This window comes from Ananas comosus, linkage group 15 (assembly GCF_001540865.1).
Source record: "Ananas comosus cultivar F153 linkage group 15, ASM154086v1, whole genome shotgun sequence".
In the NCBI taxonomy this organism is placed as follows: Eukaryota; Viridiplantae; Streptophyta; class Magnoliopsida; order Poales; family Bromeliaceae; genus Ananas; species Ananas comosus.
The window spans coordinates 1,952,658-2,088,246 of record NC_033635.1 but is presented as its reverse complement, the minus strand read 5'-3'; the positions used below and the strand labels follow the sequence as shown (position 1 = coordinate 2,088,246).

At 38.2% G+C, this 135,589-nt stretch overlaps 24 protein-coding genes across 30 annotated transcripts in view; 15 read left to right on the top strand and 9 right to left on the bottom strand.

Annotated features, from left to right (window-relative positions):
* Nucleotides 1–3,996, top strand: part of LOC109721207 — a 4,434-nt gene extending 438 nt beyond the window's left edge. Inside the window, exons 2-5 of the mRNA XM_020248667.1 lie at nt 997–1,167; nt 1,248–1,524; nt 3,172–3,284; nt 3,425–3,996. Of these exons, the coding sequence (XP_020104256.1) occupies nt 997–1,167; nt 1,248–1,524; nt 3,172–3,284; nt 3,425–3,559 (696 nt within the window). The 3' untranslated portion in view covers nt 3,560–3,996. The remainder of the gene's footprint in view (nt 1–996; nt 1,168–1,247; nt 1,525–3,171; nt 3,285–3,424) is intronic.
* LOC109721206 (red chlorophyll catabolite reductase) lies at nt 4,195–5,787 on the top strand. Its single transcript, XM_020248666.1, has 2 exons — nt 4,195–4,735; nt 4,825–5,787. Exons 1-2 carry the CDS (start codon nt 4,382–4,384, stop codon nt 5,437–5,439), a joined length of 969 nt encoding a protein of 322 aa, XP_020104255.1. The 5' UTR covers nt 4,195–4,381; the 3' UTR covers nt 5,440–5,787.
* On the top strand, nt 5,943–9,660 carry LOC109721208 (caltractin-like). The gene is made up of 7 exons (XM_020248668.1): nt 5,943–6,680; nt 7,387–7,510; nt 7,594–7,630; nt 7,735–7,762; nt 8,353–8,505; nt 8,660–8,762; nt 9,377–9,660. The coding sequence occupies exons 1-7, from the start codon at nt 6,678–6,680 to the stop codon at nt 9,439–9,441; spliced, it is 513 nt and encodes a 170-aa protein (XP_020104257.1). The 5' UTR covers nt 5,943–6,677; the 3' UTR covers nt 9,442–9,660.
* On the top strand, nt 10,243–13,786 carry LOC109721330 (pentatricopeptide repeat-containing protein At5g39350-like). The gene has a single exon (XM_020248886.1). The coding sequence runs from the start codon at nt 10,425–10,427 to the stop codon at nt 13,404–13,406; it is 2,982 nt and encodes a 993-aa protein (XP_020104475.1). The 5' UTR covers nt 10,243–10,424; the 3' UTR covers nt 13,407–13,786.
* LOC109721329 lies at nt 13,966–23,353 on the bottom strand. The gene is made up of 7 exons (XM_020248884.1): nt 18,356–23,353; nt 17,998–18,248; nt 17,777–17,921; nt 16,937–17,123; nt 16,536–16,856; nt 15,605–16,296; nt 13,966–15,047 (listed from the first exon to the last, which is right to left on the bottom strand). Exons 1-7 carry the CDS (start codon nt 23,036–23,038, stop codon nt 14,421–14,423), a joined length of 6,906 nt encoding a protein of 2,301 aa, XP_020104473.1. The 5' UTR covers nt 23,039–23,353; the 3' UTR covers nt 13,966–14,420.
* Nucleotides 30,593–35,837, top strand: LOC109721302 (protein WEAK CHLOROPLAST MOVEMENT UNDER BLUE LIGHT 1-like). Of its 2 annotated transcripts, none has more exons than XM_020248836.1 (3): nt 30,593–30,796; nt 32,638–33,388; nt 33,714–35,837. In XM_020248836.1, the coding sequence occupies exons 2-3, from the start codon at nt 32,669–32,671 to the stop codon at nt 35,565–35,567; spliced, it is 2,574 nt and encodes an 857-aa protein (XP_020104425.1). In that variant the 5' UTR covers nt 30,593–30,796; nt 32,638–32,668; the 3' UTR covers nt 35,568–35,837. The 2 variants fall into 2 exon arrangements, with proteins under 2 accessions (XP_020104425.1, XP_020104427.1); XM_020248838.1 differs by lacking the exon at nt 30,593–30,796 and adding an exon at nt 30,911–31,084.
* On the top strand, nt 36,847–39,556 carry LOC109720963 (eukaryotic initiation factor 4A-I). Its single transcript, XM_020248340.1, has 8 exons — nt 36,847–36,990; nt 37,068–37,116; nt 37,260–37,397; nt 38,108–38,335; nt 38,817–38,856; nt 38,935–39,032; nt 39,109–39,153; nt 39,361–39,556. The coding sequence occupies exons 1-7, from the start codon at nt 36,917–36,919 to the stop codon at nt 39,124–39,126; spliced, it is 645 nt and encodes a 214-aa protein (XP_020103929.1). The 5' UTR covers nt 36,847–36,916; the 3' UTR covers nt 39,127–39,153; nt 39,361–39,556.
* On the top strand, nt 41,857–45,934 carry LOC109721493 (UDP-glucuronate:xylan alpha-glucuronosyltransferase 2-like). Its single transcript, XM_020249143.1, has 3 exons — nt 41,857–42,057; nt 42,267–42,870; nt 44,846–45,934. Exons 1-3 carry the CDS (start codon nt 41,857–41,859, stop codon nt 45,787–45,789), a joined length of 1,749 nt encoding a protein of 582 aa, XP_020104732.1. The 3' UTR covers nt 45,790–45,934.
* LOC109721197 (UDP-glucuronate:xylan alpha-glucuronosyltransferase 2-like) lies at nt 50,373–53,341 on the top strand. The gene is made up of 3 exons (XM_020248647.1): nt 50,373–50,569; nt 50,807–51,449; nt 52,198–53,341. Exons 1-3 carry the CDS (start codon nt 50,375–50,377, stop codon nt 53,148–53,150), a joined length of 1,791 nt encoding a protein of 596 aa, XP_020104236.1. The 5' UTR covers nt 50,373–50,374; the 3' UTR covers nt 53,151–53,341.
* LOC109720956 (UDP-glucuronate:xylan alpha-glucuronosyltransferase 2-like) lies at nt 56,263–60,422 on the top strand. The gene is made up of 3 exons (XM_020248334.1): nt 56,263–56,632; nt 56,934–57,534; nt 59,202–60,422. Exons 1-3 carry the CDS (start codon nt 56,456–56,458, stop codon nt 60,155–60,157), a joined length of 1,734 nt encoding a protein of 577 aa, XP_020103923.1. The 5' UTR covers nt 56,263–56,455; the 3' UTR covers nt 60,158–60,422.
* Nucleotides 60,381–62,308, bottom strand: LOC109721492 (UDP-glucuronate:xylan alpha-glucuronosyltransferase 2-like). Its single transcript, XM_020249142.1, has 3 exons — nt 62,212–62,308; nt 61,404–62,014; nt 60,381–61,285 (listed from the first exon to the last, which is right to left on the bottom strand). The coding sequence occupies exons 1-3, from the start codon at nt 62,277–62,279 to the stop codon at nt 60,381–60,383; spliced, it is 1,584 nt and encodes a 527-aa protein (XP_020104731.1). The 5' UTR covers nt 62,280–62,308.
* LOC109721245 (probable LRR receptor-like serine/threonine-protein kinase MEE39) lies at nt 63,256–66,190 on the top strand. Its single transcript, XM_020248736.1, has 9 exons — nt 63,256–63,492; nt 63,672–64,218; nt 64,315–64,778; nt 64,882–65,014; nt 65,141–65,212; nt 65,286–65,354; nt 65,457–65,528; nt 65,662–65,733; nt 65,825–66,190. Exons 1-9 carry the CDS (start codon nt 63,411–63,413, stop codon nt 65,847–65,849), a joined length of 1,536 nt encoding a protein of 511 aa, XP_020104325.1. The 5' UTR covers nt 63,256–63,410; the 3' UTR covers nt 65,850–66,190.
* On the top strand, nt 67,065–67,959 carry LOC109721247 (calmodulin-1-like). The gene has a single exon (XM_020248737.1). The coding sequence runs from the start codon at nt 67,163–67,165 to the stop codon at nt 67,439–67,441; it is 279 nt and encodes a 92-aa protein (XP_020104326.1). The 5' UTR covers nt 67,065–67,162; the 3' UTR covers nt 67,442–67,959.
* LOC109721244 (phosphatidate phosphatase PAH2) lies at nt 68,080–75,862 on the bottom strand. 2 transcript variants are annotated; one of them, XM_020248735.1, is made up of 12 exons: nt 72,847–75,862; nt 72,513–72,589; nt 72,048–72,374; nt 71,881–71,954; nt 71,593–71,677; nt 70,902–70,988; nt 70,711–70,783; nt 70,326–70,369; nt 69,385–69,513; nt 69,139–69,237; nt 68,753–68,915; nt 68,080–68,283 (listed from the first exon to the last, which is right to left on the bottom strand). In XM_020248735.1, exons 1-11 carry the CDS (start codon nt 75,341–75,343, stop codon nt 68,859–68,861), a joined length of 3,549 nt encoding a protein of 1,182 aa, XP_020104324.1. In that variant the 5' UTR covers nt 75,344–75,862; the 3' UTR covers nt 68,080–68,283; nt 68,753–68,858. The 2 variants fall into 2 exon arrangements, with proteins under 2 accessions (XP_020104324.1, XP_020104323.1); XM_020248734.1 differs by having other exon boundaries at nt 72,048–72,589.
* LOC109721660 (B3 domain-containing protein Os03g0184500-like) lies at nt 79,066–81,258 on the bottom strand. Its single transcript, XM_020249377.1, has 7 exons — nt 81,002–81,258; nt 80,809–80,907; nt 80,066–80,097; nt 79,797–79,971; nt 79,474–79,680; nt 79,323–79,379; nt 79,066–79,220 (listed from the first exon to the last, which is right to left on the bottom strand). The coding sequence occupies exons 1-7, from the start codon at nt 81,140–81,142 to the stop codon at nt 79,209–79,211; spliced, it is 723 nt and encodes a 240-aa protein (XP_020104966.1). The 5' UTR covers nt 81,143–81,258; the 3' UTR covers nt 79,066–79,208.
* On the bottom strand, nt 81,640–90,181 carry LOC109721322. 3 transcript variants are annotated; one of them, XM_020248876.1, is made up of 8 exons: nt 85,392–85,673; nt 83,859–83,916; nt 83,695–83,775; nt 83,541–83,576; nt 83,316–83,394; nt 83,155–83,228; nt 82,909–83,047; nt 81,640–82,411 (listed from the first exon to the last, which is right to left on the bottom strand). In XM_020248876.1, the coding sequence occupies exons 1-8, from the start codon at nt 85,550–85,552 to the stop codon at nt 81,942–81,944; spliced, it is 1,098 nt and encodes a 365-aa protein (XP_020104465.1). In that variant the 5' UTR covers nt 85,553–85,673; the 3' UTR covers nt 81,640–81,941. The 3 variants fall into 3 exon arrangements, with proteins under 3 accessions (XP_020104465.1, XP_020104466.1, XP_020104464.1); XM_020248877.1 differs by lacking the exon at nt 85,392–85,673 and adding an exon at nt 90,156–90,181 and having other exon boundaries at nt 83,155–83,394; XM_020248875.1 differs by having other exon boundaries at nt 83,155–83,394; nt 85,392–85,672.
* LOC109721323 (origin of replication complex subunit 2) lies at nt 91,512–94,877 on the bottom strand. Its single transcript, XM_020248878.1, has 6 exons — nt 94,292–94,877; nt 93,862–93,968; nt 93,327–93,459; nt 92,724–93,015; nt 92,325–92,552; nt 91,512–92,251 (listed from the first exon to the last, which is right to left on the bottom strand). Exons 1-6 carry the CDS (start codon nt 94,493–94,495, stop codon nt 92,055–92,057), a joined length of 1,161 nt encoding a protein of 386 aa, XP_020104467.1. The 5' UTR covers nt 94,496–94,877; the 3' UTR covers nt 91,512–92,054.
* Nucleotides 93,325–122,676, top strand: LOC109721320. 3 transcript variants are annotated; one of them, XM_020248872.1, is made up of 11 exons: nt 93,325–93,335; nt 103,034–103,037; nt 117,242–118,448; nt 118,980–120,107; nt 120,329–120,370; nt 120,602–120,678; nt 121,258–121,342; nt 121,426–121,509; nt 121,618–121,719; nt 121,796–121,894; nt 122,249–122,676. In XM_020248872.1, the coding sequence occupies exons 3-11, from the start codon at nt 117,342–117,344 to the stop codon at nt 122,366–122,368; spliced, it is 2,844 nt and encodes a 947-aa protein (XP_020104461.1). In that variant the 5' UTR covers nt 93,325–93,335; nt 103,034–103,037; nt 117,242–117,341; the 3' UTR covers nt 122,369–122,676. The 3 variants fall into 3 exon arrangements, with proteins under 3 accessions (XP_020104461.1, XP_020104460.1, XP_020104463.1); XM_020248871.1 differs by lacking the exons at nt 93,325–93,335; nt 103,034–103,037 and adding an exon at nt 115,792–116,613 and having other exon boundaries at nt 117,291–118,448; XM_020248874.1 differs by lacking the exons at nt 93,325–93,335; nt 103,034–103,037 and adding an exon at nt 116,477–116,613 and having other exon boundaries at nt 117,322–118,448.
* LOC109721324 (cyclin-dependent kinase inhibitor 5-like) lies at nt 96,853–97,957 on the bottom strand. The gene is made up of 3 exons (XM_020248879.1): nt 97,508–97,957; nt 97,290–97,427; nt 96,853–97,196 (listed from the first exon to the last, which is right to left on the bottom strand). Exons 1-3 carry the CDS (start codon nt 97,858–97,860, stop codon nt 97,133–97,135), a joined length of 555 nt encoding a protein of 184 aa, XP_020104468.1. The 5' UTR covers nt 97,861–97,957; the 3' UTR covers nt 96,853–97,132.
* Nucleotides 103,934–104,788, bottom strand: LOC109721491 (pentatricopeptide repeat-containing protein At5g59600-like). The gene has a single exon (XM_020249141.1). It carries the CDS (start codon nt 104,786–104,788, stop codon nt 103,934–103,936), a length of 855 nt encoding a protein of 284 aa, XP_020104730.1.
* On the bottom strand, nt 104,823–105,818 carry LOC109721489 (pentatricopeptide repeat-containing protein At1g19720-like). The gene has a single exon (XM_020249140.1). It carries the CDS (start codon nt 105,816–105,818, stop codon nt 104,823–104,825), a length of 996 nt encoding a protein of 331 aa, XP_020104729.1.
* On the top strand, nt 105,976–111,713 carry LOC109721488. Its single transcript, XM_020249139.1, has 13 exons — nt 105,976–105,992; nt 106,329–106,563; nt 106,658–106,759; nt 107,416–107,496; nt 108,513–108,622; nt 108,725–108,860; nt 108,939–109,037; nt 109,430–109,535; nt 109,663–109,985; nt 110,062–110,244; nt 110,344–110,541; nt 110,847–111,167; nt 111,491–111,713. The coding sequence occupies exons 1-13, from the start codon at nt 105,976–105,978 to the stop codon at nt 111,581–111,583; spliced, it is 2,004 nt and encodes a 667-aa protein (XP_020104728.1). The 3' UTR covers nt 111,584–111,713.
* On the top strand, nt 113,502–114,520 carry LOC109721487 (protein DOG1-like 4). The gene is made up of 2 exons (XM_020249138.1): nt 113,502–113,518; nt 113,859–114,520. Exons 1-2 carry the CDS (start codon nt 113,502–113,504, stop codon nt 114,376–114,378), a joined length of 537 nt encoding a protein of 178 aa, XP_020104727.1. The 3' UTR covers nt 114,379–114,520.
* LOC109720998 (uncharacterized protein At5g64816) lies at nt 123,432–124,852 on the top strand. Its single transcript, XM_020248380.1, has 2 exons — nt 123,432–123,540; nt 124,224–124,852. The coding sequence occupies exon 2, from the start codon at nt 124,268–124,270 to the stop codon at nt 124,646–124,648; it is 381 nt and encodes a 126-aa protein (XP_020103969.1). The 5' UTR covers nt 123,432–123,540; nt 124,224–124,267; the 3' UTR covers nt 124,649–124,852.

Genomic DNA, 135,589 nt, shown 5'->3' with positions numbered 1-135,589 from the left:
AGACGTTTTAAAGTGATTTGTCGTGATAGGACTTGTGCAAATATTTGACTATTAAAGTTGTTGTTATAGAAGGGACGAAGAAGAAGGTCACTTGAATTAGGGATGGGGGTTTTGGGTGGTATCATGCTTATTACGATGCCATTTAGGATTCTCATTAGCATTCAAATCAACATCTAGTTAATTTGAGTCTATGGAGGAAACTAAGTTCCCATCAGAATGGAAGATTTCTGATTATTTTGCCAAAGATTCAAACCGATTTTAACGAAAGGCTTCAGTTTGGTCATGCTTTGTAGGCTTTTCAATGACATGCATCAATTTGATTAGCAGTTGTCCCTTTTTACCTCTTTTGACCATCAAAGCTTGACACTTCGATATGAGGACGATTGGCTAACTAGGGTTGTATAGGAAAAGTTGATCAAGGCTGCGTAAATTGGTCACTGTTTAATTTTTGTGCCCAATTGTGCAAGAAAATCTTTGGAAGTTCACGTGTAAAAGATAGTCCAACATGGAAAAGCGAATGAAAGAGTGAGGGTTTGATTACAGCCTATTCGGCTAATGTGTCATTGCTCAAGCATTTCAGTAAGCACATTCGGTGCTTCCTAAGACTCCTTCAACATGTATAAGAACAAACATATGGGGGTATGAAGGCTAGTGCAACAAGGGTTGTATATTTCTATAGAAGGTTTTATTTGTCTCTTTTAGAAGCTAAAAACTATTTTCTCTCGAGGTCCATGGAAAAATAGAATTATAGAATACATAATTGTTCAATATGAATTGTCTATATATTCTTAGGTCTTTCTTGATGAACAAGTGCTTTGCTTACTGTCCTTAATGCAAAAGTGTATTTTGATCTAGACTGGTATGATGTTGTTTATGTTACTTCGAGTTGCTTTTCTTAAGTGCAACAGGTTATAATAATTTTCCTCCAATTGTTCAGTGTTGAGTAGTTTTATCATGTGAGCCTTCATGGGATTTTTTTTAAAAAAATTTTATCAGGGCTCTCCGGTGTTGGATTTTATGTCTGCTGGATGGACAGATGAGAAGCACACGCTATATCTCAATTCAATGGAAGCATCATTTGTCGACCAATTATACAACAATGAATACCATTCCATGGATTTACTTGGTCGGTCACCCAGGCCGCAAAAGTACTCCTCTCCCAGTCAGGTAATTTTGCAGTTCATATGCGTCACCTATTATATAGAAGTCTTTTCCCCTCTTTACTTCATATATTTTGTATGTTGCAGTTTAAGGTATTGCGTGGGGGCTGTTGGGAGAATCTTATATTTGAGAGGAGCAAATCCCGAGTAGGCAATCGAAATGAAACCCGTCATTTATCTGGAAACCCATGGATTCGACACTTCAGATCATATTCCAGTGGCAAAGATGTGAATGCTGGGACATCTCAGCGAAGTGAAGATCGTAAACCAACTGTTCAATCCACCCAGCAAGAAAGTTGGCTGCCTGAAAAGGAAACAGCTTGTTCTCAATTGAGTCATCAGGATCTTATTGATAGAAGTACAGGTGAGTTTTATCTTGTTTCACTGCTCTTTGTTCCCTCAGTTCTTCAGTATCGATAGTCTTGTTCATGTTACTCTTACTTCCTCAATGAATTACTTATTTCCTTCAAACAGTCTTTTAGTCTCATTTGGCGTGTGTGAAGCTTTTAACCATGCATCTTCTTTCATATCATAGTTTGATACAAGTCACCATTTATGTTAACATGAAAGCTATTATGCTGGTTGAAAAAGCATTATAACCATGCTGCATTTCTCTAAAGATGCATATATTTACCACAATGTTGAATACAAGGATTTACGGTGCTAGTTGGACTGCCCTGTGCCGGAACATGCCATAACATGGGAGTAACAGACCACCGGCACTTGGCATGGCAGTGTTTTGACCAGCATACTTTGAGGGAACTTTGGCAAGTTTAGAGGGCTTCTGCAGCTTTATGAGGTCTTCTACGGCATTGATGGGCAGCCAGGGGTGCTCCAATGCTAGTTTGGTGGGGTTTTGTGGCGGAAGGAGGCAAGGTGAGGGCTGCAGCTGTTGACGGAAGAGGGGAAGAAATTTTTGTCAAGGAAAGTTTGGTAAAGGACCGTCAGATAACTAACGCTTCCAGGTCATTGCCTGCATGATGCATTGCATAACTACTTCCCTAAACCGGCCTCAGGCAAAGCATAGGATATTGTGCACTTAACTACTAGATTCTACAATGTATAATCAAGTTTTCTTGCATCATTCTCCATGTGTGTGGGTAAAGAAACTAGGTCAAGGAAATTTTGGTTAGGAACATAGCATATAGCGACGCTTTGAACGAAAGCATGGAATAGGTAGACATAGCAGTTAGAATGGAAATTAATGTTATTTGCTTACAAGAAACCATATGGATTGAAGAAAAATTCACAGAAATTGAAAATATATAATATAAACTGTCGTACACCATGTAAGACGTAGGAACTGAAAATGCTAGAGAGTAGAGATCAATTTTTTTTTTTTTAAATCTTTGTTAAGTTCGTTCAAAGACTTGGTGAAGTTGATCAAACTACATGTTTGACTGACTGTTGTCTCCTCCACATGTTATCTTTCTTTCTCGCGTGAATAACGATGTGTTTTAACTTTGGAGGGTGAAAAATTGAGATTGATTAGAAGAAAATTTTAAGGGACTTATGTTATAGTGTACATGTCGTTGATATCTACGACTATTTCCTTGAACTTCTGTATTGGTTTTTCGGTGGAAGAACAGGTATATCTTGAGCCTTTTCTGAGCAGCATTTATGTGAGCGTAGTTTCAAAAAGTTGGGATTTGTATTTGAGAAATTTTCGGCACGAACTGGTCAACTACATCAGCCATGAATCACACCAATTAAATGCACCGCATATCCCTGAATAAGAAGCTCTTGTGCTTTTGTGTTTTTTAACCTATTAAACAGCTTTGTGAACTCGGGTCCAGGTCTACTATGCCAGATGCAGTAAGCAATTATCCTTGCAGTGGTTGCTCGAAAGGCTAATAAGAATTACGAATTTTACAAAATGATCTACCGTTTGTTCTCTTCGTTAGAGAGAAGGATTGTTAATGTATAGCTTGGTGCACTATTATTGTCCTTACATTCTACTCAAGGTACATGGACAGCAAATTAAAACAATATAATTTGTGTCATTTTTCAGAGGTGTCAGATCAAAATTTTGTTGATGAAGAGGTCGAAGGAGCAGCAGAATCAAGTAGAGCATGCAAGAGAAAGAGATCGAGAAGTCCTGTTTATAATCTTCTCAATGATCAAGTAATCAACTGGATTTAATTTCTTTTTTTTCCCTCTAATTTCTTCGCTCTTTCATATAAACTCTGAAGTGTGGTTATATATAAATTTTCACTCTTGTTGGAGAAACCTCACCGGCATTAACTCCATGGTTTCTTTTTCAGGTCGTTCCATCTGGAAAATCACTTCCACCGCCAGGTCCCGGTGACAACAAAAATGACACGAGAAGCAGCAGCAAGGCAATGAAAATAACTACTGGCTTTAAGATAAAATGTGGGGTTTTGCTGCCCAGGAAATGATTTATCTTACACGAGTAACTTTAAGATCAAGTAAAAATGAAGCATCTGTATTGTAAATGAGGTAAGCATGAGGATGTGAAGATGCCGGAACTGTTGTGAAGAGAGGAGTTAGAATGAAGCTGCTGTTCCAGAGTAATAGTCTTTCCTGTTCCTTCATATTGCTTAGAGAAATAGTATATACAATTGTAGAGAGAAGTGCAAGGTGTAAGTCCTTAATATCTTAAGACACCGTCCCTAATGATTGTTTTGCTAATTACCACTGAGGATGCCCTAGGTAAGGTTTGAGTATATTATATATGTTGAAACTTGGGCAGTTCTATCAAATCTATTATGCATGCGATCTTATGCTGTAAAGATGATGTACAACTTTGTATTGTTGTATTTCACCAGCCACTTTATATGAAGAGTGTGAAGAGCATTTATGCGTTTTGCCTAAATGTAAACATGTTAGACTGTTAGTTATTGAATACGCTTTGAGTTGAGCTGCCATGAGTTCGGATGATCTCAGCGAGTGTAAATATGAGCAAATCTGCTGCTTTGTGGGTAGATTTTGTTCTTCTTTTTAATATAAAAAAATATCTGCCCAAAAATACATCAACGACAGCGTACAAAAAAAGAAAACAATAAAATTTAGTCTAAATCCATCCATTTCATCGAAACAAAAGAATTGAGGCACAAAATTAGCTCCGTTGGATTTATGAAATGCCGAATCCGATTACGAAGTCGTCGCCGACACCGGCGAAACGCCGGCTCCAATAATTGAAGAAACCGCTTTATCTCGCCGAGTTTATCTTACAATTTCCACAACCAACGGAGCGCCTCATGCCGCCACATTTCTTCGTCTCTCTCCCTGCTCCCTCCCTCTCCCTTCTCCCTCCTCCCTCCACCACCATTTCTCTCTCCCTCTCCTCTCTCTCTCCTCCTCCTCCTCCTACGAATCGTGGAAGAACCACCACCGTCCGATCCTCCATGGAGGACCGGCGCCGATCCAGGGTCTCCCTGTTCCCTCCCCTCCCGCACCGCGATCTGATGCTGGACGTGATCTCCGCCGTCGACTCTCGCCTCTCCCCCCACCTCCTCCCCTCCTCCGTCCCCTCCGACGTCCTCTCCTTCCGCAACCCCACCGGCTCCTCCCTCGGCTCCCTCGACATCCGCCGCGGCTCCCCCGCCTCCTCCGTTCGATCCCTCCCAATCCCCCCCTTCTTCTTCTTTTCAACTCCGATATCCATCATAACGACCGATCGATCGATCGATTCCCCCCGCAGGTCGACTTCATGCTCGAGTCCTGGCTCCACTGCAGGCTCCCGACCGGCGCTCTCGACATCACCACCCTCCTCGCCTTCCTCAACGGCTCCACGGACGCCCCCCACCTCATGATGGAGCTCATCCAGGCCAGCCCGACCGCCCTCGTCCTCCTCCTCGACCTCCTCCCGCGGAAAGACCTCCCCCTCCACCAGCACTACCTCGACGACTTCTACCACCGCACGCAGCTCGACAGACAGCGGCAGCAGCTCGAATCGCTCCCGCAGGTCCGTCCTTACCGCTCGCCGTCCCTCTACGTCCGGAGCATCTTCTCGCCGACCGCCGTTGCGGTCGCCGTCGATTGTGGAGAAGGCGCGGAGAGCGTCATGGAGGACATTGTGCGCGCTCGGCTCGGCAGCGTCGCCCGGGAGTACGTGCGAGTGTGGTCGGACGAGTGCGCCTGCAGCACCAAGCAGATGGAGGCGTCGGAGACGGCGCACATGCGGAGGAGAGACGGCTTGATTAAAGCCAAAGCTATCGAGATCGATTTGTCTGCCAACCTTCCGAGGCTGTTCGGCCCCGACGTTTCGAACCGAGTCGTCGCCGAAATTCAGAAGGCCTTCGGGGAGCAGAGGTAACCGCCGGAAACTGTACTTGTAATAACGTTTATGGCAAGAACGAGAAGAACAAAGTAAGGAAGAGAAATCAACAGATTATTTAGCAGTACGTATATCGATGTTATGCATTGGCATATAATCCGAGATTTGGCCATCTCATCTCATGATGAGATAATATATATATATATATATAGAGAGAGAGAGAGAGAGAGCTTAAAAAAAAAAGGAAAAAAAAAGAAAAGAGAAAAATAATAGAAAATGCTACTAAGGGCGATAAGTATCTCAAAGCCTCCTGCGAAATCAGTCATAGAAAATTTTTTAATTTCGCTCTCACCGAATGGTCTATCTAAAAATGACGATCGTTGTTAACTCTCTTTTTCCTAAGGTGCCACTTTTGAGTCGGCATGATGAGATAATATGTATTTTGAAGTATGATTTTAATGAGTTATTAGAAATAAGAGATGTAACGAATGACATCAAACAATGTTAAGCACGAACACATGCGACAATTTCTCGATCATTGTTCAGACATGTATTCTAATTTGCGAGCATCTTCCTCCGTTTGGTTTAAGATTCAAGCATAGCACGATTCAACTCTTTAATTTGACAAAAAGAGAATAAGTTTAAATTTATTCTCTCCAGAGTAGACGACTCATTAAGCACCTGATGCCACGTGCTATCAGTAAAAAGCAACGCTTTCAGTAAATAAATCTTATATATTCTAATAATAAAAAAAATTAATATTTATTCGCTCTTCTTATCAATCATCAAAATATATATTTTTGAGAAAAAAAACTTGGGATTTTTCATTGGCCTATGCTTCAAATCTAAGCCATCTTAGCAAGACAGTTTTCTCTCAACATTTTTTTTAGAAATTTTTTTTACTATATATGCTTCTCTTTAGTAGAAATTTCAAATAGTGTCTTTCTAATACAAAACCATAAAATCTTTTGCTGTAAAAAAAAGAAAAAAAGAAAAAATGCGGCGTCTCAAAAAACGAAAACACACTTCAAATTTTTTTAAAAAAATTAGTTTATATATTGTACACCAAAATGGGGGAAAAAAAAACCCATTTGATTGAGGCACGATTGGTGGCCTATGGCTGACGTGGTGGACCCGGTCCACGCAATACTTGTCGGTGTCCGTGATTTTCCTGTGATTTATAAACCGGAGGAGGCCGCATCTCCGTCCCCTCGCCCGGGTGTCGCGATCGAGCGTAGTCGCCTTTCGAGAGACTAAGCTGATCCAAGCAAATCCCAATGGTATGAATTTTTTTTTTTTCATTGATTTTCATTCATCTTTTAATTTTCTCCTGCATTTTATTTCCGATTCCTCTTTCGATTGATAGTGGCGATTTGATTTATCTATGTCATTGAATCATTTATTTAGGGGTAATCACCTAGGGCACATTTGAGATTGCTCGTAAAATGGGTTAGATTATACCCATTTTTTGTGTAGATTTCTATGCGTTTCGAGAGTATCACCACCAAATTTGCATTTTTACGGTGGAATGGACGAAATTTGTTGTATTTTTCTAAATTTTTTGTGCAAAATCCTAAAAAAAGTTGGAATTTTTAACCTATTCCTAGCACTATAAGAGTTCTAAGGTAAATATTGGTTTCATGCACAAATTGTTAGTGAGTTTTGCGAATTTGATGTGTGGAATTATGTGTATTGCATATTTTGCCTGTTAAATTATTGTCACTGTGAGCTATTTAGACCCCATCTTATTATTCTCAACCATCACACTTATGCAAATTTGAAATAAAATTTAAGGACCCTTTTGATCCTGCTTGAGCTTTTGTAAAAGAGATTTCCGAGTAGAGATACTCAGAGAAGCTCTTTAAAAGCTCCTTTCACCTCTCTTTGTAAAATTATTGGTGATTAACTTAACTTTGGGACTAGTTCGAAAACTCTCATTGTTTATGACGTCTATATTGTTGAAAATTATGGTGCTTGGTCCTGTAGGCAAGCGCTGGTGGTAAGGCCGTCTCCAGGAGAGAGAAGCCGAGAACTCGTCATCATGGTTTAACTCAACAAAAGAGGCAGGAGATTAAGGAGGCATTTGAACTTTTTGATACGGATGGTTCTGGTATGGTTGTGTGCGAAATTTGGTTTCATTCGTTTTTCTTGCTTTTGTTTTCCGCATATTATGACGCTGTGAATCTCTCGCAGGCACTATCGATGCCAAAGAGTTGAATGTTGCCATGAGGTGATGAATTCTAACGCTTTTTGTAGATTTAAGTTGACTTGATGTTTTTTTATTCCATATAATTTTAGCAATAACTCCTTCATACTTATGAATATTATCTGCAGGGCCTTGGGTTTTGAAATGACAGAAGAGGTAATACATGTTCTACATATATTTCCCAAGCATCACTACTTTTCTTTCTCCACTTCTCTCAATTGCACTAATTGATGCCTATGTATAGAGTTTGCTTGTAATATTTCTTTTTTCCTATCTGCATCTTGGTACATGATTTAATGCTCTATTAAGCAGAAGAGGAGTGATTACATAGTTGTTCGGCGCAAACCAATTCACAGATGTCGTAGAAGAATTACTTTTTTTTTTCTTGCAAAACACAACTTAGATATTTGAATGTCGGGTGGAAGTCCATGAAAACAATGCAAGCATTGAAGATTTTAGGTAGAGTTGGGATCATATCTACTTTGAATTTTGTGTGAACTGAGATTAGATTAAACACAATAACCAACATCGCTTCGTTTAACTACATATCTGCAAACACACGTGCATATATGAGGAATGTAAACAATGAGAATTTGGGAATGCAGTTGCACACTTGCACACACATACACATCTGTGGATACATTGGATGTACTTTTCAATAGACGCTACTTTGTTAAACTAGGTAAATTTTTCTTTACAGAAATATTTTGACGCTGGTCGCTGAATACAACCATTATGTTTTGCAGCAAATCAATCAGATGATTGCTGATGTAGACAAAGATGGCAGCGGTGCAATTGACTTCGACGAGTTTGTGCACATGATGACGGCCAAGATTGGAGAAAGGGACAGTAAAGAAGAACTAATGAAAGCTTTTCGCATTATTGACCAGGATAACAATGTGAAGCTCTAACTTATTCATATCTTTGTTTTATTTCTTGTTGTCTATGTGTAATGCATACACATTATTTGATATATATGTATCTATTCATTATGTGTACACGGATAAAAGTATAGGTGCGTATATTGTGGTTTATAAGCAAGTTGTATTTCAGGGGAAAATATCTGATGTTGATATCCAGCGTATTGCTAAGGAGTTGGGTGAAAATTTTACTATGCAAGAGATAAGAGAGATGATAGAGGAAGCTGATCGCAATGGTGAGCAATTTCTCCGTTTCTTTTATCAGTACAACTTTTTACATGCATTAAAGTTGATGCATTTTTTATATTATTACTTCTTCGAACTGTGCTGAACTTGTCTGACTGGATTCAATCATCTCTTTTCATCTTACCAAAATTGTTTAACAAAGTTATTTCTAGAAGAAAGAATATTGAGTCTTATGAATTGCCGATCTGACGTGGTACTTTCTTATTAAGATGTTAAGTGACTTTTCAGTTTATACAACTCAAATGAGGTGTTGCTTGCTCAAAGTTTGTTTACACGTGGTCCTTCGTCATTCTTATTCTTTAAATATCTGTACCATCTGAATTCTAAATAGCTACTTTCAAACCAGTTAGTGCCCCCTACAAAGCATTACTATTCAACATCTCGAACACGATTATTTCCATTAAATGTGAAAAGTGGGTCTGCTTCTTTTGAAATGTATGATTAGCCGTCGATATCGAATGTTTTGCGCGGCTGTGTTGACTGTAGAGTATCTATATTCTTCACCTTATGACACTGAAATTGTAATGCATTTCTCAGTTCTATTATTTCTGCATAAATATACCACTAGTGATCAATTGAGATTTTAATTACTTGTGAAATGCAGGTGATGGAGAAGTCGATATGGACGAATTCTTCCGGATGATGAAACGGACGAACTACGGCTACTAGATCGTCAAAACTAGAACTTGAATTCGCGACTGCTCTGTAATTTTAACTTGGCTGATGTATGTTGAGCTCTTCAGACTCGGACATGTCTTTGTGATCACTCATGTTTTATTAGCCTAACCCTTTACTATTATATGTATCTGTTTGTATTAAATCGCTCGAGTTCTTAAAAGGGGATTGTGATATTTAATTGCTGTTTATGAAATGAGTTTTTTTTTTAAACTATACTAATTTACATGTTTCTAATTTTTACTGACATATTTTAATTTCCAAATTTTTCACATTTATTACATTTTAACTCTAGCTATGTATAAAAAAAGGTTTAATTTATCTAATAAATGGTTTTTTTTTTGCTTCAGCTGTAAATGGCTTGCTTATTCCAAGTTGGTTCAAAACAAGGTAAAGATCATCTTGCTAAAATAAATACATAAATAAATTCTCCTTCTCCACGTTTCGGGATTAAGGTATAGAAAATGTAAGATCATAATACTTAAATAAAGGTAAAATTTAATTTGTTCCTCCTGTATGGTTTAGCATTTTTTTTTTTCCCCTTGTTATTCTATAGTTCAAAAAATTATACTTAATTATTTCGCCGTTTTATTTTTATTTTATTGAGAAAAAAAACTGACGTCAAAAAGAATAGTAAAATAAAATTTTTAAAAAATCACAAGAATAGCACTCTATTTAACAATAAATTTTTAGAATATTAAATCATACGGTAATTTTTGCAAATAACAGAGTAGTAAAGTAAAAATATGCTCACTCATAGGATACTTAAATATAATTTTTTGAATTATAAGGTGGCAAAGTGAAAATGCGTGACAAATTGAAGCTTAGCCCTTAGTGCAGGGACTAATGCACAATATTGGGATTGTACAGGGACTGCCGATAAATTTTACCCCTTTTGTTAGCGCCCCATCTTCGAACCGTTCGACGAAATGCCCAGCCCAAGCAAATGGGCTTCTCCTTGATCTCCTCCACTTCCTATGCAAACCTCTGCTCACACTCTCCTCAAATTCCTCACCCTTTCCCCTCTCCACTCCAAACCCTACCAAACCCATCTCCACAACCTCTTCCTCCCCAACTCCACCCTCTCCTCTCTCGCTAAAAACCCTACCTTTAATACCTCGCACCAATTCTTCCACCTGTTGCGCCGAACCTGCTCGTGGAAAAGCCTCAGAGAGCTCCACGGCGCCCTCCTAGTGTCGGGGCTCATCAAAGATCACTCCTTTGTCGTAGAAACCGTCCATAAATATCTCACCTTTGGTTGCCCCGCGCTTGCATTGTCTACGTATAACACCGCCCATAATCCGACTCTGTACTTGCAAAACCTGGTGATTAGATGCTTTTCGGAACATGGGTTCTATCATGAGTTGCTTGGTCTTTATGGTCGATCACGGATTCGGTCGGATAATTTTACCTTTCCTTTGGTTATCAAGGCTTGCGCCGCGATTTGTAGCCTTCGAGCGGGAAAAGAGGTTCATTGCATGGTTCTGCGAAGTGGGTATGGCGGCAATGTGGGAATTCAAACTGCTCTTGTTGATATGTACGCGAAGACCGGTCAAATTGAAGCATCAAGGAAGGTGTTTGATCAAATGCCTAACAGAGACTTGGTTTCGTGGAATGCGATGATTTTGGGGTATTCTTCAAATGGGTTTGGTCGAGAAGCTTTTGAAGCTATGCGGGGGATGCAGCTTGACGGTTTTAAGCCGAATTCAGGCACTTTTATCAGCATTGTTCCTATTTGTTCTAGTTCCGGATCGCTGGATGTTGGCGAGTCGTTGCATGGGTTTGCTCTTAAATGTGGGGCACTAAATGATGAGGCTTTATTGCCTACTTTAATCTCAATGTATGCTGGATTTCATAATCTATCCTCTGCTAGATTGTTATTTGACATGCAGCACACGAAAGATTTTGTGGCGTGGAATGCAATGCTCTCGGCCTATGCCCAGAACAGGAAATCGGAAAAAGCCCTTGAGGTTCTCAAGATGATGCATCATGAGGGTATTAGGCCTAATCTGATTACATTTGTGTCCGTTCTTCCTTCTTGCCACAATCTCTTCAGCATTCATTTGAGTGAGTCCATCCACGCTATTGTGATTAGATTAGGGTTTGCGGACCAAGTTTCTCTTATAGCTGCGCTTGTTTCAATGTATGCAAAGCTTGGGGAACTCAATTCAGCTGAATATCTCTTCCATGGGAGTCCTGAGAAAAACATTCTCTTGTTAAACTCTATGATCTCTGGCTATCTTATAAACAAGGAATGGAGCGCGGCGTTATATACATTCCACTACATTCATCTCGAAGGCATTGCCCCAGATGCGGTTTCTCTTGTTAGTATAGTCTCCGCATGCAAAAGCACCAAAAACGCGCTTTTGGGTAAGTCTGTTCATGCTTATAGTACCAGAAATGGATTCGATTCAAACCTTAACGTGGCGAATGCTCTCTTGGCTTTATACTCCGATTGTGATCAGATCTCTGCTTCCCTTAAATTATTTCAGACGATAAAATTTAGGAATGTTATTTCTTGGAATACCATAGTATCCGGGTTCGCCAACATAAGGGATGCAAAGACTTCTCTAGCATTATTTTGTAGTATGCAACAAGAAGGCGTGCGATTTGATTTAGTTACTCTGGTCGGTCTTCTCAGTGGCTTGACCCACTTTGAAGATCTTGTGAATGGAAAATCGGTCCATTCTCTGTCAATCAAGAGTGGGTGCGACTCCGACACCTCTCTTACGAATGCTCTCATAAGTATGTATGCCAACTGCGGTGATATTGGGTCTAGTCAGGTACTATTTGAGGATGCGCCCATCAAAAGTATTGTCTCTTATAATGCTCTGATGACTGGATACCGCAGGAATAACTCATTCGAGGAGGTCATGGTCCTTTATCAACAAATGGTGATGGACGGCCAAACACCAAACGCGGTGACCTTGCTGAATATATTGCCAATATGTGAGAGCCAAGTACAAGGCAAGTCCATACATGGCTATGCAGTTAGGAATTTCTTCACATCTGAGTCAACCCTTCTCACATCATGCATAAACATGTATGCTAGGTTTGACAATATCAGTTACTGCCGCCTACTCTTTAAGATGGTTGATGAAACAAATATCGTAGGTTGGAACACTATTATCTCTGCCTTTGCCCAAAGCAACCATTCAGAAGAAGCATTAACTTACTTCCGAAAGATGCTGGAGATTGAACTGAAACCCGATACATATACAATGTTAGCGCTCTTCTCGGCGTGTTCACAGCTAAAAAGTATGGATATGGCTCAATGCCTGATGGGTTTTACCGTACGGAAAGGATTGATGGATAGCAACACTTCTGTGGCCAATTCTCTCATCGACATGGTTGCGAGGTGTGGGAGCATATCACTCGCAAAGGAGATCTTTGAGGGGGTAAAAGAAAAGGATTCAATTACTTGGAGTGTGATGATAAATGCTTTTGGGATGCATGGAAACGGCGAAGCCGCCCTCGATCTCTTTCACGCCATGAAAGAAACTGGATTGGACCCGGATGAGATTACTTTCATTAGCATTTTATCTGCTTGTAGTCATGCAGGTCTTGTTGATCATGGCAAAATGTTATTCAACTCGATGTTAGAAGATCACCATATAGTACCTAGGATGGAGCATTACGCTTGCATGGTGGATCTCTTCGGGCGAACAGGGCACTTGGATGAAGCTTATGAGCTTGTTACGACGCTTCCTTTTAAGCCATCTTCTAGCTTGTTGGAATCTTTACTTGGAGCCTGTCATTGCCATGGCCATGCTGAAATCGGAGAAGCCGTTGGTAAGTTACTCATCAAGTCAAAGCCCTTCTCTTCGAGTTCATACGTGATGCTCTCGAACATCTATGCGGCAGCTGGAAAATGGGGTGATAATGAGAGGTTAAGGTGTGATATGGATGTAAAGGGAGTGTATAAAGATGCGGGAGTTAGTTTAATAAAATCGATATAATGAGTTAGATGGGTTCACTTGCTTCGGTGATCGAGTTCATCGTTAGCCAATCCTGCATCTTTGGAGAAAGCAAATATCTTGTACAAAGATAGCATCCTGCATCTTTGGAGAAAGCAAATATCTTGTACAAAGATAGCATTCAGTTATCCTATATATCATCGCATCGGCGAGGGATGGTTGGTTCAGAGAGATTGTATGAACCTTTTTGTGACAAATAGTGGTAGCTCGGAATTTCGGAGAATTTACCCTCTCCGAATTGAAATGAGACACTTGGATTTCATTTCAGAAGAAATGGAAAGACCCTTCAGCCAAATGGAGAATGACAATGTGTAACAGAATGAAGCTAATTTATTGATATTTTCCTCAGTTTACTTTCTGTATAATTTGTCAGATTTTGCGAATATCTGCAATTTCTTGAAACCATTCATGTGTATGAGACATGAGAAACAGCTTAAAAGAAAGAGTAGAAAAAAGGCAAATAACATGAGGAGCAAAAGATGCATGAAAAGGGAAACTTAAAAAGACTCAAACTGCATGCATGAATACTAATTTGATAATGTAGACGAAAATTATTAAGCACTCATCTAGATTTGTTACAGCAATCCACGGCTCCTAAGGAGCCTGGAAAATAAAATTATTATTATTCCTCATATCAAACCAACACGTACTACTACAACAATTATGAGTGTCAATACATATTGAAGCATGAATATACTGCCATGTGAATTCCATGCCACCCACCCCCAAACACTAGCAAAAGAAACTTCGATCCTGATTAACAAAAAACTATTCCACATTTCTCTCTCTTTCTCTCTCTTGCTATTAATGGCAATCCAGAAGTAAGAGAATGCTGCAGCCAACAAAGCACGGCAAAAACATAAGAACAAATAAAAATCAACGATTACGGCTAACAAATAAGGCTGTTCACCCCATGTCTCTCGATAACCCGACATCCCAGATCAGAAGCAGGAGTCGCGATGAGCATTGATGTTCGGCGAAGATGCTGACCTTCATCTACGATGCTGGATTTGCAGGTCCGCTAGTCGATGTCTTGGCGACATATATTTGCTTCATCCTTCCCGCGCTGAAACCCTTCTCGGCTCCTGTGCTCTGATTCCTTCCGTGAAATCCCGACCGCCTGTGCCATTCACCTCCGGTACCCATTTTCTGGGACGTACCCCCGACTGGGTGAAGGTATTGTTGGCCCGATGACATCGGTTGTTGGTGAGGCTTGTTGGATGGGCCTCCAGTTTGGTTAGCAGTTATAGTAGCCCTTGCAGAGGTTTTAGAAATGTTTGGCAGTTTATTGTTGTTTCCACTCGGCGGACTTAGGGTTTGAATGGTAGCACTGTTGGAAGTTGGTTGTTGTACAAGATTTAGCACATTTGCGAAGTGCGAGTGGGTCGAGTTTGGAAGCGGGAAGCCCTTATTGTTATCAGAGGAAGTTAAAGATGATGAGAGGGGCTCATGGAATTTGCTGTTGTTTCCCGTAGGATTTTCCGACGGAAGATTTTGGCGAAAATTTGAAGGAATCCCGCTATCAACCTGATGCTGTTGTAGTGGGACGGAGAGGGGGACAGAGTGAAGCGGTGGCGGAGGCAGATGAGGCCAGCGAGCTTGCATCGAAATATCAGAAGATGACTGGAATAAGTAGGCCAAAGTCAGACAGTGGATGTGAAAATAGGAGTTATTACAAAAAAGAGGTAAATATGTAAGAAAACCCCCTCAAGTGAAGGCCATTTCAAAAATAAATCCTTCAGTTTTTGACGGACCAACTTGTGTCTACCAAATTAGAGAGAAAGTTGAGGAGTTACATCAAAATGGCTTGCTTTTTATTTTTTATTTTATTTTTTTTTAAGGTTAGCTTATTTTTGAGTGGGTAGTCATACAGTTTTACCAAAATATATGCAATTTTTTCTAGTTATTAAAATAAAATATTAACAAAAAAATTAAAATTATTAAGCCATTTTTGTTGAAGAAATGCTGGTATTGTACAGCTATACATAGAATCACAATCAACCATCTAATTTATGATGTTTTTAAGGATGATGAAAACGATGTTTTGGTAGATGCACTCCTTTCGGAAACATCATAAGGGAGAGAAAAACAGAATATCAGAGAACAGTAATTAAATATATGCATTCCCGTGAAAATTTATAGTTAGTAGAGATTGCCTTTTGGTGTTGGAAAATATCTACCTGAAAAGGCGCGATATCAAACATGGTCAAAGGAGAAGCCATGGGCATGAGAGGCGGAGGGCCGAGACGCTGGATCGGGGCAGGCATGCTGGAAGAGGTGCACAGGCTCGAAACACCACTTTGATTGCTTAGCTCGCCCTCACTACCACCCACTGCAGAAGACACTGAGTTGTGCTTCCAATCAGATTGCTTTCCTGTAGGAATATAAGTTGTCCCCATGAAACTCAATCCTACTTGACCAAACTGCCCCACCGGAGTAAAGTGGTTATACACCACCATATGTGGCGGGCCTTGTACACCAGGGATCCCTCCAGGACCAATGAATGGGCCTGCAAACCCAGCTGGAGGTCCATAAAATGAATCAACACCAGAATGGCACTGTGGCCAGGCCCCAATTGGGCCTGAAGGCAAAGCGCCACTAATTTGCGATTGGGCTTGAGGGCCAGAGGACTCATCGTGGGGCCCAATGGTGAAAACACGGCCACCTATCATTGGGTTCATCTCAAAGCAGGGGAAATGAGATGGTGGCGCTCCAGGGAATTGGGAAATTATTGGCCCAGAACTATGTGGGCTTGACAAAGGAGGCCAGAAGGAGAGGGATGGAGTATCAACTGAGAGATCTGCTGGGAGAGCAACTGTTAAAGACTCTTCACCTGATGATTGAACAGATAAATTTTGACCAGTTGTCACACCTGTTGCAACATCTAACATTTTAGCAATCAGGTAGAAGTTTATAAGTAATAAAACTAAGGGAAAATAATCAATACAGAACCACTCAATTATGTGCCATTTTGAAATAAGACCCTGAATCTATTTCAAAATGGCCTAATTCTGTGGCGTTCCCATACATTTTTACCAAATATAACATTTGGTTAGGATACTCAAAAAGTAAAACTACATTCGGTTAGGATACTCAAAAGGTATAGTTTACCTCCCGACGATAAACTGAAGCCTTTGGTGTCTGAAACAGGAGCTGAACTTGCACCCATCTCAGATCCACCTATCTCATCAGCAGTGATAGCAGCAACAGCAACAGCAGAAGCAGCAGCCTCAGCTTCAGCCTCTGCATCCTCTAGAGCTTCACAAGATTCCTCTGGATGCTTTTCTTTGTCGAAAAACAAAGCAGAGTCATTGTTAGTTGTAGGTACATTGCGATCGATGTTTAGATCTGACCTAAATGAACCTGGAGGACCAAGTCCACTGGATATGGTTCGGCTTACAGTAGGTAAAATGGTGGGTGAAGTAACTGCCCCTGAATTCCAAGGAATAAATGGAGGTTGATCAGTGTGAAAAGATGACGTAAATGTGAAAAGTTCAGATAAGACTACTTACCAAATTGAATTTTTTCTCCAGCAAGAAGGGAGCTGATAGGACTGGCCGATGAAGAAAAAGGTTTGTCCTGAGTCATTGTTGATGTTATGGACTTGTTGGGTTCAAGAGACATTACAGGAGCTGCATGAGACTCAAAATGTGCAGGCTTCATAGCTTCTTCAAGTTCAGTTTGTGTTAAAGACATAACCTGTCAAAATTATTTCAAGGTAAGCAACAACTAAATGGAGTAGAAAAAGAGATGAACACCTTAAATTTGGAACAAAAACAAAATCAGCATTTCAAACATGCGAACGGATATTTATAGATTAAAAAAATCCTTATATTTGGAACTTCTTGAAATTGTTTAATTATTCTAAAACTGCATCTTCCAGCATAATTATTTCTACAGGGAAGAGGAAGCAAAACTCTGTGAACAGCATGAAAGAATAAAGATATAATTTGTGAGGTTTTGATTGGCAAATTGATAGCTAAAGCAACTACTTCTCCTAAGAACATAGACACTGATTTTAGCTGTATCTATTCAATGAAAATTTCAAATGAGTCAAATCATGCAAATAATATTTTATTTATGTTTTGCATGTTTATCTTGACGCAACACTGTACATCAGTGAAAGTTCATATTCACCAGATCTTATTCTGTTTATCATAGTATATCATTAAGCTTACGAAAACCTAGAATTACCTCAGTAGTACTATAATTCTATAAGAGCAAATTATGTTAAACACAGTGACAACAACTGGTTAGAAATTATACAGTTCCGTCAATAGATATCAAGAGAGCATCCTAGAGAGAAGAATGTTGGCAGAGAGAAAAAAGAAACCACCATAATCTTCTCTTACATGTTGATTTGTATGCAAATTATCCTGGGAACCCAAAGACAATAAAGCATTGTCAGAAGCTACTTTGTTGTTCTCGAACAGTATGCCGGATACAAGTTTCTCCCCAGTGCACGAGATGGCCGGAACAGAGGCTGCCTGATTGGACCTGTAAAAGAGTAGGTGAGAAAAGTCTCTCAAAAGAAGCAAGGACTCGCAAAGAACATCTGCTTAATACTGCATACTTCAAATCATTGGATCTGGAATCGGTATCATTGCTCATTGAAGGTGTACCAATCGGCGGTAGAGTTCGAGATGTCAAATTGCCAGTGAATACGAGCGAAGGTTCAAGATTGCTGGAGCCCCTTCCCTGTGCGGCCACAGAATCCGAACGAACGCTACCTGAAGCATCTTTAACAAAAGAAACTGCCGCTTTGCTCTGATTGGTGGTAGGATTATTATTACCTAGTGAAATGGTACTTTGTTTGCGAGGTGCCTGTGATAATCCATGAGCCAAAAATGATTACTTTTTTAAAACAATGTGAGGAAGAATAGCATGGCCAAATTATTTCATAGAAAATTAAGAATAACAAATAGATATACCTTGGGCACTTTCAATTTGGACTTAATTTCTTTTTCTCTTTGTTCCCTACGATCATTTATCATCTGCTTCTTGGACCTTACCTGGATGAAGTCATCCTCATCGCTAGGAACTTCAATTCCTGGCTGCTCAAAAACACGGACAACTCCACTATGCAGAGGAGGATCAATATCCTCAAAATCTCCACTTATTTTGTAGTTCAGCTTCCCGCCAGGGGGCTTGTCAATGGCTTTATCCATTCTGCCATTAAAACCCACAACTCGCGAAGTAGACTGGTCTGAATTTAAGTTGCCCGGTTCACTTCCAATCCTAGCAAGTTTATTCGAAATACCATCTTTCTTACCCACATTCCTGACAAAAGCGCCCCTGGCTCTGCCGCTAATATTTTGGCTTCTATCCTGCCCGACATGGTTTAATGACTCCACAACATGATATTGTTTCTTCTCAACATTTTCTCTAATTCTAAATTCAGTTCTTCGCATGTTTCTTCGAGTTCTTCGCTGAAATCCATTTGAATTTGTCTGTGAGTTTTCTGCACCTGAAAATGGGAACCTTAAACCAGAGCTTTTTGGAGCATAACCATATCTCTTCCCTCTGCCACTGGAGACAGCTCCTGGACCCATCAAGCCAGTCATACCTTTTTCTTCTGAGACCAACTGAGGCAATTGAGATTCACGAGGGACGGGCCTAAAACTCCTCTTCGAAGAAATACCATGATTCCCACGATGCTCATTTCGGACAACAGTACCAGTTATATTCATTTTCTCACCCACAGAAAAACTTTCGGTCTGTCTGCGAGACAACACAGGTTCTCTCATTTGGTCACTAGGTGATGGTTTCAGCGACTCAAACTCTACATTCTTCTGAGAGAGATCAGAGTGCTCGGTCTGTCCTAAATTGTTCCGCAAAGAAGTGGTTGGAGTCACTTGGTTAGGGAGACTACCTGAAGGGTTTTGGTTCAACATGTAAGAAGCTGACACGGGGGGCTTAATAAAGGGCAGAGGCTGAGGAGGTAGAGGCAAGACGCTTTGAGAGATTGGTGGTGGGCCATATCTCAGTTGGCCAAACTGAAACAGCGGGGCTTGTGGAGGGTGCATCTGAGTTAAAGACGGGTTGACCTGGGTATGCAAATGGATTGGCATCTGAATGGAGCCAATCTGAATCGCTGGAACAGGGGATGGGATTAGAGAAGGACCAGAAAAGAGACCAAATTGAAGCTGAAGAGGCACTTCACTTTGACTCGCAACTGTAGAGGATGGCAATGATAAAACAGGGGGTGGTAGTAAAGATGTAGATGGCAACGGCAAGCTTGACAATGGTGTCATCATATCTTGTGCTTGCACTTCCAAGCTACTTGATGCAGCTGGCTCAAGAGCCAAATCCCGTATCGCATTTTCGGCTTCACTTAGAATTTTTGAGGAGATATCCATTGTCTCCTCTGAGAAGGCATTCTCGGGTGTCTTACATGCACTGTCACTATTCCGAGCAGCAATTTCAAGCTCACTGTTGCCAGGAATTTTAACTTCAACACCTTCATCGAAACCAAGTATAACCTGTTCCATCTCTCCAACCTTTTCCTCTATATCTTCCAATTGCTGACCTAAGCCAAGATTTTCATCATCACCTTCATGGGCTTCATCAATTTCCGGATAACCGTCATCGTCATCGTCATCCTCATCGTACTCATCTTGCCCCTCCATTTCTTCATTATTTCCAGCACCCCAGTTATCGTCCTCCGCAGAGGAGACCGTACTACCAGTTGTTAGTCTAGCGGCATTACTAGCCGCCAGCTCAATAGCAGTATTTTCATTATCAGATAAGATAGTTCGCTCACCATCAGCAGAAGTTGGCAGTGCCGGTGCATCTCCAGAAACATCCATTTCTTCGTGTGAAAGCTGTGTGGGTGAACTAGGCGGACTGGAAACTGAGAGAGAAGATTGGTATTCGCATCTTGGGCTGTTCTTCTCAATTTGCTCTTGAGAAATAGCATTTTCTTCCATTAATACAGATGCCGCAGGCTGTTGAAGAATTTGTTGCTCATTTCTATTTGCATATTGAGCTTCACCCTCCAGGAAAGAAGAATCTGCACGTTCAGCTGAGTTTCTGAAATTACTTCTGTGCACCGAAGATACAGATGGAGGAGGGAGTACGCGCGGCTGCCTCAGTGAATGGCGAAATTTCGCAGGGGAGGAAAAGCCATCAGTCTCAGTATTCTGAAACAATCTATCCGCAGGCTGTGAGCGGGGACTTTCATGAAAATTACCCATTCCAAATGCAGCATCACCAAATATGTCACTCTCAAGAAAATCTGGACTAAAATCAGAGTTCTTGCTAAAATTATCATTATCCCTGGACATGTTCCACCTCTGCTGTGTTCTTCCATAACGGGAATCATCTGAATTATATGGCGATTCCACTCTACCCCCTTTAGAAGATGGCCTTGCAGACATTGTCGCCAGACCGCTATGGAACTCTTTCTTCGCGAATCCTCTCCTACTGTCAAATGCATCTCTTCTTGGACTGTGGTAAACATTCTCCTGTTCTCGAAGCAGGGCGCTTGAACTGTAATACGAATTTTTCCCTCTATCCACTAACGAAGAATTTCCATCCCTTGAAGAGACATATCTGTTTACACCAGGGGAATCATATGGTGCAGAACTTATGATCGGCTCAACAGTTCTCTCACCATCCTCCCAATCTTGGACATCGTTAACTCGTGGCATGTCTCTTTCCTTAGAAGCAGCAGAAGGGAGTCTATCATCTCTCGCATTAGCTTCGGCCTGCCTCCTGGCAATCCTCGCCTCGAGCTCCAACAGCTTCTGACGAGCGGCCTCTTTCCTCCGCTCCTCTTCCATGAAAACCCGCCTCTTCTCCTCCTCTCTAGCAATCCTTTGTTCCTCGGCTCTTCTGGCAGCCTCCACCCTCTCCTGCTCAGCCTGCCAAGCCGCCGCCCTGGCTTCTTCTTCAAGCAACCTCCTCCTCTCCTCCTCCTCCCTCAGCAGCCTCTCTCTCTCTTCCTCCTCCCTCCGCGCAAGCTCCAAAGCTCTTGCCTGCTCTTCCATCACCCTTTGCCTCTCCTGCTCCTGCATCCTTAGGATATTGTCAAGCTCAGCTTCAAATGATTCCCTCACGGGATCGTAGAAATCAGCCGATTTCTGTGTCTCTTTCTTTTTCTTGAACATTTTAACATTCAAATCTCCAATGTCATTGGAAAAGGGATCACTGCTGTCCAAGCCCACATCCTCGACGTATGGCTTAGCGTAGTTTGAGGCCAGCCGCTTCTCTCTCCCGTAATTCGTTGTTAGATCACCCGGTGAAAATCCTTTACTCGCAGGAGAGAATTGTCCCTTAGAATGAGCATTACCATGAAATGAGTTTCCTTTGTACCAGTTATTGGAATTATCACCATACCGACCGTGAGTGGTAGCACTTTGCTCGGCACCTCTCCCGCTGAAAGCTTCGACTACATTCCTTCCATTCTGAGTGTTCATCCCTCGAGAATACCTTGAATCCTGCTTCCCAACAACAAAGCCATCTCGACTATTGTCTCTATAAGGCGAGAGGCCATTCAAATCCTCCCTACGCATGTCTTTTCCAGCGCTAAAAGGCCTAGTATCCGATCGCTCTCTATCAACCCCAGGATCACGGGCACCAAACCTGTCCCGCGGCTGCCCCAACTGCGACCTCCAAGAACCACCTTCCCTACTTTCCTTATTCGAAGCAGGGGAGCCGAGTTCACCACGTCGGCCACGGCCATCATAAAGATCAGTAACAAGAGGAGGCTCGAACCTTGCAAGCCCACGATCCCTCTCTCGTTCTGGGATACCGAGGCCGGTGTCGCGCTCATCGTCATCCCAGTCAGAAGAGTGCCGCAGCTTGACGAGCGGGAGCGGCTGCTCGGACAAGCCGGCCTTCTTCCGCTGCTGCTCAAAGAAGCTGCCTTTCAGGCTGTTTTGACCATCCGAAGCATTACTGGAGCTGGAAAGAGAGGGCCTCATCTGGGGGCGCATGTCTAATGGAATTTGCGACTCGGGCTTCTCCGCACGACCGTAAGATGCCTCTTCACTCGCCTGCTTCTGCTTCTGCTTCTGACCCGCGCTTTCCTTCTGCTTAGAGGCGGAAGCAACCGTTGCCAGGAGAGACGGGAACTCCTCGCCCCTCAAGATCATGGCTTTCTCGGCGAAACCTAAGGCCGGAGACTTGGGAGGCGCGGGGCCTGCGGACCGGGCGCCGGGGGGAGTGTATGGGCTCCCGGTGAGGCGATCCCCATCGAGGGCCGATCTCCCAGTAAGAGGCGCGCCTCCGCCGATAGCATCCTTGTCCTCGGGAGCCGGGCGGAGGGCGGGCTTGTTCCACCCCATCACGGAGGGCCCGGATCCGGATCCGAACCCGGAGCTCCCATGCGCGGCGGCGGACCCCGACGCCGCGGGGTCGAAGCGCTCGTGCTCCTTCTTCAGCGACGGCAGGTTCAAGGGGGGCGGCACCGCCAGCCTCGGCGCCGCCTTCTGCCCCGAGCTCCGGGGGCGGGAGAGCACCACCATCCCTCCCCCTCCGCCCCCGCCGCCGCCTCCGCCGTACCGACCGGCGCGGCCATGGCCGGCGGCGGTGGAGGAGGACGACGACGAGGAGTGTTGCCCGTAGGATTTGTTGAGGTTAACGGACACGAACTTCCCCGGATGGGCCATGGCGCGGGGCGATTCCGGGGGGCGCGGGCAGCGCGGCGGCGCAAAACCGCATGAAGGAGAGCCAACCCTAGGTGGGATCGGGGTCGGGGACGAGGAGGTGGCTAGGGTTAGGGTTTCGGAGGAGAAAGGGAGGTGAGAATAAGATGCGTCACCGCCCTCCGGGTGATGTATACGGGGGGGCGCGACGATGGGTAGGTGATCGGGCGCCGCGGAGAAGCGGAGACGAGAAGCCTTAGACGAAATAGAGAGAGAGAGAGAGAGAGAGAGAGAGAGCGAGAGAGAGAGAGACAGAGGGGGGACGGAGCGTGGAGTCGTAACTCGCGATACGAAGGTGGTGTTGTCGAAGGAATCGACGGGCGAAGCGAAAGCGGCGGGTGGGCCGGAGCTCCACGCGCGGCTTCGGTTGAGTTGGGTCGGGTCAACCCTAACCAAGTGGTTCAAATCCCACGCGTGAAAAACTCGCGCTCGAACCCCAGCCTAATAAATCGATCTGGTTCGCCATCGAGTTGGGATTTGTTCGAGCCTAACCAGCGCTAGCCCGATCTATTTTGGGTTGGGCCAAGATCAACTTGGGCCGGATTCACCTGGGTTTGTTTTGTTCTATAATCCAATCCAAAATATAGTACATATATTTACCCGAAACAAAAATATTTGAATGCTTTTTTTGGAATATTGAAAAACAACAAAAATACTCCAAATAAATATATTATGAAGCTGTTGTAAAAGTAAACAAAACTCAAAATTTTGGAATTGTTGTAATACTGAAATTTATGAAGTATATACAGTATAATAGACAATTATTTTGAAATTAAATTACTAAATATCCAAACAAGACCTTATTATCATCATATCATATAAATCAGTATCGCATAATCCCTATATATATATGTATATGTAATACATAAATATTTTATTGACTAATAGATTAAATTTTGTGTTAGTTTGAGCATGATTTGAATATCTCTTTATAGCATTTATGGTGTGTTGCTTGGAGGGTCAAGAGATTGAGATTTTTGAACCCATTAAGGTTGAACTTACTACTTAGTATAAGTTTCAGCCCCCTCGCATATGGATTAATGACATTAATTTTATACTTTTTAAAAATAAAAATATATGGAAACCTTCAACTTTATTTTTAATTACTTAAATCTTTGTTACAAAGATAGTATCAAACGAAAGAAATACAGATTTTGAAAGTTTTACAAAATAAAAGAAAAAGAAGAAAAAATCTTATATAATCATTAGTAAATTTGCATCATCTATCTTAGCTTTATGGGTGCATACCAAGCTTAATATTACCCTTTTTCTAACAATATATTACCTATTGTATATAACGCAATTAGCTAAGTGTTTGATGGTCGGTAATCGAAAATATTATTTTGATGTGTGGTATATTATTAGTGTTTTCAATACAAGAAAATCCTGTTGGTTTACACACACAAATTAAATATGTGGCAAATAATTACAAATAAATAGTATTTTAAAAAATCCAAAATATCGCCCTTGTATGAATTAAAATGCAGGTTTATTTACCGTTTTTATCTAAACTAAATTGCGGTCTTCAAACTTTAGACATGTTTTATCCTTAAATTTTAATGTATTGTAATGTCTTATTCGAAACTTTCAAGATGTTGAATGTGTTGTAATGTCTTATTCAAAACATTCAAGATGATAGTAATTAAGTCTCGCACTTCAATTAAGTTAATTGGATTGTGATATGTCGTGGATATGGAGTGATGTAGCAATATTATAATTCATTACATGACAACAGTTGACATACTATACTCTTTTACTACATAATTTAAAATTTAAGAATTATAATTTCATAATAGTATAATTTGATGACCAAACAAAAAAAAAAAAATAGAGAGAGAGATAGAGGGTATAACTACTATCCTTTGAGGATGACGAAGGTTTTCGTCCTTCTAAATCCTTTTAGATGATAGAAATTCTGAATCGATGATGGAAACTACTAAAATTGATTTAGAGTATTTAAAGCATCTAAAAACCAAATTTCGAAAGCATAAAAGAGTAGCTGCTGTCAATTTTTTAACTTTTGGATTAATTTCTTTAACCATCTCTAGTCTTTGAATTAATATTATTCTCCTAAGGAGACTACTATCATTTCAATCTTACAGTTCTTGATCCGAGAGCCAGAGTTAAAAAGTATCAATTCTTTTATTTTTTCAAAGGGGTAATTACCTATATACTCCTCATACGTTTGGAAATATCCGATTTATTCCTATTTTTTTTTCTTTCTAAAATATCCCTCATATGTTCCACCGTTATTGCAAAATACCCCGCAGTTATCTCCTGTTAAGTTAACCTGGATTAAACGTGAGTTAAATATCTACCACAGTTAAAAAAATTAAAATGTTCTTAACTTAAGGGCAAATAAGAAAGGTTGGTGACGGTAGAGAAATATATTGGAAAAGACCAAAAGTCAAAGTACTTTTTATACTTCTGACTTTAAGGGCAAATAAGAAAGAAAGTGATGGTGGAAGGATATATTTGAAAGGGCAAAATAGTAATTTTATAGAGATAACAGAGTTACTTAACAGATTTTAACTCTAAGGGTATATTAGAAATATGTTGGAACGTAGGAGGGGTATTTTTAATATTAGCCTTCTAAGAGGGGTAAATCGGAAAGTCGGAAATTTTTCAGGGGTATATAAGCAATTGCCCCTTTTTTAAAAGTATAGTAATCCTACGCTAAATACAGTACTGTTATAACTGTATATAATTAAATAATTGTTCTATGTACTATGCAAACTAATGAATATTTGCAGTGGGGAGATTACTTTTCAAATTTACCAAACAAGCCCTTGATCCGGACGTTGCGCGGTTGTACGATGAAACTGAACAACCACTCGTGGAGCGAATCGTACGAGCACGTGGAGAATTAGTCACGCAAAAGCCGCGCATAGTTTCACATCAGAGTTATTGCATCATTTGATGGAATAGTCTTGTCTCTCGCATAACTAATAAGATCTTTTTTTAATAAATGGGCAATGTCATTTATAGGATAAAATTTTAATACAATAGTTACATTATTGATGTGATATTTTTAATTATTTAGATTATTTTTTTGAATTTATTAATCTCATTTTACTTTTTAGAAAAATTATTTTAGTATATATATATATATATTTTCAAATAGAGAAATGTGGTGTTATCTAGTAACTTTCTTCGTCCATACGTCTTATATATAGATATCAAATTTATATTTATAAATTGTTTTATGAACCATATTAATTATATAAAATTTATTTGAACTATAGATTATTTTGAATCAATTGTTTAATTTTTTAATTAAAATTTTAATTTACTATCTAATCTTTCAGTTTGTTTGATTTGAGCCGGTCAACTATATTTTGACTTTAAAATTTAAATTAATTATTTATTTTAATAAATTTGTAATAAGAATTGTACGAATTGACGCATTCAAAATTTAAAGCGAGAGTGTCATTGTTTGACTCAAATTAAATAAATTGGAATGATTAAGTTAACAAATTAAAAAAGCTGGATAGCCAAATCAAAATAGCCGACGAGCAATATTTTGATTTACTAAATCGATGGTACTTAATTTCTCTTAATTTTACACCCGTTTTTCCATGTTACCAGCAACACAAACTGTATATTTATTGTGACCCTTAATTATTAATTTTAGGATCTTGTTGACTTTTTAACCATAAAAAAATTAAGCGTCGTAAAATATTATTTTATGAGTACTGATGTATTATTGTGTTTCAGTAATTCATATGATATTTCAGAATTATGGTAAATATGAATCAAAATTTCTCATATATAAAAATTATATATTTTAACGCATTAATAATTTTTTTGAATATGTAACTTTTTTTTAATCTTTGGTATTTTATGTGTCAGGAGTCCATTTAATAAATCAGAAAAGGCATGCTAAAAATTAAATATTTCCAAATGAAAATTCTAGTTAAAAATTTAGCTAAAATTAGTGAATTTCTAAGCATAATTAGATTAGATTTGCATCCATTTTATGATTGGCAAAGTCTCATGCGTATTAGCTAGCCAATTTTGGTTCGACTGGTTCGGTTTCAAACTATTATAAGCCAGTGTGTAATTTGAGTAGTTCGAAATTTAAAATTACGCAAATATCGATTGAACGAATTTTAGTTTCACTTGCTATTTTTGTCGTGTTTGGATGAAAACAACTATACAAGTGAAAAGAAGGGCGCAAGTAGCGGGGTATGTTTTACCTTAATTTACCAAAATTTGAGGGGGCTTCTATACAATTTTACCTTAATTTAATAAAATTTTCAATTCAATTGATATGATTCGAATAAAAAAATTGATGAAAATATCAATCCACAAAAATATTGTAGGCGTGCTTATTTCAAAACACCGTGAATTGAGGGGGTGTTTATACACTTTCACCCAAAATTATGAGACCAAAAAATCATTTGTGCGGGACCCACGGTTTGAACTCCTTTTATTTAAACGTCCACTCGCTGTTCGCATGCGGACACCGGAAACTTCTAGGCTCGAGCCGCTCCCCATTTTTGCACATCACCACCCTTATCACCACTAAATTACTAATCACTCCAATGAATAATTTTACACTACCCCCTCCACTTTCTGAAAATTGGCTAATAAGTAATTCCCTTTGTCTTCATTTCCTCCCGTCCGCATACACGGCTCAGAAATGTCCAACGACGGTGGGCCCATGCGGTCGTCCCGCTATATCCGCTCGTCCGCATACTTGTGTTTTATATGGATGAAGTATCTACCGTACATGTTAGACCAGCTGAAAAAATCAGCGGTGATGATGGAGTAGCGCATAAGATTGTTATGCGGAGTATTGGGGATTAGGTAACGGAAGTGGCGCGCGTCGTCAGCTTGGACCAAGTGGCCTTGGCGCTGTGGTCAACATTTCTTTTTGGGTGAAATGTACGCGTAGTCCCTATATCATCTCGAAATTACAATTACTATCTATATTTTTGAAACTAAAATTTAAATTTCTAAATTTTTCGTATTATAGTTCTGTCCTTAGGCCACAACATTATCTAAATTATATTATAAAATATTATTTTAAAATTATACTCAAAAGTATGCTAAGAGAGTGATGCTTTATCCAAGGAGAAAAATTATCATTATTATATAATTTATGGCAATTTCAAATGCATTATTCTAAAAATTTTAAAATCTTACAAATGCCCTTAAAAATCTAAAATGTCCCGTGAACTCTTTTAAATGTATGAATTTATTACAAAAACTAGTATCAGGATTAAAAGAGGTTAAACATTAGCCCTTCAACTACTCATTGTAAGGGGCAAAATATTAATATACATATATAGTTGAGTGTACGTGTAAATATTAGTGATAATTATTTTAATTTATTTTAAATTAATATAAATTTATACATTATATTTATTTAAAAATTTATAGTAAAAATTATAATTTATAAATTTATATATTATATTTTATTAAAAAATATTTATAATATTCTATATTATTTTTTATATACATTAAATATTTTTATATATTTTTTGATTACGATGAATCTAAAAATTAAGTATGTGTTTTAAACTAAAATCATTAAAATTTAATTGATATTTATTTCAAAATTTAAAATTTAATTTTGATCCATTATATAATTAAAATAGTTTAATTGTTAATTTAAATTTGATATAAAAAATTAAATTTAATTCACCATTTAAACTCAAATTTAATTTTTAATGTAGAATAGATAAATAAAAATGCTGATTTTTAACCGACTGATCATAACCATTTATTTTTATTTGAAATATTTTTAACAAATTGATTAAAATTGTTAGTATAATTGAATTTATAAATAGATATGAATGCTTTTTTTTTAATATCATAACCGTTCATTCTTAATAGAAATACTTTGTAACAAATTGATCATAACCGTTCGTAGAGAATATTTTTCTATTTTTTTTATTCCGTTTATCATTTCTATACATTTTTATGTATATATTTTTAATGAATTGATTATAACCATTCGTAGAGAATATTCTATTTTTCCTTCTTCATTTTGTCTGTCATTTCTATATGTTTTATATATAGTATAGATATAAACACACACACACACACACACACACACACACACACACACACACATATATATATATATATATATATATATATATATAGTTGAGCTAGAATACTATTGGTAGCAATCGGGCTCCGTTGCCACCCATTTGTTTCGATGATGGAGCCTCCAAATCGATGATCGGCACCGTTGAATATGATCTATATCACTTGAAGTATCTAGAAATCAAATTTCATGCTTTTCCGATATTGTTCTCTTGTCCATTAAGTTGGCGTAAAAATGAACGGCTGAAAATGAATATTCCCTAAAAAGTGATAATACGAATTTTGTAATCAAGATCGGGAGTATAGATCTTATTCTAAATAGTTTAAAGAATTTTCTAACCAAAATTCAATTGATTTGGATAGCTTTACACCGTTAAACGAGAAAACACTTCATATCTACCATTAAAATTGCAAATTTTGAAACTCTTTGATCATTAGGTCAATGATATCGAAAAAATTTGAAATTTGATTTCTAAATACTTCAAGTGGTATAGATTATGTTCAACGGTGCCAATCGTCGATTTAAAGGCTCCATCATCGAAAACAAATGGGTGGCAACGGAGCCGGTTTGCTACCTATAGCATTCCAGCTCAACTCTATATATATATATATATATATATATATATATATATATATATATATATATATAGAATTAGGCTGGAATACTACTAATAGTAAAATACTCTTTTTGCTATCAAGTTTTTAACCCTTGGATGAAAAATTGTAGGGTCAGGATGATATTAGTCGGTTAGAGTTAAGTGGTTCCCCTAGGGTTGAGTGGTCCCCACTGGGTTATAGTATTTAATCCAATGGTTAGAAATAATGAAAAGAGTTGATCCAAAGGCTAAAAAACTGGTAGCAACAATAGGATTTTGCTACTAATAGTAGCCCAGTCCAACTCTATATATATATATATATATAGAGTCCGGCTACTATACTATTGATAGTACCAAGCCCTTGGTGCTATTGAGTTTTCTACCGTTAGAGCTAACCTTTGATCATTTCCACTCGTTAAATTATATTATTAAACCAACCACCCACTCAACCCTAGGGGACCACTATCAATTTAACCGGGGACCACTATTATCCTAGCCGCACATTCTTTCATCCAACGGCCAAAAACTCAATAGTATCAAGGGCTTGGTACGATTGGTAGTATAGTAGCATAATTCTATATATATATATATATTAATATTATTTAGAATATAAAATTGTATTTTATAGGTTATAACAAGATTTTTAATAATTTTTATCTATTTAATTTTTAAAAATATATAAAATTTATAAAAAAAATATTTTGTTGACGATTAGTTTAGTAGAGTGTAGAGTGTTGGGATAACACAACTAATGGTAGCATAAAGGCTGTAATAAATAATAAGCACTCATTTCAATTTTATTAATTAATTATAAAAAAAACAAAAACAAAAAATCAAAAAGCTGATGAGTGATAAGGAGAATATAGAGAGAGAATACAAATCGATGGATCTAACGTTCCACGAAGAGCTCCGCGTCTCGAGCACGTGAGCCACCCCCGCCTCATTCAATCCTCTCTCTCCCCCACCCTCTTGCGATTGATTCTCTCCTCAAAAATCCTTCCAAATTCTAATCCCTTTCCCTTTTTGCTGTTCTCGCATGAAAGCAAAAAGCTGCGGAGATATTCGAGTGAGTCCTCTTTATCTCCCTTTTTCTTCCTTATTATTATTTTTTTTTTCAATTTTTGGTATCTTAAATTGGTGGTGGGTTGCTGCTTGGAGCTTGTCGATTGGGTGGATTTGTTAAAAATTTCATTTTGATTGGTTGTGGTTTGGGAGCTTTTTCGATTTGGTACTGATTTGATTGGTAATTTTCACGAATTATGCTGTACGAGCTCTCGAGACAGATCGAAGCAACGAATATCCACAAACAAAGCTCTTAATTTTGTGAGATTAAGATGATTCGACGAGGATATGGGTAATTCTGGGCTTTTGTTATAACAACGAAATTAGGCGTTATTGAGCTCAAGTTTTTGTGTTTTATGAAGGATTTTGCTTGAAGGACAATGATTGTTTCTATTCTTACACTGTAAAAGTAGCTTGCCTTGATTACTTGGCATAATTTTCTTATTAAAAAAATGTTTTTTTCTGCACAAAATCGAGTAGATGATGAAGTATATTTCATTTTTTATTTGAAAATTTCTGAAGAAATTTGTGGATACCAGGTAGATGATGAAGTATCGATGTTGTAAGCGGGTTATGCCACTTTTGAAGCTTTTGGGAAGACACAATTATGATGTTTCTGGAGTTAAATTCTAGTAATGATCTCTTATGTTTGCTGTGGATTTAGCAGAGTCTCTATCTTTGTATGTCACTTGATAAATTGCTCTGGTCCTTAATTGTTGTGTGTGTATGTTGATTTTAGTTGTTTCTACATCACACTTACTGGACAACTATTGAAAGGGATTTTGACTAGTATTAAGCATCTAATGCAAGTAATCAGTTATTCATTGTATGATGCATCGTTTTCTTTGGTATTGAGAAATACTTGTATAGCGATTCCTCTTTTAGGTCCTATGTTCTGACTGAATAACCTAGAAGCAAACGAAATTATTTCGACTCTGCTCATGTTTGGAGTATGTCACAAGTCCTTGTTTTCGGTATTATTGATCTCTGTCCACAATAAACGTAATGATAAAGAGCATATGTTAGTCGACACACATGGAAAATAGAGACCTATTGTAGGGTTGCTGACAATAAACATGCTCGCAAGTTGCTATCGATTCTTGCCGAAACATTAGGAGATTTTTTTTGCGTAATGGTCATCTGCTTTCTCTCTCTGGAAAACACTCAAGTTTGCAAAGAAGAATTAAAAGCTATATTATGTTTGGCTATTTTCTGATCTACACGACGATTCCTTTCTACTTGAAGATGTTATAATGTGCAAAAGTATAAAATTGCATTAAACATTTCGACTGACTTTTCTTCCTATGTTGTTAAATATAATATTGTGTTTGGCCAATCATTCCAGGTTGTTCAGTAATAGTTTAACAGGGAGTTATGTCAAATGTATTCAATTACTGACTATAAAGAATCGTGGATGATGTGAAATAAATCATGAACAATGTTTCTTCTCAAGTACACGGAAAAACATAAGCAGGCTCTATCTTGCTGCCTAATCACAATTCATCACATTTTAAGCATGCAGTTTGAAAACTCTTTACCTCCAATTTCAATGATATCCCTATCATTTCCTTGTAGATTTAGGATACACTACAAAAAAGCTTGTGAAAAACCTGAAAGGTTGGTTATGGAATTCTCGTAGATTTTGCAATTTATCTTCTGTATCTAGCTTATGTCTGGGTTCCAATCAATTATACTAGGATGACTGTAGATTGATGAAGAATATGTTATCCAAATTTATAAATATGGCGACCACGAGATATATATGGAGTAAAAGAAAGTCTAACAACAGAGGGGAAGCCTTGCTAATTTGTAATTTTTCTTCGTGTCTCCTGTTATATATTGTAGGAATCCATATAAAGGACCTACTTATTGAGAAATGGAAAGTGACAAAGGTGCCGAAGAAAATCGTTTGGCAGAAACTTCACTCAATTCGTCTTTATCATCGCCAGAATGTCTGCCAACTTCGGACAAACCTCCAATGCCAATAGTTACTAATGAAGATACTGAGATCAACTACCCTCAAGGAACGAATTTAGACGTCGAAGCACAGATTCAAGAAGATGTTGCTGATAGCTTCACAAAGGACCACAACAAACTCAATATACCAGAGAATTCAAATGAATCGAAGAATTATACAGATGATACCTTATCGTCTTCTTCAGAAATTCTTAACGCTCCAGCACCTCGTTCATCTGATAATTTGATGGAAAATATGGAAAGTGAACCGCTAGTCAAACTTCAGGGTGGTTCTTCTGATATAATTTCTGATGCTCTGATAAGTAATGGGCATACAGCTTCTAGCGAGATCGAAAAACCAATAGAGGGGTCCAATGGTGTTGTGATCAGCAATGAACCCACTTCTCTTCTTGAATTGAAAACAAAAGATGTCATCCATGATGTGCTTGATCAACAAAAGAAGGTTGGAGATGTACAAAACACGGCACCGGAGTCAGCTAACGATTCCAACAATGTAAAACATGTACCTTCTTATAGAGGTCTTATCGATACTACTGCACCTTTTGAATCTGTTAAGGCCGCTGTGACAAAGTTTGGAGGAATCACTGACTGGAAAGCCCACAAAGCACTGACTCTAGAGGTAATGCCTGTCATTATAAGTTCCCCATTATTTGCAATGATAGTCAATAATGTATTGCAAGTAGCATTCTGTTTACCCGCAGGTATATATAGCTTCTTTTGTTTTTTTTACCCCTATATTTCTCAACTTTCCCAAAATGTGCTCCTGTTATAAACCTAATGATCTCTTACATAGTTTTTCCTTTTTTGGATAAACTTGTGTGGAGACTTTCTCAGCTCTAAACAGTCATCATTAGCCCAAATGGTTCGTGAAATCTATCGTAGAATCATGAGATCTCTCATTTTACTTAGATGTCTTATTACTCACTTATTCTGCATGTATTCAGAGAAGTAAGCATATTCGGCTTGAACTTGAGAAAGTATGCGAAGAAATGCCTGATTATAAAAAGCAATCAGAAGCTGCTGAAGAGGCTAAAGCGCAAGTACTCAATGAGCTAGAGACCACCAAGAGACAAATAGAAGAACTCAAGCTTAACCTGGAAAGAGCACAAACTGAAGAAGCCCAGGCAAAACAAGACTCCGAACTTGCTCAACTTAGGGCCAAAGAAATTGAACAGGGGATTGCTGATGAAGCTAGTGTTGCAGCCAAAACCCAACTAGAGGTCGCCAAAGCAAGGCATGAAGCTGCAGTTTCCGAATTGAAGTCCTTGAAAGGGGAGTTAAAAGAACTCGAAGAAAAGTTTGTTTCCTTAATCAATGAAAGAGACAATGCAATTAAGAAAGCTGAAGAGGCTGTTTCTGCATCGAAAGAGATGGAGAGAACAGTGGAGGACCTGATGCTGGAACTCATTGCTTCTAAGGAGTCATTGGAATTGGCCCATGCTGCACATCTAGAAGCAGAAGAACATAGAATTGGTGCAGCTTTGGCTAGAGAACAAGATTGCCTTAATTGGGAGAAAGAGCTAAAACAAGCAGAAGATGAGCTGCAACAGCTAAACGAACAGCTTCTGTCAGTAAAAGATGTAAAGTTGAAACTAAATGCAGCGACCAGTTTGTTAGTCAAACTTAAAGCTGAGCTAGCTGCTTACATGGAGGCAAAGTTGAACCAAGAAGCACAGAGCACCGAGGAGAATGGAGCTGATGAGGCAAACAGTAACCGAAGGTCTGTTCAAGAAGCGCTAGCTTCAACAAGAAAGGAGCTTGAAGAAGTTAAAGGGAATATAGAGAAAGCAAAAGACGAGGTCAATATTTTAAGAGTTGCAGCTGCTTCCCTGAAATCAGAGTTGGAAAGAGAGAAAGCAGCTTTGACCACATTGCAGCAGAGGGAGGGGATGGCGTCTATCGCTGTTTCTTCTCTTGAAGCCGAGCTTAATAGGACGAAAGAGGAGCTAGAAATAGTTCAAATGAAGGAAAAAGAAGCTAGAGAACAAATGGTGGAGCTGCCGAAGCTGTTACAACAAGCAGCTCAGGAAGCCGATGAGGCTAAGTCTGTTGCCCAGAAAGCACAAGAAGAGCTCAGAAAGGCTAAGGAAGAAGCTGAACAAGCCAAGGCTGGTGCAAATACTGCAGAAATCAGATTACGTGCGGCTTTAAAGGAAATAGAAGCAGCTAAAGCCTCAGAGAAGCTGGCGATAGAAGCTGTTAAAGCATTGCAAGAGAGTGAGCAGGCTTTGAGTAATGAAGAAGATTCTCCTAACGGAATAACCCTTCCTTTGGAAGAGTACTTTGCTCTTAGCAGAAGAGCTCACGAGGCTGAAGAGCTTGCCCACAAGAGGGTGACTGCCGCGATAGCTCAGGTCGAGATGGCGAAGAATAATGAGTTGAACAGCTTAGAGAGACTAAAAGAAACATCCGAGGAGATGGATGAGAAAAGGGAGGGTTTGAAGGCTGCAATGGAAAGGGCCGAGAGAGCACAAGAAGGGAAATTAGGGGTCGAGCAGGAATTGAGGAAATGGAGGGCAGAAAACGAACAAAGACGTAGAGCTGGTAATGCTGCCAAAGCTGCTGTTAATCCTTCAAGAAGCCCGCCAAGGAGTTCGGAGCATAACAATGAATTAAAAGGATTAAACAAGGAGGAAGTTGTTAGTCTTGTTCATCCTGTCCCGCATTCGAAGTTATATTCGTCAGGGAATAACCCAGAGAAAAATTTCATGCCGGATTCGAGGCCGAGAAGGAAGAAGTCATTGCTTCCACGGATCGTCACATTCTTGTCCAGAAAGAAGGCAGAAAACCAGAAGTAGCGGAGTTCCTCTTTCAGTATGTATGTGTGTATGTAGCTGTACAAGTATTCAACAAAATCTTTGTTGTACATGTATAAAGGATAATTCAAGCAACTAAATAAGTTGATTGTGTGTTAATAGGTATAGGCTTTGGTGGAACTCATTGAAGAGTGCCTGTATGTTCACACTGCATAAAAGTTCTCAAGTTTCAGACTTATTTTGAGGCATGCATGGATGATGAACATAATTGTTTGCATGATATCGATTTGGCTATCGAGGTTTTTGATCCAATTTATGCATGCAAATTTTTTCTGGTGATATATTTGGTTATTCTTTTCCTCCTTTCTTTCGGAAAACTGGTCTGTTTGTGTGATGTTTAGTGTTAATTAATTGACATTATTACTAGCAGTAGAGATTCAACTATCCAAGTGATAAGTTAAAGAGAAGTTTCCTTGTATGTATGTAGTGGCATTTTTAGCAATTATCATTTTCTTGATTTTTAGTGCCACCGTTCATTTCTGCTTCTCGTCAAAGCTTCAAACTTTTCTGATTATTGAACACTCTGCTAAAGATGATCTCACTTGAAAGCATAAGCAAAAGTAGCGCCAAATAGGGAAAATTAAAAGGGTTAATTTCATACAGTTCCTATAAATATAATAAATGATAAATATATTCTTATAAAGTTCAACTTTCATATGTTATCCGTACAAAAGTTCTAATATTTTCAAATATGTCCCTTAGATTTGTTACTCTTAGAGAATCGTTAGAAAACTGTTTATATTTTCAATTTTGCTATCACAAATAAGTCCATCCAAAAGGCATAACAGTATAATATAAGATGGGTAAAAATATCAAAAACTAACTATGGTTAAGAATTTAACCTATGGTTAACTAAATTTTTCTAATAGATTCTAATGGCAGGGACATATTTGAATATATCAGAACTTTTATAGGGATATCATATAAAAGTTGAACTTTATAGGAGTATATTTGTTATTCACTATATTTGTATGAAATTAACCAAAATTAAAATCGGTTAGAGTCCTCGAAAACTATACATGCTGTATTGCTTCTCCAAGTGGGTACTTTTCGGATGGATTTTTTAATTAAAAACAGCAGCTTGTTCTCGAATCACTTTCGCGTGAAGCCGCGATGGGGATTTCCAAAATCTTGATTGGGCCTCCAGCCTAGCTCGCAAAATAATTTTAAACACGGGCCACATGGGCCTTAGTTGGACTAGACCAAGCCCGGCCCAGTCCTTTAAAACGAACCGCAGGTATAAAACTATGGGAATATACGCGGCGAAAAACGGGGAATAAGTCCTCTTATTCCAAATCTCCTTATTCGCGGTTGTGGGAGCAACGGAGACGATGAGAGGGGCGTCGCTCGATCTCGGAGACACGCTCACTTCTCCTTCTCCTCCCGCTTCTCACTCCCACCTCAGGTCTCTCTCTCTCTCTCTCTCTCTCTCTCTCTCGAGCATTGTCTCTAACCCTAACTCTCCTCTGTGGATCGAAGCAGCTCCGGGCGCCACTTCTATGTCGCCGTCGATCGCCTCCAATTCAAAATGGTACCTTTCACTCGTCCTTTCCCTCTTTTTGGGTCGCTATGTGTTCGACGTTTTGCCTCAGTGGGGAAGATGGGTTAAAATGAGCCAAAATTGTAATAAAAATCGAATTTTTTGGTATAAACATTCTATTTTGCTGTGGGTAGGAGACGTTGGTGGATCTTCTCGGGGTCGCGGGCCGGCGCCCGTCGCTTCCGATGGTGATCTGTTGCAGTTCCCGCGACGAGCTCGACGCCGTGTGCTCCGCCGTCTCCAATCTCTCCTTCATCTCCCTCTCACCTCTGGTGCAGGGCCATCACATTCCTTTGATTTTGTTGTTTGATTCTCATTTACTACATTGTTGACTACAAAGATTGGATTTGACTAGCTAGGGCTTATGATCATAGTCTCAGTATTCTCCCATTTTTTTGAAAAATTGGAGAATTGTTCATGAATCTCCAGTTGCCCACATATAGAAAACTACGGATAGGGAATTATTAATGAACTCATTCAAGTGTTTATATCTTAATCATTGTCAGAGGGATTATTTGATCTGTTGCCAATATTTGTACCCGAAAATGATGAGACAAAGATTGGTTTAATAAGAATCTTATACTTTTATATATTTTTTTTAGTGCTATATAGTTATAGTTTACCGACCTAATAATACCGAAATTTATTGACCGTTTATGGGTGGAAGTATTGATAGACTGAAGTATTGTCGACAATTTTGCTATTGAGGTAGTGAGAATTATCACTATACTTATGAATATACAAACTGAAAGATCTTACACCTTTATGAAATGAAAAAAATTAATTCGAGCAGACACCAAAAAGTTAAAATGTTGGTGTACTTTTCCCTTTTTACCTGAAAAAAGCAATGCTGAATCTGAAGCATCGCTGTTGACACATTTTAGCAGCACTGTGGGGCCACATATTGCCAACTCAGTCAACTGCGCTTGGTCGACTTATTTGAACTACAAGTATCTTGGCATGACTCAGTTCTTGAATGCAGTACAGCGACCAGGCAGAAGCTGAACGTGCATCTATATTGGAAAGATTTCGCCAAGCAAGTACTCGGTGGATCCAAACTCACAATGCAGATCCCGAGGTTGAGTCCGGGAGTGTGGATAGTAAGTCATGCATGATAGTCGTAACGGATGCCTGCCTGCCTCTAGCTGCATCAGGAGAATCACCTCTCATGGCTCGTGTTTTGATAAACTATGAATTACCAACAAAGAAGGTATTGTGCGCGTGCTTATCATTATTCCCCTGATGGGACTGTAATTTAAGATATGTGATCACATTTTGTTGAATCAGATCAGATTGCTTTTTTTTTTTTTTCCCTTTATGAAACTGGACAGTGTAGACTTTGTCTTAACTCAACTAAATTCAAGTTAAGACCTCGTGGTCATGATCGAATGGCATCACCTTTGTATATTGTTACTTTTTCTTTTTGGTTCAGAAGTGGCCAAATATAATCTAGGATGTGAATGTGAATAAAGATTTTTGATGTTAACTGATACCTGTTGATTTTTTTCAGGATCCATGTTCAGCAATTCTTATTTGGTAATCTGGTTTTATGCTTAAATGTAAAGCTGTTCCTCTTTTTTTCAAAATCTTTGTCATAAAATGCTTTGGCTTAGTAAGAACCATGCCTGTTGGGGCAGGAGAGATTATTATTGTGGGATGGATTTCATACTGATATACTTAATTTCCTTCAGGAGACATACTTTCGGCGCATGTCAACTTGTTTAGCAGCAGGTTTTCTCGTCTTTCACTATTCAATTTATATTCCTTGTACCAAATTACGAAGCTAAACATCATATTGATGCTATGCAGATGGAATCGTGATTAACATGGTTGTCGGAGGTGAAGTTGTGACCCTCAAGGGGCTCGAAGAGAGCAGTGGTCTTGTCATTGCGGAGATGCCAATAAATGTGAGCTTTAAAGGATAGTCTTTTCTTTTTATAATCATCCACTGTTTTAAGTAATCTGCAGTGTTTTGTGTTGCAGATCTCCGAGATCTTATGACGATACATTGTCATGAAATTTTAGAAGGTTCGTTCTTTACATTAGCTCTTTGTTCCAGTCCATGTGCTTGTGATATGTATTGTATTCATTTATTGCAGTTCCATGAATTATTTACCACTTGTAGTTGTCCTGTATTTTCTTCATTAGCTATTTCTCAATGCGCTTGTCTTATTTCCCAGAACATTATTATTGTTATACTATTAACTTAGAATTCTAGTTATTCCACTTTTGCAGTTTCATAAGTCATAACTCAACAAGGAGTAATCTTGGGAGGGACTAATCCTTGCCCTGTACACTGGTTGCTCAAGGAGAAAGGAGTATGTAAACATTATTCTTGCTCACTATCCATGGATTTGATATTATGATTGCTTATAATAGGAAAATAATTTGATATTATTTGGATTACCAATATATGGTTGTTTTCTTTTTAGTACTTGGCTCTCTTAACCATGTTTACTGGTTGAATCAATACAGTAAAAAATTTGATTAAGTTTGTTGGACTTGCTAATATTGGTCATTTAGTGGCTACTTACACATGCATGCACCTGGCTAGATCATTTTGACTCCACAGTTTGCATCATTTATACCTTCTTTTTTTTTTCTTTTTTTTTTTCCTCTCTTTCTTTTACTTTCTTTGTTTTCCCAATATTCCATGTGCTTTATTCTGGTTATAATCCATTATCTGGTATATAAATTCTATGAGACGCGTCGCCTAATCACCGTCAAAAATTCGGCGAGATAATGTGTGTGTTTGTAAATCACCCCTACCTGCAAATATGCTTTATTTTTATTTTTTATTTTTTCCAAATTTATGTAAGGCCTAGGAGTGATTAATATCTCCGAAGTTGTTTAAAATTCTTATTGATCATCTGATGCATTAACGACCTTTTTAATTTCTGAAATTGTCTATAAATCACAGTACATTTTTGCAGGGTCCACATGCTATTTTCTTTTATCAATTTGAGAAATAAAAGTGATCAAAACAGTTTCTTAAGCCCTAGTTTGGTAATAGCGCCGTCGATTTTTTCTTCTGAAATTGTATAAAATTGCTGTGGAAACTATCACCGGAGAAGCACGTAAGTATTAAAAAATAAATATCACAACCATAGTAGATGCCACCGTAATTTTATAATATAAAAAGAGAGAATATTACAGCGCTTGTAAAGCATAAAAAAGTGCTGTATCGCACCATATTATCAAACATGATCAAACTGTTTATTCCGTTTAGTTTCCACCTTCATTTCTTCACTCAAAAAAAAAAAAGAAAAAGGAGAAAGCTTAGAATCTATCAAACGATGTTTGGTGGGACTAGTTATTAATTAGAATTAACAATTAAGAAGGTGAGTTGGAATGTTATGCATGAGTTGCTCCCACGTCCAAGTTAATAATAATTTCTTTCTCCACGTTCTCTAGAAATATTAGAACTAGTTAGGCACAACTTAAAACTAAATTTTTTTTTTTAAATAAGCTACAAAATCAGATACAACAACATTGTAAATCGAGCACAAAAATCCGTATGCAAAAAAAGGGAAAAAAAAGTACAATGATAGATAATAGGAGGGGAAAAAAAAGTAGCATTGAGGCTCCCCTCAGTTATAGGCCAATTTTGGTAAATTAATCAGTGGTTCCACCAAATTTTATAGCACTAATTATTTTTTATCTAGATAAAGTACGATTTTTTTAAATAACTTACAGTTAGTATCTAATTGGAACTATTAATTTTAACAAAGCTTTAATTTACTTGACTGAAAAATTTGTAAAGAAGTTCAGAACCTATTTTACAATGGCCTACATACGTTTTTACTAAGATAATATTAGTTAAAATAATTATAATATGGCTTAATTTCTTTTTTCTTTAACTGGTTCCACGTAGAACTATGGAACCATTAAACCTTTTTTTTTTGATGTATAATTTTATTTTTTCTTAATTAAGATGAGTTAAAATTTTGAAATATCTATTAGTAGTCAAACAACTTTTTTTTTTTTAAGTATATATTTATTTTGATGAGTGTTCGGGGAGCAGTAGAATTTAATTGAAATTTCGAAGTAAGATGAGTTGTGAGCAAAGCATATGTCTAAAAGCAAACTGCTTCGCTTGTCACATTTTTATGTCAATTCGTACTTCTTACACGAAAGCACGGTCCCCAGTTATGTCTACGTAAATATATAAATCAGTACTAATATTATAAAGGTGTTCTTGCGTCTCTTATATATGTTCACTCACAATTATTGTTTTAATCAATGTATTCAGGATATAAATTAACTCATTAGTTATCATTTTTCTTAAAGTCGTCGCCTCACATCTTTTAGATGTTAGCCACCTTAATATAGACTGTTTAGTCGCATTACAGTTTTAATTACATGCAGAGTCGAATACGGTTACAGTTAGATCTGCATATGAAAGATCATTTACAGCGCTTGAAACTATGCCCAAATAAACTATAATTTTAACTTGGTAAAAATCTGAATGTAAGTAGGGATATTATTACCCTCTAAACCTAAATTCAATAAGCTATAACTGTAGCCTATGAGAGGGGCCTTTTAACCACATAAATTAAGGTTTCCTACGTGCATGCCCACCACTACAAACCCGAAACCCTCACGTCGACAAATAAACAAACACTGAGGTGAGTTGTAATGGATTTCAAAGCCAAATGTTTATTTCCCCGAGTCGTCCGTACACATATCTCTATAATAATAGGTTCGAGGTGGGCTAAGGTTTATTCAAAGATGGGTTCATCATCAAAGGAGATATCGATGTTTAAGGCCGCGGCGTCGAAAGCCGTCGTCGTCAAGATCAACATCGCCTTCGTCGTCTTTGTGTTCGTCGTGTCCGTCGCCTTTCTCGTCCTCCGCCCGACGGCCCTCTTCGACAGCAACGCCGCGTCCCTCGCCCGGTGCACCTTGAGTCACTGCGACGCGAAGAGTAAGGTCAGCTTACATGAGCCGTTTGTAAATCCTTCCCTACGTACAACGTGTTCAAATTTTGTGATTGACAAGTTATCAAGTTGTTCAAATTGAATAGTCTAAAGATTAGACAGTAAAATGAGAAAAAAATTCGTAACTTCAGATAATTTTCCTACAATGTACACTTTGTCTAGGAAGACGCAAAATTGAAGCTCGAATATTAAAATTTGCAGGTGGAAGACGAGGTGCGGAAATACAAAATAAGCGAGAATAGAACAGAAAATGAGAGAAAATTGAGGTTCGTTCGAACTTTGCGCGCGGGGCACAAGAGAATCGGCTTGGTGAACATTGGCAAGAACAAATCAGCGGAGCTAGGGATCGCTGGGAAAACCACGATGGTCGAATTCGAGCGCGTATCGGGCAATTTGAAATGGACGGACCTGTTCCCGACCAAGATCAACGACGAGAACGACCACAGCACGTGCCCCGAGATCCCGATGCCGGTTTTCGCGGCCTACGAGGAGATGGACGTGGTGGTGGCTAAGGTGCCGTGCCAGAGCACCAAGCCCGGGTGGTATCGGGACGTGTTTAGGCTGCAGGTTCACTTGGCGGCCGCGAACTTGGTTGTGAGAAAGGGGAGGAGGGACGGGCGGGGGGCGGCGAAAGTGGCGGTGGTGAGCGAGTGTGAGCCGATGAGGGAGCTGTTCCGGTGCGACGATTTGGTGGCGAGGGAGGGGCAGTGGTGGATGTACGAAGTGCAGGTTGATAAGTTGGCAGAAAAGGTTAGCCTGCCCTGGGGATCTTGTAAGGTAGCATTGCAGCTTCCGGAGCAACAAGGTATATATCTTCTCGTATTAGTTTTTATTTATAAAATGCGTTTTTTTTGTATCTAGCATAGCTGATTAAGAATTTGATAGTCAGTGATCTTAAATTTTTATTTTGAAAAGATAAATAAAACAAATAGTATACTCTTTTTTTCTCTTTTTTTTTTTTTTGCCAATTTAATTTTAGGGTCTTATTGGTCTAAATGTCTTATTTTAAGTTTTTAACACCTAGCTCCATTTGGGCCTGCAGCTTTGTTCCCTTGCCTAATATTGGGGCTTTTTTTGCAAATAGCTCCCTAACTAATTTTTTTTTTTAAATTGGTCCTATCAAAAATTTATTTACAAAAATGGCCCTGGTCCCACCACGTCAGCGCCACGTCAGTGCCACGCGGGCGGGGCTGAGCCATGTGTTTAAGTTGAACACGGTGAACCATTCACCGTGTTCAATACAAAATTTTTGTATTAGACACGGTGAATGGTTCACCGTGTCCAATACAAAATGATTAACTGCGAGGTATTTGTATTGGACACGGTGAATGATTCACCGTGTCCAATACAAATAATTGAACACGGCGAATGATTCACCGTGTCCAATACAAACATCCACAACTTAGTCATTTTTGGCTAAGTTGGAGGTATTTGTATTGGACAAGGTGAATCATTCACCGTGTCCAATACAAAAACCTTGTATTGAACACTGTGAATGGTTCACCGTGTTCAACTTAAACACATGGCCCAGCCCCGCCCGCGTGGCGCTGACGTGGCGGGGCCAGGACCATTTTTGCAAATAAAATTTTGACAGGACCAATTTTAAAAATAAAATTTATCGGGAGGCTATTTGTAAAAAAAGCCCTAATATTGTGATCCATCAAAAGGAACAAAAAGAAAAAGAAAAAATTGCTCAACATTTATTTATTTGTCTTTTTAGGTCTCACTTATATCCAACTCAGACGCAAACTCCAAACCTCACCCCAACTCCCCCGAAACAGGCCAATAGTAAACTTTATTTTATTAGTGATGAAAAAACAAACTAATCGCACACCCAACCTAACAGGCCCACTCATTCTAACCGCATATTTTTTAATCCAAAAGCTAAGAATCTAATAGTACAAATAGTTTCGTGCTATTAATAGTATTCAATTCTAGTTTATATATATATATATATATATATATAGAGAGAGAGAGAGAGAGAGAGAGAGAGAGAGAGAGAGAGAGAGAGAGAGAGAGCTAGGCTGGTATACTATCGGTAGCACGGAGGCCTCCGTGCTACCAAGTTGTTTTCAATGATGCGGCTTTCAAAACGACGATCGGCTCCGTTAGACTTAATCTACACTATTAAAAGTATTTGGAAACTAAATTTCATAATTTTTCGACATTATTTGGCTAGTGATTAAAATGTTTTAAAATTAACAATTTTAATGGTAGATATGATGTGTTTTTAAGTTCAACGGCATAGAAGTATCCAAATTAGATGAAAATTTAATAGAAAATTTTACTTAACATCAATAGCAAGGCCAATATTTTCGATTGGAAATTTGAATTCTTTATCATTATTTTTTATGAGATTTTCATTTTCAACCGTTCATTTTTAGACTACTTGTTTGATAGGTAAATGATGCCGAAAAATTATAAAATTTAGTTTAAAAATATTTTTAATAGTGTAGATCAAGTCTAACGGAACCGATCGTCGATTTAGAAGCCGCATCATTGAAAACAACTTGGTAGCATGGAGGCTTCCGTGCTATCGATAGTATACCAGCCTAGCTCTATATATATTACAACTTTTTTCAGAATTCATAATTTTATTTGGATTTTCAGTATGAAAAAAACAGTTGATACAAAATGGGAAAAAATAGTAATCTTTAATTAAATAAAATGTAAAATTTACACTTATTAGTTTACACTTGTATGAGTAGCATTATTTTTACTAACTATATTTAATTATAAATAAAAATTATTCTGTTAATAACAGTACTACACTCTCTTAGGAATAAATGTGGAATTCAATGACTCGAGTCTTGCCTCGCCGGCGAGCCCTGGGCGCCGGCGGGAGGCCTACGCGACGATCCTCCACTCGTCCGAAGACTACGTGTGCGGCGCCGTCATGCTGGCCCACTGCCTCGGCAAGACGGGCTCCGCCCGCGACCGCGACCTCGTCCTGCTCCACGACAAGTCCATCGGCCGGCGGAAGCTGCAGGCGCTGGCCGCCGCCGGGTGGAGCCTCCGCCGGATCAAGCGCATCCGCAACCCGCGCGCCAAGCGCGGCGCCTACAACGAGTACAACTTCAGCAAGTTCCGCCTCTGGCAGCTCACCGACTACGACAAGGTGGTGTTCGTCGACGCCGACATCCTCGTCCTCCGCAGCCTCCACCACCTCTTCCGCCTCCCGCAGATGTCAGCAGCGCGCGACAGCGCCGTCCTCTTCAACTCCGGCGTGATGGTCATCGAGCCGTCGAACTGCACGTTCAACGCGCTCGTGGCGCACCGCGATGACATTATCTCGTACAACGGCGGCGACCAGGGGTTCCTGAACGAGATGTTCGCGTGGTGGCACCGCCTGCCGAAGCGGCTGAACCACTTCAAGATGGCGTGGAAGAACAGCACGGAGGAGAGGGAGAGGATGGGCCGGATCTTCGCCCGGGAGCCGCCGGAGCTGCACGCGATACATTACTTCGGGGTGAAGCCGTGGAGGTGTTACAGGGACTACGACTGCAACTGGGACGTCGGCCACCTGCGGATGTACGCCAGCGACGAGGCGCACTGGGCGTGGTGGCGGCGCTACGACGAGATCGACGAGGGGCTGCGGTGGTTGTGCGGGCTCACGGCGAAGAGGATCGGCATGTTGGAGACGGAGCGGCGGAAAGCCGAGAAGTTGGGGTATAGCGACGAGCATTGGAAGATCAACATTACCGACGAGAGAAAAAATTTATAACCACAGGATAGCAAAATAAAACTTTTCCAACATAATGTGGTTAAATAAAATACAGGAGTAATTCAATCATTTTTATTTTATTACTAGTTGTTGCACAAATATTTAGAATCAAACCAATGTTTGACCAGATGTTTATTTAAATAGAAGGGAATTAGTGGGAGATAAAGAAGAATAAAATATTTATTTTTTTAATGTTTAAAATTATTCATACAATGGTTGGTAGTTTTTGTCCATGTCTTGGCTTTCTCGTTAGAATAAGAAATTAAGCCTTTCCTGTACTGAGTATAGAATTTAAATCTGATTATTATATACAACAGAAATATAAAAAAAAAATAATACAATTTTAATAAGAAATTATTCAGACACGAATCTTTGTGCGGCTTTAATTATTTATCATCATCATAGCCCACTATTTCTAAATAATTTTTTTAAAAAATCATAGCCACCACCTAAATGTATGGTAATGTTATTGCTACTTATTCTGATCATCCATTCAAGTACTATTTAGTTATCCCAAAAAACAACCTAATTTTTATTTTATTTTTGTTCTTACTTATCTACAAAATTGCATCCGTTTCAGAAATAAGTAATTCTTATTTATTTCTGAACCCAACGATACCGAACTGCATTGACTTGCTCTTATTATTATTAAACTTCTTCGAAAGTCTTAGATGCTGATTGGTTTCTTCCGTTCTGTTTGGTTCTCGGAAGAGCACGAGAAAACATGACATTTGGCCAAAGCAGTTTGTCTTCAGTTGTTCAAAACATAAATACATAAATAAATTTTTATTTATTTATTTTTGAAAAAAAAATATTAGCTTTTAATAAACTGTCCCTGCAATACAAAATGAATTGTAATTCTATAACTCTCAGACATCTAAAGTCCCAAAAACTAAGTTTCATATACTAGTTTTATCAATATCTTTTCATATATATATATATATATACACACACACAGTTGAGCTGGAATGTTATCGGTAGCAAACGAGCTCCGTTGTCATCTATTTGTTTTCGATAATGAAGTCTTCAAATTAATGATCGGCATCGTTGAACATAATCTATATCACTTAAAGTATCTAGAAATTAAATTTCAAATCTTTTCAATATTATTGTCCTAATGATTAAAGGGTTTCAACATTTGTAACTTTAATGGTTGATTTGACGTGTTTTCTTGTTTAACGGTGTAAAGCTATCCAAATCAATTAAATTTTTATTAGAAAATTCTTTAAACTATTTAGAACAAAATCTATACTCTCGATCTTTATTACAAAATTCCTATCATCACTTTTTAGAGGATATTCATTTTCAACCGTTCATTTTTACTCTCACTTGATGAATAAGAGAACAATATCGAAAAAGTATGAAATTTGATTTTTAGATACTTCAAGTGGTATAGATCATTTTCAACGGTACTGATCGTCGATTTGAAGGCTCCATCATAAAAAACAAATGGGTGACAATGGAGCCCGTTTGCTACCGATAGTATTCCGCGCCCCCACTCGATATATATATATAATATATATTATATATATATATAATTAATATGAGTAGCTGACATACTCACGTACATGGAGGCCTCCGGCTACCAAGTTGTTTTCAATAATGCGATCTAAATCGACAATCGACTCCGTTAGACTGATCTACACTATTGAAATATTTGAAACTAAATTCATAATTTTTCGCATCATTTACCTATCAAACGAGTAGTCTAAAAATGAATGGAAAATAAAAATCTCATAAAAAAGATGAAAAAGACTTAAATTAAAGATCAGTGATATGATCTTACTCTAAATAGTGAAAAAAATTTCTATAAAAATTCATCAGATTGGATTGTTTTACACCGTAAATTCACAAACGCATCATATTTTCATTAAAATTGTCAATTTTGAGACCTTTTGATCACTAACCGATTGATGCGAAAAATGTAGAAATTTAGTTTTCCAACATACTTTAAATAGTGTAGATCAAGCTAACGAGCCGATCGCAATTTGGAAGCCGCATCCATTGAAACAACTTGTAGCACGGAGGCCTTCCCGTGCTACCAATAAGTATTACCAAACCTAGCACTCTCTCTCCTCTCCTCGTCTCTCTCTCTCTTCTCCGCTTCTCTTGCCTCCTATATATATATTATATTAGAGTCCGGCTACTAGCTATTAATAGCACTAACACTTGGTGCTACCAATTCCCGCCGTTAGATCTACCTTTTGATCATTTGCATCCGTTAGATCGATACATCAACCAACCAAACCACTCAACCCTTGGGCCTACAATCATCCTAACCGCACATCTCTCAATCCAATGGCCAAAAACTTTGGACGCACCAATGACTTCTGTGCATTAATAGTAAGTATGCCTAGTTCTATATATATATATAAGATAATATATTATATATATATATAAGAGTCCGCTACATACTATTATGTACCAAGCCTTTGGTACAATTGAGTTTTCTACCGTTAGATCTACCTTGATCCATTCCCCGTTGATATAACTATAACCAACACACACCACTCAACCCTAGGGGACCACTATCATCCTAACCGCACATCCTTTCATTCAACGGCCAAAAACTCAATAGTACCAAGGGCTTGGTACTATTGATAGTATAGTAGCATAATTCTATATATATATATATATTATTGATAGCACGAATATTCAAATTCAAAATAAATAAAAATCCGAAACTGAGCCCGAAAGTGTATAATCACTTCTCTTAATCAAATTTCGAAATGTCAAATATAAATTTTTGAAGAAGAATTTCAAAGTTTTGTTTTGTTCGAATTTAGGTTCGGTTGGAATTCAGATCAGATACAGGTAAAAATTATATGCAAACACGAATTCATTCAATTTTTATTTTTTATATCCACAATCAAAATCATACTTGGTGAGCAAAAGTCAAACCCAATCTATTTAAATACGAATGGGCGATAAAAATTTTCACCGTCCCTACACGTTGGCGTCCTTAACACTTATCTATATTTAGCATCTAATTAAGGTGCGCATGTTGCGTGTGTAGCATAACAATTCAATTTCTTTTACTCCTTTCCTTTATAGTCAACATAACATGTCAAAGTGTACAACTAACTTAGCGCCAAACCGATAACGTACTATATGAAACATGACCTCCGAAAAAAAAAAAAAGAGAAAAAAAAGTCAATCCCGCAACATTCTGATGCATCAAATTAAACCTAATCCTAAGCCATATTATAACCACATTAGTACTTCCACCTTACCACCGCCTATATATCTGGGAAAAAATTTGTCATCTTTGGTCTCGTTCGCTATATATCCTTGTCTTCTTCTTCTTCTTCTTTTTTTTAATTTTTTTCATACACTGGTTTTATAAAATTTAATGCATTAGAGAAATGAATTTTGTTTTACTATTATAGTTGATTTGCCTATAATATACAACATATAAATACGTCCGGTTAAGTGGTAGATGACCTCTTATTTAAGATAATCTTAAAATAAAAAAATTATTTTAAATTTTTATTTTTTTGTTGCAAAATAAATAATTTAGATGAAAAAATTATAAACAATTTTATTTAAAAAATTTGTACCGTTTGATTCGAGAACAAGATATTTTTGTTTATTCTTGGGATAGGAATAACTTATGGAATAAGTAGGAATTAATTCAATTTTGTGTTTGGACGAGAATCGAGATATTTAGAGGAATAAGAAAAATTAGGTTTGGTTGATTGACTTGGAATAGTAGAGATAAGAGTAATTATGATGAAAAATAAAACTAATAATTTATCTAAATATTAAGCATCTAAGTACGTATTAGTAAATAATATTTTAATAAGTTAACAAATAAATTAATCAAACTTACTTTATAAATTAATTAAAATTACTATATGAGAGGACAAAGATGACATTAATTAGTATATAGCTATAAAAAAAATAAGTCAACATGTTAATAGTAATTAATTATTTAATCATTTATTTTTTTTAGTTAATATATTAATTATATAAATTAAAATACTAATTATTTAAATAATATAAATATTAGTTAATGATTGTATCATATGGCTAACTATTTAATCAGATAAATAATAATAAATTATAAATAAATTATTATTTAAATATTTATTAATTTAATAACTTAAATAATTAATTAGTCAATTATTAAAAAATTTAGTTTTATTAATTAATTATAATTTATAATTATTTATAACTTAATTAGTAGACGAATAAGATAGAGAATAACTTGTTCCACCAAATAGGTGGCTATTATTCTCCTCTCTTAACGGGTTATTTCGTAATAAGTTCTGGGCAATTTTTTATACCGTTTGAAAGAATAAGAGAAATAAATCTCTTATTCTTCTTTTATTCTTTGTACCAAACATAGCCTCAGGCTATGTTCCATTTGCTGCCACAATTTTCTTCCTACCTGCATCGCCATCACAGTACGAAACCAAAAGCCAGTGAGCTGGAATGGAATTCGAAGCCAAAAATTTATTTCCCCAAGTTTTCCACATTCACCAAGATTCCAATGGTGCAAAGAAAGTTTTCTCCATATATATATAGTTGTAAGTTCAAGGTGGGGAATTAATTAATTAACAGGTTAATTTTCAGGTCAAAGATGGGTTCATCATTAATGGAGATGCATAAGGCCGCACCGTCGAAAGGCGCCGCCGTCAAGATCAACATAACCTTCTTCGTCTTAGTGTTGGTCATCTCCGTCGACCTTCTCATCTTCTACTCGATGGGTCTCTTCAACAGCAATGGCGTCTCCGTCACCTGGTGCACCTTGAGTGAACATTGCAGTGCGAGGAAGGTTAGCTGCTAATTAACCTAGTCATTTGTAGATACTTTCGCTATAAAAATTTGAACGGATTGATTATTTTAAGAAACGTGATCAAGAAGAAGTATTTTCATCTAAGTTTGTCCAACAACAAATGGTATGTTCAAATTTTTTGTAACTAAAAAGTCATCAAATTGCTCAACTTGAATTCGTAACATTAATTAGATATTTATGTTTGTTTTTGTTTTTTTTTTTTGCTGCTTTGTCTAGGATGGTATGAAATTGAAACTTGAGTATGAAAATTCGCAAGTGGAAGAGCGAGTGCCGAATAACATGATAAGAGAAGGTACAACAGAAAAGGAGAAGAAACTGAGCTTTTTTGAAAGCTTACGCGCCGGGCATGAGAGAATCGGGCTGGTGAACATAGGCAAGAACGAATCAGTTGAGATAGGGATTGACAAAAATGTAACAGTGGTCGAATTCGAGCGCGTGCCAGATAATTTGAAATGGACAGACCTGTTCCCGAGCTCTATCGACGAGGAGAATGGGCGGAGCGTGTGCCCCGAGATCCCGATGCCGGTTTTTTCGGCCTACGAGGAGATGGACGTGGTGGTGGCCAAGGTGCCGTGCCAGAGCCCGAAGCCCGGGTGGTATCGGGACGTGTTTAGGCTGCAGGTTCATTTGGTGGCCGCGAACTTGGTTGTGAGAAAGGCGAGGAGGGACGGGCGGGGGACGGCGAAAGTAGCGCTGGTGAGCGAGTGTGAGCCGATGAGGGAGCTGTTCCGGTGCGACGATTTGGTGGAGAGGGAGGGGGAGTGGTGGATGTACCAAGTGCAGGTTGATAAGTTGGCAGAAAAGGTTAGCCTGCCCTGGGGAGCTTGCAAGGTAGCATTGCAGCTTCCGGAACAACAAGGTACATATCTTCTCGTATCAGATTTTAGTTGTTATAATATTATCTTATTAGTATTGCATTCTAGACAATTTGATTTCATGATCTTTTCGACCTAAATGTTTAGTCTAAGTTATACCTAGTTGAGACTTAAATCCAAACCTTAGCCTAAGTACTCCTCCTTCAACAGGCCCACGATAAGAAAACTTAATTTATTAGCACTCAACAAAAAAAAACTACAAATCATAATTTGCGAAGAACTTAATGATTGATATTTAAGGTTCTAAAATTCAAAATTTAGTTATTTTATATTTCAGTCAAATTTATTTCTAATATATATANATTGTGAGATATTTCTAATATATATATATATATATATATATATATATATATATATATATAACTCTAAGAGCAATTTGAGTTAAGATTCCTTGATAAAAATATTCAAAGTATTATGTGCTTGAGCCACATGGCAGTATCCCATCATTGTCTCATCCTGAAGTTATATACACATTGAGAGAGAATTTGCTCTCGGACTAAGAAGTGGAGGTTGGTAGAAGTTGAGTTGGAAGGTTGATATATACCATTGGAGCTCGCTTAAAGTAAATTGTATTGCTAAAAAAAAAAAAAGAAAAACAGTCTATATTTGCCAAAAATAAAATACATTGCATTTAAACACTACTTACTAGTTATTTCTTTACAGAATAAATTAATATTTTTATTTTAAAAATAAAAATTGCTCTGTTAATAATATTATTAACTCTCGTCTCAGCTATAAACGGCGAATCCAATGTTTCGAGTATAGCCTCCCTGGCGAGCCCTCGGCAACGGCGGGAGGCCTACGCGACGATCATTCACTCCTCCGATGACTACGTGTGCGGCGCAGTCATGCTGGCTCACTGCCTCCGCAATACGGGCTCCACCGGCGACCGCGACCTCGTCCTCCTCCACGACGACTCCATCAGCCGCCCGAAGCTGCAGGCGCTGGCCGCCGCCGGGTGGACGCTCCGCAGGATCGAGCGCATCCACAACCCGCGCGCCAAGCGCGGCGCCTACAACGAGTACAACTTCAGCAAGTTCCGCCTCTGGCAGCTCACCGAGTACGACAAGATCGTCTTCGTCGACACCGACATCCTCATCCTCCGCAGCCTCGACCACCTCTTCCGCCTCCCGCAGATATCGGCGGTGCACGACAGCGGAGTCCTCTTCAACTCCGGCGTGATGGTCATCGAGCCGTCGAACTGCACGTTCAACGCGCTCGTGGCGCACCGCGATGACATTATCTCGTACAACGGCGGCGACCAGGGGTTCCTGAACGAGATGTTCGCGTGGTGGCACCGCCTGCCGAAGCGGCTGAACCACTTCAAGATGGCGTGGAAGAACGCCACGGAGGAGAGGGAGTGGATGGGCCGGCTCTTCGCTGCGGAGACGCCGGAGCTGCACGGGATACATTACTTCGGGGTGAAGCCGTGGAGGTGTTACAGGGACTACGACTGCAACTGGGACGTCGAGCGCCTGCGGATGTACGCCAGCGACGAGTTTCACCGGGCGTGGTGGCAGCGCTATGACGAGATCGACGAGGGGCTGCAGTGGTTGTGCGGGCTCACGGCGGAGAGGATCGACACGTTGGAGGCGGAGCGGCGGACGGCGGCGACGATGCGGTTTAGCGACGAGCATTGGAAGATCAACATTACCGACAAGAGAAGATTTGTGACAGTAGAATAGCAAAGTGAAACTTTCTGAATTTAGAGCAACATCGGTCGGAAGATCATGTCATCGGAAGGGCTCTTCCAAATCAGAGCAAATATCACAACTCAATTTCAATTTTTTTTTTTTTTTTTTTTTAAACAGGAGCATTAATTCAATTATTTCAGTTTTTGACTTATATTTAAGTGTTTGTTAACTTGTTGTATAAATATTCGGAATCAAACCAATGTTCAACCCGGATATTTATTTATTTAATAAACAGAATGAAATTTAGTGGGAGATAAATAAAAGTAAAATATATTTAAAATTGTTCATATAATGGTTTCTCGTTTTTGTCCGTATTTGCTTAATTTCTCGTTAGAATTATTAGAAGGCCTTTTCTCTAATGAGTATTTAGGATTTAAATATCTGATCGATGTCAAAAATAATATTATGATACCATTCGTTGGATCTTGATCATACAATAGTTGCCGTTTAACTTTTTCTTTTTTTGATTCTTTTTAATAATATTATTATAAACATATTTTGAATTGTTAGATCTCATTCAATAAATAACAAATAAAAATTTTATTACATTTTATTATGATATTGTTACTTTCCTAATATTTCAATTTTCTAAATCCTTCGTCAAAATTCATTTTGCCACGTCAAAGGCCGCTCCCTTCACTATTTTTCCACCTCTCTTTTTTAACTTTCATTTGTATTTCTACTTTTTATATAATTTTTGGATTATTTATTTATTTTTTACTTTTCAAAAAGCAGCAATATTCCCTGAAAAGGGAGCACATGGGCTCCCTCCCAAGTTTTTCTTTTTCTTTTTCTTTTTTTTTTTTGTCGGTGTACGTTATATCTTAAATTAATACTATCTATACATCAAAAAATAAATATTTGTTTTATATTAGTTTTATTTAATGGATGGAATGGACTTAATAGTTATATCAAGTAACTAAGGAAAGTACTCTATTATCCAATGTGCAAGGTATATATATATATATATATATATATAATATATATTATATATATATAGAGAGAGAGAGGATGAGAGAGAGAGAGAGAAGATGAGAGAGGGAGAGAAGAGAGAGAGAGATGAGTCGGCTTACTTATTGGCTATTACATAGCACAAGCACTTGCGGTGCTACAGTTTTCGCCGTTAGATTACCCTTTGGATCATTTTTCATCCTATTAGATATATATTAACAAACCATCCACTCTAATCTATGACGACCACATCATCCTAAACCACACATTCTATAATCCAATGGCAAACTTGTAGCAATGAACGGACTGTGTATTAATAGCATGTAGTAGCCATATTCTGATATATATATAATACATAAATATATTAGATTAATATATATATATATATATATATACTTATATAATATATATATATCAGAGGTGGCAAATGAGCCTCATTGTTTCGAGTACGTTTATTGACTCGAAGATGAGTTTGAGTATCGTATCACTCGTTAGTAAACGAGTCCGCAACACGAGAACATATTTTTCAGTCGTTGATACATTGAGCTGAACCGAGCGTGGGTCAGCTTATTAGTTTCGGTTCGACTAATAGTTGTAATAATACTATATATTATATATAATTATATATATAATATATATATATATATATATTGATTTTAACAAAAAAAATAAAGTAGAGCTTAATTATAAAAAAACTCATTTATATGTAAAATTTCAACCATTAGATTAAAGTTTAATAAGTAAGATTTTATAAATTTAGTTTTTTACATATATCCAATTTAATTCATTTAACTTATTGTTCGTTGGTCAGTTCGCGAGCCAGCTCGTGTTTGGACCGAACACGAGCCAGCCCCAGCTCGCTCGTGTTCGGCTCGTTGACACCCCTAATATATATATTATTTAGATTGTACAAATAGTATTTATCTTTTCTATAATTACTAGATAGGGTGACACAGGAAAGGAGCATGTTTATAGATTTTAAAAAATTCGAACCCAAACTTGACAAGCAAAATTGAAATTCGAATATGAAACATTAAGTTTTAAATATTTACCACCAAAACTGAATTTGACCAAAAAAACAAAATCCGAAACTGAGCCCAAAAGCAATCACTTCTCTTTACCAAATTTCAGAATATATCATACTCAAATATAAATCTTTGAAGTACAATTTCAAAGTTTTATATTTTATAATATAAAAACTAGCGCGCGTCTTGTTCGGATTTGGGTTGCGATTCGCGTATCCGTCTGATTTTCATTCTCGGTAGCCATAATCAAAATTATACTTATTTAATATTATTTAAATCCACTTCGTTTGGATTCGAATACTGATAAAATTTCAAGTATCAGTATCCATTTTTTTTTTTAGGGATAGGTGGCACGCTACCCGCTTCGTTTATTTCATTTAGAAATAAACTTAGCTAGAAATGTGAATCGATTCGAATTTAGGTCTCGGGTACCAACTATCAAATTCTTTGTCACTTGCTCTAGGGACGGTTGGTAAATATCAGTATCCATCGATGCCCTTCCTCAACAGTCAACACTTATCTGCATATATTGCCTAAAGCACACATGTTGAGTATGCAACTTAAATAGAGAGTAGCAAAGTTCAATTTCTCTTCCTCATCTCCTTTTGTAGACAACATAACATGTCAAAGGCTTAAACCTAACTTATGGCCAAACCTGTAACTATGTGAAACATGACAAATAAAAATGTCAAATCCCACAGCTTTTTGATGCATCCAAGCCTAATCCTAAACTCAACAAGTTAAAAACGGCAGCCTATCAGAGGGGCCTTTTAATTCCATCCAATCGCCGCCTATCTGGGAAAAAAAATTAGTTATCCTTGTCGTTTTTATTTTTTTTCCCATCACTAATTTTATACAATTTAATATATTAAAGGAAAAAAAATGAAATCATTATATTATTATAGTTGATTAATCTATAATACATTCAGCTGGGTAATAAATAACTACTTATTTAGAAAAACAAATTAAAAGAAAAAAAAATTTATTTTTGTTCTTTTTGTTTTGTGTTGCAATTAAAGTAGATATTTTAGATGAAATTGTAACACTTTTTAAAAATACTATATCAAGTGCGCGATATTTTTCTTTGTTAATGCATCGCCGGCCGCCGCTAGAAACCAAACTCTCCCCACATTCGCAAATAAACAAATGAGCTGGAATCAATTTCAAAACCAAATTTTTATTTCCTAGTCATCCGTATTCACAAGTTTCCAAAGGTACGAAGAAAATTTACTGTATATATATAATTGTAAGCTCAAGAAGATCAAGGTGGGGCATTAATAAGTGCTAAGGTTTTCTCAAAGACGCAGGGGTTTATCATTAATGGAGATGCATAAGGCGGCATCGTCGAAAGGCGTCGCCGTCAGGATAAACCTCGCCTTCCTCGTCTTCGTGTCGGTCACCTCCCTCGCCCTTCTCGTCCTCTGCTCGACGGCTCTCATCAACAAAAATGCCGCCTCCCTCGCCTGGTGCACCTGGAATGATTGCCGCGCGATGAAGGTTAGCTAACCTGAGTCATTTGTAGATCCCTCGCTGTGAAAATTTGAACGTACTGATTTTTTTAAGAAAAAGTGATCAAGATAAAATATTTTGAGGTAGTTAAAGCATGCTCAAATTCTGTAATTGGAACCTCATCACAAATTGTTTAAATTGAATGAATGTAAAAGATTTTAGACATGCAGTATGGTTGGAAAACTCGTATCTAAGTTTAATGAGATAGTTATATTTGATTTTCTTATTTTTCTCGCTGCTTTGTCTAGGGATGGTATGAAATTGAAACTTTGAGTATGAAAATTCGCAGGTGGAAGAGGGAGTGCTGAATAACATAATGAGAGAAAGTAGAACAGAAAAGGAGAGAAAACGGAGTTTCTTTGAAAGCTTACGCATCGCGGACAAGAGAATCGGCCTGGTGAACATAGGCAAGAACGAATCAGTTGAGCTAGGGATTGACGAAGCATCAACAGTGGTCGAATTCGAGCGCGTGCCAGATAATTTGAAATGGACAGACCTGTTCCCGAGCTATATCGACGAGGAGAGTGGGCGGAGCGCGTGCCCCGAGATCCCGATGCCGGTCTTTTCGGCCTACGAGGAGATGGACGTGGTGGTGGCCAAGGTGCCGTGCCAGAGCCCGAATCCCGGGTGGTATCGGGACGTGTTCAGGCTGCAGGTTCATTTGGTGGCCGCGAACTTGGTTGTGAGAAAGGCGAGGAGGGACGGGTGGGGGACGGCGAAAGTGGCGCTGGTGAGCGAGTGTGAGCCGATGAGGGAGCTGTTCCGGTGCGACGACTTGGTGGCGAGGGAGGGGGAGTGGTGGATGTACCAAGTGCAGGTTGATAAGTTGGCAGAGAAGGTTAGCCTGCCCTGGGGATCTTGCAAGACTGCATTGCAGCTTCCGGAAGGAGGTAATCTTTTTGTATTAGATTTGACTCGTTGTATCGTTTTATTAGCATTCCATTCTAGACCATTTTTAATTTTATGATCTATTCCATCTAAATGTTCATTTTTTGAAACAAAAGAAAATCCAAACCTTAGCCTAACTTCTCCTTCAATGCGTTTATAGTAAAAGAGTTAATTTATTAGCGCTGAAAAAATAACTATATAACACAAGTAGCAGATAACTTGTATTGATTGAAATTCGAGATTTCAAATTCCAATTTTTATTATCTAATAATTTTTAATTGAATTTATTTTTGAAAAAATGTAAAGCTTATTTTTATCTATGTATTTCAGCTCAGATTTTTTGATGAAAATATTTCTAAGTCTTGCTAGATCAACTTGTGAGACGTTAAAAGAGAGTCAACTCTCTGCAACCCCTAGGTGTGAACAACTTCAGAGATAAGCCAATCAGATATCGCCATGTGGCCTCTGCCCACCGTGGCATCCCACTGGCTCACCCCTGCGTTTGTAAGTTCAGGGTTGTAGAGAAAAGGTCCATAGGTTTGAAGCTCGGTCAAAGTAAAATCTCATGGCTAAAAAAATATATATATTGCGAAAGATAAAATACTGGTTAATTTTGCATTGCATTTTTGACGTAAATATTGCACTAAGAATAATATATTTTTTGAAGTTTTGATTGCAACTGCTAGTTACGTATGTTGCACAACTTGTCAACCGTATTATATATGTTTTATTATTAAAATCTCTTACAACCTCCCGAGATTAGACCCAAATCTTTTTTTACTTTCGCTCTCGTTGAGAAAAATATTTTAATATTCTTTCCTCCGGCTACGGCAAGAAAGAAGAGGAAGAAGAATGACAAGAAAGAAAAAAGAAAAAAAATAATAGCATGGGAAAGGAAGGGCGAAGCGTAACCCGAGGGGGGTACATGAGACAACGGAGGAGACGAAGAAGCCCCTCGAGATCCGATCCAAATCTCTTTATGCTTTCACTCTCGTGGCGATATATACTTAAATATCCTCTCTTGTAACAGCGGTCAGGCAACAGAAGGAGAGGAATGTGATGCCCAACTTTTCATAGGGTATCATTCATTCTATGACTACTCTAATTTTAATATACTTAATTTATTTAATCAGATCTAACTATTGCTCAAAATGTTACAACTGAGTTAAAAGGTTTAGTCATATTATATCTCATATATAGAACTATCTGTAATCTCATAAGAAATAATAAGAAAAAAGAGAAAGAAGAAGCAGTACGGAACAAAAAAAAAGTAAATAGAATGAGCGAAAGAAAAACGACGAGGGAATGTTGTATCGCACTGACCAATCCCATATTACATTCTTTAAAGCAAACATTGCACTAGTATGTCTGTATAGTTCACAACTTTGTGAGAAAATGCACTATTTGAATTTTTCTTGCATCATTTTTTGTCATGTTGCACCACTTGCCCCTCTTATTGTACGCGTTACTTCTAAATATATTTTGTAAATATTTTTTGTAAAAGTTAGAACCGCAAATATCGAGACCGACGAATGGTGTAGCACGCTTTTATGTAAATTGGCGTAATGTTTGGGCGGCAGACTATACTAACATGTTTTTTTTTTTTTTTTTGAAGAAAAAATAAAAATTATTTTGTTAATAATAATATTATTAACTAGGCTCCTCTCAGGTGTAAACGGTGAATCCAATATCTCGAGTCTCGCCTCCGTGACGAGCCCTGGGCAACGGCGTGAGGCATTTGCAACGATCATTCACTCCTCTGAAAAGTACGTGTGCGGCGCGGTCATGCTGGCTCACTGCCTCCGCAGTACGGGGTCCGCCGGCGACCGCGACCTCGTCCTCCTCCACGACGACTCCATCAGCCGCCCGAAGCTGCAGGCGCTGGCCGCCGCCGGGTGGACGCTCCGCAGGATCGAGCGCATCCACAACCCGCGCGCCAGGCCCGGCGCCTACAACGAGTACAACTTCAGCAAGTTCCGCCTCTGGCAGCTCACCGAGTACGACAAGATCGTCTTCATCGACACCGACATCCTCATCCTCCGCAGCCTCGACCACCTCTTCCGCCTCCCGCAGATATCGGCGGTGCACGACAGCGGAGTCCTCTTCAACTCCGGCGTGATGGTCATCGAGCCGTCCAACTGCACGTTCGGAGCGCTCGTGGCGCACGTCGAGGACACTGTCTCGTACAACGGCGGCGACCAGGGGTTCCTGAACGAGATGTTCGCGTGGTGGCACCGCCTGCCGAAGCGGCTGAACTTCTTCAAGATGGCGTGGCATAGCACGGCGGAGAAGAGGGAGAGGCTGGACCGGCTCTTCGCTGCGGACCCGCCGGAGCTGCACGGGATACATTACTTCGGGTTTAAGCCGTGGACTTGTTACAGGGACTACGACTGCAACTGGGACGCCGAGTTCATGCACAAGTACGCAAACGACGAGGGGCACCGGTTGTGGTGGCGGCGGTACGACGAGATCGAGGAGGGGCTGAGGTGGGTGTGCGGGCTCACGGCGGAGCATGTATATATATTGGAGGCACGGCGGAAGAGGGCGGAGAAGATGGGGTTCAGTGACGGGCATTGGAAGATGAATATCACCGACAACAGGAAACAAAATTTGATCGCAGAATAGTTAAGTAAAACTTTTCAAATTTAGAGCAACATTAATTGGAACTGAAGATCGTATCAGATTGTCCGACGGATGCCTGCACATACCACAACTCAGTTAGCTGATGGCCAAGTACAATAACCATAGGTCACCAGCTCAAGTGATTTTTCATTTTTTTAAAGAAAAGATATATAGGAGGAGCAAGTCAATTATTTTCAATTTCAATTCAGATCTTTCATTCTTTTCATCACTTTGTTGTACCAATATTCAGAATCAAACCAACGTTCTCCAGCTGCTGCTTCCTCTCCGCCGTCAGCCCGCACATTCTCCTCATCCCCTCCCCCATCTCGTCGTGCCGCCGCCACCACACCGCGTGCGCGGCGTCGCTCGCAAACCTCCGCTGGTCATCCACGTTCCAGTTGCAGTCATAGTCCCTGTAACACCTCCACGGCTTTATCCCCAGGTAGTGCAGCCCGTACAACGTCGCCGGCTCCGTCACGTAGAGCCGGTCCTTCATCCGCCTCTCCTCCGTCGTGTTGCCCCGCAATATCTTCAGGAAGTTCACCCTCCTCGGCAGCCAGTGCCACCACGCGAACATCTCGTTTAAGAATCCCTGGTCGCCGCCGTTGTACGAGACGACGTCCTCGCGGCGCAGCATCAGCGCCTCGAACGTGCAGTTCGACGGCTCGATGACCATCACGCCGGAGTTGAAGATCGCGCGGCTGTTCCCCGTGGCCGACATCTGCGGGAGGCGGAAGAGGTGGTCAAGGTTACGCAGGACGAGAACGTCGGAGTCGACGAAGACGACCTTGTCGTAGTGGTCGCTTAGCTGCCAGATGCGGAGCTTGCTGTAGTTGTACTCATTGTAGGCGCCGCGTTTTGCATGGGGGCTACGGATGCGCTCGATCTCGCGGAGCGCCCAACCGGCGTCGGCAAGCGCCTGGAGCTTCTGGGGGCCGATGGATTTGTCGTGGAGGAGGACGAGGTCGCGGTCAGAGCCCGTCTTGCGGAGCCTGTGGGCTAGCATGATCGCGCCGCACACGTAATTTTCTTTGGAGTGGAGGACCGTCACGTAGGCCTCCCGACGGGGATCACCGGAGGGGCTCGGCGGAGCACTGAACTTCGACGAGACATTGAATTCCTCGTTGATTCCTGGAAAACCACACCAACTTACAAAAGTTCCTATAATATAGCGTACCATTTTATTCATTTGTGTTATTTGGCGTTATTTGATTGGCCTGTTATTCATTCTAAATTAGTGGTTCCTTACCTTCGCCCCAAAGAGGCATTGCTAACATGCACGACCCCAACGGCAACCTCAGCTTCTCCTCCAACCTCTCCACCTGAGCTTCATACATCGACCACTCTCCCTCCCTCCCCGCTATGTCGTCGCACCGGAACAGCTCCCTCATCGGCTCGCACTTACTCAGAAACGCCAACTTTGCCGTCCCCCGCCAGTCCCTCTTCCCCCTTTTCACCGCCAAGTTCGCGGCCACCAAATGAACTTGCAGCCTAAACACGTCCCGGTTCCAGCCAACATCAGGAATCCGGCATGGCAGCTTAACCACCACCACGTCCATCTCTTCGTATGCCGCAAAGCCCGGCATCGGTATCTCGGGGCACGACATGCCCTCGAACACCTCCTCCTCGTCGATCCACTCGGGGAACAGATCGCTCCATTTGATATTCTCCGACACCCTCTCAAACTCTACTACTGCAGTCTTCGCCACAATGCCCCATTCGATCGCGTCGTCGTCTGCCATGTTCACCAAACCGATCACTGCGTCCCCGCGCAAAGCTCGAAGGAAGCTCGGAGTTTTCTCATTTGCTGTTGCCATTTTTTCTCTGGTCATGTTTCTTGGAGACCGACCCTCCGTCCACCTACATACAAATTTTTGAATTCAAATTCTAAATCTTAACCTCTTGCTACAAGATTTGGTTGATATAGTTGTACAATATATAGCAAATTTGACATTATAATTGTGGCATTTACCTAATTTGTCTTTAGGAGGCAAACATACTTATGATTAATATTGATGGTAGAAATTAGAACACACTCCTAGAGGACTTGGACTAACCTCACCTTCTTCGAATGGCAATCGCGCAGCGCGCACTCGACGAGCGAGGCGACATTCGTGTTGAACATGGACACCGGGCGGAGGCCAACGACAGCGACGCAGGTGACCAACAAGAAGATCACAATTGCTATGTTGATCTTGGTTACTAGAGCTTTTGAAATGGTGGCCTTAAACGTCTCCCCTGTTGGGTCCATTGTTGATTAACAAACATTGGCCTTCCTCTTCTTTGAATATTGCATACAAATTAATATGAGTTAACAAATCACCATGTGGTTTGTTTGTTTGCCAATTATTTTTTTTAGATAGAGGAATATTTCTCTTCGAGTATTGGCTTCGTAGTGGTGGGGATGTACAAGAGATAATGCGAGAGGAGAAGCTTTTTTTTTTTTTTTTTTAAATACAGTTTCATATGTTACCTGTTTGGTTCTTTATTGCCTAGTTATGCACTCTATATATCATTTTGTGGTAACTTTTACAAATTTTCATTTATTTTTCATAAGTAATACTAATGTCACAATATGGATATCCCAAAATACCATTTTTACAGTATTATCACAACAAAAGGAAAAAAAAATATTATTATTATATGTTTTGCTCTTAACTCGTTTTTTGTCCAATACTATTAATTAGAAGGTCTTCATTGTCAAATAGGTCTTAAAAGTATTTTACATGGTTAATAAATACTTTAGGAAACTATAACAATTTGCTACATGATCAAAATCACTATTGGAAAATGGAACGTAATCATATTATCTTAGATTAGTAAATTTTATACACACCGAGTCTGCAGAGAATTTATTTTTTAAATAATGTCTTGGTCAGTAAGGTATGAACCTTTAATTCGATTCTCGCTACAAGCAGGATTTGGGTGTGTTCGGTGAACCCTACAAACATTTTTATTATTATTTTTTCTAAAGAAAGAAAAAATTATAACCCCATTTAGACTTTGACCAGGTCAACCCGCTTCTATTTTTAAGACCCGGGAAATCTCCTCATCTACGTGTTGACACCATGCGTTGACTTCCCCAACGGTCAGATGCAATGCCCTTCCTCCTATCATTCTCACCACACAAACACAGACACCATTTCGGGACCCACCAACAACTCCATGCGCGAGATTACCCGAGGCTGTGAAGCAGGATAACCCCTGCGGCACCAAATCTATTCTTTTTGGGTGCGTACGTAGCTCCTCAATTACTATGCGTTTCTCCTTTTGCTCCCTCCTCCTCCTCCTGGTTGCAACAGGACCCTCCCAAAATGATGCTCTTCCACTTCCTAGAGGTAATTAGGGAATATATTAAACAAACAAGGATAATCCCTCCCTGAAATATGATACTTTGGAAGGTTTTCTAAATTTATCGAAGTTTTTTTAACAATGGTGTTATAATCTTAATATATTGAAATAATGGAGTTTTTGTGCATTAACATTGGCATATATGCATGCATGCACGCACACGCAGGTTACTATATAAACTGCGGCGCGGCGGAGGAGGAGACGATCGGGAGCATCCGATGGCTGAAGGACGAGGGCTTCACCAGCTCCGGCAACGCCACGAAGATTGCGGCCCCGACCGTCGTCCCGGTGCTGTCCACGCTCCGCTTCTTCCCCGACGCCTCGGCGCGCAAGCACTGCTACGAGATCCCCGTGATCAAGGGCGCCAAGTACCTCGTCCGCACCACCTACTTCTACGGCGCCTTCGACGGCGGCGACGCCCCCCCGGTCTTCGACCAGATCGTCGAGGGCACCTGGTGGAGCACCGTCGACACCGCCGATGCCTACGCGCAGGGCCTCGCCGCCTACTACGAGATCGTCGTGGCTGCGCAGGGGAGGATGATCAGCGTCTGCCTGGCGAGGAACAACGCCACGGCTTCGTCCGGCAGCCCCTTCATCTCCGCGCTCGAGCTCGTCAGCTTGGAGGACTCCATGTACAACTCCACGGATTTTGAATCCTTCGCGCTCAACACCATCGCGCGCCACGGGTTCGGATACAACGGTCCGATCATCAGGTACATTTACGAATTTGGCCCCGGTCTGTAGAGCCTTTAAATTCAAGCAAGAGCCTAACCGAGTGAGTGTTCGCGGGTTCGACTGCACGGAACTAGCTATCCAGATGATCAGTTCAGCCGCTACTGGGCGCCGTTCAAGGACGCGAACCCGGTGGTGCAGAGCCATTCGAACATATCGTCGGCGGATTTCTGGAACCTGCCGCCGGAGAAAGCACTGCAGACGGCCCTGACAACCAGCCGGGGGAAGCAGCTCGTTGTGCACTGGCCGGATCTTGAGCTGCCGAACGCCAGCTACCATCTGGTGCTTTACTTCCAGGACAACCGGACGCCGAGCCCGTTCAGCTGGAGGGTGTTCGACGTGACGGTGAACGGCGAGGACTTCTACAGAGGGCTCAACGTGTCGACGGCGGGCGTCGTGGTCTACGGGACGCAGGTGCAGCTCGGAGGGAAGACCCAGATCACGCTCACTCCTGACGAGAGCTCGCCCGTCGGGCCGGTGATCAATGCAGGGGAGATCTTTCTAGTGGTGCCTCTCGGAGGGAGAACGGTCACAAGGGATGGTATTGGAATTGGAATTGGAATTCCGCTTGTGGTCCTTTCAATCTGTCACGCCTCGGGTCCCCCCTTTGATAAATAAGTTAGTTTGACTTTTCTACTTTTCAGTGATTGCCATGGAGGAGCTGAAAAGGAGCCTGAAGAACCCACCGCCGGACTGGAGCGGAGATCCGTGCTTACCCCCGGAGCATTCGTGGACCGGCGTGGTTTGCTCGCCGAAGGATTTCCGAGTAGAAGCATTGTAAAACTCTGCGGTGGACTTGTCATGATTCTCCATTTATTCGCTCGCTTCAGTAAACAAACCGCAGAATTTAGTTATCTGATCATGGATCATCACAACAATAACATCGCATTAGTTCCGTCGCAGGAACCTGACAAACTACGGCCTTTCGGGATCGTTACCTGACGGCATACTGAACATGACGGCTCTCACACATATGTAAGTTTCACAGCTGCTTACTGAGCATGAATGCTTCAGAATTCCTACACTGATGTCGCTGCGCTTGTCGCAGTTATCTCGGAGGGAACAAACTCTCCGGTCCCATTCCGGATTTGGGCGAATTGAGGAATTTGGTCAATGTGTAAGCTCGAAAATACTTCATTCTTCGCCTTTATATCGATGATTCATTCGTCGGGGGCTTCTGAATCGCTCTCTTCTCCTTTTTCCGATCTTCCTATTGCAGGCATCTGAATGATAATCAGTTCTCCGGGCCGATCCCTTCAGCACTGGGAACGCTGGAGAGCCTAACACAGTTGTAAGTTCCCGATTAATTTGTGCATGAGAGATTAGATTCAAATTAGACCATATGCACAGACAAAAAAAGAGAAAAGTTAAAAAAAAAAAAAAGGGGTCTAATTCTATCCCCTTTTGTGTCCCTTGAATCCCAGGTATCTGCAGAACAACAAATTGACAGGCAAGATTCCGGACACACTGAGAAAAAAACCTGGACTCGACATGCAGTAAGCCACTACCCTCACATGTTAGCTGTTAATTCAGCCCATTAATTTCTGTGTTGCTTATTTTACTGACTAATTATGGTGATTATTACAGGACTCATGGCAATCAATTAAGCTAAATAGAGAGCAGGAGAATACCAGGACACCAATGTGCAGGGAGTGCCAAGAAAAATTGTACTGGTTCTCTATTAGAAAACCAGAGTTGAGCTCATTAGGCCCCACTGGCTTGTTTTATGGGTTGAATTCAAAATGAAGGTCCCCTAATCATGTTGCTCTACTTTGTCACATCTGTGGATAAAGATGATGTTCATGAAAACCATGATGTGCCATTTAGATTTCAATTTGAGATATTTTTTGTGGCTAGTTGCTGTTCCCTGACTCACCTACTGAGCACTGAACTGGAATTTTCTGTTATGTATTCAGCAACCCCAATTCAAGAGGAATATGGAGATTTTTGCTATGTTTTGTTCTTATAAATGAGAAAAAGAATCAGACTAATTCTTCTCATATATGAATGTACAGTAGATGTGTACATGAATAGAGAGGTAGAGATATATCTATATTTGTCTGAGCACAGCAGCACACAGGACCATCCTATTTGAAAAAAAATATATCTTAGATTTCTCATAGCCTTTTTGATCATAAACCATGACCAAAGTATACTTTTCAACAGGACCTGCTATGATTAGGGTGGGTTCAATTTTTTTTTTTTTTATAAAAAACACAGAGAATCCAACTATGCAACTTGGCTCAATAACAAAGACCATCCTACAAAGTTGGAGATAGAACCTACCTCTTCCACTATGATATTCTCCCAAATCATACTCCTTTGGATTCAAAATGGATTTGCATAATCTAATCTCATGATTACCGATCCATCCAAGTGCATCTTAACTAAAACTTTGTGCTAGAAGTTATCTCAAACTTTTCAAGATTCTATTCCTCAAGACCCACAAAGTTGTTTTGTTCAAAGATTCCTCCTAGCACATTGTATGCACCCCATCCATGACAACACTAGTTTAGGCAACTTAAACAACAAGGGCTACTGCCCATTCTTTTTACTAGTATACCTTCCAGCATAAAGGTACAGATCAGCAGGTGGCTTATAGAGGAACTTAGAAGCAAAATAATTGTATCAAAGAGGTTTAAACATCCCTGGTGACCATCCTTTTGGTCCTATGCTTCTTCTAACCGAATAACCGAAAGCTTGCAAATACTATAAAAAAAAAATGCTAGTTTAGCTTTTGCTTTTCCCAGGAAAAGGTTGTTAGACACCTAAGAAAGATAACACTGAATAAAGTGAGCCACAATGAGAAATTGAGAATAGCTCTCACCTTGCAAAAATCCTGAGATATTTAAGGGTATCAGGAGGCAGAATTGCCAGTCTCAGACTGCACAACTAAACTCCAAGCCTCAACACTCCGAACAAATAATGGCAATCAAGAACAACCTCTCCAACAACCGTGAGCTAACCATCGAAGAGTTCAAGGAGTGGTTAAAGAAGTTCGACACTGACAAGGACGGGCGAATCAGCAGAGATGAGCTGCGAAAGGCCATCCGTAGCAGAGGGGGGCGGTTCACCACATGGAAGAGCATCCGCGGCATTCGTCAGGCCGATACTAACCGTAACGGGTACATCGATGATGCAGAGATCGAGAACCTTGTTGCCTTCGCTCAGAAAAACATGGGTCTCAAGATAGCTGCATATTAGCTTCATGACTAGTATAGTTTGGTCAGGTTTGGCTGGTTGTTAGTACACATCTATGCAAAGTTTGGCTTGTGATATTAGGGAGTCTGCTTCTCTTCTTAGGTTGTAACATCTGAGCAACTGCAATGTTTTTGTCAGTGTTTGCAAGTGGTACTCAGATATAAAGAATGGTTTATTCTGGCTGCTGTGCTGTAATATAAATCAGTAATACATAGTTAAGAGAGAAAGCTAATTGAAAGGAAAAAAAAGTTTCAGAACAGTTCAGCATTAATAGAATAGAAGGTAATTTTCTCCAATACTTCCCATCTATTTTGATTAAAGAAGGCACCAGCTCAACCCCAAAAATTGAAACTCAGATTTCATCGCTTAGGAAACTACAAAATCAGACAAATCTCTGGAAGAACCTTTGGACTGTGTCTTTACAACATAGAAAAACAGGGATCGGATGGCATATTTACATTGGAATGATATCCAGACTTGGCAAAATAGGGAGGGGGAAAAAAAAAAAACACTTGCTGACCATCCGGAAAAAACAATGCAGTCGTGAAGATGAATTAAGTCTGAGAAATTTTTTAGGCGATGTACAACACTATTTTCTTTTTCTAAGCACTGCTATAAATTTCATCAGCATGCCACCTCAATTGAACAGAGAATACATTGGATATATTATTGTGAATAATGTTTCATATATTTGCGAGTACATTTCCTGGATATACAATAGCTAAATGTGCTAGATATAATTACATTACTCGTATGGCCGCAGTACAAAAACAAATTTGACCAGTGCTATATACAGGTTCAAGCTGAAGATCAATCAGTCTCCACCATAACCAACAGTGATCGGTCTGCAAAAGTTGAGAATTCATTTTAACAAGATGAGCACAAGCAAAACGTGGCAGTGCGAAGAAATGAATTTTCGCAACACGAAAACAACTCCAAGCACCATAGCGAAACAAATTAAAGCTTGAGCATTTTAATTTAGTCATAGAATCCCTACAAATGTTCGAAGTAAAATCTATCTAGAGGAAAAGAAAAAAAAAAAAAAGTTTTCGTGTAGCTGCACAATAAATTATCTCTCTAGTCTGAGATGGCAAACGATAGCTATTCTAGCACAAGCTCAAAAAGTGTTTTGTCGTTAATATACTTATACTTATTCCGTACATCGTAAATTCTTCTTTGAGTCCGTGTTATATTAAAAAAGCCATTAGTTAAATTTCTGTTTTAGCTTTGTATTGTAAAAGTGATTTTCCAGCTGTATCTTAGTGTTAATGTGTATGAATTTCTTACAAGAATGGAGCTAAGCATAATATTTACCTGAATGTCAACAAACGGTTGTCAACCACCACATGCCTGCATTCTCCGGCTTACCTCTCAAGGCCGTTAGTTTGATTCCTCTTGCAACTGACGAGCTAATTTAGGTTCATATGTTGAGTTCAGGTAGAGGCAATCTCCAGTAATTCCAAGAATTATAGTCCTCCTAAATTCAAAAAAAAAGAGAGAGAGAGAGATAAGAGGTGCTTACAGAACACTTAGTAAGCCATAGAAAACAAAAATAAACTCTCAGGCAATCCAGCTGGGTCCAATGATTGATATTTCAACTAAAAGGAATGAACTGTTATAGAGAAGTTCGCATGCTGTAGACAAGGCTGAGCTAACTAGTTAACGCGAGAAAACAAGATATGGACATTACGTGACCCTACCTGTTCCGAGGAGGACATTGGTGGAAACATCCCATTGACTAGTGCATGCAGCGAAGAATAAGATTTTGTATCGACTCGACGGTTCACTGCAACTTCACCCTATACATTTATGAAAGTAAGATATAAAAAGAATACTTACGAACATTGATACATAATGTATGCGCGAGTACAAATATTCAGCGGCATCATTGATGATTCAGAAAGTTTCCTTCATACTATTGAACACTTGAATCTTCATAATCTTACCTTCGGATTAATTATAAAGATCTTGCCTATAGGAATCCCCACCTTAAGGTAACTAATCTCATCTGTATCTCTGTTTCCAAATCCAGCATAGAAGGGGTTGCAATCTGATGGGAACAATGCTTTGATAGCCTGGCAATTATGAAAAACAAGAAAAGAATGCAAAAAATTGCAAGTTAATTCTTTTTCCTCAGACATACACCTTCTAAATAAATACAAAATTCGAACCACATCTATATGAAATGCAGTCATTACTATGGACAGCCTCAAACAGCTCTGATTCTGCCCTGAACTGTTTTAGTTTATTTAGTAATATGATTAAAGAATTAACTTAAACAATAAAGACCTAGATATCTAATAACCGGGATCAATATGTCAAAAAGTTTTTACATTTCAGCTTATCTTAAAGCAATAGCCTGCAACAAGCCCAAGATTCCAGCAAATAAGACAGTTGTGGTCTAAGAGATCCTTTCTGTTTGTTAATCTACCTTGGATTTCTTAAGTTGTGTTTTAATTTTTGGGCTTTACATAATTTGGTAGATGCAGCTGCTGCTTTAGAGCTTCCCATCATATATTCTCAACCTTCAAGTCCACTTAAATGACAGAGATTTCACATCTTCAATCACCAAATTACATGATTTTTGGGCTTTACATAATTTCCATGCTACAGATCAGTTCTAACAACAATAATGGATTTGGCAAATTGATGCTTCAATGTGGAATTTCTATTCATGATCTCAAAATATCAGTTGACAACCTTCCTAGTTGCTACAATCTTCTAAGGCACCAGAGAAGCTTTGATATTATGAACCTCGGTTCTATAGCTTCATCCTGTTGATGTCCTTAGAGAAGAATACAAAAGATGATTTCCAGCACTCATACACATTATGTATAAAACAAAAACAAACACATATTCAGAGAATTACGAAGAGTGCAGGACTCACCTCTAGGCATGAAATCTTGAATTCATGCGGAGCTCTTCTGATAACTACAAATCATAAGAAAAAGTCAAGTAACAAAATTACAGAACATTCTTGATATAACAAATTAGCGCAGAACAACCGGAACCTTTTCTCTATACAAGAGACTCAACAAACGTAGATGCTCGAGAATGTCAGTTTAATCGTTTATGTAATTAATCGCTACACAAAATTCTCATTGACTTTTCAGTGAGCAGTACTCTCATCGAGCACACTGAAGAGCCAATGAGATCTCTGGTAGCAATTAACAATTTAGGTGGTCAATACATGAGAAGAAAACAATATATCTTTATTGCAACCTTTCACTGGAGATAAAGCCACCAAAAACATTTAATAGGACAGTGTTCACCTTCTCTGTACAGTGAAGGAAAAAGTCCATCAGGCGATATGACAACAGGACCATCTGGGAGTGCTTTCCCATCCTGTACATCAGAGTGCAGAGCCAAAGAGTAGATTAACGGGAATGAGAAAGAAATGAACTTAAAAAAAATGTTAAAAGAGGTCATAGATAATCCTTTTGATGCATAGACCAGCTATTACCTGTTTAAGGTTGAAGAGGAACTGTCTCGTCAGATGGGCCTGTGAAATAGCACGTGCACTGAGAAAGAGGAGTTGGTATCCATTTTCCTGTAAAACAACAACAGAAACAGCTAATTGTAGACAAACTATTAAGGCATTTCCGCTTTATAGTGTCAAAGGAGCCATTTTCTGGAAACTCGAACTTTTAGCGAGGCGTAAGCAGCCATTTCCTATCAAAAGGTCACAAAAATACACCACTGCCAACACCCAACCCAAAAAAAGTCAACACATGAATATTTAAGGAAAATCTAGGACAGTCTAGGAAAGCTAGCACTAAAGAATTTTTAAGGAACTTTTGCGCAATTATTTTCCAGCAGAGAATCTATGAATGCTAGCAGCTCACTAGATGCAAGCTTTAATAGAAAATAAAATTGGACTCTTATTGCCAATTCCAAATATTTACAAACGACTCAACAGCTAGGGTAAGGGTCTTTCAGTTAGTAATGATACATAGAAGTTCTTGCATCTAGAGAAGGCAGTGAGTAATGTAAGATCACCAATGCCATCAGGGTGATAAACAAGTTCCTCCGAAGTCTTTATTTTTTTCACGACAACAAAAAATTGAATATTTCAATAAAAGCTTGATTAAATACAAAGGATCAAGCTGCAATATCAGGCTAAAAAAAAAGAGGTGAAGGACCATGGCACAAACCTTGATTGCAGAAAACAAATGCGCAACCCCAGTCTGAGACCAATCTATACCAACAAGCGGCATGAACTGGCCAAGGACATCTGATCTGTAGAGAGGATATAAAATAATTGAAATTACTGAAGTGCAGAATACACTAGTCCCATGAGAATTTCTACAGAAACAAAAGGACTCCATAAATCAAAAATAGTAACATAAACTTGATGAATACCCACTTGTTGTCTCAATAGGCCTACTGATACTACCAAAGTCAACCGGTCAGATCACATAATTTTCAAGTATAGGACTTACTTAGTGATTGTACCATCTACATCTGAAATAACAATGCGAGTATTCCATTTCCATAGATAAACCCTAGCATCCACCTGTTGAAATATAAATTAATCAATCATGTGAGAAACTAATTGTCCACCGGGAAGTAAGATTATGTTAGGAGGAATGAATTTGATAGCATTAACCTGCTGCCGCCCGAGCATCGCAGTTGAGAAGCTGAAAGTAATCACATTCCTACCCTCCTTGAGGTTCAAGGAGGCGAGCTCCTCAGATGTTGGGGTAAGTGACTGCACCTTTCTTGTCATACTCCTGGCACTTTTGGAAGAAAAATCTGCTTTTTCTTCAGCACTCTCACGAGCTGTGCGGACAGTGCTTATGGTCCTTGATCTTTTGAAGCTGAATGGCCAGATCCTCCAGCTGGCACCAGAAACCACAATGGCCTTTGAAGAGTCCCTCTTTGAGTTTTTCTCAACTCGTTCCACGGCTATCATACCTTTAGGCTCAATTATTTCCTGCTGACCAAAAGAGACCATGCCCAAGACAATAGTTGCAGCCGCATCCCAAGGAAAATAACGACCAGAAATTCTGACAACTAGCTTATCATTTTTCACGAGTGATGAACCCAAAGCACGAAATTTCTCTAAATCTACCTTCTCAGAATCAAATGCTCGCCTAGCTGCATCCTCTCCCATTCCTTCATATAGCAAGTGTTTGCTGAGGGATAACTCTACACCAAACAAAATAAAAATAGAAATAAACACAAATTACACAACTAAATAAGGGGCGTAGATGATGTGTAAGTACCTTCATGAATGATCAGAAATACTATTCTGCAAAACTTGCTAACATACAATGTAATAACATAAGCGCACAAATTCAGAAGAAAACTTAAGTTCTTGAAGAAAATCCAGTCAACAAACTAAAAGTTGAAACATCTTTTTTTGGCTTTCTTGTATAGCAGTTTGAATTAGAGAATATACTCACCAACCATAGGATTAAGCATTATGTCTTTATGCTTGCCCTCATGCTCGGCAGGAACTGTACCAGCAAGTTCCAGGTCAAGATGACCTTGGTCTTTATTATTATGAGCATCAGCATTCAAATCTGAAGAGCCTGAATCTACCCTTTTGAGAACATCCAGCTCATAAATTTCATGCTGTGAACTCAATGAGCAACTTACAGGGGGAAGACTATCTGACCTCTCAAGATCATGTATCTGTGACCGAATATTGGGCAAAGATTTCGCTGACACTTGATTTCCTCCAAAATTCATCCTAATTGTGGGAATACTAATTGGACTAGTTGGAGGCTGCGATGAACTGGAAGAAACTTCAAAATTTTCTTCATGGCTTGCAATTTCCAGTTCATGCCCCTCGACATCACCTTCTACTAAATCATCTCCAGTTCCTTTAGAAACAAAACTTTCCGGGTCACTGAAAGCAAATTGACCGTCCTCTAAGTTATCAGAAAATGACACACTGGGCTTTGATACTTCCATCGATCTAGAAATCTCATTGGGCACATTGTCCCACTTATCTCCATCAACGAAACCAAATTTGTTCGTTTCACCCCCTATAATTGGTTTTTCTACTTCGTCTTGTGCATTTGAATTGGATTGATCCGAAAAGTCTGACAATTTTACTAATCCTATGTTTTTGTTAGAGTTAAGAGGCTCGAGCAATGTGGATGTCAGCAGAGAAATGGTAGGTGCAGTTTGTCCACTGTCAATCTGACTTTGCATACCAGTAACATTAATTTCCTCCAAATCTTCTTTGTCCCCATTCAATTTTTCAGCTAGTTTATTAGGACCGCAAACTTCCAAATTAGAAGCCAACGAATCTACATCTGGTGAAGAATTACCATTACGGCCACCAAAAATTTCTTTGGAAGCATCATCATGAGAGGAACCAACACTAAAGCCATTTGAAATGATATTTACAGAAGAACCCTTATTTTGAGAAGCTCGAGAGTTTTGCAAATCGGAATCCTCAAGTGCTGGTTCTTCCACATGATGAACATGGGAAGCATTCACATTTTCTTTCTCTCCTTGAGCATCTGGTTCTGCTTGTGATTTTACATCGAAAAATATTTCACTTCTCTCAAACATAACTTCAGAAGAGTCTTCAAGAGATATATCCTTACACAAGGAGAGATCTGCAGCTTCATCCACTATATCAGTGGGACTTCTATATTTAAAACTTGATCTTTGTACAGGTTCTTGGTAGCTGACAGAAGATATTGCGTTTCCTCCACCTTCAAGTGCAGAAACACTATTGCGTAAATCCTCATATCTTTCACTAAATGAGTCTTCTGTATCACTATCATGCGAAGCCGAACCAGGGAAATGTTGGCCAATGCCATTTGATTCTGCCACTCCCATTAAAGAAGCTATATGAGACCTAACATCTGTATTGCCTCTCTCCACTCTATAAATCTCTACGACTTCATGGGTAGTGATTTCTTCAATATGTGTCTCCTTTCCCATAAAGCTTCCAGAACTAGTAACAGAAGAATCATTTTTAGCTTTATCTATGACCAAATCATGGCTTGGACCATCAACAATGCGGTCCTCAACGGCAGATTCTGATGCCATTTGACCACCGGCGGAAGTAGATTCTCGGTAAATCTCTATAACTTCCTCGTCAACTCTTACACATAGAGGCTTATGATCACTCATCTCTTCCAAACCATTTCTTCCATCAGAACTTCCCTCAGTATTATCATTGATGCCCCCATCACCACGAGAATCAACAGTCTCATCACAATCGACGCTATATTTTGGCGAAGATGTTCCAGAACCTTCTTCCTTCCCAACACCGCAAGCATTCACATTATCACTTTCCAATATGTTTATACAAGATTTATCCGCCCTTAGATCTTTAGCCGAGAGATTAGTCGACCACTTCATCTCCAATAAGTCGGCAGCAATCTCCGCGCGCTGCAAGGAACTCACTCTATCCACATTGTCGCCTTTATCGCTCCCCTTCATCGACCTTTTACCGAAAACAAAGCCAAGAATAGTAGACCGCTTCGCGCTCGTCTCCGCCGGTATCTTCCCATCCCCCACTTCGGTTTGTGCAATCGGCTCCATCGAGCGGGCTTCGAAATCACAGCTCTGCATCTTCGTCAACCGCCCTTTCTGCACACTCTCATCCTTTTCATCGCCGGACGAAACAGGAGACACAACAAACTCGTCTCCTTCCGAATTCGCATCCCTAAGGAAAAAGGCTTCTCCTTTATGATCCAAGTACATGTCGAATCCGGCGTCGACTCCATTAACAGATATATTAACAACTTTCTCTTTAGTCTTAAGAACACCTTGGAATTTACCGAACCGGACGTACCACGGCGAGCTCTTGAAGGTCCCGTCCTGCTGCTGGACGACAACAATGTCGACGGCGCCTCCGAACGGGTGGAATGGGCCGGAGACGGTGTAGACGCCGCGGGTTATGTAGCTGCTGAGCTTCTCCACGGCGTACATCCTCCAACAATCCCAAATTCACAGCAACCCAGATCATAAGATCTCGAGAAGATTCAATCTCTACAACAAACCTATACAAATTTCTCCAAATTTAAAATAAAAGAGCCTCGAAGCAAAAGAATCCTGAACGAGACTCCCTGTTTTAGGATAACCACGAGATCAACGAGCACCAAATCCCGCAACGAGCCTACAGATTTCGTCTTCTTGGATAAATTCCAAAATTTCTTAAGAAAAACCAAGAATTACAGGCTAAATAATGAGAAAACGAGCGATCTCAATTGGGGAAAACCGAGCTCACACGCAAGAACCGATCAAAATCTCGTCCAAAATGCGATCTTTATCGCTACCCATTTGGGGAAAAAAAAAAAAAAAAAACTTCCCAACACGCAATCGCGAATGGGATATCGTGAATTGATTGGGAAGCGTCCAAGAACACGCTCTCGTGAGATCGAGAAAAGGCGAAAATCTACGAGGCCGAGCACGCGAGAGAGAGAGAGAGAGAGAGAGAGAGAGAGAGAGGCCGCGGGGATACGAAAAGAGGAGTTGGGAAACCGAACCGAAGAATATTCGTATTAAAATCCGGCGAATAAGGTCGAATTTTTTGTGTTTATTTATTTGCTTAATTAACTAATTAATTAATTAATTAATTAATTAGTTAACTAATTTAGTAATTTATGCGAGCGCTCGGATCGAGAGCGGTCTCTTTCCGCCCCGGTGGAAACGATTTTTTATTATTATATATATCCTAATAATAATACATTACTCCTCATATTTTCAAATTTTTTGTAGCAAAATAAAAAGTGTTAATGAGTAATAGACAATTAAGCATATGTTTGGGTGGTAAAATATAATACGTAAATTATTAACATAATGTATAGACCCAAAGTTATTTCAATAATTAAATTTCAACTTATTTATTTTTTGTAAAAGTTATTAAACTTTTTTAGTTAAAAAAAACCGAACAATTTTTTCGAAAAGTTTACACTACAAAAGCCAAAGTAACTTTAAATGGATAAGTAAACCATTAATCGAGTTAAATTATGAGGCCTTTAATAATTATGATTATTATGTAGTTTGAACAGTTGAACTGGTTGAACCAATTAATGCGAAAACTAAGACCTAACGTGATCAAGCGATCCTCAATTTATTATGAAGCAAAGGGGATTGGTGGGAAGGACATGCGTATTTTCTTAACGCTCACACCTTGGTTAGGAATGGTAGTTAAGAGTTACTCAACACCATTATTTTTTGTCCTTTTTTATTTAATGCTGCATGTAGGCTTCAAATTAAACTTATTTTTCTATCTTTTGAGAGACCGGTAGCGTGTTATCGCTTCATTTTTTATTAAAAAAATAAATTTTGCTAAAAATATAAAGCAATTAGACTTCAAATTTGAAATATCCGCTGTACTATAACAAATCTGACACTTGGCCAAAGAGCTTGATAGTTGGTATCCGAGATTCAAATTCGAATCCTAATTGATACACATTTTTAGCTAAGTTTATTTTTAAATAAAATAAACGAACTTAAGAACGCTTTAAACAATAACTAACGACACTTCAAAGTCTCAACAAGAATAATTCCGACGTTTGTAAAAGCGTCGAGTAAAGAGTTATTAAATAAATATATCGACGCTTGAATATAGTGTCGAAAAATTTTTATTAGTATTTGATAAAAATATATTTATTGACGATACTTTATCATCGTGTCGACACATGTCAAATATTAAAGACGTCAGAATAAAGTAATTAGACTCTAAACTTGAAATTTGCGCTAAAACAGCCCGTGGCTTCCAATTAAAAATTGATCTCATAAGAACGAAACTATATATACATGCAGCAAGAAGGATGGTTTTGGCTGTGAGATATATGATTCAACGGTTGGTACTATTAAATATAATCTAGACTATATGCACATTCTGAAAACTAAATTTTATAATATTTCAATAATACTTGTCTGATGATCAAATGGTCTTAAATTTACTGTATATTAGCCTTTAAAAGTTGTCAAATTTTAAAACATCTAAATGTTAGATAAATAATATCGTAAAATTATAAAATTCTAAACATAAAAAATTTGAATAGCGTAGATCAAATTTAGCGGTGTAAACAGAACGGTTACTTTAGAAGCGGTATTTGGTTTGGTTGAACATATGATTTTTCCATATTGGTTATTACTTTTTAGCGCAGAGAAGCTGTATCTGACTCACATCAAGGTTTCGTGCTAAATTTACTTGGATGAGATAGTTGAGTTGTGCAAGGAACTGTAGCGTATCCATGGCCTAGAATGGTTAAATGAGAGAGCATCTGGTGAAGCATATTCTTTCTTTCATCATTATTTCAGAAAAGTACCTTGTTTGAGCATATATATATAACTAGAAGACATTTTATTTTATTTTTTCAATGTTATAAAAAGGTTTAAAAAAAAGATTTTTATTTCCTAAAGTTTAGTTATATTATGTCGTTTGATTGTCTGGTGATTACTATGGTTGATTTTAGTTAAATTAGTCGTTAACCTGTGTGTCACGCACAGGTATTTTCATAATTTTTTTTATATAAAAACAATAAATTAATTTTAAGAAACAAAAGCCTAATTTAGAAAATCTCACGGAAAAATGTGTATTTTATTATTGCATGCTCAAATCTCTCTCTTATTTTTATCTTTTTTTAATAGTTTAAACCGTTTTTAATTATAATAATAGTAATTGCCCTTAATAAGATTGTCACGTGTCAATAATTCAGCTAGCCATTGAGTCAGCGAATTCATCTATCTAAGTTTGTTGAGCGAAATTACTCTAAATTACCTCTGAAAACTAAGTACTTATCACACACACGCGCGCGCGCGCGCGCGCGCACACACACAAAAAGAAGAGCAAATGACTTTATAAACTAAAGATTGTTATTATTTTCAAAAACCGAAAAAATAAAACCAAAAATCCAGAATCAGAAGAACAAGACCTCTTGAAGAAAATATATATTGGAAAGAAGTAAAAGTTCACATATTTAACAAACAAATATAAATATATCAACCACAATCTAACAAATACGCAAATTAAAGTAGGCTTAAATACATTTATTTGCAGATATATACCTTACTCTGCTGACTATCTATGCCCATTATGTTTGATCCATTTTTGCACTTATTTAGCATAATTGCTTTATAAATGGAAAATTGGAAATTCATGATAATGTTAGCATATTTATGTTGAACATGAAAATTTTGATACCCATTCCCTAAAGCAAGTGGCAAAGGACTTGGTGGTTGGTACTCGAGACCCGAGTTTGAATCCTAGTTGATTTATATTTCCAGCTAAGTTTATTTTTAAATGAAATAAACGAAGCGGGTAGCGTGCTATCTATCTCTCAAAAAAAAAGAAAAAAGAAAAAAGAAAATTTTGGTACCCATGCAATAATAGAACAACAACATTGATGTGCCATTAAGACTACATAAATGCAACTGCTATCCAACAGATAAATGGGCCAGAAATTAATGAGGAGACATAAGTAAGAAATTTCCTTTCAATCTAAAGTTTCAACTGCAATAATTGATCATGAAAATAGTCCCAAAATTCATGATAGCACACTCGTTCAAGTATATAAAGATTAATTGTCTATAAATGTAGATAGTAATCATTAATTAGGAGCTCACTAAGATTGAAAGGAAATTTCTTACTTATGTCTCCTCATTAATTTCTGGCCCATTTATCTGTTGGATAGCACACTCGTTCAAGTATATAAAGATTAATTGTCTATAAATGTAGATAGTAATCATTAATTAGGAGCTCACTAAGATTGATATGTGGGCAAACTATATATGGCTCACAAAAAGCAAGGGTTAAAATGGCATTTACTTCCACCATTTTGCTTCATACCTGCACCTGCATAATGATACATTGCATGATTAGTTATTTGACGCTGTTGATGAAGCAAAGATAAATTTATCATTTCGAGGGTCAGGGATTGGAGGAGAGAAAAATTACCTGGGAAATCTCTTTTGGCATTAGCTGATCACATCCACCTGCTCTAATTATATATACCTGAAAAGCAAACAACAATTTAGTCAATTGAATTAAGACAAATTATGTGCTTTAAATTTAGCTTCTTTTTTTTTTGAATTAAACAAATTGTTACCTTAAACTTTGTGGGCTCAATTAACTGAAAAACTAATGCATCGCCATCAATTAACTCATGAAATACAGAAAATCCTTGCCATCCACCACTTAATCCTGCCTTATATGCCAAGTAATTAGTTTCGAATTCATCCCCTTCTTCGTCCACTAAAGTGATTGTGGCATCGTGCTTTGGAAGGTAGCTGTCACAAAAGTGCTTCGGAAGACCCTGTTTTAATGAGACGAAAACAAACTTAGCATGAAAGAAATTCACATCTTAAACTACAGGAAGGGAAAAGGTGGATAAGTTTTTTGTTATATAACAGCTGATCATTCTATACATACCAACCAGAATCCTCGGATAACATGCGAGTGCAGCATTAATTTTACAAAGCTAGGAAACTTAGGGTCTAGTTGTGATTCAACTTCTTCCGCTTTTCTTTGTGCAGAAATCTTGGATTCATAGGAAGCATACGGTCGATCTGAGAAATTTAGACGCCTGTAAGTTCTTCGAAGAACCCTGTGAACAATAATGAGAGGAAATATATACAATTATTCTTATTGAAAGGGAACGCGTCAAGTTAAGAGAGCTAGTGTAAGGTATGATCACGAACCTCGAAGGCCTCTCCTTGGTATGCAGGGACACCTATCCAAGTATTAAAGAATGAATATTATAGAGTTAGTAGATCTACATCATGATCACCATTGTAAATGTGAAGTGGAGTTATCTTGGAGATATCAAGCACATATAATGCTACTCTTTAAGTCACACCAGCAGGTAGTCGGTGGCTAATCAAAAGAGATGGAAGCTCATTTCTGAGCACCTGTTTTGCCTTTCTTCCTGTGAGATAGCTGATTTCTCTAAAATCTTAATACATAAGAGAACGGCGCTTTTAATATTTCATATTCCACACTCTATGCAGACCCTTCGCTTCGATGACACGTGAAACAGATATTTTCTCTAAAAGCTTAAGCTATTATCAAAGGGTGTTTTTAGTTTTCTTTATATTCAACAGTATTCAGCGGCAGAAGAGTGTTTGACAAACGAAATTATTTGAAGGTTTGCCTGCACAGGAAACTGAATTGAGATTTTGGGCCAAAGTTGTAGAGCTCTAATTCAAATCTTCTGCTTCTACTGCGGTAGATAGTTGTTTTGCAGAACAATAACAAAGAAGCTACAAGCGTTTTTCTTGAAACAGCTCTACTACTTAGAATAGCATTGTGCGCGAGAATCCAGGCATGCTAAACAGGCCTTAAGCTCATGATTCATGAGGTTTCATATACCAAACAATTATCACAACAAAAGAACTCCAATAACATGGTTTTTTAAAGAGCAAGAAGAAATGAGGCATCATACTTCACTAAGCTCACTATCCGGCAAGTTGGCGAGCCGAGGAGACCGTCTCGGGGAGGTAAAATACCCTTCTTCTACAACCCTCCGCTTCCTCTGCTTAGCCTGATTCATCAAAAAGCTCAAATTTTTAAATAAAGGAGCATCAATCAAGGGACAGGAGGAGGAGGAGGAGGGAGGAGAAGAGGCGAGTCGCCACCGGAGAGGGTTTCGGCGTTGCTGCATCCTTGCGGACGAGGACGGAGAGGTGGCGGAGGTTGAGCTCCTCCATCTTCTTCTTGTTCTCCTCTAGGGTTCTCCGCCGAACCTCCTCGTAGGACGAAGCTCGCTTCTTCGCCATTGTCGATAGGACAACGAGGGAGAAAGAGGAATGGAGAGGGAGAACGACCTAGGGTTTAGGGTTTCCTTTTATAAACTCGGGCATTTCGACCGTTAGGTTATGGAATTTGAAAAGTGCGGTGCGTAGTGCGTACGAGGGAAACGTTTGATGCGTCCCGTCCCGGGTTCCAACTTCTAAGGGGTAGAAAAGTAAATTCGACGCGCATGTTTTCGGCCCGGTGGGTTGGGCCGGAGTTCGACGTTAATAGTTTGTGGGCCAGGCCTAGTCCATTTCAAAATTGAAAACATTTTAAAATAAAAAATATTAAAAGAAATTTTTGCGAAAAGTCGTAGGAGATGGCGTGTTTTGATTACGATAAAATAAATAGGATCAAATTTTACACTTTTTTTCTTTTTAAAATATGAACATGGTATAAGGGTATTTATTTTAGGGACTCTCACCACTCCTATTCCTATACTATTATACAAGAAAAGTTTCGCTAAAATTACGACTTCTAATTTACCCCAAAAGTCCCCAGCAACAGAATTATATGTTAAGCTTTGGTTAATTTTTAAAGCATAAATACATATTACACAGGTAACTCCTCTCACATAAGCACTCAAAGAAGGAAACTCTTCCTCTCATTTTACACTACATCTCAAAGGACAAAGAGGAAACACAACGAGAAAGATTTATTTCTTATTGCACATACATCTCTCATTGATCATCCCCAGGATTCACATCTTACATATATACCTATCATGGAAGTCCTGTAGAATGTCCTGCTCTGGTCTCTTCACATTCCGCTCGAATCAAAACTCTATAATCTCGACCGCCGAATGCATTTCACCGGATTCAGAGGACTGTGCCTAGAAGAACCAAATCTCTGCCTTCCAGTTACGGAAGCCGCATGTTTTATGTCCCACCCTTCTATGTTCTTCGGAACACATACGTCGAAAAGGATTTGACTCAAAACCCCGTGGGGATTGATGCTAGGCATGTGGAATAGCTCATCTTTGGATTCTTCTTGGTTCTCGTTGTACTCCATAGAGCTTGGTAGAAAGAAATGATCGGTTGGATCGGTAGCCACTCTTTTGAGGCTCTCATTCGAGTTCACTGCAGCTGTGTGAAGATCGCATACAGACTCCGGTATTCTATTACAAGGATCTGCCATGACCATTGAATTGCCACTGAAATGTTGCCTTCTTCTCTTGAAATAAGTTATCGCAGCACTGCTAAGTAGGTCGGCAACGGCAGTTCTATATTCATCCGGATGATTCTTGTAATGACCTGGACATTGTAAGGGAGCAGTCTAAATCATATGCAGAGAGTGAAGAGGCAAATGGGGAAAAATTGTTGTTCAGCACCCGCATTGATGATTAACAACTAAAAGTTATAACCTATTTATTAATGCATCAAAAAGTTGATGGGGCAGAAAGCACCATTTATAAAAAGGCGTCCAATTTAATAACACACATAGATTAGCGCGACTTTTTAACTGCTCTAACTGTAATTAAAAGAAATAAGTGAAAAAGTGATACTTCTAGAGCACGCATGCCCCAATTTCAATTGGAGTTCTATAATCATCATTTTAGTTCACTTGATGCTCAAGCAGCAGTCATCGAAATCTAATAACTTATCAATCAGGTGTCACTTACTTGGGGTCATAACCATTGGCGTTCCTCATCAAAATTGACAATTTAGCTTCAATAACCTCAGGACATACAAAAGAACTTTGAGGGCTACCTATCAAAAATATTAGGGGTTATGATCAGTTAAGAACATACCTACATGAGGAGATCTGCCCCATTTCACTAGGTTAACCAACGCTCCCTGCTCTAGCAAATGCTGAGCAAAATTATAAACAACTGCATACGGTGCCAGCTCATCATCCTCCGAACATAATATAAGAATTGGGCCCACATTCTGGAAATATGGATAGGTGTTGTATAAATTGCAGTGCAAAAACACAAAGTATAGACAAAAGCAAGCATAGCACAAAAACTTTCATTAGCGAGAAGAGAGAGCCTTACAACTGACGAGTACAGAGTTCGCCAAAACTCAGCACGCTGTGCTTCAAATCTGCTTATGAAGAGTGTGTCGAGACCTGAAGCAAAGGCTTTTGCCATCCATGAAATAATTCTTGGAGGTTGAGACATCTTGAGTACAGTTGGGTGAAGAGCAAATCGTGTACCCATATCACTGGTAAAGTCTACCGGACCGGAATCGTATATCTGGCCACATACGCAGTCTCTTACCAGCTTATATTGATCCTTCAAGGGGTAGAAAAAGAATAGATTTCCGATCAGTAAACTACAGAAGCCTTAGAAATAAGGATCAGCAATTGCTAAAATAGATATCCAAAAATGACGAGTAAAAGTGGAGTTAAAAGGTAGGTCATAAAGGAAAATTAGCATACCGGATTAAGTTGCCCTTCACGTTTTCCATAAATCAACTGGCGGAAAGGAAAAATAAATATGTTATTTATTGCTAATTGAGAATTACTTGGAAGAAATGAGAAGAAGCAAAAGCAAAACTCAGAGCACATCAACACAATGAATTGAAAAACAGACCTGAATGACTTTATACATGCAACCTTTTGATCCCCCAGAAAAGGGCGCGAGTACGACAGGTAATGATCTAACTTTTAATTCCTGTAATTACAAAAAATGATGATGAACAAAGTTTATTCCATGAAATTGACACCAAGGCATTAGAATCCTAGGCATATACTGACCTTACTAAGCTCTTTAAGAACACTGTCAGCTAGCGCCATAGCCTTCTCAGGGAAAAACCTGGATAAATCTTCACATATGAGATAAACCGGAAAATTCTTTTCGATGTGCAAGCTAAAACCATTTTTATGAAATTAAAGATTAACTTAGTATGATAAGAAGAGCGAAAACATGTTCTTCAATGATCTATATAGAAATGAAAGAGCTTGCCAGAATACCTTATAACACGGTTCTTTTGAATTTTTGTAACAATAGGCTTCTCCACAAAGTCATTTCTTTTGAAACTCGAGCCTCATAATTACCTTATGAAGCTAAGTAATTACAATCTAGCAATTATAGGAAGACAAATATAGGAACATCTTTAACACCACGCTCAACGTCTTTATGGTTACCACTCACCTTTGACGGGCAGGTATATGATTGAAAGCAGCTAATTCAACCAACTATATTCAAACAAAATCCTCCATTAAATAACAGATGCATAAACCAGGTGGACTAATAAGAAGAAAAAATATGCGATTATGGGGACACACCGAGTGCAAAAAAGATGTTCTCCGTTGCAGGTTATAAGGCAATTTCAACATATTATTATATGATTGTACAAAGAAATAAAACTAGAACAGCTATCTACTTGTCTCTGATGACAGATATTGTAAAGTTATACATTCTCTGGTCTAAAACTTATCTAATTTAAAAGGTTTCAAGTTTGCCACAAAACAAATCCTATAGAGCTATATGTTTACTATAAACCCACTATAGGATTTTTTTTTTTTTTCTTGCCTCAAATAATTTGGAGAAGTACACAATTGTGGATCGTAAGCGTTAACCTACTATCCCAAAAGCACGTAATGATATGAAGGACGCACTCATCACACTTAAGGGCTCAACCCAGCGCTCACGGGTTTCAACCAGACTCAACCCACCTAGACGTTAAGTCTATTGTTGGATCTCTTGCCGTTAGATCTCTTGTGAACCCCAGACCCATTCAACTTATTAGGCTCACCCAATTCAATTTTTTAGTCTCTTGTCTTCGGCCAGAAAATTAGACCTATTTTAGCCCAATAATAAATAGCCGACAACAATCTCTTTTACTCAGGATCAGTTATGTTTCTTTCTACTAATTCCATTCCCAAACGATCTTTTTTTAACAAAGAGAGTCTTTAAGCATTCAACATACAAAAAATAAAAAATAATAATAATTAAAAANAAAAAACTAGAACTAGAATTTCTTCACACCTAGAAACAGGAACAAAAGTAATCAAATTTCCAACGAATGTTCATTCACAATTCCCACATAATAAACAACAAAGTTGCTTCCTTTTTTAAAATTACAACATCAAACAAAAGTTCAATCCGCTCTAAATAATACTTATGCTCCTTTTGTCACAATTCGAACTAAAAACTTACGGTCTCCACACAACTTCGCCTCTCCATACAATCTAGTGCTCTCCCCAACACACAATTCCAATTGGACGCATCCAAAATCACACAGAAACCACCAAATTTTGCGGGGAAAAGGAGTGATTGGTGCTTACAGAGTGAGGAAATCGCAGTGGCAAACGAGGGAGCTCCATCCGAGAGCGGAGTAGAGGTCGAGGTAGGGATCGAGGTGCCTCTCCTCGCTCGCGAGCCACGCGAACACCACCACGATTCCCACCTCCCCCTCCTTCCTCCCCCAGTACAGCCGCCCCCACATCTCCTCCACAAATCCGCGAGGATCCGAGATCCGAGATCCTAGGGCTAGGGTTTTGCTTACGACGATCCCATCCTCTCTCTCTCTCTCTCTCTCTCTCTCTCTCTCGCTACTACGCGCCCTCTCTCTCTCAACACCGCCCCCCTTAACTAGTGATGCTAAAATGCGCCAGATATTGTCGATGTGCTATCGTGCGCCAATATAACATTTTATATTTCCACACTAATCACAAGATTTAGGCACATGAAGTTTTTTCTCATTTTTTTAACAATGCAACCTTTACATTTAAAATAAAGGATAAGCTTCAAATACTACGTCTATGGTTTTATATTTTTTTACTTTAGTATCCTGTGGTTTAAAGTGCATTAAGTTAGTGTCCTGTGATTTCATTTTTATCTTTTTATTAGTTTTTTTGTTAATATTTCGTTAACTTATATACAAAAAATTTCAGATAGCCACTTAGATTTATCGAATATTCACTTTAGTATTCTTTAGTTTTAATTTTATCATTAATTTAACAAAAAAATTAGTAAAATTAATAATAAAAAAATAAAAATAAAACCACATGGCACTAAATTGATACATCTTAAACTATAAGATATTAAAGTGAAAAAGTATGAAACAACAGAGATGATATTAAAATTTTTTCTAAAATAAAATTTACATCTTATATTCTACACATCTACTAAATAAAATTTTTTCTCTGATCATCTCAACGTGATCGGTGGGAACACCCCACGTACGTGATACGCTAGGAATGAAGTGTATAAATACGTAGCTTCTTTTTTTTTTTTCTTCTTTTCTGAATTATCTATTTTCTAGCATTGATACCTCACGATTTTTTAGACTATATATAAGTTCTTCAAAACTTTCTTATCTATGAAATTTTTGGTAAAAATATATATAACTTATCTGAACTATAGATTATTATGAGTCAGCTGGCCTATGTTTTAAATTTTTATTTTATTACATAATTTTTTAATTTATTTAATTTGAGCCCGTTAATGATATTTTGACTTTAAAATTAAAGCTCATTATTTACTTTAATTAATTTATAGCCGTAAAGTTGTATAAAATATACTAATTAAATTTAAAAAATAATGACGCATTCAAATTTTAAAGTTAAAGTACCGTAAAATACACTAAAATCAAACAAATTGAAAGATTTGTACTAAATTAAAAATTTTGAGAAAGTAGACATTTAACATAAATTCTAAACATTTTTACGTTTTAATTTCTTTAAAAATATTTATTTTACCTCTTTTCACTTATTTGCGCGTCAATAGATTTTTTATTGATTAATGATAAAAATAAAAATAGTATTTTTTTTGTATTTTTGAAGGCTCTACATGCTGGCCATTAAAGGTAAGAGTCGTAAAAGAATATACTCGGACACTGCTATTGAATATGTCATTTCTAAAAATAAATAAGTAAATATTTTAATTTTTTTCCAAAATTCTATTTTTATAAGTAATTAATTTGTTTAGTGTGTGTGTATATATATATATATTTATTTATTTATTTATTTATTTGGACTGGCATATGAATCATTTAATAATTTTTACATCATTTTGGTCTATACATCAATAATGTATGAAGAATATATATTTTGAAATATTTATAGGAGTACAAGGTTTCTTAGTTAACACAAGTGTAACCAAGTATAATTCCTGGATAAAAAGGTAAACCCATAAAATTATTCTTTTATTCATGAATTTCATCAATTATTCCTGAAATTTTAATTGAGCACTAGGGGAGTACAGTACACTGAAAAATACCACCTTTTTTTTTTGCCTGAAAATTGCATATTAGACGATTATCAAATAATTAAAATGAAAATTAATTGTTTCTGCATATTGAAGGAACATAATGTCGTCATATGAACAATTTCGAGATGCTGATATATTGAATGGCTCGAATTAATTCCATCGCTGATGAACGACGAAATTGTCACGACTTGTAATATATCGGAGGAAAACATCTTCTTCCTCAAAATTATCCCATATGAAAATAGTAATATTCAAACAAAAAAACTTACATTATATAAAATTATAATAATATCTTTTTTAAACATATTATTTTACTATAAAATTATTATACTATTTTTTATTAAATTTTTCATTATTTTATATGATACAACACAATTAATTAAAATATATTTTATACGATATAACTGTTATAATAAAAAAAATTAACCAAACCATGACTAGTATAAATAGTAAAGGGCTTGATAGTTTGTACCGGTGATCTCAACTTTAAATTTTAATTATTTTATATTTTTAGTAAAATTTATTATTAAAAAATAAGAGTATGAATAGCATGCTATCTCTCTCTTAAAAGAGGGAGAGAAGCAAGTGCTTGGAATAACATGCTATCTCTTTCTCAAAAGAAAAAGAAAAAAAATTGTTGGGGAGAGAGAGAGCGGGCAATGGTGAGGAGAGATGGACAAGAAAAAATCTAAAATGCACCAATTATATTACTGACATAATATATTCAATCAATAAAATTATATCTCTTGAATTCATATGTCCCATCATAGTTAATAAAAAAATATTTATATTTATTTTTTAAGAAGAGAAATATAATTAATATGTTACTGATGATGTGATACAAATATGATACAGTAAATTTTCTCAATCGATTGGGCATAAGAAACCACTAGTGGTTTTGCAATGCAATCCAATGGACCATAATATTGTATATATATATATATATATATATATAGGTTTCTTGTTTCAATTTGTTTTAGTTTTCTTTTTGCCTTTTTTTTTGGGGTGTTGCAATACATATATATACACTCACATGTACGCTTACGGTTGCTATATATATATATATATATATATATATATATATATATATATATATATATACACACACACGTAGGTCTTGTGTGCTATTAGGAGCACGGAACCCTCCATGCTCCTAAGCCGTTTTCGATGATGAGACTTCTGAATCAACGATCGTCTCCGTTAAATTTAATCTAGCGTATTTGATCTATTTAGAAGCTATTTTTTGCAGTTTTTCGATATAATGATCAAAAGGATTCAAAATCAACGGTTGAAAATAAAAATCTCACAAAAATTTATGATGTAAATTTAAAATTTTTGATCAGAGATATTGAACTTGTTATAGATATTATAAAAAAATTTCTATAAAAANAATTCGAAAATAATACAACATATCACGATTATAAAATAAATATTATTTTCTCTCACACATTCAAAGCCGAGTTATAAATAATTAGTAATAATTTTCGAATTTATTCAAAAAGGTAGATTACATATTAAATATAAACAGTAATCTTCAATTCAAATTGCCACCCGATTTCAACTTAGGAGGCGTTTGGATTGATGAATCCGTAGATCCAACGTAAGTCAAGTGTAGTGGTGTTTGAATTTTTCTGAAATGTGATTATTTTTTTGTTGTTTGTTTTGACGTAACTCGTACAGTCCGAAAGTTAAATTCAATTACTTTTTCTGTTTGTTTTGATGTAACTTGATGCTGGTAAAATTAGTTTTTTGAGTTCCATTATTTGTTTTGATGTAAGTAAGTGGATCCCATTATCTCTTAAATATAGTAGTAAATTTACCACTATAAAATTTAATCTATTATATAATTAAATTTTTTATTATTATTTAAAGGTAATCCTAATTTATTATAAATAAGATAATTCTAACCCATTATAAAAGAAGTAGAGTTTAGATTTTACTGTTTAATAAATTTTTTAGAGAAGATTAAGTGGGGTGGACATCGAGTTCGGCACTTTAAAAGAGGAAGTCGAGAGTAGGTAAAATGAAGCTCTAACGTAACTTGAGTTACATTATATTTTTCACTTACACCAAAATAAATAACAGATTTTGTAGCTTATTACTATTCGTTCATAGTGCAAGGGACAAATTTTAGTAATTGATATTCAAGGTTCTAAATTCGAATTTTAATTGATTTATATCTCTAGCTAAATTTATTTTTTTAAGAAATAACAAAGTGGATAACTTTCTACCTTTCTCTTAAAAAAAAAAATAAAATAAAACAAAAACTAATTGTAGCTTATTGACAATGCATGCTTGCTTTTAAATTTTTTCCACTTACAAAAAAAAGAAAAAAAAATGTTAAAGACACAACAGCCGCATAATTAATCACTTTGACAGTAGGCAAAATAAAAAAAATAAATACAAATAAAAATTTTACGATCTAATTATGAAGAATGCTATCTCAAGAAGCATTTCGGATTCGGATTCGAATTCGGGACTTAAAAATTTTTTAGGTTATACAGCACTGCATTCTACGGCAATGACCATAAAAACTATCAGAACCACTTTTATGATAATTTAATGTGACATTAAATTTTTAAGATGACATAGCTATTCCTTGTGCTCTACGCACTATTTTTTTTTTTTCTTTTGTGCATTTATTACTACATAGAAAATATCCAGGTTGTCCTTGCATTATTCGGTTATTACAGGTCGGTCCTGGTAAGATTTTACTTAAATGCATCAGTTTCTAACACTTTCCAAATTTTGCATGATAAGAGCTGCCAATGAAAAAAAATGGCAAAAAAGAGAACAATATTTTCTAATATTTATATAATCAGTTCATAGTTGCATACCTTTGAGCCATGTGTGCTTCCTCCTAGGTGGGATCTGATTAAGATGCAGCTGAGTGCTTAGCCAATCAGTTTCGTCACAATGCAATTATTGTTAATTAACTATTAGTTAATTGACCAAGCGAAAATAAAGGACATATAAATGTACCTTTCATAGATGGGGTCTCTGAAGCATCTGTTTGCTTGATCAGAATACATAAAGTTTATCATATCTGTTACATTCATACTAAGAGACCATGATTTGCATATTTCAACTAATATTGGCTTGAGCACTTGCTAAATTGTAACACATAAAGCAGCTTTAAATCACAGTGCTTGTCAGTAGTCAATGTCTCATATTATCTAAATTTGAAAAAAAAAAAAAAGATACTTTGAGAATTTGAACACATTTTCCGTGTTATAATTTTAAATGATATTCTGACGTAACCATGAAAAAGAAAGAACATTGCTGATGCTTAATTTTTGGTAAAATAAACCATTTCTTATAGAATGCAACCATCTCACCAGAAAAGAAAATCATTAAATTTGGCACAACAGATATATCTAGTGTTGTATGCAAAAACAAGTTTCTTATTAATAATTGTGATGTGCTCCTGCATCTGGTGAAGCAGGTGCCTGCAGAGAACTTTGCGTTACGCAAACACATATTGTATGTATAACTCATGAGACACTAATACTTGTTTCATAATTAAACATGTAGGAAAGCATGCTCATTAAAGAAAAACGAAAATTAAAGCAAGCTATACTAGTATTTATGTATGTGCCTCATGGTCATTAGGGTCTGAGGAGAGCTACTAAGCAAACACATTATATGAAGCTGCATAAATATTAGATGTAACTATAAAGTTGTTTTCCAAACCTATTCACAGCAATAGACAAGCATCTGAAAGGTTGTCAATCATGTATCAATCACGTATCGACAAGTGCCAAAAATCTAGTATCAACTCAAATGAAATATTTTCCTCCTGTAACTAAGAAGATATTTTATTTTCTTTTTCTTTCCATTCTCAATGCATTCTAATGCCTCCCTCACCTTTTGGCACGTATCAGTAACACATTTATTAAGCAAGTGAGGTGCAACCAACTCAACAGCATTAATATCAATGATAATGGCAGTGCCAAATTACACATGTACAAGGAATGGCCTATCTTATACTGGTATCCGTTGCTTTCTTTGCTAATGTACACCTACAGTTGAGAAGCATATACAATGTGACCACATGGAATACTTCGCGGAGAAACAAAAACCTAATATTAGTCAGGCTATAATAAATGCAATTTCACCCAATTAACAACTGTTAAAAGCAAAGAGAAACATATAAAACACTGCTGCAACATGTACCATGTGCACCTATCAAGTTAAGAGCAACCTCTCATGAGAAACATTAATAATATAAGTGGTAATGTTGTAAGAGTTTGTTTTACAGGTGCTAGCAAGTAATGGAGCCACTTTCTGTTTCTTATGAACTAGCGACATAAGGACACAGTACAATCTGTAAAGCCGCAAGTAAAAAGAAAAAAAATTAAAAAAAAAATGAGGTATACTGGAAAGTCAAAGCATGAACTGTCAACAGGTCTTACAGATTTGGGGTTTGTTTTCAATCAAAATATAACACAATTAAAAGATTTCCTATACCAAGAGAGGTGAAAAAATTGAAAAGCTAAGAGCAAAAATGGAAGCGGTGCAATACAATGGAGAGGTTGGTGACTTGAAGAGGGAAAGAGAGAAAATAAAGACAAAGGGTAAGAGAAAAAAATGAAGGACGAGTAAGCAATGGTCCAATGTGAGACCCCTTTATCAATGTTTTGACTCGACAAGAGATGATTAGCGAATGAGAAGAAACAACAACAACAAATAAAAAGTTATCAAAAGTGGATAAAAGCGATTCCAAACAAAATATCTCAAACCAGCTCCTGCAACAACTTCTCAAGCGCTTCAGTGGAAAGAGGAATGTACAGACAATCTTGCCCATCCGAGTGCCTCCTTATTTTCACTAATTCATGATCTTTGAACTCTGTTAGGTGGGAGTTTAATGTTACCTGACTGCTGACGAGAAAGCGCTCGCGGCACTTTGTGTACAGAGTGCTAACGGGCATACCTGAGAAAGAAGAACAATCACATAAGATACAGGCAGTTAAAGAGGAGGTGGCAAATATAAAGTAGAGGCTTGCCTTCCTCTTTTTCATTGGCCAACTGATATTCTGCTAGAACCTTGAAAACACTCTGAGCATTTGGAGTCAAACTCTGTAGGACTACTAAGGCAGTTTTTGTAGTTTGTGCATTTCCCCCACTAGCAAGAATCAATGGAAAGAAGGTCCCTTCCACCTTGTAAGGCGCAAATGTTGGGACATGATACCAGCACCACTTGAATTGTGTGTGAACCATCTTCTTATCCCACACTGGTAATATACCGTTTTAATTGAGATATATCAAAAAAGGGCCAACCATTTATGTACATCACAATATTTGATAGACAGATCCTAAAAATGCAACATAAATCTACCACAATTTTTTTTTTCACTTTACATGATAAAAGAAATTAAATACCAATTAAACAGCATAGAACTTACATAGAGGTGCATTCACATGGTCAATTGACGCAACAATACGAACATGAGAACAACAAGCAATCCGCGCAAGATGCTGTTGAGTTTCAGAATCTCGCAAAGCAGGTCCGTCAATATTGTGAATCAGAACGCATATAAAGCCATCGTTATCAGTTGAGATCTGGCTGTCCAAAAATGATAGAATATCATCTATAGTCTGGGAACTAGATGGGAGTTGCATTTTGGACTTGTTCGGAGGACACTTCCTATTAACTTTCAGTTGGTCCCATAGAACTTCAACCATCGTAATCAAAACCTGAGAAGAAGAAAATTAGAAAGGGAATAGGAGGTAATAGTTCTGTTAAAATTATGTTATTAAACTATTACTTCTATTGGTCTAACATACTAATGACCTATAGACCTCAGAAAGAAACGGGTAGACAAGCAAATAATACGCATGCTATTTAGCTAAGACAGATAATTAAGCAAAACAAACAAGCTTTAAGAAACCGAGAAAACAAGATAGCATTTAGAAGAAAATAAAGCATAATAAAACTGTTGAGCATAACAAAAAATCTAAAAATATATTTATATATAGGATACATTTAAAAAGTAGGAAAATTATACTTGTTTTATGTTGACGGATGGAAGATAGCCATTAATAACAATTACACCATAATCTGTTAAGGTTGTTGAAGCAAAATCTTCAAGCAAGACCTTCTTAGAACCAAATCCATACATTAAGAGGCCAAAACCACACCTGCAAAAATGACAAGATATTACTTTTATTATCAATAGCTTCAGGGGAAAAAAAAAAAAGGTTATGATTCACGTCAAGCTAGCATCTAACTCTAGCCGCTGCTAAAACAAAGAGAGTAACAAATGGTGCCGAAGACAAAACAAAGATCTGTCTCCCAAGTGAAATTCATTGGAACAAGTGCCCCATAAGGTAGAGAATCCAAGGGAAATTTTGACATATGATTTTGGAATTGAATTTTGTTCCTGCATTTCTGAAATTGCCAGTTGGAGAAAAAGTTAATAAATAGTAACAGAAATGGAGGCAAATGAAACAGGACCATTTCAAAGACATTTTTTTAACCAAAAAAAAAAAAAAAAAACCTTTTGAGTACAATATGAACTTCACAAATAGAAGCATATGCACCTTAGCTCAAACAGCCACCTAGGATACAGGTCCTTGTATCTCTTCAATAAAGCCTTTATCTCTTTCTCGTGTTTTGTGGCGATTCCGGCTAGCGATGTTCGCAATACCTGCCGTGAGAAGTCGAATTCTAACAAAAATGTGAGTAAGGCTCGGACCAAATTATACTACCACCACCACTAAAAAGTGTTACCCAAAAGATCGATTTTAAACCATCAGAACATAATGCAGGAATCCAATCCAATAAAGTGTCGACCACAAAAACATCGACCTCAGCGAAGGATCCAGAAATGTATTTAACAAGAGTATAAAAAATTTGATCACTCAATCAGCTTCTCAATGAGGTTACTACCAATTTGATTACATTTACGATAATTCAACTGTAATTATAGTACAAAATTAGGGCTTTTAGAGGATTTGTATACAACAGAACCTGCTCATCGACGAGATCGATGTCGGATAGCTTGCGCGCGGCCGATCTCTTCCCGGAAGCGGAGCCGATCTCCTTCGCCAAGAAGTAGTTCCTCGAGAACCCAAACTCCTCTTCCCCTCCCTCCTCCATCTCCTCCGCCGCCGCCGCCGCCGCCCCCGACGCGGCCGACGTGGGTAACGCTCGATCGCCGCCCCTAGAAGCCATGAATTAGGGTTGCGAGAGGATCACTCGCTTCGCCGCTGAACCCTAATTAGAAGTTGGAGGCGAACGGTGAGCTTCGATGCTTTTTCCCGCGCTTTTTATTCGGGACCGAGCACCCGCGCGCGGGGCTCCTTTACGGTTCGGGTTGCGAACCGCTTCCTGAACCGACCCAATACTCTCGGATTGATGAATTCGTGACTCTTTTTTTATTAGTTCGGGTTCGGGTTAGTTTGTTCGAACGATGAAGTGGGCAAAATCCGATCCGCAAGTGGTACGGGCCGCGCCGAGTGAAAGAATAGGAAAGCGTCCTACCAGCCCAGCCCAATTTACTGGATCGGGCCGGTTTTATCCAGGACCATTAAGGAAGGGTTTTTTTCTTTTTTTTTTCTTTTTTTTTCTTTTTTTTTTTCGACAATGGAAGGAAAGTGTCTCAACTCTCAAGTATAAGCCATTTTGAATTTGCCCCTCAACGTTTTTTTTTTTAAATATTGATACCCTTTTAATTTTTATGAGCTTTCGTTTGAGTTACTTTGATTAATTGAGTTAAGATTTTGGGATATTATTCAATGGTTTTATTAATTATTACAAGCCATTAATTGTTTGTTAAACTGATTAAATTTGACGGAACCATCTGGATTAGATAGAGCCATCCAAATTAACTGAAAACTTAATAATTTCTCATTCACTGTCAAGATCAAGATGGGTACATCCGGCAAAAAAAATTTAACATTTATATCAGCAATTTTGATCCCTTTTCCGGGAGTAATTTTAGCCGTTATTTTGGTACCTTTTTATTGTAAAGTATACAACATTAAAGAATCATAAAATTTGAATCATGCATGAAATTTTGTCACGTATCACAAGGAGATCTTTTGATCTTTCTAGCTGGTAAGAATTATATAAAAACAGAGAGCATGATCTTCGTATAAAGTTACAGTCGCACACATTCAGCTACATTTTGAAGCAAAAGGGCGACACTTCAATGGTGCAAGTGGTAAAGGGCTTGATGGTTGGTACCTAAGGTCTCAAGTTCGAATCATAATTGATTCACATTTCTAGCTAAATTTATTTCTAAATGAAATAAACGAAGCGGGTAGTATGCTACCTATCTCTAAAAAAAAAAAAAAAAGGGCGACACTTCAGTGCTATACATTCATAGTAAAGATCCACGCATAACAATGCAGACAACAAGCGTAGCAGATTGCAGATAAATATAAAAGCATGAATTGTACTCATTTTGCCATAGCAAAGAACTTGCGCAACTATTCTACATATATATATATATATATATATATATATATATAAAGAGTTTTGCGTATCCTCAAAATTAAAATCTCTCAAAAATCGCTGATGCTCAAACTATATATAGCAGATAGTGCCTGCTGCATTAGTTTTTAAAAATATTGCTAGTGCGTTAGTTGCTGCATTCTGAATGTGGCATAACTACGTATGCAAATTAAGTTTAGTATCTTACAGCCACGTGATTTGCAAAATTTATTATTTTTTATCATATTTAAAATAAAATGAAAATAAAAATGATAGAATAATTAACTGTTACAGTGCGTCAAAATAAATAAAAATATATTAACTTTCGGAAAAGTAAATTAAATTTCATCCGAAAATACTGTTCATAGCTCGCTGGTGGGGACCAAAAAGAAAGCACTGTGCACTGCTACGGTGACATTCCTTCCTCTCTACAACTGAGCAATTGGCTCTGGCCCACCATTAATGGTGCACCGGATCCAACGCAACCACTGCCACGTGTACATACGATAACCCACAAGTGGTATTATTTATTATATGTTGTTATGGACTTTATTTGCAATTAGTTCCCTACAAAAAAATATTTTAAAAATAGTCACAGCAAATTTAAATTTGTAAAAATGATTCTGATCTTACCACGCGAGCGCTACATCAGCGCCACGTGGACGGGTTGAGGTGTTAAGTTGAACACGGTGAACCGTTCAGAGTGTTCAAACACGGTGAATGATTCACCGTATTTCATACTTATCTTTTTCATAATACGTATATTTTTTCTTTCTTTTTCCTTACCCTGTGAACATAGTGAATGATTCACCGTATTTAACTTAATTATCTGGTCCAGCTCGGCTGGCATGGCGCTGACGTGGCGCCTGCGTGGCGGAGTCAGGACTATTTTTACAAATTTAAATTTGCTGGGTCTATTTTAAAATAATTTTTTTTTAGAGGGCTAATTGTAAAAAAGGCCTTGTTGTTATGTATATAAAGAAGCGTTTAATTTAATTCTTGGACCACCACAATTAACTATCCCTGTCGCGAACGAATAGATCCAAAAAATAAAACCCAAATTATTAGCAGTAAATGGATGGGTAAAACCGAAAGAAAAAAACCCCTTTGATGGTTAAAAATTAGAAACAATAAATGAAACAGTCATTCTGAGAGGAAATGGACGAAACTAGCGGTTTTTACTGAAGGAGAAGCTTCTCCTGATGGTTTCGCACAGAGAACTAGGGAAGAGAAAAAAAAGAAAAAGAAAAAAAAGAAATAGCGACGGAACAAAAGGATCATCGAGCATTGGGATATGTACACCAAACCCCCCAAATTAAAGATAAATTAGAGCAATTATAATTCAAATTAAGCATAATTCAATGGTTTAAGCGATTACTCGAACCCCCATTCATAGCGCCCCTCTAATGGAGCGTCGTTGATGATGTCGTAGTTGTACCTGCAAGGAGACGCGCCTTAGCTAATTTGAATTTTTTTTTTATTTCTAAAAATTTAAATTGATAAAGAATAATATTTCATTTTTTGAGCTTACTTGTCGGCGAATCGACTCCGCTCGGCTCGCTCTGCTGCCATGAAGAACTCCTCGATCTCGGTCTCCGATGGCACCATCTCAACCGCAGATCTCGTCGTAGATTCGTTTATTCGGATGTTCGAAATTGTCGTCTCATTCCTACGGAAATTGAAATGTGAATGTATGTAGAATTTACCAGAATGTGCAAGATGAAGTATATTTTAAAAAAGAAGCCTAACCGTCCTCCTCCGCTGCGACGGAAGCGTATCGTCGAGGGATCGAATTCTCCGAATTGCGGTGGCTCCTCGTCCTCCCGATCCCCTCCACAAGAGGCAGTGTCGAGATCGAGGCTCGGGCGGCACCGCATATTAGAATTCGGCGCCGATCTCGCCTTTACCAGCGGCGGCGGCGGCAGCGGCGACTTCATCACCACTCTCCGGCTACGGAGCTGCAGATACGAGATCCGCAGCTCCACTGCGGCTTCTGACGGGTTCTTCTTCTTCTTCTTCCTCCTCCTCCTCTTTGATCTCGCCTTCTCCTCCACCGCCGCCGCCATTGCTAGGGTTTTCGCTCTCGTCCTCACCCCCACCATTTGCGTCGCCTCAGCAACCGCAGGTATTTCCCTACACACTCTCTCTCTCTCGCTCTCTCTCTCTCTCTCTCTCTCGCACGCACTCTGTGGTTGTGACGGCGCCTGTCACGCTTTTAAGGGGGACGGGATGGGCTTTTCCGTTAACGCCGAGAAGATTCCGTAACGGCGCCGTTAAGAATATCTGGGACGTCGAAGTGTATACCGGAAAAAGGGCACTCGACACGTGGGTTCTCGATAACCGCTCGTATACGGCGCCTTAAAATGTCCGTTGTTTGGACTGGATTTACCGGTCAATGTAACCCGTGCTCCCAACCTTTTCAAATTTTTAGGGGTGGAAAAACAAATAGCTAGTAAATTGCATATATGGAATTTTAATTGAGGGGTAAATTAGGGTATGCATATATATAGTTGAGATAAAATGCTATCGGTAGTAAATGGATTTCGTTTTCACCGGTTTATTTTTCGATGATGAAGTCTCTAAATGGCCAGTCATTTTCGTTGAATATAATTTATACCACTTTGAGCATCTATAAATCAAATTTTATATATTTTCGATATTTTTCTGATATTATTCTCTTGTCAATCAAGTTGACATAAAAAATGAACGGCTAAGAATGAATATCTTCTAAAAAGTGATAACAAGAGTCTTGTAATCTAGTTCGAGGGTGTAAATCCTGTTCTAAATAGTTTTAAAAATTTTCTAACCAAAATTCAATTGATTTGAATGTTTTTACACCGTTAAATTAGAAAATGTCTCATATCGATCATTAAAATTACAAAATTTGAAACTATGTGATCATTAAGTCAATGATGTCAAAAATATTTAAAATTTAGTTTTTATATACTTTACGTGGTATAAATCATATTTAATAATGCCAATCGCCGATTTGAAGATTTCATCATAAAAAATAAATAAATGGCAACAGGGTCCATTTTCTGCTGATAGAATTTCAGTTCCAGCTCAACTCTGCGTACATAATAATTATGCTCTCTTTGAATTTACTATAATTCCACTTATTCTAATTTAAACTTATCATAAAAAATTATATTGTTTTATTTGGCTGGGCAAGAAGGAGCAGTAGTTTTTTTTAAATAATTTTCTCTTTTGCTTATTTAAATTTAATTCATATAAGAAAATGAAATTTTTTAAATTTTTTTCTCCGTTCGAATGGTGGTGTTAGTACTTAGTACAATGACATAGGAAGAAACAATTAAGAGTAATAAATTAGAAAAAGCGAGAATTATGATAATGTTCGGGGCTATACGTACGTACGTACGTACGATACTACTAGGAACGCAGCGAAACGGTTCCGGGCTCTGCAACGGTAACAGTAACCGCCGTTTAGAGTATCCGGACCCGTTATCGCATGACGCGGCGCTAATGCGCTATGCTCCAAAAATAATTAAAAAAAAAACATTTCCCATTATTATATGATCGCCCACATGTACAAGTGTACTGTTTCTGACAAGGTGGTACCAAAATACACATAAAGTATCGTTTGGTTCGGGATAAGAAAAAATGGCTATTCAGGAATAGGTATAAATTGAGGTATAAGCGAGATTAGATCAATTTTGCGTTTGATGAAAATTGGGTTATTCTGGAATAAAAAAAATAACGTTGGGTTAGGTAAGATGGAATAAGAAGATAATGAGTTTTGTAAATAAATAATATATGATATTATCCATTATTATATTTGAATTTGAATTTTTAATTTTTTAATTTATATTTCTAAATTAAAATTTTAACTTTGAAATTTAAAATCTCAAATTTAAATTCAAAATTTTAAATTTTAAATTTCAAACTTTAAATTTAAGATCATATTTAAATTTTAAAAAATAAAATATCAATTTTAAATTTCAAAATTTAAAATCAAATTTTATTTTATAATTATAATTTAAACCTTTAATTTCGAGATTATAAATTATAAATTTAAAAATTTAAATTTTTAATTTTTAAATTTTAAAATAAGAATAGTGGTGGGAACATTAATAAAAATAATTTATTATAATAATTTATAATTTTTTTAAAATTCTACTAATTTAAATTTAATAAAAAGAATTTATCATAATATTTAAATATAATTTATTATAAATTTTATTATAATATTTAAATTATAAATAATATGTATTATATAGTACATTAATAATTTTATATAAAAATAATGTATTATAATATATAACATATTATATTTATATAATTTAGTTGAATTCATTTATAAGTTTAATTAGAGTTTGAAATTAAACATTGGAATAGCACTATTCCCCTAAATGTGGAATAGCAAATCCCGTTGCTTTCCGGGTAACGGAATAGCGAGGTTCGACCCGGGATAAAATATCCCGGCCAAATTTCACCCCGTTTGGCGGAATAGCGGGGATAACTTTCGTTATCCCCGCTTATCCCGCGATCCAAACGGGGCCTTAAAAGTTTATGTACCTCAACAGGGGAGGTGGGTACAGAGGAAGCAGCAGATGAGAATAATTAGGGGAGATGTTCTTCAGGAGCGAGCATACTGTATCACAATTTCACCAAATCATCAAAAATAAATTAATTATATATTTTTTAAAAAATATAATTTATTTTATAATTATGATGCGACGGATAAATTTTTAAAAAATTATTTGATTAATTAGAGACACCGTGTCATTAAATTTTTAAAAAATTATTTGATTAATTAGAGACACCGTGTCATTAATACAACCGGTGTATTTTAAAATTTATTGTGTTTTAGCCTGTCGTGGAACTGGTTACCTGCAGAATCTCCCTCTTTTGTATGTAAGAAGTTCTCCAAAATATTGTTGTCCTCTCGGATGGATGGGTTGATAAATATAAATTTGTGTGGCGTAGTGTAGAATTAAATAATATTATGCAATGCAACTGATGTATCTTAAAATAAAGTATAGATATTATATTTATCTCATCAAAGAATTATTAATTTTCTATTAATTACATTGTTTTTTAATTAAAAATTATTTAAAATTTTTTCAAATTTATGGAATGAGGAGGATAAGAANTTTTTTTTTTTTTGTGTATGAGTAGAATTTCTCAATACTATTATAACTTGCAGCATAGAGAGTTTTGAGTTCATAAGTATAGAGTATGTAGCCATGCAAATATATCAACAGTGCGATAAAATTTAATATTATATGTTAATAAATATTTAAACTTCTACTAGTCGTACCTAACGTACGTAGTTGGTTAAGAGTTTGATGGTTAATACCCACGATTTCAAATTCGAAATTCAATTACTTTATATTTTTAGCTGAATTTTTTTTTTTTTTATGAAAAGAATGAACGAAACAGATAGCTTATTTTTTTTCTCTCTCTAACAAAGAATAAATATTCTTACTCAGAAGGAAATGGTTAGTCCGCCAAAATGCTCCATTGGTCAAATTTAAGAAATAAAAAGGTAAAACAAAAAAAATAATGTAAATAGGAAAGAAGTGTTATTAATTTGCTATATATATATATTTCATATAAAATTGTATTATATAATTTAAGAATGTGTGAGTAAAATTAAAGTTAGTACGATATTTTTTTCCTTAAAAATCGCAGTGATTGGAGAATAGGCTTCGTCCTACATATATGCATCACATAAAATATGTAATTACGGTGTCATGCACATCACATGATTAATTATATAGATGTAACTGAAGCTCACTGATCTTAGAAAAGCTAGTTCTCATAATCCAGCTTGAAAACTCACAGTTTGATAGTTAGGTAAGTAGCAATTGGACATGCATTTATAGCCTGATTTAATGGCAAAAAAAAAATCAAATGATTGGTGTAGGTTTATTATAATTTATAAACCGTTTATAGCACTATATTCCATTTTTATAAACCGTTTATAATTTTTTTTTTAAGAAATAAATAGCATGCTATTCGCTATCCGTTTCGTTTGTTTCATTTAGAAATAAATTTAGCTAGAAATATGAATCAACTAGGATTCGAACTTGGAACCTCAGATATCAACCATCAAATTCTTTGCCACTTACACCAGAGACGGTCGGTTTATTATAATTTATAAACCGTTGAGAAGTAATAACACTATATTCCACTTTTTTTTTTTTTTTTTTTTTGTTGCTTTGTGCCTTGAATAATGCAAGGGACCCCCCAATTATACCCCAATTGCTTGGAGGGTCCCTCAAAAACTTTTTTGCCCTTTCCTTTCCTAGTAAAGATAGCAAGGATAACCCTTTTGACTATGTAGTTTGGAAAAAAAAAATTTTATAAAAGTTGCATCATGCATGAAAAATGGACATAATTAATGACATAATGTCTATTTGACCAAACTTTTAGATTAGATTAATTTCTCACTTAAAGAAATCGGTTTTTCTTTTTTTTTTTTCGAAATGGTAGGTGTTCGTCAAATAATAGTTTTAAAGTTTTTGTTGTGAATCTTGTGATTGCATGCTAAAAAGAGCTCTTGGATCTCGCAGAAAAGCAATTATTTGAAATTTTAAGGCATATTTGTTTCATCACAAATGGAGTGAGCGTATTTTCATCGGTAAATATTTATTTTTGTTGTTTGATCATGGTATATTAAATTCACTTATAACTTAACATTTCTAGAATATCGTAGTTTATTTCTGCCTATGTATACAATACCGAAGTCAATTATAGGTGAGAAAGTAATAGAAAAGTAACAAAAATTTTATTATTGTATCATTCTACACTCTCGTATGTTCCAGTGTGAAAAAAGTAGAACAATTATAGTTCCAAAGCCACCAAGTTTTCATTAAACAAACAATGGCGAAACAAAAAAAAACTAACTAATCAAAATTAATATTAATCCATTACAAATAAACAAAAACAAACAGACCATTAACAGAATAAGTTAACTAGGAGATTATAATACCGGGAAAAAAAAAAAAACACGGCACTATTTGTGGTGAACGATGCGAGAGAAAGAGGGAGAGAGAACAATTTTATGAAAGTTTTAGTGAGGTTAAATATGACAGTTATGAGACCACAGATAGTTCTATATATAAAATATAATAGGGCTAAACTCTTAAACCGGCTTAAATATTTTGGGTGACGGTTAGGCCAAAGAGGTTAAGAGAGCTAAGTGTACTAGGACGGAAGTAGTCATAGGATGGATGACCCCTAGGAAGCTGGGCTGTCACATATGGTATCAGAGCCAATTACCAACTGGAAGTTTAAGATAAGTCTTAGCTGAGCCAGAATTATACAACGAAAATAGTGAGGCTCTCATACTACTGATTGTTGTGGGTAAAGTGTGACTGCCCTACAAGGTCGGTTTAGGCTAGCGAGACGAATTTCACATCACTTGAACTTGTAAGCCTGAGTCTGACAGAGACGTCAGGGCTTAAAAAGGGGGAGATTATGAAACCCCATATAGTCTTATATATAAAATATAATAGGGCTAAATTATTAACCTAATTTAAGTATTTTGAGTGATGGCTAGATCTAAAAGATTAAGAGAGTTAATCGTGCTAGGACGAAAGTAGTTCTAAGATGGGTGAACCCTGCGAAAGCTGGAGCATCACAAGAGTACAATGAGTTATAGAGGAGAGAGAGAGAGAGATCAATTTCCGTTCAAGTCTAAAAGACAACATGTACCGAAAATTGAAGTGCTCTTGGTCCTTCCATGCTTTCTCCGAATTCACATGGTCTGATGTAGAGAGCACAGGACAAAGATTGCAGGAAACATGTAGCAGTGACTGAACAAAGGAATCAGAACTCAAAACTGCAAAAAAAGAAAAAGAAAAAAAGAAGCTCAAATCTTTTCCGGAAACGGAAAATGCTCGTATAAACTAACTACTCATCGAGTAACTCTGTCGAAGTTTTCTGGTTAATTTTTAGCGAACGACTACGTTGCAGGTGAATTGCTCACATCAGAGCAAGAAACTCTGTTCTGTGAAATCACCCAAAAAAAAAAAAGAAGAACTCTTCAATTCGTTATCGATCTTCTCTTCCTGGACAAATAAAAGTGTATTTACAATTAGTACAAGATACGGAATCTGCAAAAATTCACCTTATGATGATATCAGAAACAACAATCACGAAGAATGTGTTTGATGAATGTTTGATGAAGTTACAAAAACACTTCCACTATGTAGCTTCAATCCAGCTCCGCCCCGCGGGCTTCGCCATATTTTCCCTCTCGATCATCCTCCGCACCCGTTTCGCATCTTCCAATCTCCCCGCCTTCGCATAAATGTTCGACATGGTCACGAAATTCCCCGGATTCTCGGGCTCCGACCGAACCAGCTCCTCGAAAGCCAGTTCCCCACACTCCACGTTATGGTGCATCCGGCACGCGGACAATAACGCCCCCCACACGACCGCGGTCGCGCTGACCGGCATTTTGCCGATAAACCCGACCGCCTCTTCGAATCTCGCAGCTCGTCCGAGCATATCGACAATGCACGCGTACTGCTCCATCGTCGGAGTGAGACCCTCGTCTCGAACCAATCTCTCAAACAGCTCGAGCCCCTCGTCCGCGAAGCCGCAATGGCTACAAGCCATGAGCGCGCTGGTGAACGTCACGGCGTCTAACCTAGCTCCGGATCGTCGCATTAGGCGTACGAGCTCCAGCGCCTGCCGGGCCAGCCCGTGGGCCGCGCACGCGCCGATCATCGTGTTCCACGACACGACGTCCTTGGCGTCCGTGGTCGAGAACACGAGGTGCGCGGCGCCGATGCACCCGGACTTGGAGTACATGCTGATCAGGGCATTAGTCACGAGGTTGCTGCTCGGCTTATCGAGGTGCCTGGTTGCGTAGCCGTGAATTTGCTTGCCCGAGTTCAAATTGCACGCCGGAAGAGCCGCGGCGAGCGCGGTCGCGTTACTCGGAATGCCCCGCGAGTGCATTTGTTTGAGGTGGCCCAGCGCCGCGCTGGGCAATCCAGCGTGGACGAGGGCGTGAATCACGGAGTTCCACGTCACCACGTCGGTGGGGTCCATCGCGCGGAACACGGATCGGACGGCCGAGATCTTGCTACAGCTCGCGTACATGGCGACCAAAGCGGCTCCCGCGGAGCCGTAGAACGACTCCCGGTCCATGGTCTTTAGGCCGTAGGCGTGGACCTCGCGGCCGTGGAGGAAAGCGGACACGTGGCGGCAGGAGGAGACGACGCAGGCGAGCGCGTCGGCGTCGGGCGAAACGCCGTTGAAACAGCCGTAGGGAAGCCTCGTGATTCGCGGCGCGGGCGTAGCCCGAGATCACGGTGGTCCAGGAGACGGCGTTGGGGTCGGGGGCGCCGCGGAGGAGGATGTCGCGCGCCTCGTCGCAGCGCCCGGCGCGGCAGTAGCCGTCCATGAGGGTGTTCCACGTGACGAGGTCGGGCTCGAGGCCCTGGGATCGCATGGAGCGGAGGAGGAGCTCGAGCTCCGGGAGGCCCCCGGAAGCGGCGGCGGCGGCGGCGGCGTAGGCTGCGAGGACGGAGTTCCAGGAGAGGAGGTCGCGGCGACGGGCGGGGATGAGGTCGAAGGCGCGGCGCGCGGCGGCGAGGTCGCCGCGGCGGGCGTAGGCGGAGACGAGGGCGTTGGCGACGGGGAGGGGGCCGTCGGAGGCGAACTTGAGGGCGTCGGCGTGGAGGGCGGGGACGGCGAGACGGGGAGCGGCGGGGGCCGGGGCGGCGGCGGCGGAGCGGAGGACGGGGGGGAAGAGGAAGGGGTCGGGGGCGGGGGAGAGTGGGGAGGAGCGGAGGAGGGAGTAGGAGGAGAGGCAGAGCAGGTGGAGGGAGGAGCGGGAGAGGAGGGAGAGGAGAGGGGTCCAGGCGAAGAGGGAGCGGGGGTGGGGGAGGAGGGAGAAGAGGCGGAGGGTGCAGGGGAGGTCGCCGAGGGAGGCGTAGACGGTGAGGAGCTTGGTGAGGAGGAAGGGGGAGGAGAGGAGCAGGCCCCGGGAGAGGAGGTGTTGGTGGAGCTGCGCGATCTGGGGGAGGGAGAGGGTCGGGGCGACGCTGAGGAGGGACCGGAGGGATCGCCGCGGCATCGGACGAGATCGGGGCACCATTCGCGGGTCGCGGCGCCGCCCTGGGAACTAGGGTTTCCTCCCGGGCCGAGTTTTTTGGGCCGGATTGGATTGGACCGGGCTCGCACGATTGTCGACGAACATGGCCCTTTAGGCCTGGATCGTATCACACAAGTCAATGTGCTTGCACACGAAGTAATAATAACAATTAACTAGTAACTCGCAAAAAGGCAAAAAGGCCAAAAAAAGACAATCTCCGTTACCCGCATTGTTAATACTCGTCAGTCCCATTTTTTCCCTTCCTTCCCGTGTGCTCTGTATTACGCCTCTCTCCCTCTCTTGCCTCATACTTACACTCCTCTCGCGAGGGCCAAAAAAAAAAAAAAAAAAAACGAGAAAAAAGAAAAAAAAGAAGGCGAAATGACTCGACCCCGTCGGAACTGGGAGCGCTCGACGCCCTGTTCTCGACTTCGACCAATCCGAGCGGCCTCCCCACAACGAACAGACTCCGCCCCTCCCCTTCCTTCCCAGAATCCCCATCCACCTCTCTTCCCCCTCCCCCTCCTCCCCCTCCTCCTCCTCCTCCTCCTCTTCCTCCCCGTCCTCCTCCTCCTCCTCCTCCTCCTCCTACCAATCGCGCCTCCTCATCCGCCATGTCCGCCGCGCGATCGAGTCCGGCGACATCGACGCCGCCGTCGACCTCCTCCGCCGCCACGTCCCCGCCGTGCTCGACGACCACCGCATCCTCTTCCGGTTGCAGAAGCAGGTGATCCCTCGTTCACGAATCCAAAACCCTAATCTCGTGCTCGATCTCTTTGTCGTTTGTTATGATCGGGTCCATCTGTTGCTGTTGTTGTTAGAAATTTATCGAGCTTTTGAGGAAAGGGTCGGAGAGGGATCGTGATTCGGCTATTCAGTGCCTCAGAGTTGCTCTTGCTCCTTGCGCCCTCGATGCGTACCCGGTAACTAATCATAGTTCTTTATGTTTTATTCCAAAAGCATGATCGTATTCCTAGGTGGAGTTATCTATTGCATCTGATGTTTTGATATGGATCAATCATTGATGAATCAGTGAGGTTGTGAAGTGGAATTGATTGGTTTTAAAGGAAGATTAAGCGTAGTTAGGGGCTGTTTGGTGTCACTAGATTGCAAGCGAGTTGTAGCTCTAATTGATGACCAGTCCAATCCTGCAGTTTAGTTGCTCATATTTTGCCAAACTGTAGCAACTTCAGCTATAGTAAGGGGTGCAACTGCAGTTGCTCCATCACGACAAAATTAGTTGTAGTTCGAGCTGCAGTGGTTACATTACTACTTCCAGGACGGAAGAGGGCTTAAGTTTCATTATGCAATGTACATGATATGAAGGATCCACGATTGAGAAACTAAAGGAACCCAAGTTTTGGAGGCAACTTTAATTATGCAGTGTACATGGGAGATGACTTAACATGATTAGTCTTATTCATGTAGAGATTAGTTGTAGTTTGTTTTTCTTTCTCTTCGCACAGAATGTTTAACTATGTTTTGCCATGAGTTAAAACCATAAACTTCAGCTGAAGTTTTGTACTGATGTGTCTAAATTCTTACTCTTTGACCTCTGACCTATATTTCTGTTCTGAAGGAAGCTTATGAGGAATTCAAGCATGTTCTGTTGGCATTGATATTTGATAAAGAAGATCAAAACTCACCTGTGGCAAATGAGGTATACTAATGTATTTTATTTAAGTTAGCCATGTTATAAATGCTAATTACACCATGATTCTTTAAAAAGCTATAGTTGGATGGAAGAAATATGCTCTTGTGTGCTTTTCATATATTACATTTTCTTTATGTGCTTACAGTTTATCTGATCATTGAAACTATGAAATGCCAAGTCACCTGCTCCCCATTGTATCTCTTGGTGCCACCAGCTAAATAATAAGGAACAGAATTTCAAGTAGACTAACTCGTTAAAGGCAATGGAGATTAAGCTGAAATTTGATCACTGTGGCCAATAGTTGGATATCAACTTCTATTTGTAGCTTAGATGCTGACAAAAGAAGTTTCAAACTAAGACTTACGCTTGAGGCAAATGATCATGTAGTCTTAAAAGGGAAACTAAAGTAGCAAACAGGGATATAGAAGCATGTTTCATACCCAAAAACTAGTCGTACCATAAACAAACAAGAGCTGCAAGTTGTAATGCCCAAATACAGGAAAAAGTTTGCCTATTTGGTATTGCTTTCAATTTCGGGCTCAGGCTCCACAGCTTGTTGGGCATACTCATTGCCCAGTTATAAAAAAAGTAAATCTAGTCTATAATGGAAGGTAGTGAGAGTATTGGGTAGGATGAAGGTTGTGAGAGGGTCGGATGGTCGCGAAAATTCTTTGAAATGCTTTATTAGACAACACGTGGCTCAACTGTAGACACATCAAAACTTCTGGTGGCCATAAAAGTAGTTAAAGAGACATTAGCTATGAACTAATTAAGCCCTAGATTTTCTATGGAAGTTGAGGGAATTGTTCTGTATTTGAGGTATTAATTACATTGGAACAAAGACCTTGCATGTATCAGGTTAACCTACTTTCCCCAGTGTAAGCTACTGCTGATTTCTGCTTATTAAATTGTACAGCCCATCCTCTTTGTCTCCCTGCTTTATACTATTGTTTGAATTGTTAGACAGTTGCTTTGCCACCTGCCATTTTAAGTTAAAGTCCTTGATGTTTTATGTGCCTCAGTGGTCTGAAAGGAGGAGATCTGATCTTGCTGGATTATTGTCATCGATATTAAGGGCTCACTTACATGCCTATGACGCAGTTTTCTCATTGGCCTTGAGATACTTAATAAGGCATGCTTCTTTTACTCTGTCTTATTATGCTGAAAAAGATGTTGTTTGTGGATTTTGTTCTGTATGTAAGTCACAATTTCTCATCTGACAACCCATTAACAGCATTCACAAAGTATTTTGCTTGCGTCAAGGAATTTCATCCCCTATATCAGATCTGACTGAAAGGCTGCTCTTTGAGGATCGGGATCCTCCAGCAATTCCACAAGAGAGTTTTTATGAAGCGCCACCCTTTGATGAAGTAAGTGTTTTCCTTGGCTATGCAATTGATTGGAGTAGGTTGTGTCTAACAGTTTTGAATTTGATGGTTGACATTCAGGTTGACATTCAAGCACTAGCACATGCTGTGGAGTTAACAAGACAAGGGGCAGTTGATAGCTTGAGATTTGCGAAAGGCGATCTATTTCAAGCATTTCAGGTTTTTTTTTTTTTTTTTGTTTTTATATGTCTATTTGATGATTTTACGTCATTTGTAGAATTAGCTGGCAATCTTTTACTTGGAGTTGGATGAAATTTTTACGGTGTTGCAATTCTTTCTTCTTCAATGGTACTTAATACTCTCGAGTGGCAGTTCGGTCACTAATTTTATCTTTACATTTCATAATAACGGATTGACAACTTTAGAGTTCACGCCTCCTATCTGTATTCGACCTATGATGTATATGCAAAACATGATGGAACAACCATATTCATGTTGACATTGTATGAGATAATACTTTTCTTGTTTAATCACAACTTTCCTGTTGGCCTGCATAATGCGTCTTCCTCTTCATAATTTTAATCCTCACTATGTTGTTAATATATGTGCAGAATGAATTGTGCCGAATGAAATTGGATCTGACCATTCTTGACAAGCTTGTGCATGAGTACTGCGTGTACAGGGGAATTGTTGAGGGTGTTCCTAGTTCTCCACCTGGTAAAATTGCACAGCGGAATTTTAGTGCGCTTGCAACTTTATTGCTTGGATATTGCCCTGTCATGAATATGATAGAATTTGAAATTATTTGGAACTAATAGACACTCTGCTGCTGAACTTTGTGCAGATGTTATTTTCACTGAAAGTGCACAAGAAAGCAAAGTTGATGCAAATAGCAAACAAGAACTCAACGGTGACATACGGTTTGCTTGTGACGTGGGTAATGAAAATGAGGATTGCAGCACCAGTGATGTCAGCCATCAAGAGACCTGCTCTAGGAGGCTGAGGAGGAGCAGAGATCATGCATCTAGGCAGAGAAGGCGGAAAAGATGGAGAGGACGAGTAGAAAATCTAGAGTATGCTTTTGATACTCCACTTCCTGAGGCAACTAAACAAGATCTTGTCTCTTCCACCCTTGATACAAGTGAAGATGGTTGTGGGGAGAAGCAGGTTATATTGAGTTATACAGTGATGTGTCCCAATATTATGGTCATTGAGCTGTTGATGATTATATTCTGTTTTTCAGGATTTGAAAAAGAGCTCCTTATTTCAGCATGTCAATAACATAAAAGATCATCGATATGAGATTATTTTGGAGATGAAGGAGCTGGCTTCCAGGGGATTGGCTTCAAAAGTCGTTGAAGAAGTTAATTGCATAGATCCTGACTTCTTCTCTCAGAATCCTATTCTCTTGTTTCAGTTGAAACAAGTAATTTCCCTCTGAAATTTTTGTAGTAACCTCAGCAGTTTGTTTGTTTCATTCTGAGAGACATATGTTGTGATTTGATGATATTGTTATTGGCTTCAGGTTGAATTTCTTAAATTGGTAAATGATGGTGATTATGCTGCGGCTCTTAAGGTGGCGAGCAGTCATCTAGGCCCTCTTGCTGCAAATAATGAAGCTTTACTAAAGCCTTTGAAAGAAACTTTGTTGGCTTTGCTTGAACCTAGTGAAGATGCACTTGCAAAGGGGATACCATTGCCGATCCTTGCGACATCTCTTCAGGTGAAGTATAAGTTTGTTAGTTTGCATCAAGAGATGTTCCATCATTTGCTCTTATCGTACTCCAATTTGTTCATGTTAGGTTTTTCACTGGAAGCTTCAATTTATTCATGTTACATTTAGCTGAATTTTCCTTTGATTCTTCTGATGACAGTACTTTCGCTGCCATATTCCTAATTCTTTTATAAGTGGAGTTCTTGCATATTTTCAAGCAGAAACCTTGAGGAAGAAGTGACTTAATGTTGTTATCAACCAGAGTGCAAATATATTCTCCGATTTCATTTGCACTTTTCTTATGTCCCGCGCAGGTCGCAATGGGCAGGAGGCTTGGTATTGAAGAACCGCAACTGATGAAGATAATGAGAGCAGCACTTCATACACATACTGAGTGGTTTAAGCTCCAGATGTGCAAAGACCGCTTCGAACAACTGTTGAAAATAGATTTCTTGAAAGAAGTCAACTCTCCCATGCCAAGGGACATCATGCATAAGTCCTCGGTAGATGAATGTACTAACGGGTCATCTCAAATTACCACATGTTCAAGCGGCAAAATGCTGGACGAAGGCGGCAGTCCTCAGGTCTCATGGGGAGAGACGGTTTGTGATGAGACTGCAATACTTAAAGTTATGGTAAGTTGATTAATCTGCACCGATATTACGAATATATCCGGTCTGGTAACATACTATATAGTTCTCCACCAGTGAAAGCGAAATTCCCTTAATTTTGATAACTGTTATCTGAGTACTATTTAACCCTGCCCCTGCCCTTGATTGTTCCTAATCGTATATGCTGCACATTACAATCGTATATGCTGCACATTACTTGCAATGTTTTTTTTCTAAATCTGTTAATGATTATTCATAATGTATAATTTTCTTCAGTGCTTGTGTCTCTATTTGTTTAATGTTATCGTCGTTGGCGGCATCGTAATCTTAGGGCATTGGTTTTGCAGGAATTCCTTGCATTGCCACGGGCTGATGCGATCCATCTCCTCATGCAGTGTAATGGTAATGCTGAGACCGTTATCCAGCAAATTTTTTCATAGTCTGTTGTTCATAAGCGTCATCTCAGTCTTTGCATTTATTTATTCAAAATACATTTATTTATTCTATCTGTGCCATAAGTTGATACCTGTGTTGTACTTTAGCTTTGTTATGCATACCTGTTCTTTATCACTCGCCCCTTTCTTTTTAATCCTTTTCTCCAACGCGCGTATACTGTAAGAATCGCTGCTTATACACTATTGGGTTGTTCAAAGAAATTCGTACGCAAAACCAGCAATTTCTCGAGCACACCTTCGTTTTTTTGTTTTTTTGTTTGCCTTTTCGCACAATGGCCCGGATTCCTTTGTGTTGTGTGGCGCGCGCCCGTATGAGTTGAGAGAAAGCATGTGGCGTTTGTATTCTTTGCGATTGTGTGTTAATTAAACCATGCATGGGAACAAATTTATCATTCATTTTCTTTAGTGTGTCCAGCCTAGCAACGTAGTGTGAATTCTAGTGCACTAAATGGTCGATTTCTCATACTAAATTTTGGCCAACTTACATTAATTATGTTCTATCAATAACTAAGTCTTGTTTTATTAATAATAAGAAAAATGGCAATTCCATAACTAAAAAGCTGTTGTAATTTCTATCTCTTTCCATTTTAGGGTGCATAAGATTTGCCCACTTTCTTTTTTGGGAAAACTTCAAAAAACCCCCCTGTGGTTTCGTGCATTCTCACTTTGCTACCCTGTGGTTTAAAACGTATCAATTTGCCCCCCTGTGGTTTCGTTTTTATCTTTTTGTTATCAATTTTATTATTATTATTTTTTAAAATCAGTGACAAAGTTAAAATTAAAGGATACTAAAGTGACTATTCGATAAATATAGATGGTTATCTGAAGTTTTTTGTATATAATTTAACGAAATATTAACGAAAAAGCTTCCGAAAAGATAAAAATGAAACCACAGGGGGGTAAATTGATACGTTTTAAACCATAGGGTAGCAAAGTGAGAATGCACGAAACCACAGGGGGGGTTTTTGAAGTTTTCCCTTCTTTTTTTGTTAATTAAAGATTTTATTGAACAAAAAAAAAAAAGTTATAAGACTCTTGAAAAGAATTGTATTTTTGGATAAAGGTTTTATAAGATTATATATAACTGAATTGTCTCTGACATTGCTCTATTAATAATACAGCCTCTTTACAACACTATATTATTCAAACCAAAAGAAAATTCACCGAATCCAAAGAATCCCCACTTGGGTTTCTTAATTTTTCTTTCTTTTTTTTTTTACCCTTTTCTTTTGGTCTTCGAAGGCGGTAGACATGTTCACTGTTGTGGGTTCTGAACGACTTACAGCATATAGAGAGGTGTTTGGCCTTACTGCTTGAACGGTGACAAGCATTGCTTATCTCTAGATGGCGTTAGTGAACAGTGAGGATTACGCAGGATACATTCTTCAAATATTAGCACGAGTTCTTTTTTATCGTTAAGCGAAAGAGATGACCAACAAAAATTAATTAAGCTTAGTCATTATTAAATAGTTATTTATTTAATTTAATGAATCTCCCAATAAATTATATCATTAGCTAAGTTAAAAAATGCCCTCTTTTTGATGGTAAAGAAGACCTATTCGGTCTTGTTTGAATGTCCAAGAGCTGTTGAGTCATACTGTCTAAATTTTTCTTATATTGTGATAAATTAGAAACTTAATTTTGATTTTTTTTAAAAAAAAAATTAATGTCTTCTACTTACAGGATGATTTTTTATCTGGTTCGAACCAAAAATGACTCAGAAAGGATAGTATCTCGGCAGCAATCATCTCTAACATAATAATAATAATAATAATATTTTATATAGAATGATAAAGAGTACTATTTCGTAAAATTTTACTTTTATTAAACTTGGGTATAATGTGAATGAAATAATTGTGACGTAAACAGAAAAAGGCTTTCTAATTAAGTAAGAGCTACAGTGATGGCTGAGCTGGATGGGTGAGTCAACAAGGCGAGGGGCCACGTGCACCCCGTGGCGCGCGCGACTCGTGCGCACGTGTCTCGGCGGCCGCCGTTCGTAGGGGGCACTCAATTCCGTCCGCCGCCGTACGCTCTGACGGTTTGACGCTTTGACGCTTTGACGCTTTGCTCCTCCGAAGCCCCGAAGGGCCGCTGCTCCGTCTCCCCGCCACGTACGCCCCCCATTTCGCATGGCCAAACTATTCTGCGCACCCGGTGCACATGCGCACACGCACATATAAATAAATATAAATAATTAGACGACTAGCTAGTAGGGCATCACCATCGCCATTAAGCAATTGCACCATGCTCTACGAAGACCCGTTCCAGGAGTTCCTCCGCTCGTGGCTCCACCAGCTCTCGGCCGCGCTCTTCGACGCGGCCTCGGCCTCCGCCTCCCCGTCGGAGCGCCCCAGGAGCGCTTCTTCGCGGCGAAGCGCGAGCTCGCGCGCCGCGACCCGGCGCTGGCCCTCGCCCTGCCGTGGCTGAGCCCGCTGTCCCGGGCGCTCCTCTGGCTCGGCGGGTGGCGCCCCTGCGCCGCCTACCGCGTCGCGGAGGCGTGGGCGGGTCTGTCGGCGGAGGCGATGCGGCGGGAGACGAAGGCGGAGGAGGCGGCGGTGGAGAGGGACATGGGGAGGGTGCAGCTGGGGCTGCTCAGGATGGTGGCGCCGGGGGCCGGAGGGGACGAGGCGGCGGTGGCGGCGGCGATGGAGCCGGTGGCCGTGGCGGCCGATGCCGTGCGGAGGGTGGTGGCGGCGCTCGGCCCCCACCAGGTGCTCGCCTTCTTAGCCCAGCTGATCGGGATGGAGATAGGCTTCTATGCCATGGAACCAGATTAGCTACCATGGAGATAGGCTTCTTTTTCTGTACTAGGTTATCGTTTCTTGTTACTTTTTCTCCTGTTTTTTCGCTTTCTCGAGGCCTCGGCTGCCTCACTCTATGTAGCTTAATTTATCTTCTTTATGAATGAAGCAGGTAGCGTGCTACTTTTTTCTCAACAAAAAACTCTCTCTCTCTCTCTCTCTCTATATATATATATATATATAGCTGTACATGTGGAGTACTTGTGGATATATAGCTCGCTCTCTCTTTTTTTTTTAAAAAAAAATTGATGTTTTGTTAATTAGTGGTGTAGTTTTTTTAAAAATATATATATATATAAGACGCATCTTTTTTAGACCTATTTTTATATTTTACTGTAAAATATTACTGTCTAAATTTTGAAGTTTGCTACTAATAGCAGTCTCGTTAAATAGTATAATAATTTTTTAAAAAAACACAGAGGTAGAATATAGTAACTTTACAAGAATAATTTAGTTGGTTGAAAATACAACATCATGTGATTGTTCTTTACGTAAAAAGATTTAATATATATTTATATATATATTGATTGACAAGTTATGTACCATTTTATAGCTGTACTTCGAAACTAAATAGAAATTTTCATACCATATATACAGTAACACATTAACAATTCCTAATTGTAGTATGGTATTTTCTTTCTATTTTGGATGGATGGCTATCTCAATTAAGATTGAGGAGTTCCAACGTTTGTTCTTAGGCATTTTCTAAATTTATTATTGAATACAGTGTCTAATTTTGAAAAAAAATTATTTTATATCCGATCGGAGCTGAAAAATTATGAAACAACCGTTATACTCTAAAAACTTAAGCTATTAAAAAACGATATTTAAATATTTTTATATTTAAGAAAAATGTTGCTCGCTTTCTTGGTTATACTACTAATTACCAAATAATAAAGGAGGCTAGATTGGTGGGGTGAGGAACCCATAAGCAAATTATAAGCAATCTTATTTAAATGAGTAGGATAAAGTTATAATTATAAAATTGGTAAAACTATTTGTAAAAATAATTTATTTCGAGGAGACCAAACGAAAAAACAAAAAAATAGAGCCGTTGTGTAAACGTATCGTTATGCTTTATCCAAAAAGTAGGTGAGATGTTGACTGCGACTAATCTGCACCGCGTGGGACCCACCAGTCCGCCACGTCAGATTCGATCTTATCCATGATCCAACGGCTGTGCTCGCACTTCTCGCTACCGCGGTTTCTCCCGATCAACCGAATATTCCCGGTTTCCAGTTTCCACCTTTGCCGCTTATTCCCTCTCCCACCCATCAACCCCTCCTAACCCTTCCTATAGAAAAAAAAACCATTCTGCATACGTGTCGCACTTCCATTGGCTCAATGGCTAATAAACTCTGCTACGTGTACGGAGCGGTTTCAGTTATATGCCACCCGAAGGAAACGACGACGTCGACCTCTTTCTTCTTTCGTCCTTCTCTCGCAAAAGAGAGGAGAGAAAAGGGGAAAGCTCCGGCGATGCTCCGCCACATCCCGCGGTGGCGCCGCCCCTTGCGGCGGCGATTCTCCTCCGACGCCTCCCACCACCACCGCAACCACCGCCTCAGAGAACCCCGTCCACCCCCTCCTCCTCCTCCGCTGCTCCATAACCCTATCGCCTCTCCCTCTCCCTCTCCCTCCCCAGCTTCGCGCCCCCTCCCCGTATACGCCTTCGCCGGAACCCTAGTCTCCTCCCTCGCCGTCGCCTGTTACTTGCTCTCCTCCTCCTCCTCGACCCAATCCGAGCGCCGCGCCCCGATTCCCGACCAAATATACTCGGAACTCGAGGAAACCCTAGAGAGATCCAAGGGATCGGTTCGGAGGGTCCTGGAGCGGATGCGGCAAACCGGGGCCGCCGCCGCCGTGCTCTGGAGGTCGCTTTTCTCCGTGCTCTCGTCGGCCAACCAGGAGGTGCGGTCGGGGTTCGAGCTCCGGGTGGCTGCGCTGGTCGCCGACATCGCCGCCGCCAATGCTGTGCGCAGAGAGGCTATTGTGGGGGCCGGGGGCGGGGCCGTCGTGGATTGGCTGCTGGAGAGCGTGGCAGGGGCGGGGACTGGTGGGGAGCGGCGCGGGACGCAGGCGGAGGCCGCGAGGGCGCTCGCGCACCTCATTGCTGATCCGGGCACGTGTTCCGCCGTGCTCGGGCGGCCGCGCGCTGTTCCGAACCTCCTGAAGTTCATCTTTTCCTTCCAGCCTAAGCGGCCGAAGAAGGTGAGAATTCATAAAAGTCGCCCCTTGCGAAGAATTGTAGAGAATTTGCTTGCTTTGGTAGGAATATGTTATGCATTACCATGCTCTCGGTTGGTGGGTTCTAATTCTTAAGTAAAATTTTGTCAATTTGGATAAATTTTATAGCTAATCGAACTATGAGAGAACAGAGCTCGATGAACTTCAGTGCACCATTGTCCCATCACCATATGAACAGAAAACGTGCTCTTTAGTTATTTAAATTTTACTAGCTGTACGCTTCTTTGGCACCCACCCTTCATATTTTATTCTCTCTATTAATATTAATTGCGTGTGGAAATTTACAGAGATGATTTGAGTAGAGACAATTAAAATCCGTCGCGTAATTGTCCATGTGGAACTTGGTATTCAATTATTGAGGTTGGATAATGAGCAGAAGGTTTGACAAATGATATAAATACATGCAGGTGTGCAGATAAATAAATGCTTGTAGACATGTGTCAAGAAAACCAGTAGCGAAAAACTGCAAATTATGGTTTCTATGTTTGATGGATACCAGTCCTTTTTTTTCTGTGTAGTCTGTTTGTAACTGACTTCCGTATCAGTTTCATATTAACATAAAAGATTTTTTAACTTTTCAGTCTTCTCTTAGATATACTGAACCTCTCTTGCTGCCTTGACTTGTTTTCTTGTCAAAGCAGAACTTTAAACACTCTTCATTGGATGGTTCAGATCACTACAGTGGGAGGAGCATGCTTGTCGCTGCTCTCATGGACATAATCACTTCAAACTGTGATAGTATGGATCACTCTTTTCGGTCTTTGTTGCCTGGAAATGCAGATATAAGGGATATTGCGGCAGCCATTGAAGTCGTTGAGCATGGTGGAATGCAGTTTGGTGATCACAATAGCGATAATGACGACGACGATGATGGCGACACAGGAATTAAGGGGATTGGGATAAAAGTACTAGGTGGAACAACTATTATGGGATTTTCAGGGGGAAATAGCATCTCGGAATCACAAAAGCCCAAGTATGAGTTAGAATTGGCTGCATATAATAGTAGAGGGCTAATGTTGCAAGAAAATTTTGTTTCTTACCCAAAATTTGAGAAGTTGACTTCTGGTACTGTCCCAGGCCTCTGGGATGATTTGCAGAGGGAACACGTAGCTGTGCCTTTTGCTACTTGGGCTCTTGCGAATTGGGCTTTGGCATCCAATGTTAATCGTTCTCATATTCAAGAACTTGATTGTGATGGCCATGCTGTTATGACTGCATTAACAGCATCTGAGAGAACAGTGAAATGGCACGGATGTTTGGTGGCTCATGCTCTCTTAGCTGATCAGAATTTGCCTTCGAATCATTCTGTTTCTGACTGGAGCTCGAGTCTTCTTTCTACAGCTTTTCATGCTAGTAGAAGTGAAGACAGTCCATTGGCTCAGCTAGCATTGTCAACAATTCTTGTTTCTATTGAGCGATGTAATGAGTCGAAGGTGGTTGTGAGGGAAAAGGGCCTTGATCTTATGCGAGAAATATCTAAACTGATGGAAAAGCAAAAAGATTTGCAAGAATTGATATCTCGTGTTTTGGATTTGCTTTATACAAAGGACAGTCCCTTATCTCTCGAGGAATGTCAAAGGTGGTCTGGTATCGTTCTTCGATGGATATTTGGTCAGTTTCAGTCAGAAACAACACAACTAACAGCGATGAGGATACTTTCTCGCATACTGGAAGACAATGGGCCAGCTGCAATACCAATTTCGCAGGGATGGTTAACAATGTTGCTTACTGAGGTTCTTGCTTGCAACAAGATATCAAATTCAGAAGGAAGCAGTCCACCTAAACCTGATAAAGTGAAGGTTCAAATTCACCTTTCACTTTTCGTAAATGCATTCTGGAGGTTATTCTATGTACTAGACGACCTTGCTTGAACTTTAGGTGAACTAATCCTATCCTAGAATTTATTTTGAACTGAATTATGTTCTACTTATGAATATTGACAAATATAACTAGTTTTGCCTGCTGAGAAATCTGCCAGTATATCGTATAGTTATATTTTTCCACCACTTGGTCTTTCCATTTCTCACGTAAATTACTTTTAGTTATCATCTTTTGTTCAAATTTTACATGTTATTATATTGCTACTAAACATTCGGCGAAGTAATTTTTTCTGCAAATTGAATCTTTGTTTAGAGGAGTATGGAATTTCAGTTTCTGTTGTTTTTACTCTAGACCAAAAAGGGTACTTCTGAGGTACAGACACACAATTGTAGATGAAATCATGTATAGAGCATATCCATATCATGCGCTTTTTCCTCCATTTGGTGCAGAAATGAGTTTTGCTATATGTTTTTTTTTTCTAGTCCTGATGGAACAATTATTCTATGCAGAATCAAATTGAGCAGTCCAATATCTATTCAGCAACACAGGTTGCCAATGAGTTAGCTTCTGCTGTTATAAAACTAGCAGGCATTCAGTCGGAAAGTGAACCTGAATCCTCTGACAAACTTCCACTTGCTGATTTTTTCTCTCTCGAACCATTTGTTGCACCCCTCAAAAGCTTGAAAAAGGGCAACTTGCCCAAATTCGATGCTGCCGATTCAGCTTTAGCCACACTTAAAGCCGTAAAAGCATTAGCAGAACTTTGTTCTGAAGATGCTGCATGCCAGCATAAAGTATCCCGCTATGGAGTTCTTTTTTTGCTAAGACGTTTCCTTTTGGGTGATGATTATGAGAAGCTTGCTGCAAATGAGGCTTATGATGCATCAAGAGTCCTTGAGGCACAAGAAGGAAACTCAGCTGGTTCTGGGGATTCATCTACATCAAATCCTAGGGATCCCTCCAGCATTAGAGTACCTCCCACAATGCATCTTCGGAGGCATGCTGCTCGGTTGCTAAATATTCTCTCTCTTTTGCCAAATACCAAGAGAGCTATTGCTGCTGACGAGATATTGCGCGAGTGGCTTGAGGACTGTGCCAGTGGAAGAATCCCTTGTAATGATGTAAAACTACAAAGTTACTGCAGATCAGCTCTGCTAAACATATTTTGCCCGGAAATGGTAGATATGGAAGGAGTAAGTGATGAATATCCTAACATGGATGGAGAGTATAAAAGAAACTGCCCTCAATATGGTGATATGCTGTTTTTTCTAAACCCAGAGTTACCATCTTATATTAATTCTGTCAGGAATCATTCGGGATCAGCTGATTCCCATAGTTCCTTCCCTTTAAATAATGAATGTTTTGAAATTGAGAACAGTAACTGCTCCAGCTCTTTAACTGAGGGAGAAGTAGCAACTAAGCCAACAGCTCCTTTACTAGACATTGTCTTTGTCCACGGCATTCGAGGTGGCCCTTTCAACTCTTGGCGTATAGCAGATAACAAATCTTCTACTACCAGTAAAGCTGGTCTGGTAGAAAGCGTAGATCAAGAAGCTGGGAAAGAGGGCACCTGCTGGCCGAGAGAATGGCTTTCTGTTGATTTTCCTCATGCTCGCCTTTTCACTGTAAAATACAAGGTCTGTGCCCTAATGCCTGATTTTTGTACCTTATGTTTAGTTTCAATTTGTCTCCTAGTCTACACAGAAAGACACTTAGACGCATGTACGCCTCCATGCACTGGCACAATCGTTAAATATTGATTCTTTGTCCATATTGGTAGCATCTTTAGCAATTCAATTTCCTGAGGTCTTCCCCAGGTTGGACACTTTGATGAGCATTTATTTAATGATTCATGCAGACAAATCTCACTCAATGGTCTGGAGCTAGCTTGCCTCTTCAGGTATGCAGACAAATCCCCTGGTTTGTATTTATTTATTATTTATTTTTCCGGACTTCCCTGAGAACTTAGTAGATGTGAATCATCACATGCATTTTATGGAAGTGGCCTCTTTTTGGTACTTTATACAAAAACTGCTTACAGATTTGACGATTAAATTTGAATTACCTTTATATGGTAATTCGTTTTTTTCTGCTGACATAAACTCGTGCACTGTTTTCTTGTTTTGAGTAGGAGGTTAGTTCCATGTTACTGAGGAAGCTAATCGCTGCCGGCATTGGCAGTCGACCTGTTGTTTTCATAACTCATAGGTAAGTTTATCTGACCTTTCTTTTGCTATGCGAGGATCCTGTGGCACTTGCTCAATTTCAAGTAATCAAATTACCGTACTGAATCTGTCTTTAATTCTATCATTCATCCCATACTGTTTCGAACTCTAAATTTGTAGTGTAGGTTATTTTGGTTGCATTAACCAAATTTTAGTCTAAATTTTGTCCCTTTTTTTGTTGTTGTTTATAGATTATGTAATTTGCCAAACGAGATATTAAAGGGAAGGGGTCATCTTTTTAGGGTATCGAACTTGTTCATATCCACTAGGAAAAACTAGTTGAGATCTGAAGTCAAGGACATCATTTTTGGGTCTACCAAAACTTTTTAATAAATTGATTCGACTTTTAATTGAATGCAAGGCACATGATCAATACAATTCTTATATAGAATACAGATGAAGTTTGCAAGAAACTCGGAATGACCGTCTCAGAAAAATGTGGAAGATGTAACTTAGGATGGTTTCTGAAATTTCTTGCAAATGTAAAGTTGCTTATTATATTACCGCTGTAATATTGTGTTATTGACTGTCCAAACACGCTGAACCTAGTTTATATTTGCAGTATGGGGGGCCTGGTTGTCAAGCAGATGCTTTATCATGCAAAGTTGAATAACTTCAACAAGTTTCTGAACAATACAGTCGGAATAGTATGGCACTTCCTCTTCAACTTATATGATGAACTTAGGTCAACTCTCTATCCTTTGATCACTAACTTTTGAGTGAAATGCAGGTGTTTTATAGCTGTCCGCATTTTGGCAGCAAACTCGCAGACGTGCCATGTCGTATGGGCCTGGTTTTCCGTCCAGCACCTTCAGTTAGTAACTCTAAACCTAAATTTCTTACTAGAGTACTATAAACCATCATTTTGAATTACTCATGCTCTGATTTATTATATTGAAGCTTGACGTATCATTTCTTGTAGATTGGGGAGCTAAGAAGCGGGTCCCCAAGGTTGGTTGAGCTCAACGATTTCGTGCGCCGTCTTAACAACAAGGGAGTTCTTGAGGTTCTCAGCTTCAGTGAGGTAGGCAAACATTTTGTTGTGTAGGCTTCGTGTTCTATTCTAAGTATCCCTTTAAGCTCGGTAAGGTTTATAACAGACCAAGGTCACACCCATAGTCGAAGGTTATGGTGGCTGGGCATTGAGGATGGAGATTGTACCAATTGAATCTGCTTATCCCGGCTATGGTGAACTTGTTGTAAGTATTATGTAGAATTTGGTCCGCTCACCATATATGTTATCTTTTATCTGCTGCTACTGTTAAATTAACAGGACTTTGATTATACCCCTTTGTTAATTCTTTTTGACTTTTTTACTTCTGTAGAATTTGGTTTGCTCACCATGTATTTTATCTTTATCTGCTACTACTGTTAATTAAAAGGACTTTGATCACACCCTTTTGTTAATTCTTTGTTATTATTTTTTAAACTTTGGTTCAATTGCACGCTTTCGCTCCATTTAAATTGATTAAATTTGTTAGTTCTGTTCAATATGATTGTCTCTCTATATACATCTAGTATAATTGGAAATTTTGTTTTGTCTCCGGCCACAGGTGTTGGATGCAACTGATCATATCAATTCGTGCAAGCCGGTGAACCGAACAGATCCTTCTTATTCAGAGACGCTGGAATTCTTGAAGAAATTGTTACCTCGGCTTACTGGGCAACCATAATTTATTCATTCTTTCTTACCCCCTTTTTCTGCGGTCCATTCACATCGAAATTGAAGTGATTCAGATTATCTAACGCTCAATCAACACTGATGATGAGCCATGTGGTGAATATTCAGGTAATAGGATACAGTCATTTGGTGTACAGAGCTTGGTTACATGTAAATGTTTATTCTTAGTAGAATTAGGATTATTTTGTATTATATTATTTTGCATGTTTGTATGTGCAAAAAAGGACACACGACAATTCATTTGTATATTACAATTAAACATTTGTTGCATATAATAAAAAAAGATGAAAATATTTCCTATTCTATGTTCTATCAGAGACAATGTTGGCCTTTTTTTTTTTCCCCACCATGTTTGCAATGGTGGTTTAGTCTCTGGTAGGCTATAAACTTTACATACCATTTGGAAATTTTTAACAAGTGTTAAATTTAGAAGTGATGTGACGGAGATTTGAACTTCTGACCTTTAAGATTAGCAATCGGATTGTTGAGCAATCCGCTTTCTTCGTTCGTGATATCACAGGAGCTTAACTCTGGGAAATGATATTTTCCCGGTAAAAACATGTCATGTACATTTCGGAATAGATCACTCTATTTTATTGATTGACATTCCTTTATCTTTTATTTTTTTATTTATCTTTATTACTTAAATTAAGAATTTTATTAAACTTTTTAGCTTTTCAATTATTAGAGTTATCTTTACTAACAAATAATTAGAATTATTAAATATTAAATTTAATAGAATTGCTGTTAAAAATATCCAACTTTTGTACTAAAATTAATCGCTAAAAAATATTATATAGTTTATACAAATATCAACGAAAAAGAAAATAAAGTTGAGGGGGACCTACCTCGTGAAAGCGTTTCACGGTTGGGCTTAGACTTGGCCCGTTTATAGTTTTGGGCCTTTAACCAGTCGACCCATTATGTTTAATACTTTGTGTTGACCCGGCCCAACAATTACTAATAGTTGGATTCGGATCTATTTGAATCCATGACTCGGTTCACCCAAACCGCATCCGGTCCAATTCCCCGGTCCGCTTCCGATTACTCTTGAGCTACAGCTAAACCAATCGAAGCAACAAAAGAAAAAGAAAACGTTAAACCCTAATTAAAAAGCTCCTCCCCTCCCCCGAAGCGAAATCAAAGAGGTGTGCCAAATCGAAGGTCATTTTCTCTTCCAAATCCTTTAATTGCTCGAATCATTTGACTCTTCCAGTCTCCGATGTTATTTCGGATGCCATTTGGGGTCTTAAAAGCTCTTTTTTGTGCATTTTTTTTGTGGAAAACCCTTAAAATAGCACAAGTTTTGGAAATTCTAGGTTAGGGTTTATGCAGATTCGATCAGTAGGAAGTTTATGTGAATTCTTTTCGTTACCAAAATTATGAAAAATTTAGTGTCTTTATTCTTAATCCTCGAAGACTTGTCCCAAATATGCTGTGAAATTAAATAGTTCGTGAAGGGGTTGTTAATTTATTATTTTTGCTAATGCTTTGATCTTATATTGATGACCTATTTGGCATGATGTTGTTAGAAATTATGGATTTTGATGTCCATTTCTTCTTAATTCTTTGTTGTCAAATTTTTATTGCTATTTCCCTTCTTCGTGATCCGGTGGTTGTTTTGAGAAGTAATTCCTTTTGCAGATATTTTTCGCTCTTAAGTAGTATTGTTTCAACAAAAAAATTTTGGTATCTTCGTTTTTGCAAGTACTTTTTGATCGCCCGAACTCCAGTTGTTCATTAAGAGTAAGATGCACTAACAAGGGATAGTAATGCCTTCTAATTCTTGCCTTAAATCTGATAAAGTGGCATTGAATTCCCTTCTCTTTCTTCTTATCTTGGTTTAGTGGGGAGGCTAGAGAGGTGCTATTCTTAACCTCTAATTTGTGCAATGGTGGAGGTTTGGTGGTCTTTGCTGGGGGCGGCCATTCCGGCCATCATAGCAGGCCAAGCCATTCGAGTGAAGAGGAGGCACGCAGAGGAGCAGAGGCTTAATAGCGCTCGCGGACGCGAAAAGAATTCGGATGAAGTTTTTGTCTGTGAGAGGGTCTGCACTTCAAAGAGAATGCTGAAAAAAGTTGGGGCATTCTCAAAGGACCCGACCCCTGATACATGTGTCACGGTCTGCGGTGTTTCTGAGCTTGATGCTTGTACTGATGCTTGTGCTCGTACTGTTTGCGTTAACCAACACCAAGTCCCCAATTGGAATGACATCTGCCTGAAAAGGTGCCAAAGCGAATGCCTTAAACTTTCTTCATCTTCTGTCAACTAGGGTTCAAATTTTACATCATAAATGAAAGTACATGATCTATTTACCTTGATCGAGAGTGTGGCACATGATCGGAGTTACAGGATTGCAGATTTTATCTTGTATGTGCTATCTTGTTATATTATTTTTTAATGTTATGCTTTGTTTCAGACTCTAATCCATTTTTGTTTCATAATCTGTTTATGTTGGAAACTCTTGTTTTTTGGCTACTTCATGTGTCCTTATCTTTTTTGAACATTGGCATTGAGTTTGATTTAGGTACCCTGTGGATTACTGGGAGCTTTCTGGCTTTAGACATGTTATATTTGGTCAAGGTACAGAAAAAGTAAAAAAGTGAGAAAAGATTAAAATTTGCAACAAGCATAGAATACATCTTTGGAGTGCAGAAAATTAAGATTAATATGCAGCTTTATGAAGCATCATGTTTTCTATACTGCATCTAGGTTGAAAAACTTTGACATGGTCAACCAGATTCTTGACTGTGCTAAACTAATATTTTAGGCAAGTCTCTGAGGTGGGTTCAGGTAGTGAATTCTTGAGGATGTTGTGCACCTAGCTGATCCTAATTTGCTTCAAGTTAGGTAATTTTGCACAATAGGGCCTAGGTTTTTTCAGCCTTAGGCCTGAGCCTGATAAATTTGAGCCTTCTATCGGTCCTCTTGAGTAGCCCATTCTTTTGGTATCTCTACAGAATTACTACCCAAGAAGAGTTCATCAGAGGAAATTGCTTCATTTTGCTCAGCCCATGTAATCAATCTGCAATGGTACCTTGGTTGTCGCAGTCTTGCAGCTAAACATCCCTACTAGTTTAGTATTTAGATTTTACTCTGCTCCGCTTCTTACTTTTCATTTTTAATATCCTGGTTTTTTATTCCTAAGTTGGAGTTTATGGATGCTGGATATGAAGTGACAGAAGTTCTGGCTCTTGATCTTTTTTCTGCATCTGCTACTGTTTTCATCATTTTGTTTTACGTTTATAATCACAATGGATGCATGCGCTTCCCTTATTCATATCAAAATTGAATTTAAGTTCTGAAATCTCCTGCTACTGCTTGTACAACATTTCTTTGTCCTTTAACCTTTTATCCTATCTCCTTTTCTTTTGTCTAAACCTTGATCATGATCATTCTTTGGCCATTCTCTGTTCCTGGACCTTTCTTTTAAATTTATGTATTATATGACCATTTCTATGTGCTTAATTTGTGTTACCAGTGCAGCTTCCCATTGTGATGTTTCCCGCTATCATTTTCTAGAGATATGCCTGTTTCTCAGTTTCTTGTCTCATTTTTATGTTTATTTACCCTCTTTCTTAGACAATTGACTATGGTAAACTTACTTCGCATCATAACATACATAAGCTCTGGGTAAACTGATAAAATGGTGAGTAAAAGACTGAATAAGGCAAGGAGCACGTTGTTAGAAGGCCAAAAGTCAAGTCTAACTCACCCTTTTTGTAGTGCATTGAAGCTCTCATTTTAAATTGTTTTACCTTGACCTTTTAGAAAAAAGAAATTGATTTATCTTGCTAACTGGTCAGCAAAGGTTAGCAGAACAATTTGTTTCTAGGAATGTAATTAGTGTAAAATGTGTAGAAGTACCTATCTGGTATTGTTTTTCTTTTCCTTAGGAGATTCAGCTTTATTGGTAGGAATTCAAATGTGAGGATAGTTCCGTATGGAATAATAATTAGGGATGTGGCAGGTTGATAAATGCAGAGGCTTAAGCTTTTGAGTTGGTTAAGTTACTAGAGATATGTTACATCTTGGGCTTGTGTGGGTTTGGGCTGGGCACAAATTTATCCAAAACTTATTATGCATCGATGCAGACAAAGAGTGAAGGCGCTTGAGCAATAAGAAATGGGATCATCGAGCTTCCTGACTGTAGGAAACCTAATCATAAGTTGTGTTTTGGTCTTCTTCACAACACAATTATCGATCTTTCTTAATCTGGGGGACAATTTGAGCAACAATAGCTATCAGGAAGATTCATACTGATCCAAGGGTTGACAAACTTGAAGAATATTGATAAATTATCTCCTAGAAGAATATAATGATTTAGTTCCAGATATGTTCATCAGTGAGATTTCAGAAGATACAGGATTACATGTTGTAATTGGCCTGCTGAGTTTGATTTGTGGTTTTCTTGGTTCTTGTGCTATTTGATTCAGAACTCAAAAGAGCCAAATGATGGGAACACATTGATATTGTTGGCTGTTTAGATTCAAATTGAAGGTAATCAAGTTTAAAAATAAGGTGCGAGGAAGTAGAGTTTTGTAGTAACTTGATATCATCTTGCGAAATGATTTGATTAACTATTCTCTCTAAACATGAAAGAGTTATTATCTTCCAGATTTCTGAGGTTACTTTGCCTAGCATAGCCTCTTGAAATGATAAGAGAAATCTAAAACTAGTAAAGGAAACTAGTTAAAAGGGAACAATGAGTTAGCCTGTGAATCGATCCTAGCTTCTTGTACTCTGGAGTCGAGTAACAATCAACCCTGGTTTAGATCTGGCAGAAATGAGGAATTTGAGGCTGAAATTCAAAAACTCAAATTTGAACCCTCTGGGTTATGCTATAGTAGAAGCGTGAAAAATTTTCCTTTCTCGAATATCAAGAATTTAAGTACCGTAGTATGGAGTTGTGCCGAAAGTTTACTGGCACGATACAACACGGTGCATGCATTGCCGTATCAATGCATGTTGGTGACAAAAAATACATGTGCATCGATACATAATTGCATAAATATTTATTTTCTTTGGCATTATTAATATATTATAATTGCTTATTATATATCTTTATCAAATCTTTTGTACTTTATTTAGATAACTGTTGCTAATTTCAAAAAAAAGAAGTTTTGAGCTGTGTTATTGACACGAGATCGTACTGTGCTGATATCTTATCGGCACGGTGGGCATAGGCAGTGCTGATAAATTGTTAAATCCTTGCTGAACACTCTAGTAGAGGTGACTACACTTGACACCTAAAATAAATGGTAGATCAACCATGCACTTAAAAACTTTTAATTGAACTAGCTTTTGAGTCTTTCTTATGCATCACTGTTTGCAAAGAGGAGAAAGAATTTCTCGAATCTTTCCATTAGCATTTGTATTATTGTGAATGTGCTTCAAACCCTTGATCCTCTCAATTGGAATGTACTCCTAGATTCTCTCTCTCTCTTAAAAAAGTACTTCTAAGATAGTATATATACAAAAGTACAAGCTTTGGGCAACTGCTATACAACTAAGTTTGTCGGGCGACAGAAGATGCGTCCCAAGGACTCCGGAAGAGCCGCTTTCGCCTGTTTGTTTATGATCTTCGCAATCAATCTATACTTTATATGCTCTGTTTTGCGACTGATTACAGCTCTTCATGAGGCCACTGGGGTGTCTTAAGTGTAAACAAACCCCGCCGCATCTGAATCCACAGTGGTTGCTTCATGTGATTCCCCTATGTGATTGCATGTGCGCTCGCATATGTTTACGTACAGGTACGTATGTATATATGTCATGTTCAACGAATGAGTCGTAGAGATTCTGCTGTTACTAAAGATTGTAGTACTACGAGATTTGTTCTTGATTAGTTAATGTCTATTGAAGTTTAAAGTATTACTAATTAATGGTTCAGTATATTATTTTCTTTTTTTTTCATTTCATTAGTAAGTTATGGTGCTCTTTACAGTATGTAGCCAAGGTGAGGTGAATGCGTTTTGTAAGATCATGTTGCATGATGCATACCATAATGTTTTCTCTTTTTCGAAAGGTACACTTTTGTGAGCGCGCACCAGTTCCTGAGTCTATGGAATATTGAATTTGTGGGTGGAATCTCTACCTAAAAAAGGAATTATATAGTGGGAGGAATGAGATGTTGGCTTCTAATGATTATAATATCTTCAACTACAATAAGAAATATGATAATAATAAAGTTGCAGAATATTTCATGAAGTTGAATAAAGTTGTATTAAAAGTTAACCATATTCTTAAAGGTTCTAACAAAGATTTCTTTAATCAAATAGCATTAATTGGAGGACTCAAATTTAAAATAAAAATTTACTAGACCTATTTTTTAATGACATATAGCTAGCTCCCTATGGCCACTATCGTGATTGTTTTTCTTAAAGTTTTTTTTAAAAAAATTTTGTACATTAAAAGGTGTATGAGTGGACAGTAAATTGCTTGCAATCTTCTCATCTTATGTTTTTATTTGACAATAAAAAAAAAAAAACTTGAAAATAATTTTTATTGCTTTCAATTTTTTTTAAGAAATAAAATGTCATTTATTACTTATATGGATGCATCATAAGTTAACCAATTATAACAAAAAAGAAGTATAAAATTAATATTTTTTAAAAAATAAAAGGATGGCAATGCTACCAAACTAGGCCTATATATTTGTACCATTTATTTTTTAATCTCCTTCCATAAAATCACCTGACTATAAAATTAGGGTTAATTTCATATATAGTCCTGTAAACATAATGAATTGCAAATATATCTCTACAAAGTTCAACTTTTCTATGTTGTTCCTACGAAAATTCTAATGTTTTCAAATATATCCTTGCCGTTAGAATTCGTTAGAAAACTTTAATTAACCATAGTTAAATATTTAATTCTAGTTAGTTTATAAGATAACTTGACATTTTTGCCCCTCTTATATTATATTATTGTGGCTTTTGGAGGGACATATTTGTGATGACAAAATTAAAATTTCACTTAAAATATAAATAGTCTTAGGGACATATTTGTGATGGCAAAATTGACATTTTAATTAAAATATAAATAGTCCTATAATGATAACAAATTAGAGGGACATATTTGAAAATATTAAAACTTTTATAGGGATAACATATGAAAGTTAAACTTTATAGGGATATATTTGCAATTCATTGGATTTGCAGGGACATGCATGTATTTAACCCATAAAATTAAGTTTGGGTGTTTACTAACAGAGGGGATTTAGTTGTAAAGCACTTTTGTCGACCGTAGTCATGCTAATAAGCTAGCTGTTACAAGAACTGTCCAAATAAAACAGTTTATAGCCTAAAACTTATTATAGTAGGGCAGGGTCATTGTATTAGGACAGGAGGAATAATCTCATCTCTGGTCCCTGTAAATATATAGTGGGAGCCCTACTTGGGTCATCAACTATAAACCAACCTGTTCTTCATCCACTCTCCATGAGAAATTATTGCCTGCATTTGGTATATATATTCATAATATTCTCGCATCATACTCAATATCTAATGATTAACAAATTTAAATAAAAATTTAGTTCGACAGATATGATTTGCAACATCATAGAAAAGTATATGTGCAATACGAAAGGAAAAAAAAAAAAAGTTTTGATACTTTATGAATGATATATATATATATATATATATATATATATATATATATATATGCATCCAATAGTTCAAAAAATTAATGGTATAAGAATCGATCGTTCTGTAGCGCAAGTAGCAAAAGACTTGCCGGTTAGTGTTGGAGGTTCTGAGTTCTAATTATATATTTTACAGTACAGGGGTGAACCGGGTGTGTGCAATTATTCTTTGTACAGTTGGGAGTTAAAGAAACTATAGAATTTGGGATCGAAATTAAGCATATGCTAAGGCCCCACAAATTTAAAATTAAAACAACTTTTAAGATATAAAGAAAGACCAAAAGGTGAATCCAAAAAGTTGAGATTCTAGCAGTCAACATGGCATAATATATATATAGGACCTCATGCGTGCACACAACAGTTGCTCGATCGTAGTTAAAGAAAAAAAATAATAAAGGAAAAACCCAGAGATGGTAATAAATGCATTCTGAGAATCCATAGAAATTTCACCAACTTTGGGTTAGCCACATTTCTAACGTTTGGTTCAGCGATAAGCAAAAAATAGCTATTCCAGAAATAGATATAAATTGAGGTATAAGCGGAGAATAGATTAATTTTGCGTTTGGATGAAAATTAGGTTATTCTTGGGAATTAAAAAAATAGCGTTTGGTTAGGTAAGATGGATTAAGAAAGATAATAGGTTTTTATAAATAAAAAATAATGATATTACCCTCTTATTATATTTGAATTTGAATTTTTAAATTTTTAAATTTAAAATTTTAACTTTGAAATTTCAAAATTTGAAATTAAAATTAAAAATTTAAAATCTCAACTTTTAAATTCAAAATTTTAAATTTTAAATTTCAAACTTTAAATTTAAGATCAAATTTAAATTTGAAAAATATAAAAATATCAAATCTTAAATTTCAAAATTTTAAAATATCAAAATTTAAATTTAATATTTATAATTTAAAATTATAAACTTTAATTTTGAGATTACAAATTATAAATTTTAAAAATTTAAATTTTTAATTGTTAAATTTTTAAAATAAGAATAAGGGTGGGCACAATTAATAAAAATAATTTATTATAATAAATTTTTAAATTTTTTTAAAATTCTACTTAAACTTAAATTTAATAAAAAGAATTTATTATAATATTTAAATATAATTTATTATAAATTTTATTATAATATTTAAATATAAATAATATGTATTAATATAGTACAATTAATAATTTTATAATAAAAATATTTTATTATAATATATAACATATTATATTTATATAATTTAGTTTTAATTCAATTTATAATTTTAATTAAGTTTGAAATTAAGCATTGGAATAACACTATTCCACCAAAATGGTGGAATAGCAAATCTCTTGCTATTTCGGGATAATCAGGAATAGCTTTGACCGGGGTAAAATATTGCGATAAAACATCACCCCGTTTGGCAGAATAGCGAGGATAACTTTCGTTATTCTCGCTTATCTCCTGAACCAAACGTGGCCTTAACTTTATTGTAACTTGTGAGTGGCAAGATTGGAAAAAAAAAGAAAAAAAAAAGAGAAGACAAAATATGAAGAAACTTTGTACGGAAGTACTAGCTATATGCATGTGCTAAGTTTAAGCTCCAAAATAAAAATTTTTATTCTCTCGTGTCGTAAGCATTTGAAAAAAAATGATTAATATTTATATTATTTAATATAGTATCAGAATAAAAAATCTTTTACCTTTTGGTGCATAATGATTATTTCCTTTTTTTTAACAGTATCAAAAAATGTTATCAAAACATTCTCACTGCATATGATAATAAGCTATAGCTCATTATAATATCAGGTGGTGTAAGAATGAATTAGTGGTGCACAATATACGGATACACTACGCGCACGCATAATTTCTCGCTAAATTGAGAGAGACACGGGAGAGTGGCAACTTGCATGCGCCATGCAACAAAGAGAATAGCTCTCTCTCTCTCTCTCTCTCTCTCTCTCTCTCTCTCTCTCTCTCTACAGGTTCCAAGACACAATAATACATTGTACTTTTTTATTCTAGTGCACTTTGCATTCATTTTGAGCATTGCTAGATTTGCAATCCAAAATCGATTGTAATCCTACAATCATTCTATACAAACAGTACTATTTTTTTTTTTTTACAAGTCTTATTATTTTTTTCTTCTTTTGTAAGAATCGAAAAGACGATACTAAATTCTAGAATCCTTGGATGAGAGATCATGGGGGTTACAACTCCTTGGCTATAGATCTACTTGATATTTCTTTTATTTTATTGAACCTTTAGTAGTGGCACGCATTAATGTATGGGAGCTCCTCCTTTAGCTACTACTATAAATAGCCAAGATGATAGAGGGAATGAGTATCTACCTTCGCCATCTCAAATATTCTTCTTAGCTCTCTCTCTATCTCTCTTTCCTCCATTGCGATGGCCGCGAAAATGACTAAAACAAGTGCTTTTCTCATTATTCTCATTCTCGCGTCGCAATCACTCGTACTCGGAGGAAGGCCTTTGATCAAAGGAAAGACTAAGACATGCAGAAATTGTTTATTACAAAGTGAAACTGTTGCTAAAGGGATGGTGCAAGGTCCCATGGCACCCTCTCCACAAATGCATCGGGAACGTGCCCTCATTGTCATCTCCGACGACGTCCGACCAACGACACCTGGGCACAGTCCCGGCGTCGGCCATTAGCCATGAGAAGGGGCATTATAAATGAAAGAATGTACAGGTCGGATTGATCAACCAATTGATTTGTGTGTTCTCTTCGATTGTATTGTAATATTGCGTGCAATGTGTGGCTTTCTCATTCCTTCTTATAATTGTATTTGATCAAGTTTGGTCGGTTTCATTGATATTTTTGATTTCGTTGTCTAGGGTTGATCATTTCCATGTGTTTGATTATTCAAGTGTGCATGTATAAATTTTTTTCTATTTAGTGGAATTGTTTGTACTTGCAAAATGCTTGCGTGAGGTAATTTTACTTACATGCAATTTCGTGGTCATATATATATATATATAAATATATATAAGCAAGAGCAAATACATAGACATATAAATAGCACTGGGAATTATCAAAAATAAATATATATCGCGCACAGGGACGCGCACATGCACATGGACATGCACATGCACACGTACACGGACTCATGCACATACACTGACTAATTAATACCACATAATTTGCTAGCTAGTAAGTATATGTATGATACACTTCTTTATGCTTGTGAGAGAGCTAGCACATTTAATTTCTTGTGCAATCTCATCTGAATTACCTTAAACTATAATCATGTGTTTATCGAAAGGGCAACGCTTCGGTTGGTGAAAGCACAGGGCCCATCATGAATCGAACACACTCTTAACTTAATTAGCACTATATATATTAACCTCTTAACTTCGACGGTATAGATCTTGGTCATGGAACAATTATGATAACTAATTAGACTTATTAATTAGCACTATATATTCTAACCTCAAACTGTATATACCATCCTTGTATTGGACAGTGCATCCATTTTTCGATCTTGTCATTATTTGTGAGTTGCTCTTAGTCACCATGGGATAATGCGAAGTTTATTGATATCTCCTGCACAAATTTGTAAAATGTTCAGCAATTCTAGTGGTGGAAATATTGGTGTTGGACCATCATGCATGGATCTCATCTGACTCTTAAACTATGTGTAGTAAATGTTAAATCGCACCATTCATTTGTTTTGTGAACTTGTAATTAAATTGTTGGTACTCTTAGCCATGGAATAATGCTAAGTTTACAAAGTATAGATGAATTTCTATACAGATCAATGCTTCCAATTAATATTTGTGAAAATGATGATGGCAGATCAGTCATATATTATTTTTTTGAGAGAAAGGTGGCAAACAATCCACTTTGTTCATTTTTTAAGAAATGAGCTCGATCAACTAGGAAATGAAACAACTAGACTTTGAACTTGAAACCTCAGATACCAACCATCAAGCTTGTAGTCAATTGCACTAGGTACGATGATCAGTAGATCCGTCATAAATTATCCAATACTTATTAAGCTGTACTAAGTTTTAAAGTTTGCACCGTCCATTTATTTTATAAATTTGTAAATTGTTTATATTTTGTTTGTGGGTATTTTTCGTTTTACACTTAATCTGTGATGAAATAAAGCTAAGCTTGCTTACTCTCAAGAAGTTCACTTAGTCGTGAATAGGTTTGTAAAACGATTGGCGTTTCCTTTAGCGAAAACGATGGTGGCAAGCAAGAGCTACCATAAATCTTTGTCCACCCTTAATTAATTGTACTAATTAAATCTTTTTATTTTAAAAAATTGTTACGAATCTTTAAATCATACTATTCATGTCAAATAATATTAAACAATCAATTTTCTAAATGATTAAGCTTTTCAAAACCCTCTTTCTAATATCATGTTAAATGATATATAATCAATAAGTGTTTATACGTACTCTAAAAATTAAAGCAAGCAAAGAACAGTATTATTTTAATATATTACACTATTCAACAACCCATCTGTTCACTAACTCTTATTATAGTAGTCTAGGGGAGTATAATTTTACTCTTCGTCATGGCATGGTGTCACTCTCTTGAGAAAGATTTTACCGTAATAGTTATTCTATATAAAATTTGTAACATCCAATAAAATTTCGCTCTACATTGGGCTTTTTTTGCAAATAGCCCCCTTATAATTTTTTTTTTAAGATTAGCCCTGTCAAAAATTTATTTGCAAAAATGGCCCTGCTTCCGCCACGCAAGCGCCACGTCAGCGCCACGCGAGCGGGGCTGGGCCAGATGGTTAAGTTGAACACGGTGAACCATTCACCGTGTTCAATACAAAATTTTTGTATTGGACACGGTGAATGGTTCACCGTGTCCAATACAAATATTTCAAATCGAAATATTTGTATTGGACACGGTGAACCATTCACTGTGTCCAATACAAATAATTGGACACGGTGAATGGTTCACCGTGTCTAATACAAATACCTCCAACTTACTCATTTTTGGGGTATTTGTATTGGACACGGTAAACCATTCACCGTGTCCAATACAAAAATTTTGTATTGAACACGGTGAATGGTTCACCGTGTTCAAACTAAAACACCGGGCCGCCCCTGCCGGGGGGGGGCGTTGGCGGGCTGACGTGGCGCTGCGGGCAGGACAGGGCATTTTTACATAATTTTTTGGACGGGACTATTTTTGGCAAATAAAATTTATCAAGGGGGCTATTGCAAAAAAGCCCCTCTACATTATATAAGAGGGCAAAAAAAAAAAAAAAAAAAACATATTTTAATGTACGCATTACAATATTGGCTAATGATTGAATTTTTCTCCATCTCACTTGGCACAATCTGATTGGTTTGAAATAAAGCCGCGCACGCATCTATATGTTTGCCCGTGAGAGAGAGAGAGAGAGAGAGAGAGAGAGAGAGAGAGTTAATTTCCCACATTCGGATTTAGAAAAGCTATAATATACAGAAAAGGCATAATATATTGCCTTAGAAGCTTTTTTTTTTTTTTTTTTTTTTTTTGAGAGAGAAAGGTAGCACGCTATCCGCTTTATTCATTTAGCAGATGAATTTAGCTACAGGGTTTGAGGCAACGCGGTCTTGGAAAA

What these genes read in the sequence shown, in the direction of transcription:
- LOC109721206 (XM_020248666.1), top strand. Translation starts at nt 4,382, where the DNA reads ATGCCGCCACATTTCTTCGTCTCTCTCCCTGCTCCCTCCCTCTCCCTT. An exon ending in GCGGCTCCCCCGCCTCCTCC is followed by an intron (nt 4,736 to 4,824) that starts GTTCGATCCCTC and finishes TTCCCCCCGCAG; the next exon opens with GTCGACTTCATGCTCGAGTC.
- LOC109721208 (XM_020248668.1), top strand. An exon ending in GAGTTGAATGTTGCCATGAG is followed by an intron (nt 7,631 to 7,734) that starts GTGATGAATTCT and finishes TATTATCTGCAG; the next exon opens with GGCCTTGGGTTTTGAAATGA. An exon ending in TTATTGACCAGGATAACAAT is followed by an intron (nt 8,506 to 8,659) that starts GTGAAGCTCTAA and finishes GTTGTATTTCAG; the next exon opens with GGGAAAATATCTGATGTTGA.
- LOC109721330 (XM_020248886.1), top strand. Translation starts at nt 10,425, where the DNA reads ATGCAAACCTCTGCTCACACTCTCCTCAAATTCCTCACCCTTTCCCCT.
- LOC109721329 (XM_020248884.1), bottom strand. Translation starts at nt 23,038, where the DNA reads ATGGCCCATCCGGGGAAGTTCGTGTCCGTTAACCTCAACAAATCCTAC. An exon ending in ATTTGCATACAAATCAACAT is followed by an intron (nt 17,124 to 17,776) that starts GTAAGAGAAGAT and finishes TAATTTTGACAG; the next exon opens with GTTATGTCTTTAACACAAAC. An exon ending in TGGAGAAAAAATTCAATTTG is followed by an intron (nt 16,857 to 16,936) that starts GTAAGTAGTCTT and finishes CTTGGAATTCAG; the next exon opens with GGGCAGTTACTTCACCCACC.
- LOC109721302 (XM_020248836.1), top strand. Translation starts at nt 32,669, where the DNA reads ATGGAAAGTGACAAAGGTGCCGAAGAAAATCGTTTGGCAGAAACTTCA. An exon ending in ACAAAGCACTGACTCTAGAG is followed by an intron (nt 33,389 to 33,713) that starts GTAATGCCTGTC and finishes GCATGTATTCAG; the next exon opens with AGAAGTAAGCATATTCGGCT.
- LOC109720963 (XM_020248340.1), top strand. Translation starts at nt 36,917, where the DNA reads ATGAGAGGGGCGTCGCTCGATCTCGGAGACACGCTCACTTCTCCTTCT. An exon ending in ATCGCCTCCAATTCAAAATG is followed by an intron (nt 37,117 to 37,259) that starts GTACCTTTCACT and finishes TGCTGTGGGTAG; the next exon opens with GAGACGTTGGTGGATCTTCT. An exon ending in GTCAACTTGTTTAGCAGCAG is followed by an intron (nt 38,857 to 38,934) that starts GTTTTCTCGTCT and finishes GATGCTATGCAG; the next exon opens with ATGGAATCGTGATTAACATG.
- LOC109721493 (XM_020249143.1), top strand. Translation starts at nt 41,857, where the DNA reads ATGGGTTCATCATCAAAGGAGATATCGATGTTTAAGGCCGCGGCGTCG. An exon ending in ACTGCGACGCGAAGAGTAAG is followed by an intron (nt 42,058 to 42,266) that starts GTCAGCTTACAT and finishes TAAAATTTGCAG; the next exon opens with GTGGAAGACGAGGTGCGGAA. An exon ending in GCAGCTTCCGGAGCAACAAG is followed by an intron (nt 42,871 to 44,845) that starts GTATATATCTTC and finishes ACACTCTCTTAG; the next exon opens with GAATAAATGTGGAATTCAAT.
- LOC109721197 (XM_020248647.1), top strand. Translation starts at nt 50,375, where the DNA reads ATGGGTTCATCATTAATGGAGATGCATAAGGCCGCACCGTCGAAAGGC. An exon ending in AACATTGCAGTGCGAGGAAG is followed by an intron (nt 50,570 to 50,806) that starts GTTAGCTGCTAA and finishes TGCTTTGTCTAG; the next exon opens with GATGGTATGAAATTGAAACT. An exon ending in GCAGCTTCCGGAACAACAAG is followed by an intron (nt 51,450 to 52,197) that starts GTACATATCTTC and finishes CTCTCGTCTCAG; the next exon opens with CTATAAACGGCGAATCCAAT.
- LOC109720956 (XM_020248334.1), top strand. Translation starts at nt 56,456, where the DNA reads ATGGAGATGCATAAGGCGGCATCGTCGAAAGGCGTCGCCGTCAGGATA. An exon ending in ATGATTGCCGCGCGATGAAG is followed by an intron (nt 56,633 to 56,933) that starts GTTAGCTAACCT and finishes GAAAATTCGCAG; the next exon opens with GTGGAAGAGGGAGTGCTGAA. An exon ending in ATTGCAGCTTCCGGAAGGAG is followed by an intron (nt 57,535 to 59,201) that starts GTAATCTTTTTG and finishes GGCTCCTCTCAG; the next exon opens with GTGTAAACGGTGAATCCAAT.
- LOC109721492 (XM_020249142.1), bottom strand. Translation starts at nt 62,279, where the DNA reads ATGTTCAACACGAATGTCGCCTCGCTCGTCGAGTGCGCGCTGCGCGAT. An exon ending in TGCCATTCGAAGAAGGTGAG is followed by an intron (nt 62,015 to 62,211) that starts GTTAGTCCAAGT and finishes ATTTGTATGTAG; the next exon opens with GTGGACGGAGGGTCGGTCTC. An exon ending in AATGCCTCTTTGGGGCGAAG is followed by an intron (nt 61,286 to 61,403) that starts GTAAGGAACCAC and finishes GTGGTTTTCCAG; the next exon opens with GAATCAACGAGGAATTCAAT.
- LOC109721245 (XM_020248736.1), top strand. Translation starts at nt 63,411, where the DNA reads ATGCGTTTCTCCTTTTGCTCCCTCCTCCTCCTCCTGGTTGCAACAGGA. An exon ending in ATGACGGCTCTCACACATAT is followed by an intron (nt 65,213 to 65,285) that starts GTAAGTTTCACA and finishes CGCTTGTCGCAG; the next exon opens with TTATCTCGGAGGGAACAAAC. An exon ending in AAACCTGGACTCGACATGCA is followed by an intron (nt 65,734 to 65,824) that starts GTAAGCCACTAC and finishes TGATTATTACAG; the next exon opens with GACTCATGGCAATCAATTAA.
- LOC109721247 (XM_020248737.1), top strand. Translation starts at nt 67,163, where the DNA reads ATGGCAATCAAGAACAACCTCTCCAACAACCGTGAGCTAACCATCGAA.
- LOC109721244 (XM_020248734.1), bottom strand. Translation starts at nt 75,343, where the DNA reads ATGTACGCCGTGGAGAAGCTCAGCAGCTACATAACCCGCGGCGTCTAC. An exon ending in TCCTCTTCAACCTTAAACAG is followed by an intron (nt 70,784 to 70,901) that starts GTAATAGCTGGT and finishes TCTGATGTACAG; the next exon opens with GATGGGAAAGCACTCCCAGA. An exon ending in CAATGTCCTCCTCGGAACAG is followed by an intron (nt 68,916 to 69,138) that starts GTAGGGTCACGT and finishes TTTTGAATTTAG; the next exon opens with GAGGACTATAATTCTTGGAA.
- LOC109721660 (XM_020249377.1), bottom strand. Translation starts at nt 81,142, where the DNA reads ATGGCGAAGAAGCGAGCTTCGTCCTACGAGGAGGTTCGGCGGAGAACC. An exon ending in CAACGCCGAAACCCTCTCCG is followed by an intron (nt 80,908 to 81,001) that starts GTGGCGACTCGC and finishes TTGATGAATCAG; the next exon opens with GCTAAGCAGAGGAAGCGGAG. An exon ending in CGGATAGTGAGCTTAGTGAA is followed by an intron (nt 80,098 to 80,808) that starts GTATGATGCCTC and finishes ATACTTGGATAG; the next exon opens with GTGTCCCTGCATACCAAGGA.
- LOC109721322 (XM_020248875.1), bottom strand. Translation starts at nt 85,552, where the DNA reads ATGTGGGGGCGGCTGTACTGGGGGAGGAAGGAGGGGGAGGTGGGAATC. An exon ending in CACTGCGATTTCCTCACTCT is followed by an intron (nt 83,917 to 85,391) that starts GTAAGCACCAAT and finishes AGATTTATCCAG; the next exon opens with GTTTTTCCCTGAGAAGGCTA. An exon ending in GAACTCTGTACTCGTCAGTT is followed by an intron (nt 83,048 to 83,154) that starts GTAAGGCTCTCT and finishes CCATATTTCCAG; the next exon opens with AATGTGGGCCCAATTCTTAT.
- LOC109721323 (XM_020248878.1), bottom strand. Translation starts at nt 94,495, where the DNA reads ATGGCTTCTAGGGGCGGCGATCGAGCGTTACCCACGTCGGCCGCGTCG. An exon ending in TCGATCTCGTCGATGAGCAG is followed by an intron (nt 93,969 to 94,291) that starts GTTCTGTTGTAT and finishes TTCTCACGGCAG; the next exon opens with GTATTGCGAACATCGCTAGC. An exon ending in CATCCGTCAACATAAAACAA is followed by an intron (nt 93,016 to 93,326) that starts GTATAATTTTCC and finishes TCTTCTTCTCAG; the next exon opens with GTTTTGATTACGATGGTTGA.
- LOC109721324 (XM_020248879.1), bottom strand. Translation starts at nt 97,860, where the DNA reads ATGGTGGGGGTGAGGACGAGAGCGAAAACCCTAGCAATGGCGGCGGCG. An exon ending in CGTCGCAGCGGAGGAGGACG is followed by an intron (nt 97,428 to 97,507) that starts GTTAGGCTTCTT and finishes CAATTTCCGTAG; the next exon opens with GAATGAGACGACAATTTCGA. An exon ending in CGGAGTCGATTCGCCGACAA is followed by an intron (nt 97,197 to 97,289) that starts GTAAGCTCAAAA and finishes GTCTCCTTGCAG; the next exon opens with GTACAACTACGACATCATCA.
- LOC109721491 (XM_020249141.1), bottom strand. Translation starts at nt 104,788, where the DNA reads ATGGACCCCACCGACGTGGTGACGTGGAACTCCGTGATTCACGCCCTC.
- LOC109721489 (XM_020249140.1), bottom strand. Translation starts at nt 105,818, where the DNA reads ATGCCGCGGCGATCCCTCCGGTCCCTCCTCAGCGTCGCCCCGACCCTC.
- LOC109721488 (XM_020249139.1), top strand. An exon ending in TGTTCCTAGTTCTCCACCTG is followed by an intron (nt 109,536 to 109,662) that starts GTAAAATTGCAC and finishes AACTTTGTGCAG; the next exon opens with ATGTTATTTTCACTGAAAGT. An exon ending in TCCTTGCGACATCTCTTCAG is followed by an intron (nt 110,542 to 110,846) that starts GTGAAGTATAAG and finishes TGTCCCGCGCAG; the next exon opens with GTCGCAATGGGCAGGAGGCT.
- LOC109721320 (XM_020248871.1), top strand. Translation starts at nt 115,882, where the DNA reads ATGCTCCGCCACATCCCGCGGTGGCGCCGCCCCTTGCGGCGGCGATTC. An exon ending in AGCCTAAGCGGCCGAAGAAG is followed by an intron (nt 116,614 to 117,290) that starts GTGAGAATTCAT and finishes TTGTCAAAGCAG; the next exon opens with AACTTTAAACACTCTTCATT. An exon ending in CTAAACCTGATAAAGTGAAG is followed by an intron (nt 118,449 to 118,979) that starts GTTCAAATTCAC and finishes TATTCTATGCAG; the next exon opens with AATCAAATTGAGCAGTCCAA.
- LOC109720998 (XM_020248380.1), top strand. Translation starts at nt 124,268, where the DNA reads ATGGTGGAGGTTTGGTGGTCTTTGCTGGGGGCGGCCATTCCGGCCATC.